Below are 144179 nucleotides of genomic sequence, written 5' to 3'. Positions count from 1 at the left end.
ACAGTCGAATTGCTTCCAATGTTGCCACAGGAGCAAACACTTCATTGTAATCAATTCCTTCTTGTTGGTTAAATCCTTTGACTACCAATCTTGCCTTGTTGCGTATGGTTACCCCCTTCTCATCTCTCTTACACTTGAATACCCACTTTGTATCGATAGCGTTCACATCTTGTGGTTTTTCAACTAACTGCCATACTTCCATCTTTTCAAACTGTGCCAGTTCTTCCTGCATGGCTTCAACCCACGAGCTATCCTTCAGTGCCATTTGATAATACTTTGGTTCTATCTGACTGATGAAGCAGGTGTACAAGCATTCATTTATAATACCAGTGTCTTTAATGCTTGCGTACACACATGTGTTTTCATCCAAAATTCTTCTAGTACGTACACCATCAGAAGGATTACCGATCACATTTTCTAAGGGATGATTCTTGTGAATTATGGTGGATTGTACCGGACCGACTTCCAGATCATTTTCTAGATTTGGAGAGTGTCCATCCGAGTGATGCTGAGTGTGAAATGGATTGTAGAATTCATCTTCATTCGAGAAAGCCGGAGTTTCAACCGCACTAGACGAGGTTGGTTGATTTTCATTATAATGTGGGCGTTGTACAAAGGTCTCCTCTTCGTCAAACAGCATCTGTGTGGCCATTTTCTCATCTATGTCTGCAAAATCTAAGTAAGGCACATTAAAAGATTTGAATAGCTTATCATAGTCGAAAGCCTCTGCTGTTCGCATGCTAGGCCTTGGTGGTTTGTAACTAGTAATGTCAGTGTTACAGACCACCTCAACTTTGTTGTTTGATAGATTAAAGACTCTTCTGTTGGGTGTCCCAACAACATAGCTGAAGGCTCCTGGACGGATCGTACACGGGATGTCGCTATCTGCGCAGGTGCGGAATCCCTGCGTAGTTAGATACGAGTGCAGAATATGTATAAATCAAACACACGAGCAATAACCGAAACACGTTATATTGATAACCGAACACGTGACTCTAGGTCACTATTACAGACTGACTTGTAAACACGTAACACTCGAACTGAACCGCTGAAACAAAACCCTAACCAACCACTTAAACTGTTACAGCGAACAGTTTAAATAGACACGACAACTTCGCCACAGGCGAAGTTGTCTTTAACTTCGCTTGTTCAACAAGTTCGCCTGAGCGAACTTGTTGACAACTTCGCTTGTTACAAAAACATAAACATAATCAAAAACATAATTACATTACAGACTCGATTACAAACGTTAGACTATGAACTACTGACACACATGTACCAACAGACTCCCCCTTGGCAGTAGCTTCATATCTTGATCTTCAAATCTTGAGTCTTGTAATCTTGCATCTCTACGCGTGTGCTCCCTCTCTAACACACACCGACACCACCCGTTGATATTTCCTAGCTTGATCCTTCCAAGCAGGAATGTAGAAGATCTTCTTCTCGTTGAGCACCTTCAAATCAGCCTGCGATAGATTAACAAGATGCATCGGGTCGTAAACCCAAAGCACTTCTTGTTCATCCTCATCTTCCATAACCGCTTCAGCTGTCTCACAGTCCACAAACCACCATTTTAGGTCTTTGAGCACGTCCTTGGGCATGAGCTTCATCGGTACTTCTTTAAGGCACCGGATCGGTTTATATTTCATAACCATCCAAGGTTTTCCATCAACTCTCAGACCCCTATCCTTGTCTTCGACAAGTTTCCCTTTTTGTGGTCTCATCAGCTCAAACTTCTTCTCCTTAATACACTCCTTCCACACGATCTTCCCGATGATTCTAGCCATGTTGTCTTCACTTCGGTTTATCAATCCCAATCTGGCTAAATCTTTTACCTCACATTCAGGCAGTGTGTTTAAAGATCTCAACGTTCTCCTGAAGTACTGAATTCCATCGTATCTTTTGATCACGAAGAGCCGCAGCTGCTCATCATATATCCAGCAGATAATACCTTTCTTTGCTTCTGCGTATCCCTTAATATTGTAACTCTTTTTGAACATTTTAGGGATCGCCGGCTTCTTCGTCTTTATGAACCAGTGAGCACAACCTTCCTTCCAATTCAGTTATTCCTCCCATTCAGTATCTTCCTCAACAGTCTTATCACCCATCTCTGGGCTCTCAACCTCCGGAATCTCGTGTTCCACGGAGTCATCTACAATCTCCCCTTCCTCTATCACGTTTTCAACAGTAATTTGCTCACCGATCTTCTCAATCTCATCAACCGGCAGCACATCTTCTTCAATCATAAACTCATCATCATCCTCATCCAGCTCTTTCAACGCGTCTATAACATCTACAACATCAGCATCATCATTAACATCTACCACGTCGTCACCGGCTGTGCTTGCAGACTCCCCCTCAGCTGTGGAAGCCCAAAGAGCCTGAGAGGTTCTTGGCAGCTCACCACCTGCACCTTCCGGTGCATTGGGATCATCGTCTTGATCTTCTCTCCGTTTTGTCCTCAACTCATCTCCCCTACAAGTCTTCTCCCCCTGAGATGCCAAGAATGCCTTGAAGGCATCTATTACTTTCCCGTGTTCAACCAGGAGGGCTGCTTGTAGTCGATTGGATTCCACTAGGCGTTCAATGGTCTTTGACTGTACATCAACAATCCTCTCTAGCGATGTAATCCTTTCGGAATCTGAAGTAGGCGTTGGAGTTGGCGGGACATCAGCAGCAGAAGTGACCGCAGGTGGTACACTTGGTAACCCTGCAGTAGTAGTGACGGTCGACTCAACAAATCGTGCAACTACCACCGGTGGAGTAAGCGATTGGGGTGGTAGAGACACAACTGCAGGGGCCGACGTCTCGACGGCAGTAACCTGTGCTGTAGAAGGAATAAGAGACATACCAGACAAGGCAGGTGGAGCAAAACGTACCAGCCTTGAAGATTCTCCAGCTCCCGAACCCATACCTGTCCGTTCTCTTCGTGAACGTCTGAGCACAAGTTGAACTGCTTCTTCTTCATCAACTTCCTCATCATCCTCGTCAACAGTTCTTGGCCACTTTCCAGTCGTTCTCTCCCGAGACACCATCAGTCGTCTCGCTTCAGCAAATGTTTCGTCAAGATCGGAGTCAGCTACCGAAGTAACTGCTCTAGTAACCTCCATGACCTGAGAACCAGAGACATCCATATCAAACAATCCATGGCCGCTAAAAGCAGCATCAAGATCTACTTCTTCAGTAGTAGGCACAGCAGGAGATGCAGCAGCTGGCACAGCAGCAGAAACACCAGTAGATACAACAGGCGCAGCTGGTACAGCATGGGGTGCTGCCGCCTGATGTGGCTGTGGGTCTCTGAACTCGTCCCCTCCTGCAGGAACATACCCCGAGTTGATAAGATACCCAAACAGAGGAGTATGCCTGGGACGCAGCTCAGGCTTGCTACGTGTGCTCGAAGTCCGACACTGAGCGAAGATACGTTTCGTCACACATTCGACGTATCTTATAGGGCGTCTCTGCGGTAGTGACGGAGCGACATGATTGAGGATCATCTGTAAGAACCGAGGATACATAGTAAATCGCTCGCGCGCCACAGCCCTCCTCTGACGATCAATCTCGTAAAATATCAGCTGACTAAATGAATATCGTCGGTTGTAAGTCAGGGCAATCATGGCTGACTGCATTGTCGCGCCCATCCCATCCGTTCCTGCCTTCCTCCCAGACATGCATACAATCAATACATGCATTAGGAAGCGCCACTGATCTAGTAAAAAACCTTTCCTCCTCTGTATATCCCCCAACGGACCTGAATAACCCATCCTCAGGTACGCTCCATCACGAAAAGGAGCTACGAACTCCGTTGGGTCATCCCTTGTCTCTTTTCCAAACTGCAAAGCCAACCGTATATCTTCAGAAGAAAACTGTATAGCATGACCATTTACGGTTGCTCGCATCACTGGGGGCTCAGGCCTGCAATCATAATATACCGTCTGCCAAAAGTCTTCTATGTTAGGCAGTGAAATGGGCAGGGTATTTGTGATCGCATGAAAGATCCTTGAGCGCTGGAGAAATGTGATTATCTCCCTGTAGTCTTCCACGCCCCTTGCATCTGGATTTAGCGTGATGTACTGGTTATGGGCCGGAAAGAACTGTCGTTGATCATCACCGTCGTCACCACCAGCACCGCCAACAGCAGCCATATCTGCACAAAGCGAAACAAGTTAGACAACGTTTAAGCAACTCACAAGTTCGCTTTGTACCACGAGCGAAGTTGTGATTAAACATGTACAGGCGAACTTAAAGGTGAGGCGAAGTTGGGAAACAACTTCGCTTCATCTGTAAGTTCGTCTAAAAACTGTTAAGTGAATTGGTATAGGCGAAGTTGATGATAACTTCGCCTTATCACCACATCGCCACAGGCGAATTTGAGTTCAAGGCGAAGTTAAAGATAACTTCGCCTCAGGCGAAATTAAGCTTCAGGCGAAGTTGTGGATAACTTCGCCTTAGGCGAAATTAAGCCACAGGCGAAGTTGCGGATAACTTCGCCTAAACCCTAACTTCGCCTGAATCTGAAACGGCGGCTGTTCATATTCAATCGGTCAAGATCCGATGATTTCGCAACGTTTTGACGATCCAGGAGAGAATAACACAACATATTAATGGTTTTGAGACGTAAAGTTCGTCCATGAACACGTATCACAAGGTTGAAAAACTAGGTTTTGAAGGTCCGACGACCCGAGGTCTCGAACCGGGTAAAAACTATAAAGAACGAGTATGTTTGTGAAGGATATCGACAACACATACCCTCACTGAATAATAGAAACCGGAATCAAAGATCGAAAACGGGAATAACTCTAGTTCGCCGGAATTTTTGTAAGTTCGCCGGAAATAAGTTGAAGATAATGATATGATTACAGTTAAAGAGTCCTTATATAGGGCAGAGTTTGTTCAGGCGAAGTTACGCTTAACTTCGCCTAGGCGAAGTTAAGCACAACTTCGCCGAATTCAACAACTTCGCCCGTAATTTCAAAATCAACCCTTTAAGTTTGAAGAATCTTGCACTTAACATTAGAAGCTTCCAAAAAGAGTTAAACAAAAATGATCATGTCCAAGTAACCAGTTATAAAATAATACAACTATAAAAATAGGAAAACTTATATAAAAATTTAACAAAATACGGGATCAAATTTCAGTCTAGTTAGGGACCACTACGTTTTTAGAAAAGATCCTAACAGGAATCATACTAACTACGTGACTGTCACTTGGATCCGTGTTTAGCTGTATTATGACATAGAGAAACAGGTTATAGGCATGTAAATAACTTAAATGGTTTTCATCGTTTCTGTGATACGGATTAAGTTTCAGTTAAACTCAAAATTTAAGTGGGCAACAACTCAGAGATAATGATGCCTTCTATCTATTCTCAAAGCGTATTTGGCTATACCCAAGTCATCCCGAATTGACTTCGACCCATAGTGTCTGATTAACTTGTAGATACACGTTGTCTGCCTCCCGTTCTCTTCTTACTCCAGAATTGAGAAGTCTTGATTGTTACAATGACTCATAACTACTGAAAAATATACTTGTATATATATATATATATATATATATATATATATTTTTTAAATAAACACAAAGACATGGTTACTCGGGATTGATCATCCCGTTCAGCTCAATTAGGTTTTGAAATCTGGATTTATCAAACGCTTTTGTAAACAAATCAGCAAAATTTTCCAGTGTATCAACCTTTTCGATCTTGATCAGTTTCTTCTCAGCACAATCCCGTATGAAGTGATGACGAATATCAATATGTTTAGTTTTACTGTGCTTCACGGGATTGTTAATTACTGAGATGGCGGCAGTGTTATCAATTAAAATAGGAGTGAGTAAGAAATTCAGACCATAGTCGCGTAATTGTTGCTGAATCCACAAAACCTGAGAGCAGCAGTTGGATGCTGCCATGTATTCAGCTTCGCATGTTGAAATTGCAACTGACGTCTGTTTCTTGCACTGCCAGGAAACTAATCTTCCTCCAAGAAACTGACTGCCTCCTGTTGTTGACTTCCGACTCTGATTGCAACCTCCATAATCAGAATCTGTATATGCCACCAGTTCAACGTCTCCTCCCTTTGGGTACCACAACCCTAGCTTCGGCTTGCCTTTGAGATACCGCAAAATCCTCTTCACACCTTTCATGTGAGATTCCTTTGGGTTTGCCTGAAAACGAGCACAAAGACAAACAGCAAACATTATATCAGGCCTAGAAGCAGTTAAATACATTAATGAACCTATTATCGCCCGATACAGAGTTGGGTCCACATCTGCGTCACCATCTGATTCAGCGCCCAATTTGTGATTGACGCAGATTGGAGTGTCATATGGAGAACTGTCCTCCATCTTGAATCTCTTCAGCACATCATGAACGTACTTCGTCTGATGAATGAACATCCCGTCCTTCTTCTGATCAACCTGCAATCCTAGAAAGAAAGTTAGTTCACCCATAGCACTCATCTCGAATCGTTTCTTCATGACAGCCTCAAAATCCTGACACATGGATACTCTTGATGCAGCAAAAATGATATCATCCACGTAGACTTGAACCAGCAGGAAGTCACATCCTTCTCTCTTCACAAACAACGTACTGTCGATCAATCCCCTTTCAAAACCATTTTCGAGCAAGTAGTCCGATAACGTTGAATACCAGGCACGAGGTGCCTGATGTAAACCATACAGCGCCTTGCTCAACTTGTATACGTGATCAGGGAAGTCTGGGTCAGGAAAACCCGGAGGTTGCTCAACATACACAACCTCATCAACTTTCCCATTTAAAAACGCACTCTTCACATCTAGCTGAAACACCTTCATTCTCTTACATGCAGCAAATGCCAAAAACAATCTTATCGCTTCCAAACGGGCGACAGGATCGAACACCTCATTGTAATCAATACCCTCTTGCTGATTAAACCCTTTAACAACCAGCCTTGCCTTGTTTCTAATGATAATCCCCTTTTCATCCCTCTTGCACTTAAACACCCATTTTGTGCCTATAGCATGCACATTCCTTGGTTTTTCAACCAAAGTCCAGACTTCCATCTTCTCGAATTGAGCCAACTCTTCTTGCATGGCCTCGACCCACGAGCTGTCCTTAAGAGCCATTTGATAATTTTTCGGTTCAATCTGGCTAATAAAGCAGGAGTACAAACATTCGTTCATTATACCCGTTTCTTTTATGCTTGTATAAACACAGGTGTGCTCATTCAAGCTACTTCTGGTTTGTACACTGGAGGAAACATCATCTATAATATTCTCCAATGGGTGATCTTTGTGAATTCTCGTGGTCGGAACAGCACCGACATGCAAATTATCTTCCAAATTTGAAGAGATCTCATCAATGGTTGTTTCTGGCTGAGAGTGAAATGGATTGATAAACTCATCTTCAGTTGAGGCCGCAGGGGTATCAAAGGTGTTTGATGTGGAAGGTTGAGATTTATCAATCAGCTGTCGTTGCAATAGATTCTCTTCCTCATCAAGTATCATCTTCGTCACAGCTCTTTCGTCTTCTTCAGAAATTTCCAAATCAGGTACGTTAAACGACTTAAAAAGCTTAACATAGTCGAAAAGCTCAGCAGGTCCATTGCTTGGTTTTGGCGATTGGTAACTAGTAATGTCCGTGTTACAAACCACCTCCACCTTGCAAGTCGAAGTATTGAAGACCCGTCTGTTGGGAGTCCCAACTACATAACCGACTAAGATTCCTTCATCGGCTACTTCACCAAATTTTGAATTAGTCTTCAAAATCGAACAAGGAGACCCAAATGGTTCAAGACCGCACAAGTTGGGCTTCCTTCCATGCATAAGCTCGTAACAAGTTTTTCCAAGTCTCTAAACGGTTAACACCCTATTCAGAACATAGCAGGCTGTAGCAACTGCTTCAGCCCAGAACATCACAGGAAGCTTCGAGTCTACCAGCATAGTTCTGGCTCCTTCAATTAACGTTCGGTTCTTCCTTTCAGCCACTCCATTCTGTTGCGGAGTATACGGAGCGCTGTATTGATGTTCAATTCCTTTCTGAAGACAGAAGATTTCTATTTCAAAGTTCTTGAACTCTGTCCCATTGTCACTTCTGATGTATTTAACTGATTTACACATGACGTTCTCAACTTTTGTAATTAGATTCTTCACCATTTGAGCCGTCTCATCTTTCGTTTTCAGAAAATATACCCACGAATATCGCGAGTAGTCATCAGTGATCACCAAGCAGTAAGAAGTACCACCTAGACTTTTTACACTCACTGGACCGAAGAGATCCATATGAAGTAGTTCTAGAGTACCGGCAATAGAGTTAATCTTCTTGGTGAGATGGGATTTCTTGTGTTGCTTTCCCTTCTTGCATGCTATACATTTGTCTTCAAAGTTAAAACTTTTTAAGGGAACGCCCATCACAAGCCCATTCTTGACAATGAAGTTCATCTTCCGAAGATGAATATGTCCCATTCTCCTGTGCCACAATTCTGATTCTGATTCGCTTGCTTTTGTCATTAAACAAGATTCTCCGGTGGCCATTTCAGTAGACCTCATGTCCATCACATATGTATTCGTTTCACGTGGAGCTTTCATTACTATCCATTTGTCTGGTATCTGAAAACCAGGCTTCAATACTATCGCTTCATTCTTCGTGAAATGGACAGTGTAATCTTTATCACAAATCTGAGATACACTCAGCAGATTGTGCTTTAATTCCTCCACAAAGTTCACATTCTCCAGTGTCATTCTCCCATTCGACACTGTTCCTCTACCAGTAATCCTTCCTCCGCTCTCACCAGCAAAACTAACTCTCGCTCCCTGAACAGGTTTTAAGTCGTGCAACAAGTGTTTGTTGCCCGTCATGTGCCGGGAACAGCCGCTATCTACAATCCAAAGATTGTTGGCAGCCCTGTTCAACTGTTCCTGCACAATAAAACAAAGAGTTAGAATCTTGGGACCCAAGACCAATTGGTCTTGGATCGATACGTCCTGTACCCTGGCTTTCTCAAGTTAGCATCAGGATAATTTCTGTAAGTCCTGTTAGGAAATCTCCTTGCAGATTGAGTGTAATGCCTACCAAACCTATACGAATTGAAAGTGTTATATCTTTTGGTTTGGTTGAAAAACTGAGGTTTGTTTTTATAAAAACTTGAATTAGTTACATTTTGGCACTTTGAAAAGTTTCATTTTTAGCAGTAACAAAATGACGCTTATCCTCAGTTTTATTTTGCCTCACACCTCTGAATCTCGGCTTCAGAGGGCAATCTGCAACTAGATGTCCTAATTTGTTACATCTAAAGCAACACCGACTCTCCGTTTTCTTGTCAAATGTTGGTTTGGATGTAGAGGCAGTGTTACCAGCCGTTCGTCTCACATAAGGTGGGACGTACGGATTGAGTGGAGAACTCTTTTTAGAAATTTCATTTTTATCTCCACCGGTGGGTAACCCAACCTTCTCTTTTGTCTGACCAGATTCAGACAACTTATCCGATTCCGATGAGACTGGACTTGAGACAGAAATTTTCACATTTGAAACAGGCGAACTCGTTTCGCCACAGTTAACACTTGGTTCTAAATTTGTAACCTTGATGGGAGTTGTCTGAGTAACCACGAAATCAACAGATTTCTGAACACTCGGATCATAAGTATAGTTGTGGTTAAAGGGTGGTGGAACCTCGTGATAACCGATTCCTCCCCTCTTTGCAGAGGTACCTTGATCACTCACGAGGTGATCAAGGATGGCCGAGGAATTCCTGAACTGCTCAAGTTTGCGGTTCAGTTCCACCACCTTCACCTGGTGGTCAGCAATCTGTTTATCCCGATCAGCAATCAATTTAGTTTTTTCTTCTAAAACTTCATAACTAAGATCAATTATTTCAATTTTCTCAGCAAGTTTAGTTTTTAAGCTTTGAATGTCTTTTTCACATGCTTTTATTTTAATTTTATAACAGTTTTCTCTTGCTTTCATAAAATGGTGATCTTCTTTAATAGTTTTAAAATCAGCATCTAAACGGACGTACTGATCAGTTATTGTTGTTAGTTGCTCAGACAAATTCTCACAATTAGTACAAATATTCTTATTACTTACCTCGGAGCGATTGTCCTTGTCATCTGCCATGAAAGTTGTTTCTTCTTCAGTAGCTTTCTCAATTCCATCAACCTTCTCACATTCTTTAACCTCAGCCTCAGCCATGTTCGCCTGCTCACCAGATTCATTTGAATGCAGGTTCCAGTTGTATTCACCTGCCTCTCTGGTCAACATGGCATTAATCTCTCTATTAACTCCAGAGTGTTGTGTAGGCCGACCTTGTCCACGTTCAACTCTTTCATTTCTGCATTCTTTGGCAAAGTGCCCGTATTGCTGACAATTATAGCACCTTACCTTAGATTTGTCGAATCCAGGCCTACCACCAACAAACTTTCTCCCAGTTTTATTCATAAACCGTTTTACTCGCCTCACAATCATTGCCATTTGCCATTGCAAATCCATCTCCTCCAGATCATCAGCATCGATCTGGTCATAGTCCTCATCCAGAACAGCAGGGTCCACAATCTTCCCCTGGATGTAGTTTTCGTAGGATGCAATAAATGATGCATAGACTGCAAACTTCTCTTCAGCAGATTTTACACTCATAGGCATCTTGGAATAATTGTTGCTTGAGGCATTTGCAGAGAAACCACTTGTGGATGCTTGAGGCTTTGAAGTACGTGATCCTCCAGCAACGAAACAGACATCACCATTCGAGTTTACAGAAACGTTTCCTTCATGAGAAGAGTCAGAACCTGACTCCCCTTTTGAGTAATAAGCAGCTGTTTCAGGCCTCGAACTTGAGCCTGAGTTAACCTTTGCACCATACATACCAGGGTCTTGTATCTGATCTGTTGGTGTTTCTTTTCGAACCATATTAAGCTCATAAGTTCTGAGCTTGTTTACTGCCGTTTCCAGATCATAATTAGGAAAGTCTCTGTCTTCCCTCATAAGAACGGTGTACATTTCCCCCTTCGGTGGGAGAGCATCGAGAAGCTTTTCAACGAACTCTTCTTCTCGGTAAGCAATCGAATAATTGCTAAGCTCTGTCATTAGATGATAGTATTTGGTGATAATATCATCCAGTGATTCGTTCTTCAAAAATTTGAAGACGGAGAACTGAGTCTTCAAAAGTTTAATCTTTGATGCACGGATACCCACGTTCCCCTCGAATCTATTTTCAAGAGCATCCCAAAGCTCTCTCGCAGAAGTGTACTTTCGGAATGTATGGAGAACCTCTTGAGGAAGAGCCATTGTTATAGCAGCATGGGCCTTGCTCTCGGCCTCATACATTTTCTTTTCTTCGTCCTCCATTTTGCTATACTTCTTAACCACATCACGACCTTCGTATTGCATAGTTGGAGGGATATATCCATCCTGGATGCACACCCACATTTTTGCATCCTGATATTTATTGTATTGGATGAATCTGTCCTTCCATGCCATGAAGTCAGTTCCTTTCATCAACCTCGGGGCCTTAGTGGCTGACCCCGCTTCTACTTCCATCTTGACTAAATCAGAGATGTTAATTGACGACATCTATGCGAAAACACGAAAACCCGAAAATTAAAAAAATCTTCCAAACAGCACAGTAGGCGAAGTTAAGAATAACTTCGCTTGAAAGTTAACTTCGCTGGAAAGTGTAACTTCGCTGGGTCTTAAATTCGCTTGACTGGGCGAAGTTAAGAATAACTTCGCTTAGAATGAGCGAACTTAGGAGGTAAGCGAACTTGGGAGGTAAGCGAAGTTGAGGATAACTTCGCTAAGGCGAACTTATGAGGTAGGCGAAGTTGTGGTTATAAGGTCCGGCGAAGTTATGAACAGGCGAAGTTGACTTTAGGCGAAGTTGACTTCTCGGCGAAGTTATAGCCAGGCGAAGTTATAGCCCGGCGAAGTTATAGCCCGGCGAAGTTATAGCCAGGCGATGTTAACTTTCGGCGAAGTTAACGAGAAAAAAAAGAAAAAAAAAAAACGTTGTTCCGTCAACGAGTGATCTTGTTATCTTTTGGTTTTACGTGTGAACAAATACGTGTCAACTCTGATTTGGAGTTGAGGTTGTGAATGGGTTATTGTTTGAAACTGGATAGTGACACATATTCGGGTGTTTGTGGGAAAGGAAATTGTTGTTGTTCGTGGTGACCAACCGAAGAAAGTCAAATTGAACTGAAGGTTTTTCGTCATTACTGGATTGTGGTCAGAGCATATTATTTATGTTATCTTCAAGGCGTTCGAGAATTGGATCCTGAAACGTGATGCTTATTTATTAGAGTGAAGATTCTGGAACAAGTTGGATTTAACCGGGAATTAAAGTGTTTATGTTCCTGATCGTTATCCCTGGTGATTGAAGATGCTTCAGATTTTTTAATGGTCGTGTGTTAGATTCCGTCAGGGTGGTTTTGTGATGAAATTGATCACTTGATGTTGAGTAGTTGAAGATTAAACCTTATCGTATGCCGACAAGTTGGTGAAGTTGTGGAGGAAGCCCAACTTCATGTGTTGGTGAAGTCAGATGGACTCACGTGATTGGTTGAGATGATCTATTGGCACGAGGATGCATGCATTACAAAGACCTCAATCGTTATAGTCGGAGAAGCTTACACTGAAGGGGAGATCTGATATGGAAGACGCTGGGTGATTGGTAGATTTGTGAAGCTACAGGACAGTTTCTCACACGGCTGGTTGACTGCAAACAGAAGATCATCAGTTAAGAGGGAGTCTGTTGGTGCATGTTTTGTAACAGATGATCTTTCGTGTTTGTTAGAATTGAGAGCAACGGTCAAAGGGGAGACTGTTGGTGCATTTTGTGACCGTCGCTATGCAATTCTGACCAGCGGAACGCCACAGGCGAAGTTAGCACAACTTCGCCTTAGGCAAAGTTAGAACAACTTCGCCAACGGCGAAGTTGTAACAACTTCTGCCTTAGGCGAAGTTATCACAACTTCGCCTTAGGCGAAGTTAGCACAACTTCGCCTACTGAAGCCCAGGCCCGTAAATGTTTATCTATATATAGTTGTGTCTTGTTTAGTTTTAGGTATCAAGAAATCAGTGTGTGTTTGAGCAGCTTGTTTATTGAGAGAGAGTAAGAGACTAGAGTCGTGTGAGACGACCCGAGGTAGAGCTCACCTCGGGTCAGTCGTGTTTTCTGTTTTTGTTACGGTATGTAACGTGATTATTTTATATATGAATCTGCAGATTTGTTTATCCCGTTCTAGTATTTTTTTGTGTATTTGATCGTGTACGTGTTTGTGTTATTCGTCTGTACACCATAAACGAGTCTAGAAGGATTCCGCACTCCTAGACCTCGTGCGGATCTCGTATCGATCGGCGACGTCCCCGGGGGGACCTACAATAGCCAACTAAGATACCTTCGTTTGCTTTCTCACCAAATTTAGAGTTAGTCTTTAATATCGAACATGGGGACCCGAAAGGTTCAAGACCTTTCAAATTTGGCTTTCTACCATGCATAAGTTCGTAACAGGTTTTTATTTAATCATTTAACAGTTAAAACATGATTAAGGATATAACAGGCTGTAGCAACAGCCTCAGCCCAGAACACCACAGGAAGTTTAGCATCTGCCAGAATGGTCCTGGCGCCTTCAATTAGAGTTCTATTTTTCCTTTCAACTACTCCATTTTGTTGCGGAGTATATGGGGCACTGTACTGATGTTATATCCCTTTCTGCAAACAAAACATCTCCATCTGATAGTTCTTGAACTCTGTACCATTATCACTTCTTATGTACTTAACCTTTCTCCCAACAATATTTTCCACCTTAGTAATCAAGTTAATTACCAACTAAACTGTTTCATCTTTTGCCTTCATAAAATAGACCCAAGAGTATCGTGAGTAGTCATCGGTCACAACCAAACAGTATGAAGTTCCTCCTAGACTTTTTACATTCACAGGACCAAAGAGATCCATGTGAAGCAAGTCCAGGGTGTTGACAATTGAGTTAACCTTCTTGGAGTGATGAGGCTTCTTGTGTTGTTTTCCTTTCTTGCATGACACACATTGGTCTTCAAAATTGAAGTTCTTCCAGGGAACCCCAAGTACCAGCCCATTCTTAACAATATAATTCATCTTGCGAAGGTGAATATGACCCATTCTTCGGTGCCACAACTCAGACTCAAACTCTATTGCTTTTGGCTAGAAGACATGACTCTTCCGTTGCCATCTCGGTTGACCGCATATCCATTACATATGTGTTCTTTTCTCTTGGAGCCCTCATCACAATCCAGGTTTCAGGAATCTTGAAACCAGGATAAAGCATGAGTGCCTCATCTTTAGTAAAATGAATAGTGTACTCTTTGTCATAGATCTGAGAGACACTCAACAGGTTGTGCTTCAACTCTTCCACAAAATTCACTTTTTCCAACTTTATTCTTCCATTCGTCACAGTCCCAATACCAGTGATTCTTCCTCCACTTTCTCCTTCAAAACTAACCCTTCCTCCTTGAACAGGCTTCCATTCACGTAACAATTTCTTGTTACCAGTCATGTGCCGGGAACAGCCACTGTCAACAACCCACATATTGTTTTCAATCATGTTCGATTATTCCTACAGAATTAAAGAAATAGATTAAAATCTGGGGACCCAAGACCTTCTGGTCTTGTGTTGATTAAACATGTTATCTGGCATCCAGTACCTTGGTTGCCCAAAGTTAGTTTGAGGAGAGTTTCTATAAGATATGAAAAGGAAATTTCTAGATGACTGGCTGTGAGGCCATCCAAACCTTCGAGAATCTCTAGCATTAATGGAATTATAATTGTTGGTTTGGTGATTTACTGGGAAAAAATGAGACTGGTTTCTTTGAAATCTTGGATTAGTCCAACGATTGAAGGTTGATGTGTTAGCATTCTTACTAGCATCATATTTAGTATTCGTTTTATTCTCAGTTTCTGTTGGCCTCATATTTCTATATTTTCTTTGTTTCAGAGGACAATCACCAACAAAGTGTCCTATCCTGTTGCATCTAAAACAACTTCTGTTTGATTTATTCTTGTTGTTTTGAACATTCGTTTCAAAAGTTATTGTAGATGATGAGGTTGCGTTACTGTCAGTTTGTCTTACATACGGTGGAACAAACGGATTTAGGGAAGATTTCTTTTCGTCAAACTTATAGTCCTCCTCACGCTTTAGTAACACAACCTCTTCTTTTATCTTACTTGATTCAGACAATTTGTCCGAATTAGACGAGACGGAACTTGTGACATTAGAATTTATCTGACTAGCTTCACTCTCATTAATTTTAGTGTCTTTAGTAAAGACTTTGATTGGAACTGTCTGAATAATTTCAACATTCACGGATTGCTGATTACTAGGATTATATGTATAGTTATTATTATATGGTGGTGGAACTTCTGTTAATCCAATTCCCTCCTTTTTAATTGGGGAACGTTGAACACTTATAATGTGGTCCAGCATCGCTGAAGAATTTCTAGATTGTTCAATTTTCCTGTTTAGTTCCACCACTTTTACCTAGTAATCAGCTATCTGTTTATCCTTTTCAGCTAATAGTTTGGTCTTTTCTTCTAACACTTCATAGCTAAGATCAATTACTTGTATTTTTTCAGCTAGAGTTGCTTTTAGACTTCTGATATCTTTTTCACTAGCTTTTATTTTTACCGAGTAGCTATTTTCTTTAGTATTAGAATAGTGATGTTCTTCTTTTAAATTTTTAAATTGAGTGTCCAAACTAACAAACTGATCGGTTAAAGCTTTCAATTGATCAGACAGTTTTTGACATTGTTCACAATGACATTTAGAACATACCTCTGAAAGTTGATCGTTCACTTCTTCCATGTATGCTTGATCTTCCCCCGTCTCTTTGTCACTTCTTCTAGTTTCGATAGTTACCAGATTTGCCTGTTCGAACACCTCCTCAACTTGTATATTCCAGTTGTATCCACCGTTTTGCTGAGATACCATTGCCTTGTTTTCACTTCCACTTTCATTCTGTTGAGCAGGCCTGTTCTGACTTCATTCGACTCTCTCATTTGTACACTCTTTAGCAAAATGACCATTTTGTTGACAGTTATAACAGCGAACCTTTGACTTGTCAAACCCCGGTCTTTCTCCAACAAACTTTCTACCAGTTTTCTTCATAAATCTCTTTACCCTTTTTACTATCATAGCCATCTGCCACTGCAGATCCATTTCTTCCAGATCATCAGCGTCAATCTGATCATAGTCCTCATCCAAGGTTGCAGGGTCGACTATTTTTCCTTTGATGTAATTCTCATAGGAGGCAATGAACGTGGCATTGAGAGCAAACTGTTGTTCGGCTGATTTCACACTCATTGGCATCTGTGAGTAGTTCTTGCTAGAAGACTTGGTTGAGAAATTACCAGCTGTGGTTTGAGTTTTTGAGGAACTACTACCTCCTGCTACAAAACATACGTCACCATCCATATTAAGTAACACATGACCATCCTGAGTGTCGTTTGATTCCCCCTTTGAGTAGTAGGCAATGGATTCGGTTTTTGAACTTGAGTTTGGAGTGACTTTAGCACCATACATTCCCGGATCCTGAACCTGATCAGTAGGTGTCTCCTTTCGTGCCATGTTAAGTTCAAAATTACGTAGTTTGTTTACCACCGTCTCCAAGTCAATCTTCTCAACACCTTTATCTTCTCTCATCAGCATTGTGTACATCTCCCATTTTGGTGGAGGAGCATCAAGGAGCTTTTCTACTATCTCTTCTTCCTTGTATTCAATGGAGTAGTTATTCAGCTCGGTCATCAGATGATAATATCATGTGATGATGTCATCAAGTGATTCATTTTTCATGTGCTTGAACACTGAGAATTGAGTTTTTAGTAGCTTTGTCTTGGAGATACGTATCCCAACATTTCCTTCATATCGATTCTCTAGTGCTTCCCATAGTTCTCTAGCAGTTTTGTATTTTTTAAAAGTATGAAGAATCTCTTGTGGAAGTGCCATTGTTATGGCTGCATGTGCTTTACTTTCTGCCTCATACATCTTATTTTCATCATCTTCCATCTTACTGTACTTCTTAATCTGTTCACGACCTTCAAACATGGTTGTTGGTGGAATGTACCCATCTTGAATGCAGACCCACATCTTTGCGTCTTAATACTTCACATACTGTTCAAATCTATCTTTCCATGCGACAAAATCAATACCTTTAAGTAGTTTTGGAGCTTTAGTTGATGAACCAGCTTCAACTTCCATTTTTACCAGTTCAATGATGTTTATCGAAGTCATACTTGAACGAAACGAGACTTAGAACTTAAAAACAAAATTCTGTGTGCAGTAAGCAGCAAAGTTACAACAACTTCGCTTTTGTAACTTCGCTATAAGATAATTTCGCTTGCTAATTAAGAGTACACAACTTCGCTGTCTAACTCAACTTCGCTGGCTAACACAACTTTGCTGGCTAACTCAACTTTGCTGGCTAACACAACTTCGCTGAAACCCTATATCTTCGCCAAAACCCTAGTTTGTGTGACGGCAAGTTCGCCAGAAGAACAAAGGGGTTCGGCAGGTTAGGAAGGTCGATTTCGTAGGCCGCGAAAGTGATTGGTAAGTGTATTTGATGAGTGAAGAGTAGCGACTAACAAAAAACGAGGTATTTCAACATAAACTCGTTCCGCGAATGGTCTAATGGAACGATCTTAACACCCGTGTGATTATCCCGAACCACACAATCACGAGCAAAATGCTCTGATACCAATTGTGGGTTCCCAGCCGGATCTACACAAGAGTATCTCGTAACACGAGGGTGCAGAATCCCCCGTATACGATACGAGTGTTGAGACGATTAATACGTTAAAACTAAACAAACACACGAGAATCGATGATAATACTTGTTATATTGCAATGTGAAATAACCAAAGAAACAATCACGTGATTCAGAGAATCACCTAAACCAGCCGTCCGAAAAAATTGCAAACACAGCCGAAGTTAAGAGTTTATACAACTCGACAACTTCGCCTAACATACTAGGCGAAGTTGTCTTAACTTCGCTAAAAACAAAGGCGAACATATAAAACAAGTTCAACACAAAATAACCAATCTAACCGATTACAGACACTAATAAACATGAGAAACTGAACTACTGACATCATGCACCAACACGGAGCCTCAAACTTATACGTGACACTGTAGCATCTATATATAGGGCTTTTATGTTGATTTTCATATCGGTTGTAACAGTTGAGATTCAGTTGGTACTTTCATTTTGATATCAATATACTGAATGTTATGAGTTTTTGTGTTGTAACTACTTTATGATATTATTCCGCTATATCGTATCGTATAGTAAATATAATCGAATTGGTCCTAATCATTATGAGTTAACGTACATGATGATTAGCATGATAAGGATCATGTTCCTACATTTTTTATTCTCCGGTCCACATGATAGTGTTCGAAATGTAATGTTTCGACCTGTCAAGCAGCTCTCAGTTCCGTTGTCCTGTCTCAATGTTGATACTGACTATCTCGTTGACTCGCTCATGTAAACACATGAGTTCCCAAACTAATTATATCGGCACCTCTCCTTGTCTTCCATAACTTGGCCTCCATTATTTCTTTTACATGCTAGATTCTTTTGGAAGAGTGAATGAAAAGGTGTATGTCAAAAGAATGGGAAATGATAGCCATTTTATAGACATTAATGAGGGCAAACATGTGGCGTAGTGATATTAACACGACCCGTGTTGATGAATTGCATAAATGCTAGTTTCAGAAAGTTGTATGATTGCAGATATGATATGCTAGGAAAAAACCCATGGTGATCAAGACCAGTGTTAGGCTCAATGCAACCAGTGTTAGGTCACCTGACACGATTTTTCAAATTTATCTCGTATAACAATCATGTTTTTGAGCGGACTGTTAAGTGTGTACAAATCTTATCCTTAAACACAATCATTCATACAAATCCTTGAGTTAATTTATTTCCTAAAAAAACATAAAATAAAAAACAAATGAAAAGTAAAAAACAATTAAAGACCAAGTTAAGCCCGGATAGTTCTAAAACACATGAAAAGTAAAAAAAGTTATTAACTACTAATTTTATTTTAAAAAATTAAAAACTATACCGAAACATGCTGAAGTAACTTTATTGCGGTTTCTACGAGTTCTCTTGGGTAAAGTTTAAGTCAGTGACCGTTTACCTTAACGCCATGTGCATCATTTAACTAGTTCAACGGTTCGATACTCAAAAACTTTCTTAACAGTGAAAGGTGCGGACCATCTAGACTTCAATTATCAAGGAAATATAAGAAGGAGAGAGTTGTATAGGAGTACCTGGTCGCCTGCTTTTATTTATATTTCACCTTTTAGAAGCGCATCGGGAAGTCTTTTCATCCTTTCCTTGTAAATCTATGAATGGTCATATGTTTGTACCATCAACTCGTCTATCTCATGTAGCTGCATGAATCTGTTTATTTCCAGCAGATTGCATATCAAGGTGGGTTCTTTTAAGTGCCCAGTATGCTTTATGCTTGAGCTAAACAGGAAGATGACATGCCTTTCGGTACACCAATTTGATGATGCACTATGTATGTAGCCAACACTTCTCCATTTGTGTATCGCCGAAGTGTGTGCCTCGATCACTTATAAGTGCTTCAGAAATACTGAAATGAGAGAATAATTTCTTCAGAAACTTGACCACTATCCTAGCCTCATTAATGGGTAAAGCTTTGGCTCCAACGCATTTTTACGAGTGATCTACTATTATTAGGATGTAGCGATGTCCAAATGATGTTGGAAATGGTCACATGAAGTCGATTCCCCAAAAGTCAAATACCTTGCAGACCTAGATTGGTCTTTCTAGAATTTCATCTTGGGAAGAGATGTTGCTAGCACGTTTTTGCATGCTTCTCATGAGTGAACCATTTCATGTGATTCTCGTAAAATGGTAGGCCAATAGAAGCCGACGTGGAATACTATCTTTGTTGTCATTGATGCTCCACGATGACCTCCTACTGGTCCTTAATGACATTCTTTCATAATTATGTGTGCTTCTTCTCCATACACGCGTCTTCAAATGATATGATGAGCTACAAAAGTAAGGATTCTCCCCTAAGTAATACTTGACATCATTGAAAAAAAAAATTCTCTGTTGAAAGGTCATTCATTTGAGAACGATTATGCTAGCTTTGTAATTTGCAATGTCGGCGAACCAATGATGATGTCCTTCACGATTCCGGATATGCATAACAAATTAGTGGGGAAAGTTGTCATTTATCTTAACCCCGCCATTTATTGTGAAGCTGGGCATTCCAGACGAGAAAGATGATCGGCTACAAGATTTTCACCACCCTTTTTGTCCTTGATTTTGATGTCAAATTCTTAAAGAAGAGAAATCCATCGGATCAGAGAGGGTTTAGCATTTTGTTTTATGAACAAATACTTAATTTCCGGATGATCTATGTCGAAGATGGTTTTTGAAATGACTAGATAAGAACAAAATTTGTCGAAAGCAAATACTATGGCCAAAAGCTCATTCTCTATAGTCGTGCAATTCTCTAGAGAATCATTGAGAGTTTTATTGGCGTAGTAGGTCGGATGAAATTGCTTATCCTTCCTTTATCCTAAGACTGATCCAACTACCAAATCACTAGCATCTCTCCGGGCTATTTTCAAAAAGCCTTTTATTAAACGGCGATAAAAAACCGCATGGCCAAAGAAACTTCTGATGGATTTAACATGTGGGTGATGAAAGTTTTGAATGGTTTCTAATTGAATCTATCCACCTCTAATCTTGTTTGAGAGATCTTGTGTTCGAGAACAATGCTATCTTTAACCATAAAGTGACATTTTTCCTAGTTTTGCACAAGGTTGGCTTCCTCACATCGTGCTAACATGCTTTTTAGATTTTCAGGACAACGTTGAAAAGTAGTTGGAGCATTGCATAGCCTAGAGGACCTTCAGCGGTATGCAAATGTGCCACAGTGGAATATGAATGTTGTTTCTCCTGATCTTCAGGTGAGATTGGAATTTGAAATAGTCAGAGAATCCATCAAGAAAACATTAGTACATCTTTCATGACTGACACTCTAGCATCTGATCAATGAACGACAGAGGAATGTGATATTTCCCATTGGCATCGTTGAGTTTGAAATAATTAATGAAAACTTGCCATTCATGACAGTTCTCATAGTGGAACCACTTAACCAGGACTTTCCCAAATAGAATCGGATATTGGGTATATCAATCCAGCATCAACCAGTTTGTGAACTTCCGTCTTCACCACGTCTTGCGTATTTTGATTTAGGCGTCTCTGGTGCTGCACTACGGGTTTAAAGTCTTCTTCCATCCGAATCTTGTGAGTACAAAATAACGGGCTGATGCCTTTGATATCCATTATTTTCCAAACGATGGATTTCTTATGAAATTTAAGAGCTTCGAGTAGTCTTTTCTTCTGATCTCCCGAATGTTCGGAAGAAATGATTACAAATAAATGAGAATTACCTTCTAGGAAAGCATACTCGAGGTCTTTCGATAATTCTTTGAGTTCTAAAGTAGTGGATCTTCAATAGAAGGTTTGCCTATAGGTTCTAAATAATTGTCTAATTTTTCGAATTTTTCATGCGAGTTGCTTTCTTCTTCTTCCTTCTCTTGACAAATAACTTAATCCTCTGAATTGATGGCATGTTCTTTCTCCTCGATCGGTTGTGTGCCACATGCTTCTTTTTCTATTCCTTTTCATAGATGACAGCTCACTATTGATTCACACATATCCAGGAAGTATGCAGAATCATTGGTGTACTGCATATGTTTCATTGATTTGCCTATGTGGAAAGTCACCTCCGCATCCTCTACCCTGAGAGTGAGTTTGTCGATGCACACATAAATGAGTGCTCTAGCGGTAGCTATGAATGGTATTCCTAAGATAAAGGGTACTGAGTTGTCTTAATCCATGCCTAGAATAATGAAGTCGACTGGAAAGAAAAATTTGTCTATTTTGACCAATATGTTTAAATATGCTTCTTGGTTATTTCACCTATTGGCTAGTTGAATGCTCATACTAGTTGGAGTAGGTTCTCCAAGTCCTGGCATTCAGAAAAACGTATAAGGCATTAAGTTGATGCTAGCTCCTAGGTCGGCTAAGGCATTGCTGACCAGCAGGTTTTTTATCAAACAGAGGATAGTGAAACTTCCGAGGTCAATCAACTTCTTTGGAAGCTTATTTTGGAGATTGACGGAGCATATATTGGCATTTGGGAGAACTTCCTTTAAGAACTTATTATACTTTGGCATTTGGGAAATGGTTTCTATGAGGAGAAGATATGCAGTTGCTTAATAAATTCTAAGAATTTTCCTTATTGTGCCTTCATCTTTCCCTGCTTCAGTCGTGATGGATAAGGAATTGGTCGAATATATGGTTTCATAGGTTCTTTAACAGGTTTAGGAGAAGTTGGTTTTGGTTGATTATTGGGTTTATCAAGACCCTTAGCCTCACATTCTGATTGGATCGGTGTGACCTGTTAATTTTTTATAGCAATTCTGCCACTCCATAGAGTTATCGCATTGGCCAGAGAGTTTGGATTAGTAATTATGTTACTAGGGAGTCATCCAGGCCGTCTCTCAAAAAGTAGCAAGGCTAACTGACCTACATGGTTTTTGATGTTTTTCTAAGAAGTCTTTTGTTTCCATAGCTCTACATCGCTCTACAGGAATCGGTCTTCAGTCATTTTGTTCGAAGCTTCAGTACTTCTAGGAGTTGCGTCAAAAGATTTTCCACTGTAACTCCACCATTCGGTTGTTCGTTGGCACCAGTACATTGGTTTTGGTATGGAGGTATAGGTTTAGAGGGTTGGTTTTGATTGAAAGGTCGTTTATCAAAGTTAGGTGGAGTTTGATTGTTGGCTCCATCCCTCCAGCTGAAGTTAGGATGGTTTTTTCATCCAGAGTTGTAAGTGTTGTCATACATGTTATTCTATAAGCTTACAAAATCACATTCTTCGATCGTTGTACTTTGGCAGCATTTGACCTTGTTATCTCCCTCACAATTGTCACACTTTACCTTTGCTTTAACAAGCTCAGACTAAAGCTGTTCAAAATTCATCATGAATGACTCGAGTTGTGTTGAGATAAAGGTACTATTATTGACATTGTGCAAGCCTTTGTGTGATGAGGTTGATCGAGGTGGAGTATAGATAAAGCTTTTATTGGAAGCTTTTTCTATAATCTCGAATGCCTCATTTGGAGATTTAGTTCCGAGATCTCCCCCCCCCCCCTCCACGACCTGATCGATTGCTTGTTTGTTTTGGCTGGTTTAAGCGTAGAAAAAAGTTTGGACTTGAAGTCACTTGTTCAATCCATGGTGCGGACATCGTCAAAGAAGGATTTTGTATCTCTCCCATGCTACTTTTAGTGACTCGTCTTCATCCGGCCGGAATCTCGTGATGCTGGCGTGATACTTGGCAGTTTTGTCGGGTGGAATGTATTTTGGAAGGAATTTATCTACCATCTGATTTTAGTCGGTGATGGCACCAGATGGTAAAAATTCAAGCCATTCCAACGTGTGACCTTGGAACGAAAATTGAAAGAGTTTAAATCTAGCTTTATTTTGGAGAAATTTTAGATTTTGTAAGTTCCACTAATTCAAAAAAATCGGGACCCATGAGAAGTTTGTTCCTAAACGGACTAAACTTACAGAAACAATACTAATACTAACCTGACAAACGGAAGTAGGAAAAGAACTAGAGTTTGAACTTGAGTCAGGTTTGACTTTTGAAAGTCAACTTTTGCAAAATGCAAAATAGCATAGCTTCTTTGAGAGTGAAACTGATGGGAGTTTGAGCAAAAATTTATGTAGAGAATAGTGGGATATTTATAGGTGAATAACACCAAAGAAGTTATGAAAAACACTAGAATTGAGTCAAAGAATTAAAGTGGTAATAATGAGCTTGAATGTCATGAATTTGATTAATGGATTTGAGTGGAAACTTGAAGAATGACGTTGTAACATGTTCCAACACAATAATATGGTTTGAAAATTGTTTAAATGAGTTTTAATGGGTGTTAATGGAGGATAGAAACACAAAAACGGAAAAAAAATAAAGTTTATTATCATTAATTAAAAATATAAATTAATAATAATTGAATATCTTAATTATGTACAATTTTTAAAATGGGTATGATTTCGGGTTCAAAATTGATGATTGTCACATGCACCACCTCGTCTATCTTTTTCTTCTTCTCTAGAAGCAATTTCTTCGTCTCTGCGCAAGAAAATGTTACAACAATTCAAAGGAGAAGAGATTAATAAGATAACGAAAACACACCTGGCAAAGTAACAAGCCCCAGAAGCTTGATGAAGCCGCCAAGTCTTGGCTTCTTCACAAAAGGAACCTCCTCTGCTTCCTTCTCCTCCATGGGCACGACCGCCTGCGGAATAACATGCGTTTTATGTCAAAAACGGTTCCAGATGTTGAGGCTGAAGACGCATTGTTTTCCACAACAACTCCAAGTAGAAAGGCTAAAGGCACGTTTGTGCCCACGATGGTTCCAGCCTCAATGGCTAGATATGCGTTGGCAGCCACAATAATCCTAGTCTTCGTGGGAAGGTGGTGGGTGGAACACGCGCCAAGCCAAATGGAACACCAAAGATGGTTATCATCATCTCCAAGGGTCGTTTATTGCTAAACTTAGAGGATATAGTCTTCTTACCGGTTCTGCCTTGCAGGTCCGTCACATCGCGAAAAGACAAGAGAATGATATGCAGTCACTTACTTAAAAATCCAACAAAAATATTATATTAACTCCTAACTGTTACAATAACAATTATAGGTAATGCTGCAACGTCAACCTGCTTCAAGGTTGGCGACTTTCGATGGTGGTGGAGGCGGCGGTGGCAACGCTTGACCCGTTGGGTGTGGGCACACATTTATAGGTCATTTTCGCCAAGATAGGCTGTTCCTGCGTATCCAAGGCATGCATATGCAACCCCTTCACACCCTTAATGGGAACGCTGCAGAAGAAGTGGGCGATCATTCACCTCTACACAAACACAAAGATTTAAGAATAATAAAAGGAATTAGAAACATCGGTCGCCATGAGTTTTAACTACTTTGCTCGCCATTACAGATGATCGGCATTAACATGGAATCGTCCCAGAAGCAGCTTTTTCCAAAGATCACCAGCGCCCGCTCAGCGTAGTGACAGAGCGACGAGAGGATGCCCTACAACGCCTCGAACAAATCTGTCCCCTAGTGTAGGACAAATTCGGGCTTAAGAAATTCATTCCCCTTGAAGAAGTCCACAATATGGGAAACCACCCGCACAGTCACGTAGAAAAACTAACTCTACCGGTCGTGAAGTCTCTGTGGCGCCTATCAAGTAATGGAATTTGCGCTTGTACACGTAAAAAGTTGAGCCAACCTTGGGAGTTACAGAACGCATAAAATGTCATTAACTTGTCAACTGATGGGAATATGCCCAAACAATGATAAGTAAACTCAAAGTGGCTGAGGCACCCCGTCCACAGCGGATGAATCTAGGTCAAATTCTTCCCAAATGTCTCTAATATCGACAGCATGAACCGGGTGATGAGAAGACGGAAGGTCCCGGTCGTGAAGAAATTCTTGTACAACCATATTCCCGGTAGTAGCCTCCATCACCTTCTTTCCAGGTGGTGGAAACTCGGGCTCTAAAGACATATCAATCCAGTAGACTTCGACCGTCTCCTGGTAGTCCAGCAGCAAAGGTGGTCCATCGTTAAAACCTTCTTCTAACCTTTCTCCTTCTCCAAGTGAGAAGGACCTGTGGCATTCGTCATTTTCTAAACCCGAAAACCCGACCCGTTTTAAACTTTTTTATACTTTGGATCCGTTAAAATACTGTTCTTCATGTTATAATCATGTCCCATACTTGTCGTGTTGTTTTAATATTTTAATGGTGTTTAATTTGATTACGTTATGTTCGAAACTGATGTGTGTCTAATGATGCTATTTCTAAATAAATCACAACTAAGTTTTAAATTTATAAAAGGAAAATCCTAACGAATTCACACACAACCGGAAAGTTTACCGATCAAAAATAGTATAGACCTAAGGAAGTCCGAGTATCGAACACAAGGACACGAGAAAACGTACTTACTACTTAACACTAACCAAGACTCACCTAAGAATAATATATTTTAAATGATTTTTAATATTAACTACTTAACCTAACTTAAAGTAACTTAAAGACTTAAATTAAGAAAACTAGACGTAACTTTGAAAATAAAATTTATCAATGGAGAAAACGTCTACCTAGGTAAGAATTCTATTGAAGGTATAATAAGCTAATGGATTGTAGAATCACTCGACACCGGTTCCTAAGGATGACACAACTAAGGTTCACTCAGGAAGCTAGATTACCTCTCGGTCTCACTAATAAACCCTAACCTACCCTTAATTGATATTAAGAACAAAACCGGGTGACGAATTGTTAAAGTGCTCTAATGCAGACTCTCCTCTCGGTCTCACCGACACACTACCCTAATGGAGATGAATACTACGCAACCAAGGATAGAGGAACAATTTAGTTTAACTTAAACTAGGACAACTAATCACTCACAAACCCAAACCCGACATGAACCGAACCCGCTCTCGCGCGATCCTAATCCTAACAAGTAAAAGCTATGAGACGATCCTACTTCTTATCACCTTTCGGTCTCTAAGAAGGTGCCTACCCGCTGATTTTAACTAATTAATATACTCAACTTAACCCTACGGTTGTACACCCCGCAAACAATCTCTAAACACAAAGTAAAGAGTTTAAACAAGCAAAAATCAACTAAAACCGATTCAATCAATCAAAGCAAGAGGTAATTGAGTATTATTAATCCAAACACAGCCACTAAACACCACCTAATTCAATGTTAAACCAAACTTTACATTAATAATTCAATTCATGATCATAAATAATCCAATCTACTTACTAAAACCTAACAATAATCATCTAACCTAGGTAGAACAAACTAGTTTATCCTATCAATAGTTTTGGACAGCAGCTAATAACTAAGTTAAACATCATAAACGTCAACATAAACATTAGAAAACTCATTCAAGATTCAATAATAATCAAATACAAGTCAATCTTCAAGTTACTTGCAAAGCAATCCAACATAAAAGATCAAATCAACTAGTTAGGGTTCTTGAACAAAAACACAAAGTTTATGGATGTATTACTCAATATTATGGCTCAGATTATGAGTGTATATGACCCCTAGATGCTGTCCACAACCGTCCTTAGCCTCCTTCTTCTTCCCTTGGCTCAAGAATTGCAAAAAACGAATTTTTCCACTTGAATGGGGGCTTTTAGGGTTATTTTTTTCCTTGTTGGGTGCTGATTTCGGGATTGATGGCTGGTTAGGGTTCTTATTTTCTTCAATTAACTTAATATATTATGCATAAAAGGCTTGGATCTTGTGGGCTTGGGTCGGGCCTTGAGTTGTAGTCTTCAATATTGATCAAAAAGGCCCCTAGAGTCTTCAAATTTGCCACTTTTTTCCATTAAAGTTCAAAACCTACAAGTAATCAATCATCTTTGTAAAATCAAACATAAACAAGCCAAAACGCTTAATAATAAAACTAAAAAACAATTAAATCATGATAAAACGATAAGGAAAGTAAGTGTGTTTTACAACACATTCAACATCCCCACTCTTAAGTCTTTTTCGTCCCTGAAAAAGTCTAATGCAGTTGGATCAGAATCCGAAAATAAAGTCTTAAAAACATATAGGTTAATTTTTAAAGCTTAGAAGAACGTAAGAACCGTGATCACCGATATTGTTATCCACTCAAACCCATGCCTTAGTCTCTACCAGGACAAATAAGATCCGACAAAAATATTACTCAGTGGTTTACACAATTAAGACCCGCTTGTTTTCAGCTTTTACCGGACCAGACCACCCTAAATTGACATAAACCTCAAAATTAGCAGAATTAAAACTTTTGTTGCTCTATTTTTTCATGAATAGTTAAGACGATTAAGGGTATTGGTTATCCACTTAAGCTTAAGCATCAAAGTATACCAAGCAGCTATTAGATACGATTAAGGTTCAATTAATTATTAGCTAGTGTTCCCCACAACAGGACATACCCCCGTTATCAAGCAATACACCGAAACCATCACCATAGGTGAGTATGAAAAATTTTATCTGTAGGTCTTACATGTAGCGTGTCCCTTGTGGTCCGTTTCTTAATGGTAATGAGACGCGAGCAAGGGGACCCCACATGGCTAACAGCGTGGATGATCAAGTTTGTAGTGTATTTGTACTTTTGTGATCATGTTTAAAGACTTATAAGGGTTTGCCCTTTTTTTTTAAAAGTCCACAACCCCACTTAGGAATTGTGAGTACCCAGATGAATAGATTGAATACAGACTCATGGTCTCCGGACCCGAAGCATCCCATCAATACAAGAGATAAGGTTATAAAACCATACGCCAATGAGGTGTAAAACACTAAACAAGCAGTTTATGATTTATATCACAGGCTACATGGCATACTCTAATGTTAAACCTACCCAAGCATCATATGATAACGTATTCCTATTTTTAAAACTCATGATATTTCCACTTTTTCATACCAAAATTTGAGGCTTGAGTATGGCCCGACCTTTCATTACTTATCTTCCACGGACAAAACGTTTTACCCATAAAAGATTTCCGTTTTAACCATTTTATCATATTTGCCCTTTCATTTTCAAGGCCGAGCCTACCGACACATCCCAAGTTAAGTGTCTTTTCTTTTTTTTATCTCATATTATTAGTAGTTTGAAAAACCGATTTTCTATAAATATCATCATCTCCCACTTTAACGCAAAAAGAAAACTAAATTCAAAGGACATTTTCTTTAAAATCATTTTTTTATAAAAATTCTTTTATTTTTCTTAAAAATGAAAACGTCAATTTCCCATCCCACACTAAAATTTCCCATTGTCCTCAATGAGACAAGGAAAAGACAAAACTAAACATAAAAAAAAATAAAATGGAACAGACTCCCCTGGCATATGTGATCATGCAAGTGTGTGTGGTGAATCATGTTCCTCGCCCTCCTATTCGAACGCAAGCTTAAAACTCCAGTGCTCTCTATCAAGCTATCACTAACGAACGAAAGTGGAAATTCCTTGGTAAATTGCACCCCACACTTGTTTAAAACTCCAGCTCATAAACCGTCATCAAACAGCCAAGGAATAACCTGCAAGTAACAGAAGAAATACCCGGCAAAAATCGGAAATAAAAATAAAATGAAAATAAAATAATAACAAAAGATATTACCCGGGTTGCCTCCTGGGAAGCGCTAAGTTTATTGAATAAACACCCGGCAAAAATCGGAAATAAAAATAAAATGAAAATAAAATAATAACAAAAGATATTACCGGGTTGCCTCCTGGGAAGCGCTAAGTTTATTGAATAGTCTTCAGCCGGACTCGCTCCCGAAACCTCAATCAGGAGGCTTCTCCTTTATCCTCTTCCCATCGATGCTCCTCAATACTCTCCTCTTACAATTGGTCAGGAAGAAACCAATTGCACAACTCTCATGGGCCCGACCATATGAATTAAACTCGGCCCACCAACTCTCAGACTCCCCAAAAAATGATCCCCTAAAGTGAAACGGTAGTGACGAGCTCTTCTACATACCATGATCTCTGAGCCTAGATATCCTCCTTATTCTTTTAGCCAACTTTTTAAACCTCAACACGTCCCGAATAGAGATTGACTACGGTTCATGTTTTGGTTTTTCGCATTCAAAGTGCAATGGTGGAAAGACTGATTCACAAACCACCTCATGGGTCTCCTCACAAGGCTCATTCTTGATCCCCGCACTTGGCTCGTTATAAAATAGATCCTCAAGCAACTTCAAATCGCCAAGTGGGTCAAACTCTCCTTCATCCATAATGGTAAAATCCATAGACTCTTCGCCAAACTCATCCTTAAATTCTTCCTACCAAGAGGGAACATAATCCTCTACTCTCCGTTCCTCAATTCCAGTATCTTCAATATCACTCAGGGTTTCAAATAAAGGTGTATTCAAAGGTGGAATATACTCCAAATCCTTTCTAATGGCAAATAATACATCATCAATTATTGATTTCAATTCTGGAGTGGGCTCTAATATATATACCCTAAGAAGTTCCCCATTTAATCATATGCAAATTGGTATGGAGTAGGCTTTGCCACAAGTGATTCCCATGGAGCTTTCTGTGCCTCGACTTCTATCCTCCTTCGCTCATACGCATCATGTACCCGGTGATCTCCGCCACATACTTTGCACTAGGGCATTCCAACGTGTCGTCCGAACATATTTCCTTTAAAGAACACTCAAAAGAAAAGGATCACGGGCACCAGATAAAAATAGAATAAAATACTTAAAATAAAATTAAACTAAAACTAAACTAATTAAAATAGCTAATCGAATCTAAATATACGAAAATACGATAGGTAAATCCTAACTCGGGTCGTTCTCAATACACCACTAACCGTGTCCCCGGCAACGACGCCAAAAAACTTGATGCGTGTCTAATGATGCTCTTTCTAAATAACTCACAACTAAGCTTTAAATTTATAAAACGAAAATCCTAACGAATCCACACAAAACCGGCAAGTGTACCGATCAAAAATAGTATAAACCTAAGGAAGTCCGAGTATCGAACACAAGGACACGAGAAAACGTACTAACTACTTAACCCTAACCAAGACTCACCTAAGAATAATATATTTTAAATGATTTTTAATTATTAACTACTTAACCTAACTTAAAGTAACTTAAAGACTTAAATTAAGAAAACTAGACGAAACTTTGAAAATAAAATTTATCAATGGAGAAAACGTCTACCTAGGTAAGAATTCTATTGAAGGTATAATAAGCTAATGGATTGTAGAATCACTCGACACCGGTTCCTAAGGATGACACAACTAAGGTTCACTCAGGAAGCTAGATTACCTCTCGGTCTCACTAATAAACCCTAACCTACCCTTAATTGATTTTAAGAACAAAACCGGGAGACGAATTTTTAAAGTGCTCTAATGTAGACTCTCCTCTCGGTCTCACCGACACACTACCCTAATGGAGATGAATACTACGCAACCAAGGATAGAGGAACAATTTAGTTTAACTTAAACTAGGACAACTAATCACTCACAAACCCAAACCCGACATGAACCGAACCCGCTCTCGCGCGATCCTAATCCTAACAAGTAAAAGCTATGATACGATCCTACTTCTTATCACTTTTCGGTCTCTAAGAAGGTGCCTACCCGCTGATTTTAACTAATTAATATACCCAAACCCTACGGTTGTACACCCCGCAAACAATCTCTAAACACAATGTAAAGAGTTTAAACAATCAATCAAAGCAAGAGGTAATTGAGTATTATTAATCAAAACACAGCCACTAAACACAACCTAATTCAATGTTAAACCAAACTTTACATTAACAATTCAATTCATGATCATAAATAATCCAATTTACTTACTAAAACCTAACAATAATCTTCTAACCTAGGTAGAACTAACTAGTTTAGCCTATCATTAGTTTTGGACAGCAGCTAATAACTAAGTTAAACATCATAAACATCAACATAAACATAAGTAAACTCATTCAAGATTCAATAATAATCAAACACAAGTCAATCTTCAATTTACTTGCAAAACAATCTAACATAAAAGATCAAATCAACTAGTTCGGGTTCTTGAACAAAAACACAAAGTTTATGGATGTATTACTCAATATTATGGCTGAGATTATGAGTGTATATTGTGACAATCGTCAATTTCAGGTTAACTCCGTTAACTCAACTCCGTCAATTCAAACTTAAGAACATTGAATCTATTACGCACACTTCATTACATTTAAACTAGGGTTTAAATGACGCTTAACACTTACTACATGTGTAGTCTTTCGGGATTTGCACCGAAACGCAAACGAGTTAACGCAAACGATTGGTGAATAAACGAAAAACGTCAAAACAGTAATTATGTGATAATTATGTGTTAGACTTATGTGTTATGTGATAACATGGTTATAAACGTTAACTCAAGATGTAAACAAGTTAGTTTAAGCAAGGAAAAGTTATACTTAGAAGTGGAGGGGCCAGAGTGTAACATAGATTATTATAAATACATCATTAACAATTAACCCTAACTTATTTTCTTTCCCCACAAGAATTCTGATCGGCCTATACTTCCTTGTGAACCCTTGGCTGCCGTCACCTATACACACACATACAACCATCAATTCAAGCTTTTGATTGAAGAATTAGGTGCTAGGAAGGTATAATCGATTATCCTATGCATCATTTATACTTGATTTTGATGTTTGTTGGGTTAACTACAAACCCTAGCCGCCGATTTTCTTATGGTGTTGTGTTAATATGATTGTTGTTGATTTGTTAATGATATGATAACTAGAATTGATATTGTTACATACTAATTACTTGTGTCTTTGATTTGAGTTCAAACAAAAACCCTAATCATGTATGTAATGTGTAATTGATGTGCATGGATGGTGTTTATGGAGTCTAGTGTGTTATATGAATGCATGATAGTTCATAGATTGTTAATATGTTGAGTTTGGATGCAAACAGTTTCTGGACAGAATGTGTTATTGATGTTTAAGTGACTGTAACGAAGTGTAAATGTGAAAATTGGTTGATATTATTGATACTACAGTAGAAGTTAACTTTTAGAAACTAGGTTGAGTCTAGTTTCTAAAGAATATAAAATTGTAATTTTTGGACAAGTAGAAAGTTAACTTTTATGATTTTACAAAAACGTTGTGCAAAGCTGAGCTGTTAGACCTGCTGTTAGGATGTTTTGTAAATATTATATCTCATGAACTACGAGACTAATTGGGTTGGTTCCACTTCTGGAAGTTGACTTATTGAGTTAGGAACCTAACCCAAGTAGTCTTGCATTTATTGGATTTTTCGTTTAACGGGAATTGCAAATAACATTCTGTTGCGCATGAATTTGACTGTTATGAGTTTTCTGTAATGATTTGATGATTGTGAGAAAACTATGTGGAATAAAAATATAATAAAATATGTTCTGGAAACCTAAGACATATACGCTTCTGTGATGATTTTTGGTAAATTAATTAAGATGCTATGATCGGTGGAATAGTACAATCTTTCAATTAGAATTTCTGTCTTGGTGAAACTAGCTGCTGAGTTTTGTGAAAATGCGTGAAACATGATACTTGCTATATAATTGTTATGTTTTGACCAAATTACCCTTGCGGGGAAATAATTGCTAATTGATTGTCATAATTTGAGCAAATTGCCCTTATGGGGAATAATGGCTAGTTAATTGTCATGATTTGACCAAAATGCCCTTACAGGGAGAAATTGCTAGTGATGTACTTTATGAATACATGACACGTATATGATTGCTTACACATGTATTGTATCACAAATACACTTGTTAAAGTCACACACGATTCACAAACGAAACACGAAACATGTTATGTGCATAGGTATTATGTGCCGGGTCTAGAGACTCGATAATATTCCGACACTTAGAAAAATCTCTTTGTTGTTTTAGAACGCTAGAGAGAGTTTTTCTGTGACGCGCATCTTGGTGATTTAATTTGGGAATTTCTTCGCAAACAGTGAGTTTCACTTTCCCCTTTTAAACTCTTTAAACGCTTTCCTCTTGGGGGAGATAACATACTCCGAACGCATTTTAGATTTTGTTAATATAGATTATATATCACTTGTAAAGACTAAGTGGCAAAAGCGTAAACTAAAGTCCTTCATAACATCGAACCGGTTAATATTTGGATAATAGCGAGTCACTGTTGAGTAGTACTACTGTGTTTGACAAACCCCACCTAACGCTAAACTCGACTGGATGTCGAGCGGGTGTAATCTTGGCTAAACACATACCATGGTCTGGACGACCTGGTGGCAAGGCAAATTGATAAACAGTCAGCTTCGGTGTCGAACACTTAGTGATACTTGTTTTATAGGCTAGCTACCTATAGATATATAATTGACATAACACTATCTGGTAACGCAAAACGCTGTAACGCAAAACGCTGTAATGCAAAACGCTGAACGCAAACGCTAAACATTTATTTTTATATAAACTTGTGAACTCACCAACCTTGTGTTGACACTTTTAGTATGTTATTCTCAGGTAGCCGAGGCGGGCGCGTGGTTTAGGAACATGCATTGCTTGAAAACGCTTTTGTTATGCAAACTTATTTTTAACAGTTATCATTGGTTTTAAGTCGTCCTGCGTGACGCAACTTTTGGTTAAAGGTTTATACCCTTCCGCATTTAATTACTCGTAAACGTTTTCATGGTTTTGAAACTTTGTTTTATGGTTTGATTATAACTAATGATTCCGATCCTGTTAGTTCACACCCTCTGACGGTAAAACTCCGTTAGTGGATTTTGAGGGTGTGACAGATTGGTATCAGAGCCATTGGTTATAGCGAACTAGAAGCTGCATGCATACTAGACTATAACCGCGACGACCCATTAGTTATAATGATACGCACTGCATAGATTTGTGTAGTCTTTGTTATCTTATCTCTTTACCTCTTTCACTCATACGCGCGCGCATACACGGCTTACCAGTAGGAATGTCGATGCCGCCATCCTCATCACCATCTGATCCGATGACTCATGCTCACGGGAAGGAACCGCAGTTACCTACCGCATTGCCACCCCGAGTAGTCCCGGAACTCGAAGCTCCCGCACCGAAGAGGTACCGCCTATCCGGAGGCATATACGAAAACGACGTTAGCTGGGATTGGTACCCTAACATGATTAGACGTATGGTCTATCGCGAGCAAGTTCCCTCGTTACCTCACCCGAACCACCCTGCTTATCCCACCACCCTACCACCCATAACCGAACCTGTAGAGCGAGTTCTCACAGCTGTTGTTTCATGTTTGGAGCGTGATGTGGGTTACATGCGCTATACGAGAGCGAACGTTTCCGGACTGTTAAAAGACGGAACCGAGACTAAGGAGGAGATTGCCCGCATGGCAGCGGCAATGAAGGAAATGCAAGAGGCTAGTGATCAACAAATGAAGATTATGAGGAAGATGCAAGCAGAGATGATAGACTTGCAAGAGCAACTCCAAGTAGCAAGGACCCGAACCGAGATAGCTCTAGAGCGTTGCGATGTCTTACAAATGCAACTTGCTCAGAACGCAGCCGAACCTGAGGCAGAGCCTGAGGCCGAGCCTGAGGCAGAGCCTGAAGAGGAACCTGAAGAAGATCCCGAGGAAGATCCCGAGGAGGAACCCGAAGAAGAACCGGAGGAAGAACCGGCTGAGGAGGAGGCACACTCAGAGGTGTCCTCGGACGATGACATCTAGTGATGATGACACTTAGATGGAGGGGTTGTCTCCATCCGAACTATTATTTTCTATGATTTTAAGGATTGATTGGAAATACTTTGTAGCGAATACAATGGTTTTAATCATGAATTTTTATTTAGATTAATATATGGTTGTGATGTGATGTTGTTTCTTATTTCTTTCTTTCTTATCTTTTTATTACATGTATGGTGTGTTGTATATGAAAGAAAAATTCATGTTTTACATTTTATACTGTGATTCTAGGAAATGGCTGGAAGAAACGCTGGACACGGACGTGGTAACATCAACTTGACTGCAGCTAAACTCCAAACTCTGCTAAACGACCATGCAGCGGCCGCTTTAGCCGCACATGTTCAGAACCAGGCTGGAGGTCCAAGTGGAACGTGTACCTTCAAGAACTACCTTGACTTCAAGCCCAGTACGTTTAAGGGCACTGAGGGAGCTATAGGCTTCCTGCGTTGGGCTGAGAAGGCCAAGGAGGCATTTGAGATGTGTAATTGTCCCCCTGCCAGTAGGGTCAAATTCGCTACTGGAACACTTGAGGATTATGCCCTTACTTGGTGGAATTCGAATGTACAGATCCTTGGATTGGAACTGGCTAACGCGATGAACTGGGAGGAGTTCAAAAACATGATGCAAGAGGAGTACTGTCCGAGAGAGGAGATTTCGAAGTTAGAGTTAGAATTTTGGTCACTGAAGATGGTGGGCTCAGAAATTGAAGCCTACACTACCCGTTCTCACGAGTTGGCTGTGATGTGTCCGCGGATGGTGGATCCGCCGAGTAAGAGGATTGAGATGTATATCGATGGGTTAGCACCGCAGATTCAGGGCATGGTGACGTCTTCCAGACCAGCCACGATTCAACAAGCGATCCGTTTAGCTCACAAACTGACGGATCAGGCTGTGACTCAAGGTGCGTTACCACCTAGGGGTTCAACCACTAAAGCCCGTGACAACCCAAGTAATGACAACCACAGCAATAGCAACCCGAGCAGCGGAAAGAGGAAGTTTGGCAACACCAGATCCTCGTCCTCGAACCTCCCACCGCAACTACACTACTGTAAGCCCGAATTCACTCGGAGCTTTAACAATCAAAGTCATAACAACAATAACAACGGTAGCGGGCGGAGTTCGAGCGGATATGCTGGGAAATATCCGAAGTGCAATAGGTGCAACAATCATCATGTTGGCCCGTGTGACCGTGTCAAGTGTCAGAGATGCAGAAAGATGGGTCACCAGGCGAAGGAATGTAGAGGAGACCTTGCGGCAAAGGGTGCTCCTAAACCACCTATGACGACGAAGGGATGTTTCGAATGTGGGCAGGAAGGTCATTTCAGGAAAGATTGTCCCAAGCTGAAACAGAACGACAACAACGGAGGTAATGGAAGTGGCATTAGTGGTGGAAGCAATGGCAAGGGAAGAGCTTTTGTAATTGGGTCGGGTCAAGCCCGCAATGATCCGCACGTGGTGACTGGTAAGTTCCTTGTGAACGATTGTTTTGCTTCTGTATTGTTTGACACTGGAGCTGATAGGAGTTTTGTGTCGAAAGCCTTTAGCCAACTCTTAGACTTAACTCCAACTCCGTTAGATGCTAAGTTTCCTGTTGAATTAGCTGACGGTAAGACTATAGTAACGACTCATGTACTTGCGGGATGTAAGTTAAAACTGTCAGGTCATATTTTTGATATCGACTTTATTCCTTTTACGCTTAGTAGTTTCGATGTCGTGGTCGGCATGGACTGGTTATCCGAGAACCGAGCGGAGATTATATGTCACGACAAGATAGTTCACATTACTACCCCTTCCGGCGAGATCATTTCGATCCGGGGTGAGAGAAGCGGCATGACCACCAGCGTCATTACCCTCATGAAGGCGCAGAAGTATCTACGAAAGGGTCATCCGGCAATTTTGGCACAGATTGTTGAGAAACCCGCGGAGGAGAAGCGAATTGAAGATATACCTGTTGTGTGAGATTTTCCGGATGTTTTCCCGGAGGATTTGCCTGGACTCCCTCCTATTCGTCAAGTCGAATTCCAAATCGAGTTGACACCCGGTGCAGCACCCATAGCACGAGCCCCGTATCGGCTCGCACCGGCGGAGCTTCAGGAACTGTCCACTCAGTTGCAAGATTTGTTGGATAAGGGTTTTATCCGACCTAGCTCATCGCCATGGGGAGCCCCTGTCTTATTTGTCAGAAAGAAGGACGGGACTTTCCGAATGTGTATCGACTACCGCGGAGTTGAACAAGGTGACGGTCAAGAACCGTTATCCTTTACCCCGAATTGATGATTTGTTTGACCAGCTCTAAGGATCGAGTTACTACTCGAAGATCGATCTGCGATCCGGTTACCATCAGCTAAGAGTGCGCGAAGAGGATATTTCAAAGACGGCTTTCAGAACACGGTATGGTCACTACGAGTTTTCGGTTATGCCTTTTGGAATAACCAACGCACCAGCCGTATTATGGATCTCATGAATCGAGTATGCAAGGCGTACCTCGACAAGTTTGTGATTGTTTTTCATTGATGATATTCTTGTCTACTCCAAGAACGAAGCTGACTATGAAGAACACTTAAGGGTAATTCTGGAATTGTTGAAGAAGGAACAACTGTATGCTAAACTCTCGAAATGTGATTTTGGCTTCGCGAGGTTCACTTTTTAGGGCATGTGATCAACGAGAATGGTATCCATGTCGATCCCGGTAAGGTAGAGGCCAACAAAAACTGGGAAGCACCTAAGACTTCGACTGAGGTGCGGCAATTCCTAGGACTAGCCGGCTACTACCGACGTTTCATCGAGGGATTTTCAAAGATTGCTCAACCCCTCACCGCTTTGACTCACAAAGGCACTAAGTATAATTGGGGTGACGCGCAAGAATCCGCTTTTCAACTGTTGAAAACCAAACTCTGTAGCGCCCCTATTCTAGCCCTCCCCAAGGGAACGGAAAATTTTGAGGTACACTGTGACGCATCTATACAAGGTCTCGGTTGTGTGCTAATGCAACTCGAGAAGGTTATAGCTTATGCCTCTCGATAACTACGGGTTCACGAGAAGAACTACACGACCCATGATTTGAAACTCGGAGCTGTGGTGTTCGCCCTTAAGATATGGAGGCATTACCTGTACGGTACCAGGTTTGCCATTTACACCGACCACAAGAGTCTCCAACATATCTACGATCAGAAGGAGCTGAACATGCGACAGCGTCGTTGGGTCGAGCTGCTTAAAGATTACGATTGTGCCATCAAGTACGACCCTGGCAAGGCCGATGTAGTGGCCAACGCACTCAGTAGAAAAGAAACAGATAAACCCAGACGAGTACGAGCATTGCAACTCACGATTCATGCAAACTTACCCGACCAGATTCGCGAGGCGCAACTTGAAGCTTTGAAAGATGATAATCTTCCATCGGAACTCATGCGGGGCATGAACAAGCAACTTGAAACCAGATCGGACGGGGTCCGATATTTTGAGAACCGGATTTGGGTTCCACGGTACGGAGAGTTGACAACTCTGGTAATGGACGAAGCTCACAAGTCCCGATATTCTATCCACCCTGGCTCAGATAATATGTACCATGATTTAAAGGCACTTTACTGGTGGCCGAACATGAAAGCCGACATTGCCACCTACGTGAGCAAATGCTTGACTTGCGCCCGAGTCAAAATAGAATACCAGAAACCATCTGGCCTACTACAACAACTGGAACTCCCAATGTGGAAATGAGAACACATCTCATTGGATTTTATCACGGGTTTACCTAAGACACCGACGGGATGCGATACCATCTGGGTGATCGTTGACCGGTTGACTAAGTCTGCACACTTCTTAGCGACTAAGGAATCGGACAAAATGGAAAGACTGACTCGTGTTTACATGAAAGAAGTGGTGTCTAGGCACGGAGTGCCTGTCTCAATCATTTCTGATCGAGATTCTCGTTTCACTTCGCACTTTTGGAAGTCGCTGCAGAGCGCACTAGGCACCCGTCTTGATATGAGCACAGCATACCATCCTCAGACGGATGGGCAAAGTGAACGAACTATTCAGACCCTGGAGGATATGTTGCGTGCATGCGTGTTGGATTTCGGAAAAAGTTGGAAACCTCACTTACCTTTGGTAGAGTTTTTGTATAATAATAGCTACCACGCAAGTATTAAAGTAGCGCCGTTTGAAGCGCTGTACGGACGAAAGTGTCGATCACCACTCTGCTGGGCAGAGGTGGGTGACAGACAAATCACTGGTCCAGAACTGGTACTCGAAACTTCGGAAAAGATTGTTCAAATCCGAAATCGCATGGCAGCAGCACGAGATCGCCAAAAGAGTTACGCCGACAAGCGCCGAAAAACTCTCGAATTTCAAGTGAACGACCAAGTGTTACTCAAAGTCTCACCTTGGAAAGGTGTGGTTCGCTTTGTTAAGCGAAACAAACTCAACCACGATATGTTGGCCCCTATCGAATAACTGAGCGCATTAGTCCGGTGGCGTACCGACTGGACCTACCAACAGAACTCAGTGGCGTACACAATATATTCCACGTGTCAAATTTGAAGAAATGCCGATCCGATGAAACCCAAGTAGTCCCTTTGGATGAATTACAAGTTGATGAACAGTTGCGTTTCATTGAAGAACCAGTCGAAGTTTTGGATTGGGAAACCAAAACACTCAAGCACAGCAAGATTCCAATCGTTAAGGTTCGATGGAACTCGAGACGTGGACCGGAGTTCACGTGGGAACGCGAGGATCAAATGATGAAAAAGTATCCTCATATTTTTGAAGGGCTGACCAAACACAGAAAACCGCGAAACCCGGCAAACCGTCAGAAATCACCGGAGGTATGATTAAATTTCGGGACGAAATTTCTTTCTACTAGGGGATGATATGACAAACTGAAATTTTTCTTACTATTTCAGACACTCATCACGACTTGACTCAAATTTTCGGGACGAAAATTCTTTAACATGGGAATGATGTGACAATCGTCAATTTCAGGTTAACTCCGTTAACTCAACTCCGTCAATTCAAACTTAAGAACATTGAATCTATAACGCACACTTCATTACATTTAAACTAGGGTTGAGATGTATATCGATGGGTTAGCACCGCAGATTCAGGGCATGGTGACGTCTTCCAGACCAGCCACGATTCAACAAGCGATCCGTTTAGCTCACAAACTGACGGATCAGGCTGTGACCCAAGGTGCGTTACCACCTAGGGGTTCAACCACTAAAGCCCGTGACAACCCGAGTAATGACAACCACAGCAATAGCAACCCGAGCAGCGGAAAGAGGAAGTTTGGCAACACCAGATCCTCGTCCTCGAACCTCCCACCGCAACAACACTACTGTAAGCCCGAATTCACTCGGAGCTTTAACAATCAAAGTCATAACAACAATAACAACGGTAGCGGGCGGAGTTCGAGCGGATATGCTGGGAAATATCCGAAGTGCAATAGGTGCAACAATCATCATGTTGGCCCGTGTGACCGTGTCAAGTGTCAGAGATGCAGAAAGATGGGTCACCTGGCGAAGGAATGTAGAGGAGACCTTGCGGCAAAGGGTGCTCCTAAACCACCTATGACGACGAAGGGATGTTTCGAATGTGGGCAGGAAGGTCATTTCAGGAAAGATTGTCCCAAGCTGAAACAGAACGACAACAACGGAGGTAATGGAAGTGGTATTAGTGGTGGAAGCAATGGCAAGGGAAGAGCTTTTGTAATTGGGTCGGGTCAAGCCCGCAATGATCCGCACTTGGTGACTGGTAAGTTCCCTGTGAACGATTGTTTTGCTTCTGTATTGTTTGACACTGGAGCTGATAGGAGTTTTGTGTCGAAAGCCTTTAGCCAACTCTTAGACTTAACTCCAACTCCGTTAGATGCTAAGTTTCCTGTTGAATTAGCTGACGGTAAGACTATAGTAACGACTCATGTACTTGCGGGATGTAAGTTAAAACTGTCAGGTCATATTTTTGATATCGACTTTATTCCTTTTACGCTTAGTAGTTTCGATGTCGTGGTCGGCATGGACTGGTTATCCGAGAACCGAGCGGAGATTATATGTCACGACAAGATAGTTCACATTACTACCCCTTCCGGCGAGATCATTTCGATCCGGGGTGAGAGAAGCGGCATGACCACCAGCGTCATTACCCTCATGAAGGCGCAGAAGTATCTACGAAAGGGTCATCCGGCAATTTTGGCACAGATTGTTGAGAAACCCGCGGAGGAGAAGCGAATTGAAGATATACCTGTTGTGTGAGATTTTCCGGATGTTTTCCCGGAGGATTTGCCTGGACTCCCTCCTATTCGTCAAGTCGAATTCCAAATCGAGTTGACACCCGGTGCAGCACCCATAGCACGAGCCCCGTATCGGCTCGCACCGGCGGAGCTTCAGGAACTGTCCACTCAGTTGCAAGATTTGTTGGATAAGGGTTTTATCCGACCTAGCTCATCGCCATGGGGAGCCCCTGTCTTATTTGTCAGAAAGAAGGACGGGACTTTCCGAATGTGTATCGACTACCGGGAGTTGAACAAGGTGACGGTCAAGAACCGTTATCCTTTACCCCGAATTGATGATTTGTTTGACCAGCTCTAAGGATCGAGTTACTACTCGAAGATCGATCTGCGATCCGGTTACCATCAGCTAAGAGTGCGCGAAGAGGATATTTCAAAGACGGCTTTCAGAACACGGTATGGTCACTACGAGTTTTCGGTTATGCCTTTTGGAATAACCAACGCACCAGCCGTATTATGGATCTCATGAATCGAGTATGCAAGGCGTACCTCGACAAGTTTGTGATTGTTTTTCATTGATGATATTCTGGTCTACTCCAAGAACGAAGCTGACCATGAAGAACACTTAAGGGTAATTCTGGAATTGTTGAAGAAGGAACAACTGTATGCTAAACTCTCGAAATGTGATTTTGGCTTCGCGAGGTTCACTTTTTAGGGCATGTGATCAACGAGAATGGTATCCATGTCGATCCCGGTAAGGTAGAGGCCAACAAAAACTGGGAAGCACCTAAGACTCCGACTGAGGTGCGGCAATTCCTAGGACTGGCCGGCTACTACCGACGTTTCATCGAGGGATTTTCAAAGATTGCTCAACCCCTCACCGCTTTGACTCACAAAGGCACTAAGTATAATTGGGGTGACGCGCAAGAATCCGCTTTTCAACTGTTGAAAACCAAACTCTGTAGCGCCCCTATTCTAGCCCTCCCCGAGGGAACGGAAAATTTTGAGGTACACTGTGACGCATCTATACAAGGTCTCGGTTGTGTGCTAATGCAACTCGAGAAGGTTATAGCTTATGCCTCTCGATAACTACGGGTTCACGAGAAGAACTACACGACCCATGATTTGAAACTCGGAGCTGTGGTGTTCGCCCTTAAGATATGGAGGCATTACCTGTACGGTACCAGGTTTACCATTTACACCGACCACAAGAGTCTCCAACATATCTACGATCAGAAGGAGCTGAACATGCGACAGCGTCGTTGGGTCGAGCTGCTTAAAGATTACGATTGTGCCATCAAGTACGACCCTGGCAAGGCCGATGTAGTGGCCGACGCACTCAGTAGAAAAGAAACAGATAAACCCAGACGAGTACGAGCATTGCAACTCACGATTCATGCAAACTTACCCGACCAGATTCGCGAGGCGCAACTTGAAGCTTTGAAAGATGATAATCTTCCATCGGAACTCATGCGGGGCATGAACAAGCAACTTGAAACCAGATCGAACGGGGTCCGATATTTTGAGAACCGGATTTGGGTTCCACGGTACGGAGAGTTGACAACTCTGGTGATGGACGAAGCTCACAAGTCCCGATATTCTATCCACCCTGGCTCAGATAAAATGTACCATGATTTTAAGGCACTTTACTGGTGGCCGAACATGAAAGCCGACATTGCCACCTACGTGAGCAAATGCTTGACTTGCGCCCGAGTCAAAATAGAATACCAGAAACCATCTGGCCTACTACAACAACTGGAACTCCCAATGTGGAAATGAGAACACATCTCAATGGATTTTATCACGGGTTTACCTAAGACACCGACGGGATGCGATACCATCTGGGTGATCGTTGACCGGTTGACTAAGTCTGCACACTTCTTAGCGATTAAGGAATCGGACAAAATGGAAAGACTGACTCGTGTTTACATGAAAGAAGTGGTGTCTAGGCATGGAGTGCCTGTCTCAATCATTTCTGATCGAGATTCTCGTTTCACTTCGCACTTTTGGAAGTCGCTGCAAAGCGCACTAGGCACCCGTCTTGATATGAGCACAGCATACCATCCTCAGACGGATGGGCAAAGTGAACGAACTATTCAGACCCTAGAGGATATGTTGCGTGCATGCGTGTTGGATTTCGGAAAAAGTTGGAAACCTCACTTACCTTTGGTAGAGTTTTTGTATAATAACAGCTACCACGCAAGTATTAAAGTAGCGCCGTTTGAAGCGCTGTACGGACGAAAGTGTCGATCACCACTCTGCTGGGCAGAGGTGGGTGACAGACAAATCACTGGTCCAGAACTGGTACTCGAAACTTCGGAAAAGATTGTTCAAATCCGAAATCGCATGGCAGCAGCACGAGATCGCCAAAAGAGTTACGCCGACAAGCGCCGAAAAACTCTCGAATTTCAAGTGAACGACCAAGTGTTACTCAAAGTCTCACCTTGGAAAGGTGTGGTTCGCTTTGGTAAGCGAAACAAACTCAACCACGATATGTTGGCCCCTATCGAATAACTGAGCGCATTAGTCCGGTGGCGTACCGACTGGACCTACCAACAGAACTCAGTGGCGTACACAATATATTCCACGTGTCAAATTTGAAGAAATGCCGATCCGATGAAACCCTAGTAGGTCCTTTGGATGAACTACAAGTTGATGAACAGTTGCGTTTCATTGAAGAACCAGTCGAAGTTTTGGATTGGGAAACCAAAACACTCAAGCACAGCAAGATTCCAATCGTTAAGGTTCGATGGAACTCGAGACGTGGACCGGAGTTCACGTGGGAACGCGAGGATCAAATGATGAAAAAGTATCCTCATATTTTTGAAGGGCTGACCAAACACAGAAAACCGCGAAACCCGGCAAACCGTCAGAAATCACCGGAGGTATGATTAAATTTCGGGACGAAATTTCTTTCTACTAGGGGATGATATGACAAACTGAAATTTTTCTTACTATTTCAGACACTCATCACGACTTGACTCAAATTTTCGGGACGAAAATTCTTTAACATGGGAATGATGTGACAATCGTCAATTTCAGGTTAACTCCGTTAACTCAACTCCGTCAATTCAAACTTAAGAACATTGAATCTATAACGCACACTTCATTACATTTAAACTAGGGTTTAAATGACGCTTAACACTTACTACATGTGTAGTCTTTCGGGATTTGCACCGAAACGCAAACGAGTTAACGCAAACGATTGGTGAATAAACGAAAAACGTCAAAACAGTAATTATGTGATAATTATGTGTTAGACTTATGTGTTATGTGATAACATGGTTATAAACGTTAACTCAAGATGTAAACAAGTTAGTTTAAGCAAGGAAAAGTTATACTTAGAAGTGGAGGGGCCAGAGTGTAACATAGATTATTATAAATACATCATTAACAATTAACCCTAACTTATTTTCTTAACCCACAAGAATTCTGATCGGCCTATCCTTCCTTGTGAACCCTTGGCTGCCGTCACCTATACACACACATACAACCATCAATTCAAGCTTTTGATTGAAGAATTAGGTGCTAGGAAGGTATAATCGATTATCCTATGCATCATTTATACTTGATTTTGATGTTTGTTGGGTTAACTACAAACCCTAGCCGCCGATTTTCTTATGGTGTTGTGTTAATATGATTGTTGTTGATTTGTTAATGATATGATAACTAGAATTGATATTGTTACATACTAATTACTTGTGTCTTTGATTTGAGTTCAAACAAAAACCCTAATCATGTATGTAATGTGTAATTGATGTGCATGGATGGTGTTTATGGAGTCTAGACTGTTATATGAATGCATGATAGTTCATAGATTGTTAATATGTTGAGTTTGGATGCAAACAGTTTCTGGACAGAATGTGTTATTGATGTTTAAGTGACTGTAACGAAGTGTAAATTTGAAAATTAGTTGAGATTATTGATACTACAGTAAACTAGGTTGAGTCTAGTTTCTAAAGAATATAAACTTGTAATTTGTGGACAAGTAGAAGTTAACTTTTATTATTTTACAAAAACGTTGTGCAAAGCTGAGCTGTTAGACCTGCTGTTAGGATGTTTTGTAAATATTATATTTCATGAACTACGAGACCAATTGGGTTGGTTCTACTTCTGGAAGTTGACATATTGAGTTAGGAACCTAACCCAAGTGGTCTTGCATTTATTGGATTTTTTGTTTAACGGGAATTGCAAATAACATTCTGTTGCGCATGAATTTGACTGTTATGAGTTTGCTGTAATGATTTGATGATTGTGAGAAAACTATGTGGAATAAAAATATAATAAAATATGTTCTGGAAACCTAAGACATATACACTTCTGTGATGATTTTTGGTAAATTAATTGAGATACTATGATCGGTGGAATAGTACAATCTTTCAAGTAGAATTTCTGTCTCGGTGAAACTAGCTGCTGAGTTTTGTGAAAATGCATGAAACATGATACTTGCTATATAATTGTTATGTTTTGACCAAATTACCCTTGCGGGGAAATAATTGCTAATTGATTGTCATAATTTGACCAAATTGCCCTTATGGGGAATAATGGCTAGTTAATTGTCATGATTTGACCAAAATGCCCTTACGGGGAGAAATTGTTAGTGATGTACTTTATGAATACATGACACGTATATGATTGCTTACACATGTAGTGTATCACAAATACACTTGTTAAAGTCACACACGATTCACAAACGAAACACGAAACATGTTATGTGCATAGGTATTATGTGCCGGGTCTAGAGACTCGATAATATTCCGACACTTAGAAAAATCTCTTTGTTGTTTTAGAACGCTAGAGAGAGTTTTTCTGTGACGCGCATCTTGGTGATTTAATTTGGGAATTTCTTCGCAAACAGTGAGTTTCACTTTCCCCTTTTAAACTCTTTAAACCCTTTCCTCTTGGGGGATATAACATACTCCGAACGCATTTTAGATTTTGTTAATATAGATTATATATCACTTGTAAAGACTAAGTGGCAAACGCGTAAACTAAAGTCCTTCATAACATCGAACCGGTTAATATTTGGATAATAGCGAGTCACTGTTGAGTAGTACTACTGGGTTTGACAAACCCCACCCAACGCTAAACTCGACTAGATGTCGAGCGGGTGTAATCTTGGCTAAACACATACCATGGTCTGGACGACCTGGTGGCAAGGCAAATTGATAAACAGTCAGCTTCGGTGTCGAACACTTAGTGATACTTGTTTTATAGGCTAGCTACCTATAGATATATAATTGACATAACACTATCTGGTAACGCAAAACGCTGTAACGCAAAACGCTGAACGCAAACGCTAAACATTTATTTTTATATAAACTTGTGAACTCACCAACCTTGTGTTGACACTTTTAGTATGTTATTCTCAGGTAGCCGAGGCAGGCGCGCGGTTTAGGAACATGCATTGCTTGAAAACGCTTTTGTTATGCAAACTTATTTTTAACAGTTATCATTGGTTTTAAGTCGTCCTGCGTGACGCAACTTTTGGTTAAAGGTTTTTACGTTTCCGCATTTAATTACTCGTAAACGTTTTCATGGTTTTGAAACTTTGTTTTATGGTTTGATTATAACTAATGATTCCGATCCTGTTAGTTCACACCCTCTGACGGTAAAACTCCGTTAGTGGATTTTGAGGGTGTGACATATATGGTCCCTAGCTGCTGTCCACAACCGTTCTTAGCCTCCTTCTTCTTCCCTTGGCTCAAGAATTGCAAAAAACGAATTTTTCCTCTTGAATGGGGGCTTTTAGGGTTATTTTTTTCCTAGTTGGGTGCTGATTTTGGGATTGATGGCTGGTTAGGGTTCTTATTTTCTTCAATTAACTTAATATATTATGCATAAAAGGCTTGGATCTTGTGGGCTTGGGTCGGGCCTTGAGTTGTAGTCTTCAAAATTGATCAAAAAGGCCCTTAGAGTCTTGAAATTTTCCACTTTTTTCCATTAAAGCTCAAAACCTACATGTAATCAATCATCTTTGTAAAATCAAACATAAACAAGCCAAAACTCTTAATAATTAAACTAAAAAACAATTAAATCATGATAAAATGATAAGGAAAGTAAGTGTGTTTTACAACACATCAGAAACCAACCCAAAACAAAGTACAAGGACCAGTTTTGCCAAAACCAAACTTTTCCTTAACATCTAAATCAGATTTTATTTAAATATCTATTTTATTTAATTTACTTTAAAAATCAACCAACCACATTGAATTCAAAAGTGGTTGTAAGATGGTTTAATGTCCAACCATCTATGCAAACTTGTCCCCTCATTCTTACCTATAAATATCAACACTTATCAATTTTTGGATTTGTGAAAGAAAATTAAAGTGTTCTTGTATAAGTTGACTTTCAAAGTCAAACAGAACAATTGCTTGCGATTCAATCCGATTTTAGTAATGTTTTCGGATGTTTTTAGTTTGCATTAGTCTTATATATATTTTTAGATTTTTATAATTTTTAGAAATTAATTTATATTTTTAAGTATATTTCAAATCAAGGACAGATTATGTCCAAAACTGATTAAAATCCTTTTGGTTGTTTTCACACCTTAGACGTGATATATATTTGCTTGATCATTCTTGGCTAATGTTTTTTTTAGTTATTTTTCATGTTAAAGTGAGATTGGTACTAGACTTGATCTCAAACCAAGCCTAGGATTAATTAAACCAAGTAACCCGCCTTAAACCCAATCAATCGCTTAAAAACACATGTTGGGTTACAAGTGACCGATTCTTGTATTTTATTTCAAAGTTCTGTTTTATTTTAGTTTGTTATTAGTTCTCACGTTTTGGATACGTGGCAACCAACCTCAGTCTCTTATCGAGCCATGGACTGAACCAAAACCGAACTTTTGCTTAAACTCAAGATTTTACTAATAAAACCCCAATTGAATTCAACTTTAGTTTATTTTACTTTTATTTAAATTTACTTCTAGACACATCCCCAATACTAAACTCACTTAGTTCTGTAACTCACTTGTTAAAAACCAAACCTTCCGGTTCTCTCCCTTAAGGACCGGCACATCTATTTCATCACTCGCTTAATTTCCAAGTGAATAATCACAACCCCCCCCCCCCCCCCCGGTTTAGGATTTTATACTTTTGGGGGTGGCATGCGTACCATAATTAAACTTATGTGTTTTAAGAACTCAATAACAAATCCAAAATTCAAAATTATGTGTTTATATAAAGATTTGTTCGAACTTTTGTTTATGCCTCAAATTGATTATGTGCACGAGTGTTTATTTTGATGTGGTTCATACGCTCCCCTACCTATTTTAGCCTTGTGCTAATACAATAAGGCCTCATTATCCGAGTATTTTGGTTGTTACTAAGTAGAAATGATCCTCAGTTCTTTACTTTACATTTACAATGGTTGTTGCATTATTCTTTTTACACATATGAATTGTGATTTTGTCTCATTATATATGTACAACAAAAACTAGTTTATTTGCTCACAAACATTCGTTGATCAAATCTATTGTTATGCATGCTACATGTTTACTTTAAGGTTTCTTATGAACTTTAAAGACTCATCACTTAGATAATACCGTTGAATATTTTAATGAATTAGATATTGTTGTAATTGTTCGTATTAAATATTTGAACGAGTTGTATTTGCGTTATGGAATGAAATAAATGAGTTGAGTAAATATTTTCACTTTAATAGTGTCATTGTGTTCTTGAGTAATCCGTCGTGCCCCGGCTTGTTCCGCTGCCTTTGGATGGGGTGTTCTTGAACCCACTCATTCCTCGAAATGTTCCTAAATCACCCACTATTAAAGCCTAAACCTCTACAAAAACACGCAACCCTAATTTTCCTTATTGACTTGTTATAAGTATTGTATTTATAACAACTCCACATACTCAAATCTACATTGTAAAGTATAAACTTTTGTTTTCAAGATAACAATTTACGATTGACGCTTATTCATAATGCTAATTTTTATAAATCCTTTTCATATAAAAGTGTTATTGTCACAACAACTTTACACACTCTAAATTTAATAAATTGTGTTTTCAAGATCATTCAATAGCAATTTACGTGTTTCGCTATATCGCATTGCCGCAATACTTGTTTCATTTATGATCCCTTTTTACTTAATGTGATAATACCATAATGACTTACACACACGAAGTTTCATTTCGAATGTTGTTTCAATATGTATTCAAATAACAGTTTACGAATTTCATTATCTTGCGTTGCCTCAATGTTCATTTTTTTTATAAATTATTTGTTTTGGGATGTTTCCATAACAACTTATTATACTTGATATTTCAATATAAATTTGTTTATTCCGGATTGTTCGATAAAAGTTTTGGCGTTTCATTACCTCGTATTACCGCAGATCTCATTTCTTTTATGGTTTATTTTCAATAAAAGCGATATCATCATAAGAGGATTATGTATTCAAAATTTCAATTAAGAATTTTAGCTTTCAAGATTTACTAGATAACATTTTAGCATTCAAGCTCAATTATTATACTTCTTTGTGTTATATGGATATAACCACTTTGCTTGAAATTTTGTTTTGAATTTTATTTTTATGTTTATGATAATATACGATATGTGATTTACATACTTCATTATTATCCCAAGTCCCATTTCTATTATGATGTTCTTTTCATTTTAAATAGATATTTCTATATCGAATTTATGTACTGGAGATTTCATTTTTGTGTTTTAATTATTCAAGTCTGAATTATGGTTATTCGATAACAAATTGTTTGTTTATTATGCACTACTTCAAACTTCAGCTTCACTATAATTTCGTTGCATTTTAAATGATATTTCTATAATGACTATATTGCTCATTATAAAAGATATATTATTCTTTTCGCCGCATGACCTCATTTACTTAATTAACGGCATACGAATTGTTGTCCACAAACTTTGGCGCTATTGGAAACCGTTACTATAACCTAGATTATATATATGGTTCCACAGTAGAAGTCGTATGCGCATTTATCACATTTCTTCGATGTTTTGTTAAGTTAAACAATTGTAATTTCGTGTTTGATATATGGTTACGCTACCCCATAGAACTCACCTCAGCCTCATGCTATTTAATCTTATTTCACGCAATTATATCCACCAATGTTTATGACCTCAAAGTTTGATTCACATATGTAACTCATCGTACGATTTTATTTTTAATTGTATCGTTTATCTCACTCCAAGTTTTCACTTATCGATTTCTCATTATCACATGTTTTGGTTTATCATGTCTTATTTAGTACCTCAATTTATTGACATTGATAATTATCTTGATAACTTTCGACTTCAAGTCTCAATTCATATTGCTTACACTATAACTTCATATATTCGACCATCTATACGTATTTTGCCAAATTGTTATTTTAAGCCCGAGTTGTATCATATTACCCATTAAAAACAATTTATATATTGTTTCAATTATTTCCCTTATTTTTCATACTCATTTAAATGTCGACCTAAAAAATTTTCAACTGCCTATTATTTGTTCGTAAATTCTGGTTTACGTTTTTAAAATTTAAGATTTCAAAATAAGTATGTCTATAAAACACACAATGGAACAAACCATGTGGAGCATACGACGATCTAAATAACTATGGGTGAACAATTAATTATCAAAATCCTCGTATGGAAGTCATAATGAGTGCGGTTGTGTGCCAAAGCTCGGACCCAAGGATGATTTTAGAAAAATGATATAAATACGAGATGATTTTAGAAAAACAGTGTTTAATTCGTTTATTGTATCCTCGAAACCAACCCAAAACAAAGTACAAGGACCATTTTTGGCAATAACCAAACTTTTCCCTAACATTTAAATAAGATTTTATTTAATTATGTATTTTATTTAATTTATTTTAAAAAACCAACCAACCACATTGAATGCAAAAGTGGTTGTAAAATGGTTTAATGTCCAACAATCCATGCAAACTTGTCCCCTCATACATGCCTATAAATATCAACACTTCTCAATATTTCCAAATGCTCATCTCTTCCTTTCTTTCTAATTTTTAGATTTGTGGAGGCAAATTAAAGTGTTCTTGCATAAGTTAACTTTGAAAGTCAAACAGAACAATTGCTTGCTTTTCAATCTAATTTGAGTAATGTTTACAGATGTTTCTAGTTTTCATTTGTCTTATTTATATGTTTCATTGTTTCCCTTCTTCAACCTTGGTTAATTAAGGTGTCATGTCATCCTAAGGCACGACTTTATTTATTAAAGGCTAGTTTGGCCCGATTTGGGATTTTTACTCGTTTAAAGTTTTGGATTTTTATTTGAATTTATTTGCTGGCTAGTTGACCATAAGCATTTATGTAATAAAATGGTAAAAATGTAATAACATCACACAATATGTGGGAAAATTATTCTTCATAAAAAACCATTCGAAAACACCAAAAACATAAGTTCTAATGATGTTTCAGTTCTGGAAACAAGTTTGGTCGCCAAAGATTGGGCCATAACTTAGTCGTAAAGAACATGAATGGTGCAAGGACAAAGCCTATATTAAACATAATTGAGTTGTGGTTTCAATGGTTATTTAATTTCATTTTAATTCATTCATATGGCTTCATAATCGCTGTTTAGTTTTAGTACGCAGATCTGTACCAATTAAAAAAACCGGTTGTTTTTGCCTATTTCGAGTCCTAATTTGGGAAAAGTTTCTAAATCAAAGATGTTCATAACACCATAATTAAGTATACTGGAGATTCTTATAATTGTTAGATATTTATTTATATTTTTAAGTATTATTCAAATCAAGGAAAGATTCTGTTCAAAACTGATTAAAATCCTTTGGTTTTTTTTCACACCTTAGACGTGATATGTTTTTGCTTGATCATTCTTCGCTAATATTTTGTAGTTATTTTTCATGTTAAAGGGAGATTGGTATAGAACTTGGTCTCAAACCAAGCCCTAGATTAAATAAACCAAGCAACCCGCCTTAAACCGAGTCACTCACTTAAAAACACAAGTTGTGTTACAAGCGACCGATTCTTGTATCTTCTTTCAAGTTTTTGTTTTATTTTAGTTTGTTGTTAGTTCTCATGTTTTGGATATGTGGCAACCAATCTCGGTCTTATACCGAGCCATTGACCGAACCAAAACTGAACTTTCGCTTAAACTCAAGATTTTACAAATAAAACCCCAATTTTAATTCAAATTTAGTTTTTTTTACTTTATTTAAATTTACTTCTGGACACATCCCCAATCCTATACTCACTTACTCCTCGAACTCACTTGTTAAATACAGAACCTTCCGGTTCTCCCTCTTAAGGACTGGCTCGTCTATTTCATGACTCGCTTAATTTCCAAGAGAGTAATCACACTCCCCCTTTTTATGCTTTTATACTTTTGGGGATGACATGCATACCATATTCACACTTACATGTTTTAATACCTCAACACTAAATCAACAATTCTACATTATGTGTTTATATGAATATTTGCTAGATCTTTTATTTATGCCTCAAAATGATTATGTGCATGAGGGTTTATTTGATGTGGTTGGCGTGCATCAATAAGTATGATCATACGCTCCCCTAACTATTATAGCCTTGTGCAAATAGAATAGGGTCTAATTATCCGAGTATTTTGGTTATTACCAAATAGAAAGGATCCTCAATTGTTTACTTTACATTTACAATGGTCGTTGCATTAATCTTTTTACAAATATGAATTGTGATTTTACCTCATTATACATATACAACAAAAACTAGTGTATTTCTCACCAATATTCGTGTTGATCAAATCTATTTTTTTGCATGCTACAGGTATACTTTTAGGATGCTTATGAAGATTGAAGACTCATCACTTAGATAATACCTTTAAGATTTTTTAATTAATTAGATATTGTTGTAATTGTTCTTATTAAATCTTTGAGCAAGTTGTATTTAAGTTATGGAATGAAATAAATGAGTTGAGTAAATATTGTCACTTTAATAGTGTCATTGTGTTCTTGAGCAATCTATTGTGCCCTAACATGTTCCGCCGCCTTTGGTCGGGGTGTGACAGGACCTGACATAGAAGCAAGAACAAAGGTAGGCAAATGAAAGAAGAAAGCTTCAAAAGATTTCAGAAAAATACTCGCTGGAAACGATGGATATTGGTCACACCCCAACCTACGGCGGAAATGTCGGGGCGTGGACTGATTATCACAGCTCGCAAGGTTACTATCACGCACAATTATTAATTTAAATATCTATTTATTTAATTCAAATAACACCATTATTCATTAAAAAAAGAAATCCGAACTAAACAAAACATCAAATAATTCAAATGAAAATTCATAGTCTCAAAAATAAACTCTTCTAGCGTAAGTCCTTAAAACAATTCTTCTAAGTCCACACTTCACATCAAACGGTGACCTGCATATGCATTGAAAATAATATAGTTTGTCAACAGAAGGTTGAGTGAGCAACACACCAGTTCAGTTATACATATATAATAAAATACGTAGCTGCAACGAGTCATATGAGATTAACAAATCAACCAATGAGCAAATAAAATGAGATGTCGAAAAGCACAAGGCTAAATCGACTAGCGTATGATCATACTATTTTTCTGAGATTATGCCGGACCTCTCCGAATGCAGTTCACATTGAGCACAAAAACATATAACTATTATGGCATGAGATTAGTTAACACATAAGACAAACAATTGCAGTTTTGTGTATAGATAATTGTGAAAATATAATAAGTTACGCATACGTCCCCAAAACATGATAAAACGAGTAAAAAGGGGGAATGTGGTACTCACCTCAAGGATGAACGAGGATGATTAAGGTAGTGAAAATGAGAGAAGTAATTACACGCGAAAGTTAGAGCCTATGAGGAAACGAGAGTAAACGGACTCGTTAAGTACAAGATTTAACTAGATATTTAATAACAAAGAATTATTATTTTAATATTTTATTTATAAGGATTTATTATAAAACTATATTCTTGATTTATGGAAATATACTTAATAAAATATCATTTTTAGTTTTTGTAACTAAAATTACTTGATATGTATATAAGTGTTTATTAAACGTTAGTTTTTAAGTATAAAAATATGTATGAAAACGAGTCTTAGAAAATATATGTATATGAGCGAAAACAAGTATTAAAAAGTCGGTTTTTAGTGAAATAATGATTATTAATCATTAATATTATTTAAACTTGTTAATTTCTTATTAATACAACAATAAGATGTCAAAACGGGTTGCGGGAGGGGTCGAACCCGCGACCTCCGCTCTCAAACCCGTTAGTTTTACCCAGCAGACCAAGTGGTGATTTGCAAGTATAACTCAGCTCGTTTAAAGATAAACACCAACTGGTTCACACCCCTTTAACCAAGTACCCTAGAAATCCTGTCTGCTTCAAACGATTACAATTAATCAAAACCAGCTTAGGGGTTTTGTTCCCCTTACAATCGCTACCCAAAACATATAATTAATTTCCTTGAAGCGAAATCAGAAGAGGGTGAACGAGAGAGGAACAGGGTCGGCACTAATAAGGATACTTGCCAAAACACCAACACCCTTCCGCCCGGATCGCCTCCACGGAAGATATGTTTTCAATAACCTTCTGTCGGGATCGCCTCCGTAGAAGATTTTTTTCCAGTTACCTTCTGCCAGGATTCCCTCCGTGGAAGATATGCTTCCACTTACCTTCTACCCAGATCGCCTCCGCGAAGATATGTTTCAAATTACCAGCCGCCAAAGTCGTATCCGCGTGAGATTTGTTACCAATGACCTTACGCCAGAATCGCCTTCTCTGAAGGTATGTTTTCAATAACCTTCTGCAAGGATCACCTTCACGGAAGATTTGTTTTCAAAGCACTTCTATCCAAGAACACCTCTCCCTCCCGCAGAGGACAAATAGCAGGGGGGTGGGGGGGGGGGGTTAACAAAAACTTACTCCACCTCATCAATCCACCATTCCTCTTGCTATTAACACACGAGAAAAACAATGGTTCCGGGGGACTTGAAGAGATAGGGTTTCAAACTCACCTCAGGAGAATAAAAGTCTCGGCGGTAGGGTCCACAACAGCCGCGAAGCAGTGACACTTGACGAATTTATAGAACATGATGCTAGCAAAGGCCCCACCTCACACCAAACATCTTTTCTGACATTATAAAAGATTTAACATTCATAATCGTCTTAGGTATGGCATAAAAAAGAGTATCTTGAAGAAAGATACATCCAACCAATAGAATGGTGACAACACATCACTAATAGTACTTCGTACTACGAATGTCACCATCAATCAGCGGTTTATCCACCAACTCTCCATGAGCATGTGCAAGCTCGCCAATTGGTGGATATTCTTACAACACAGTTGACCCCATTCCTTCACTCCTCCCCTTCGGCTATAAATACCGCTCTACAACCAACAAGAAAACATTCCAACTCCATGCATCAATAAACTATAGTATTTTACTTATATCTTTCAGTTACCCATACTGATTCTCATGCCGTAGGGTGGTAACGAGGAGAACCCCCCCCCCCCCCCGGATTTTCTTCTCATAATGAGCTCACAGTGCATTGTTTTGTAGGTAATGTTCAGATCTACCAAATTATATACCACCCCGGTGGGAAAGACTTAACTTTAACCTAAGGAATAAGTAATTAGACTAAGAGTTGAACTAGTGTTTCTTCAAACTTAAAGTCAAACCTCCATATATTAATCTCAGTCATTCTTCCCAATAACACATTCAATTCATGTCTTCTACAAATCTTTATAAAGCTTTGTAATAAATCACGTTAATGAAAGTATGAAAAATATTATTTTTTTGACTTACTATACATAATCTTTACAACAAGTGTAAACAAGCCGGGACAAGCTCAAGCTTGGCTCGTTTTGACTTATGAAATCCTAGCCTGAGCTAGACTCATTTCGAGCTTTTTTTTAAAGTTCAAGCTTGGCTCGTTTTTTATTTATTGACTAATTAATATGTATTTTAAATTATTATTCTATATATTGAATAAAATAATTTAACGAGCCTACACTCGGCTTGGGCTCGTGTAATACCTTTAGTGAGCTAAACCTCAGCTCGAGCTTGGTTGCACAACGTAAATTAATGCACATATTTCTAAAAGAGGAAAAACTAAAACTTACACATGGCTCGTATTAGCTCTCCAAGTCTAAACAAGCCTCCATAAAAGGCTCAAGCTCATTTTCAATAATACACGAGCTTGAAGTGGTATAAAGCTAATTTTGAAGCATCATGAAAAACATTGATTTTTTGACTTATTATACCTTGTTTTTACTATGTGTGTAAACTTGTTGATCTCGCGCTCGACTTGTTTTCACTTATGAAATCTTGGGCTTGAGCTCAGCTCATTTTGATCTCTTTCTTCAAATCCCGGACTCGGCTCGTTTTGAGCTCTTTCTTTAAATCTCATGCTCGGCTCATGTGTAGTTTTTTCAAACTCGGGATTGGCTCTTTTTTTAGCTCCAACAAGTGTTAGATACTGTTATTGACCTGACGCTTGTGTTGTTGAAAGATACACATCTAAAAAGGTGATTGAGTGTTCACAAGTTATTTGGACAATGTCAATCTCGTTACTCATTGTTGACTTGAAGGGGTTGGATGTGTTGCTATGAGACTAATTAAACCATGTTATGATCTTTTACAACTTGCACATTTCAAGTTCCTAAAACACATGACATGCATGGCTCCACAATCCAATCAATGGTACGACATTAATGGTTAGAAGTTCTACACCAAAGATCAAGATGAAAGTATTATAATGCAGAATAGTGGAGTCACAATAATTGCATCGACCGAATTCGACAGGGCTAATATTCAAGATGTAATGTTACAAATCGCCTAGAATTCTTATCACGGTGTTATATTAGAAAATTTGGAATTGAAATATTGTTAGTTCATTATACCCATGTTCAAATATAAATAGGTGAATAACTAATTATGGGTTCAAGTTGATAAATATGGTTTCTTCACTAGTCGTTTCCCTAAAATGGTACGGATCACCAACATAATTGTCTCACAACAACTAGTTTAAGCACTTAGTTTCACAATTTTATTGGTGATGAAGGTGAAAACTTAATACAATGTTATCCAAACTACGTTGTTAAGTGAACACTCACCTTAATAAAATGTTATACAAGAAAATTGGAAATTGAATTATCATTCGTTCATTATACCTATGTTCAAATTTAAGTGGGTGAATAACGAATTTGGTGTTCAAGTTGAAATATATGGTTTTACATAAGCCGACCTTAAATGAAATGGCTACGTATCCGAACCATTCATTCACGCAAAACAAGTCACACAAGTTTTATTTGTCAATGACCATAACAAACCAATATACCACATTGTATTGCACGGTAAACAACATATTATTGGGGTTGACAACCGATAAACGATATCCATCCGGATTGATTATGATTACTATTATAATTAAGATCTAGTCGCTTGATATGATTATATGATTAGGTTTACGTTAAGCTAGATGTTGAGATAGTATTTTGGCAGCATAAAGAGGCTCAAGGATTTAAAAATGATAATTTCTTACATATATACGATAAATTCATTCATTATACATGTCATACAGAATGAGCTTCATTCGTCTTCATAGGCTAAGCTAATACTTTAAAATAACGAATAACACATTTGTTTTCCTCATTCGTTAAAAATCCTAACGAATGGACCAAAATAAATACGTTATACAAAGACTGAATATAACGAATGGACCAAATTCCTCATTCGTAATTAACTACTCTAGCGATTTTGTCATATACATAACGAATTTACCCTTGTACATTTATTAATATAACCTTAAATTAATAACAAGACTGAATACAATTATACAAAGACCGAGATGACAAAACATGTACTAAGAAACACCCCCTCGTCTCGAGCTCTTTGTCTTTATCACTTGAAGCGCTTGGTCTTCCACTCAACACAACTATGAATTCCAAACACATGGAAAACACGAACCACACATTGAAATTATATAGTGGCTTCATTGTCATTCACGCCAGCCCAACGAATCAAATATTTAAAAAGGACTTCGGTCTGATTCCGATAAATTAACCAACCACATTGGGTCGATTACTCGTATAAACTCCGTCTCTAGTCCCGATCCCAGCACAATCACGACTTCACCAGTACGGTTATCATAATACCACCTATAAAACTTCTTGTAATGAGTTTAGGGAAAAGTCTTAACATGAACTTTCTTCAATGTGAGAGGCGGCTTTACTTTAAGAATCAGTTTCTTCTTGCCAGTTCTCGGATCTATCTCATTGATATACTTGCGCATCGGAACTTATGTCTTAAAAACCTAAAACCATGTTTTACCTCATCTAATAGATGCCGGTAGAACCAATCCGCCATCTGGTTTTCACCACGATTCACGAACGGTCTGTTGGCCAATGTATGAACGTCCCACCTTGGTAATGTAAGAACATCAACAATACAATGAAAGTGTTGGATTTCATGCTCCCATTTGATGATACGCACTTTCAGCTCATAATCATATAACCAAGAGATTATATCACCCTTCACCTACTTCGGGGCTTTGAACTTCTTCATCTGAAAAGAAGTGGCATGAGCTTTCAATTGCTTGTCATCTTACCGTTCCGCGTATCTTAAAACATCAATTATCTTGTTCATACAAGACTTATTGTGCCCAAATATCCCCTCGAATACATCCGATTAACTTACTTTAGTCTTCTTTTTCTTCTTTTCCAAGATAATACTCTAATGTGAAGAATGGAATCTCTTCATCCGTGTTAGTACGACTATACAGATCAGGGTATTCCTTGGCTTTCACATCTTCTACCTCCACCTCTTCATAATCAAACGATGTATTCCCAATTGGAATACTCGTATCAAACCGAACATCCTCATCATCCTCGTCTTCTTTTTCCAACACACCAACCTCTTCCACATTTATACCTAGAAGGAAGGCAATTTGTTCTTTAGATAATGAACAATCAACAAACTCACCTTCTTCGATTAGATCCGCATTCACCATGCTCATCAACAACCCCTTCTCATTATCCATGAAGAGGATCATGTATACCTTGACAGAATCTATCGGCTGCACATTAGTAGTATCAGTGTACACTACTAATTGCTTATATAACCCTTCACCACCAACACTACAACCAGATGAACCAACACTTGGTTACTGATCACCAGAATTTTCACCTGCCTCAGGGTCTTTATCATCATCGTTTCCCTTTAGCTTCTTTAACATGTCGTCATTACACGCTAACTAAAGAATAATCTCATCTTGTTTTTCCTTGAGTAATAAACCAACGCTCACAACTGTTAATTTCCTCGTTGAACGTATGAGATGTGAGAAACCATCTTTCATTGATCGGAACGTATCTACTCTTGAAATAGACAATCAGCAGCCATTTGGTTTTCTTGGAATTGAATCAAATTCAAAAACTGAAACATTTGTTGTTGAACCGGCATGTTGTGGAAAGGAGGAGGAGTTAGCTGCATAGGACCTGCCAGATGATTAAATGACATAAATGAGAAGTTTGGTCATTGCATGGGTAGTTGAGTACGACTAGTAGTAGCAATTTTTTGTTGAGGAGTCGGCATCGGAGATAATACACTTTGAGGAATCGAATCGAACCTCAGATCAGACGATACTGTTGTTGATAATGTAACAACCAGGGTACTTGTAGGAATCGTAGCCACCGGTGTTTTTTGAGACGATACATTAATAGTATGTCTTGGTATGAAATCACCAATCTCCACACAAGAATTTCTACGGGTTCGACGTTTAGCAGGTTTATCCATTGCATTAGCCTTGCCTTTACGTTTACGCTCGACAGCTTCATGAGTTGCATGATCGCCTTGTCCATCATTCCCATCATTCCCAACATCATCACCATTATTCCTAGAATCTCCAACTTCATGTTCAAAATCTGAGTCTTCATGGATCCACCGATCATGTGGACATAGATAATCTGTTCTAGCTACATGACCAATAAACCTCTTGAATTTAGGCTTAGTCTTAGCTATCAGATTACGATCAATTCACAATCATCTAATCGTTACTTCATTTATGTGTCCCAAGACGATAATATAATCGATCAACTTTGGATCTGTCGGTCCTGTATAAATTACTCAATAGCTCAATCACTCACAATCATAACGCACACATAAGTGTTGACAAGAAGGTTACGACCTACTATTTTAGTGAAAAAACAAAAGATTAAAGGCAGAAGCAGTAATATTGCTAATGTTGCTCAACTGAATGGATAGTAACAAACAAACAATGTAAATCAAAACATTTCCATATATATTGTGAAGGATACAATGAAAATCAATTAGGGTTTCAAGGTGGAATGTCAGGATTTATGGCAGCTTTCCGTACAAGAGGGAGACAGCCGTCAAATCACAATGTTCGCTCTTTTTCCGTTATTTTCATAGGCGAGACCTACAGATTCCTTTTATAGGTCTGACCTGACACTTGACATTCCTTTTAAAAACACTAATGATTGATACTAAACATATTCAAACGTATTACAAAAGATTCTATGTGTAAACTGGTCTTCGAGCAAGCATTGTAGCTTTTGTCTTTTAGCCAGCAGACCTGGTGACCATTAAATGTGCTGGGGAACAGTTCTCCAAGTAAGTTTTACATAGAATATTTTTCTTAGCAAATATTCATCAAGCAGGCTTCAAACAACTTGATAATATCAAACTTTGCTCAATGTATACCCTACGAGCAAACATGTTCTTCAGAGATTCCTTCAACCTTTTGTTGCATTAACTTATTTGAACAAAAACCAAGTGTTCCGGTGACACCGTAGCTTGCTCGGGGTTGAACCTTGCTCGTTTGAAGTCCTTAAGTAGTTTCTATATAAACATCCTTCAAGCTTGCTGGGACTACTGTTTATTATGAATAAACCTTGCTCGATCCACTAAAATACTTGATTTTAGCTTGGTTTGGTCAAGAGTTTACTCTGAAACAAACCTTGATTAACTTGAAGAACAACCTTGCTTGATGAAGTGTAGTTTGCTCGAACTAACACTTAAGAAGAATTCTAAAAGATAACTTTGCTCTAAGAGCAAAATACCTTGCTTGACCAAGTCTAAGCATGCTGGAGGCCTAAGTTTGCTCGGTTTCAATACTTAGCCAATTTCCAAGGAGGTTAAGAAGATTCCAATCTTCCTTAAATCTTTTCTCTTCCCAAAAAACTCCCCCTAGATTGAAACATCCTCAGCTGTACGTAAACACCTATTTGGTTACATACACCTTTCAAAATACACATCAAATTCTCAAAAAGTAAAATTACATATCATAATGAAAAATTTACAACTGATAATTCTGTCACAGAGACGTTGCAAATCAAGCATAAACTAAAAGAAGTGTCTTCAGCGTCTTGAGCTTGATGCTTCTCTTCTTCAATCCAGTTTGACTACTGTGGATTTCTTCTTGAACAAGAATATCTCCCTGTGGTGTGGATGTTGAGAGGGCAGATTCCATCTGATTATATCCTCCAAATCCTCCACATGAAGAAATTCTAGGTCAGTGTGGTGTTGAATGATGCCCAGAGCCAGTCCATCATAATTTCTAAGTATAAAAGATTGATCATGTGGTTCAAATATAATCTTAGAATTCTGCCATTCTTTTGGACTTCGTGGTTAGGTCTGGTCATCCGCCGCCTCATACTCAAGCATTCTTTAAGATTAGCCAGAGGGTTGGAGAACCTAGTCTTCATCTTGTAAGAAGCTTCAGTCAGCCTTATATTAGTTATCCTCCTCTGCCTCTTGTTCCTTTCAAAACTTGAGAGGTCTAACCTTTATTGACCTTATATCAGATTCTGAGCTTGATCTTTTAAGTATTTGGAGAGCTCATTCCTTTGTTGACCTGCAAACCTTTGAGTATCATGATAGTCATACAAGTTCATGTTTTCCATCCCCTCCAACTGCTCTCTCTTGAAGTCTTGAAAATCATCTTTAAAGATTATATCCTTCAATTCACCACTTGACATAACCACTTTAATAACCTTTGTTCTCCCATCAAAGTACATTTTCTTAGGTAGTTCCGCCTCAGATGGTGGCTTTTGTTGTCTTTGAAGTGCTGCTCTTGTGGTTGGGATTGGGACACTTATAGCGAAAGACCTTGGTGTATATTTCTTTTTGGGAACAGGTCTCCTCACATGCCCAGTTTGTTTAAACATACTAATGACTTGCTTCTTTGGAATCATTATAAGCTTCAGGTAATCTCCACCTTCCTTTGCCATAATGGTAATCATCCCCATCACTTCTTTATTAGTTGGACCAACAGGGATAGATCTTTGACTTTGAACAAGCTCACCCCTTGGTCCACACTGGAATTGCAATAACCTCCTATCCTCAGCCTCCAATCTCTCCCACTCTTCCTTCTCAGAATAAATTAATTTATTCAATTTCCCCCTTCCAAGATTGTCAAACACTCCCTCAGCCATTCCCTTACTCATCATCAAACCTTTAAAGGTTTTGATCTTGTTTACATCTTCCCAGGGCTTAACTAGCTCAAAAGGCTCCTCCTTCACAAAAATTGGGTGAGGCAAAATTACTGGGTAAGGAGTCTATGAGTTTTTGATTTCTCTTTCCGTTCATTATATTTGGCCTTCTCAGACTCATATAAAAAGTTTTTCTTTGATCTCAACATCTTGGTCTTCTCCCCTTCATCCCTAGTTGTCATCAACCTGTCAAACAATTTAACCTGCTCCTCCTCCTAGTTTTTCTTCTCTTTCTTAGCTAATGTAATCAATCTTGGTCTTTTCTTGGTAGAGTTGGTTTCAGAATGGATTTTCCTTGAGAATTTAATAAATTCCTCTTCAATCTCTTTCTTACTCACGTTCTGCACATCATCTATTGCCACACCATGATCAATCAAGTATTTGCACTTTCCCCATACTTGTAATAGAGTTTTTCAAGTTTGTCATGTTGATTGGCTGCCTTTTTCTTCATCCTTTCGCATTCATCTTTCTGAAGTTTTCCTTGGATAGACTTGCTGACACACTCCAATTCTTCAAATCTCATGTGACTCAGTTGTTTTTCTGAGAAACCATGAGTTCTTAGATAAGCAATGAACCTTTGAGTGTCCCTGTTTCTCCTCTCTCTTTTCTTTTTCAACTCCTCCACCTCTTCATCAAGCAACACCTGCAACTCCTCATCAATCATAGGAGCCAGGGTCTCAAACTTGTAACCATGATTCATCAGGCTTATTATTTTTGGATCCTCCTTCTTAGCTTCATCCAACATGGTTTGTATATTTTACCTCTGAACATCAGTCATATTCACATGTGCGGAATCAGCTGTATCATCATCAGCTTCATAGAGATCATCAAGGGCATCAGTTTTAGGTTCATTTTCAATATCAATAGGTTTCACTGCTTGAATAGGTACAATATTGATTGGGCTATGCCTTTTCTTTGGTTGGGATTTCTCAAAACTCTCATCTTTATCCTATCTTTTCCTCTTCCTCACATACTGTAACGATTCCGGCAAATTCAGGTATACCCTAGCCGGTATATACTATTTACGTGTTATTTAATACTGAATATATGAATTATAATGTGTATATACGAGTATGTATGATTCACGGTACGAATTATACTCAATTATAAAGTAAATCGTATTGGAAATACGATTAACCGATTAACGGTTATTGAAGCCCGCACGATCGGGGATTGCATTGTAGACGAAATATATAATATTTAGTGAGGTTTACGAAGTATTAAAGCTTTGGGATAAGTGAATTAAAGCACAGAAAAATGATTTCGATTTAATGATACGTCGGTACATTAAACGAAACCTTTAATACCAAACCGAGCAAGAGACGATCGATCAAGCCGAAAAAGATGCACAATTATTAATACCATGATGTTTTAAGTTAATAAATGTCATGGTTTAAGTTTTAAATCGGTTTTATATAAATTTCATTTTTAAGCCAAAAAACGAACGTTTTAGCTTCGTTTTAAGCCGAATTAAACGTTTAACCGAAAAACGAACTGAACCAGATTATCCAAAACATTATCCAGATTTCGAGAATCTGAACTTGTGGCCAAGATTGGAGGTGTGGGCCCCACCCCACCTTCCTTATCACACCGATCGGACCAAGGGGTTTCCCCCTTGGCTTCCATTTTCTTTTTTCTATCATCCCAACTCCACAATTCTCTCAACCCTTCAAACATTCATCCAACTTCCCTTTGATTTATACCAAGAAACCGAGGTAAAGATCGTATTATAGTCGTGTTCATCTTCTTTTCTCGAGTCATTTACAAGAAAATGAGGTTTCAAATGAAAAATGGGTGAGAACCCAAGATGAAACCGATTCTTGCATGATCAAGTGATGTATACAAGTTATACAAGGGATCTTGGTCCAAGAAAGGAGTTAAAAGAGTCAAAAACGAATTTTTACGGTTAAAATCTTTGTTTTGATGTCTTAACCGAAACCATGAAAGAAATGGCTTGATTGTGGGTGTAACTTGCTTGGTGTGGTGTTATTGTGCTTGTAGGTGTTATATCTAGTTGCTAGCAAAGGCTAGAAAGCAAGATCTTTGCGATCTAAAGCTAGAAACACAAGGTAGTTCGGTTTTTCGTATGATTTATATGATTTGGACAGATTGTGATAGACTTAGAGTTGGATCATGAAATTTAACAGAGATGATCTACACATGAAAATATGAGATCTGTGAAAATTTGGTATTTTTTGGATAAAGGATGAATATTTGGTGAATTTAATGCTCGGTTTTGGCTAAAAATAGTGAAAAATAGCTAAACATCATGAAAAAATCTGGAAAATTCCAGATAAGCTTTTCATAACATGTAAAAGTCACACACAAAATTTCAGATTCGTTGAAGAAGTCTAAGTAGGCTTTTCGGTAAAACGAGTTCTAGGGTTTTCTAGGTCGGTTTTGGTGAAAATGGCATGAAAATTGAGATTTTGGTTCTGGAAAAATTACAGGGAACTATGTGGATGGCAGGGGTCATTCCAGAAAAATTTGGGATTTTTCTAAGGTCGTTTGGTATTTTCGACATATTTGGTGTTTAAATGACGTTTAAAAATAGATAAATAAATGTAAAATATAAAAATTAATTCTGGAAATATTTTTATAAAATTTCTTACTGTCAAAAAGTATTTTGTTCAAAATTTCGGGTCGTGTGTGACAAAACTCATTTTTGAAACATAAAAACGGATAACCGTGCTAGGCACGCAAAACGGGGAAAACATAATAATAATAATTTGACGGTTAAACTCTAAGAAATATCACAATCTGAGTCCTGAGAAGTGTCTCTGGGTTAACATTGTCCCCGGATCGAGTTTTGTACTGGGTTAACAGTGTCCCCAGATGTACCGGTTGACACGGATTTAATTTATGGAAATTGTATAGTAAAGACTTAGGTATCATATTATAGATTCAGGCTCATAGCTGTTCACTGTACTACATACTGACTCACGAGAAGGTGAGTTTCACGAGCCCTTTTTACTGAACTGTTTTAAATATTTTCCCGGGGCGGAAAGCATGTTTCTATCAAAATGTTTAAGTACATGCTGATCGCATGGAAATGAATGTATTTATATAATGTTTATTGTGGGAATCGTACGGTAATGTATTAAGATGGTAATTGTCTGAGTTGCTAACAGTTTAAGGCCCGAAACAGTGTTCTGGGTTAACAGTGCCCCAGAGGTTATTAAATGGGTTTCTGGGTTAACAGTGTCCCCAGAGGTTATTAAATGTGTTTCTGGGTTAACAGTGTCCCCAGAGGTTATTGGATGTGTCTCTGGGTTAACAGAGGTTTCACTTGTAGGCTCAGCATAATTTCATCGCTAATATATGATTTCTATAATGATTTGTCATGGTTTATTTAAATTAGTGAAACTCACCAACTATTCGTAGTTGACCCGTTTTCTTTACATGCTTTCTAGGTACACCCAAATTGGAATGAGTGATACGTGCTTGATGATGTGTGCTATTTTGGGGATGCTTAGTGATCTTTATTTTGTGTTGAATATGTTAACGTATTATCGGTAAAACTTATGTGTTATCGCCTAGATGATAACGAAACTCGGAACAATGTATTGCGATATAAATTAATGTAGTGGTGTTTTCTTTAAAAGCAATGCTGTTGATATCAGATGCGTTTGTTGCATCCCGTTTACGTTTCCGCTGCGGTTACGGGGTGTTACAGAACTTGGTATCAGAGCCATTGGTTATAAAGAATTTGGATGTCTTTAAAAAGATACCTAAAATATAACCAGTAGCTCAAGTATTATAGGATCTGAATATCAACTAATAATTTATAGTGACGAGATCTGGATGAACTTGGATCGACAAGTGAGTTATTATGGTCCGGAACATAATAACAGACTTGTCTGCACGAGGGAATTCAGGGGAAGTCACGGGGGACTTTAATAGGTAAAATTGGCAACATATGTGTAAATATATGATAATATTGTTATGTGGTAAAGTTGTATAAGTAAGTGTATATTAATTTGATTATGGTTTACACTATGGAAAGAACTATATGTTTGATTAACTTGTGTGCAGGTAAGAATGTCGAGAACTCATAGTTTATCGGTGGAGGAGGACCCGGAGGAAGTCAGCTCCGGGAACTCTTGGAGTCTACGCATATCATCCAGCTCTGAGCCTAGCGAGGCTAGTCGTAGGAGCTCTAGCCAGTCCTCCCCAGTCAGGATTGTCAGATCCCCCACCCCACCCGCACCACAGGCCACCCCTATCCCTCCCGGATACGGACCCCGCCTCACGGCGCGGATCAGTGTCCCGCATGTCCCACCTACCTCTCCCCCACCCAAACCTGCTACCCGTCGGGACGAGTCCTCCCGCTCCCAGCCCGAGCCTGTGACTCCACCTGTGTGGGGTCATCCTAGGCAGGAAAGGGACGCGGCGGCATGGCTTCGAGTGCTCACCGAGCAGGTGAATGAGCACTCCGCTGCCCTGACAGTGGGAGTGCAGAGGCGGATGTATCTGGGGGACTGCATAATGGACCACCAGTATACGATTGCGCAGATAAGGAGGGAGTGCTCATACTCCCAACTGATGATCGACCGGATGGAAACGCGGATCCGGGGGATGTTGGCGGTGATGGTGGTGTTGGTGGCTGTGTTGGTGGGGTTGGTATACCACCGTAGTTAGTTATGTTAGGATGGGAGTAATCAGGGACCGCTTTTTGATACTCTGTGCAAGCAGTTAGTGGTGATGCTAACATAAAGTGAATTTTGGGTAGTTATAATACAACCACTGGCCCTTAGGGGGTCTCTTTTGGGGTATATCATTATAGATACTTTTGGATATCATTCAAGAACTGACCCATTGCGGGTTATGTCGAGATGATGCCGACATAGGCCCTATGTATGAAAACTTAACCTATGTAATGATGACAGGAAAGTATGTGAACTGACGTTGATGTAATATGTACTGATGTTTATTAACGAATGGAATGTGTGTTGTGTTTTATGATTGGAATTTGTATTAATTATATGTATTTTTCTTAATGTTGTGTAGAATGGCACCAAAACGTTCAGCCCAATTGTCGGAAGTGGACGTGAGCCGTCTGATTGCTCGCCAGTTAGAGGCGGCGATACCGGATATAGTATCGCGCATCGCCGCCAGTATTAACAATTTGACCAATCCAACCCCTCCGAGCAATCAAACAGCCACTAATAATGACGGGGAACAAAATGCTAATCCTCCACAGAATGATAACCCGATTCCGGGAAATGACGCACCGCCTAGGGTGGTCGTTACAGACAGTAATGGCCCTATACCTACTGTAGAGACGAACCGTACTGAACCGATTCCTGCATCCAGGGGATGTTCGATCAACGACTTTATGTTGTGCAAACCCCTAGAGTTTAGCGGGTTTGAAAGACCAAATGGGTTGGTTAAGTGGATCGAGAAAATAGAATCCGTTGTGAATATCAGCAACTGCCCCGAGGATTGTGTTGTTAAGTATGCTACCTGCACATTCACGGACCATGCCTTGACATGGTGGAACACGATAGTGCAGACTCGCGGTCAGGCGGCGACAAACCGCATGACCTGGACAGAGCTCAAGGCTCTTGTACTGGGACATTTCTGCCCGAAAAATGAATTGCAGAAATTAGAAAACGAATTGTGGAACCTGGAGATGCAGGGGGCAGACCACTTGGGTTATACAAACCGGTTTAATGAGTTGTCGCGATTGGTACCATGGTTGGTCACCCTAGAGTTGAAGAGGGTTGAGCGTTATATTTGGGGGCTAACTCCAGTTGTAAGGAGTATAGTCAATTCTGGGGGACACCAGACGTATGAGGGTGTGGTGACGCAAGCTGGTGTCGTCACCTACGATTTCGTGAGGAGTGGGTCACTGAAGGTGGCAGGAGAGTCTGCTGGGGGAAAACGGGGTATGTATGACCATAGGATCCAGGAGAAGCATCAAGGTAAACGTGCTAGGCCCGCTGCCCAGAACTACGCCATGACTAGTTCAGGCGGAAGGCAGGGACCGCAGACAAGGACGTTTCCTAGATGCGGGAAATGCGATAACCAGCATGGTGGCGAGTGCAGGGGGGTAGTGTGCCATCGGTCTGGCAGGGAAGGGCACTACGCACCGAGATGTAGGACAGACCTGAACAATCTAAACCGACAACCTCAACCTATCCGTGCTCAACCAGTTAGGACCCAACCAGCCCGACAACAAAACCCACAAGGAAATCAAGTGATGACCACCAGCCGTGCTTGCTTTGAATGCGGCAGCACAGATCACTTCAAGAGAAACTGTCCGAAACTGAACCAGGGAGGAAATGGGCGGCAAACCGCGGGTCAGGCATCATCGTCCAACCCGCCAAGAGGCCGAGCATTCGTGATGGGGGCGAGCGAGGCACGCCAAGACCCCAGCGTAGTGACAGGTACCTTCCTCGTCTCTAATCATTACGCTTCTGTATTATTTGATACGGGCGCCGATAGAAGTTTTGTCTCCGTTAAGTTCCTATCGATAGCAAACCTTCCAATTGGTGAAACCATAGAACCTTATACCGTAGAAGTCGCTAACGGTAAAACCATGATAGTTAATCGAATAGTTCGGAATTGCCCTTTTATTCTGAACGATCAATCCCTTCCGATTGACTTGTTACCGGTAGAATTGGGTAGTTTTGACGTGATAGTGGGAATGGATTGGTTAGCACGTAACAAAGTAGAAATAAACTGTGAAAAGAAAATCGTCAAGATCCGGGTATCGGATGACGAAGAGGTATTAGTGCAAGGAGAAAAGTCAGGCACCATGATACCATTTATATCCCACCTCAAGGTGTTAAAATATATACGCCAGGGATGCGTGGCGTATCTAGCAAGCTTGACGGCCACTGATTCTGAGGAGAAACGGGTGGATGATATTCCAGTGGTACGCGAATTTCCACAAGTTTTCCCAGAAGAACTTCCTGGATTACCGCCAACCCGCCAGGTCGAATTCAGAATCGATTTATTACCTCAAGCTGGCCCTGTTGCTAAGGCGCCCTACCGGCTTGCACCTTCTGAGATGCAAGAACTATCCAACCAGTTGCAAGAATTGTTGGATAAAGGATTTATAAGTCCTAGTTATTCCCCGTGGGGTGCACCTGTACTATTCGTGAAAAAGAAGGACGGGAGCCTTAGAATGTGCATTGATTACAGGGAATTGAACAAGTTAACAATCAAAAATAGGTACCCTCTTCCCCGAATTGATGACCTGTTCGACCAACTACAAGGTGCGAGCTACTTCTCAAAAATAGATCTTAGATCGGGATACCATCAGGTTAGAATTCAGGAGGTGGATATCCCAAAAACCGCATTCCGGACTCGCTACGGCCATTACGAGTTCTTAGTTATGCCTTTTGGGCTAACAAATGCGCCAGCAGTGTTCATGGATCTTATGAATCGAGTCCGTAAACCCTACCTCGACAAATTCGTCATCGTGTTTATTGACGATATTTTGATATACTCGAAGAGTAAAGAAGAGCACGAGCAACACTTAAGATTAATTTTAGAGCTTCTAAATCAGGAGAAGTTGTATGCAAAAATCTCCAAGTGTAACTTCTGGTTACAAGAAGTGGAATTCCTTGGTCACGTTATAAACCATCAAGGAATACACGTTGATCCAAGTAAGGTTGAAGCAGTTAAGAATTGGCAAGCGCCTAAATCGCCAAAGGAAATCCGCCAATTCTTAGGCTTAGCTGGATACTATCGTCGATTTATAGAGAACTTTTCCAGCATCGCCCAACCTTTAACCCTTCTGACTCAAAAGGATCGAAAGTATGAATGGGGAGAAGAGCAAGAAACGGCGTTTCAAACGCTAAAACAAAGATTGTGCCAAGCGCCGATCTTAAGTCTCCCCGACGGAGACGATGGTTTTGTCGTATATTGTGACGCATCCCGTAGAGGGTTAGGATGCGTGTTGATGCAGAATAATAAGGTTATAGCCTATGCTTCTCGACAGTTAAAAGTACACGAGAAAAATTACACTACTCATGACTTAGAACTGGGAGCAGTTATCTTCGCACTTAAAATCTGGAGACATTATCTCTACGGTACAAAGTGCACCATCTTCACCGATCATAAAAGTTTGCAACACATATTCGATCAGAAAGAACTGAATATGAGGCAACGAAGATGGGTCGAGTTATTAAGCGACTATGACTGTGACATCCGTTATCAACCCGGCAAGGCTAACGTCGTAGCCGATGCCATGAGTAGGAAGGATCGGGTTAAGCCATTGCGAGTGCGAGCGCTGGGGATGATAGTCCAGTCGAACCTTTCGGACCTGATTCGAGTTGCTCAACGCGAGGCGTTGAAAGAGGAACAATTGGAAAAAGAGGGACTCTACGGTAACGAGAAGAATTTCGAACAGCGCGTGGACGAAATTCTCTATTTCAAAAATCGGATTTGGATCCCGACCCTCCATGACCTTCGTGAATTAATCATGGACGAAGCGCATAAATCGAAATATTCCATACATCCGGGATCGGATAAGATGTACAAGGATGTGAAGGAATACTACTGGTGGTCGGGTATGAAAAAGGATATAGCCACGTATGTCGGTAAGTGTACGACTTGTGCGAGGGTTAAGGCGGAGCACCAGAAGCCCTCGGGAATGTTACAACAACCGGAAATTCCTGAATGGAAGTGGGAGCAGATCACGATGGATTTTGTGACACATCTCCCCAAGACGTCCCGAGGACATGATGCAATTTGGGTAATCGTGGATTGATTAACCAAATCGGCACATTTTATTCCGATTAGGAATAATTATAACACTGAGAGACTTGCGCAAATTTATATAAATGAAATTGTGTCTCGTCATGGTATACCCATCTCGATCATCTCCGATCGGGATAGCCATTTCACCTCCAATCTTTGGAAAGCTGTCCAAGAAGCGATGGGAACACGTATTGATCTAAGCACAGCTTACCACCCACAGACCGACGGTCAGTCTGAGAGGACCATCCAAACGCTGGAGGATTTGCTTCGTGCATGCGTACTGGATTTTAAGGGAAATTGGGATCAACATCTCCCACTCGTTGAATTTTCCTATAATAACAGTTATCATAGCAGTATAAAGGCAGCACCTTACGAAGCATTGTATGGACGGAAGTGCCGATCACCACTCTGCTGGACTGAAGTGGGCGACACACAGGTTATTAGAGCAGATCTGGTCCAGGAAACGACCAGCAAAATCCTTGAAATTAAGAACAATCTGAAGGCCGCACGGGTTCGGTAGAAGAGTTATGCCGATACCCGTAGAAAACCGTTATCATTTGAGAAAGGTGATAAAGTGTATTTGAAAGTATCACCTTGGAAAGGAGTAGTCAGATTTGGAAAGGCGGGGAAGTTAGCCCCTAGATACATTGGACCATTCGACATTACTGCAAAAATCGGTCCTGTAGCATACCGATTAGAACTGCCTGATGAACTGAGTGCAGTTCACAATGTGTTTCACGTGTCGAACTTGAAAAGGTGTCTGTCGGATGAGACATCGGTGTTACCCTTAGAGGGTGTCCAAATAAGAGATAAGCTTAATTTCGTAGAGGAACCCATAGAAATAGTGGACGGGAAAATCAAGCAACTTAGACACAATAAGATCTCGTTGGTCAAAGTTAGATGGAACTCGCAACGAGGCCCAGAATATACATGGGAACGAAAGGACGAATTTCGGAAGAAATACCCCCACCTATTTCCTCAAAAGGAAGTGGTTGACGCGTAAAATTTCGAGGACGAAATTTTTGTAACGGGGGGAGAATGTAACGATTCCGGCAAATTCAGGTATACCCTAGCCGGTATATACTATTTACGTGTTATTTAATACTGAATATATGAATTATAATGTGTATATACGAGTATGTATGATTACGGTACGAATTATACTCGATTATACAGTAAATCGTATTGGAAATACGATTAACCGATTAACGGTTATTGAAGCCCGCACGATCGGGGATTGCATTGTAGACGAAATATATAATATTTAGTGAGGTTTACGAAGTATTAAATCTTCGGGATAAGTGAATTAAAGCACATAAAAAGGATTTCGATTTAATGATACGTCGGTACGTTAAACGAAACCTTTAATACCAAACCGAGCAAGAGACGATCTATCAAGCCGAAAAAGATGCACAATTATTAATACCATGATGTTTTAAGTCAATAAATGTCATGGTTTATGTTTTAAATCGGTTTTATATAAATTTCATTTTTAAGCCAAAAAAACGACCGTTTTAGCTTCGTTTTAAGCCGAATTAAACGTTTAACCGAAAAACGAACTGAACCAGATTATCCAAAACATTATCCAGATTTCGAGAATCTGAACTTGTTGCCAAGATTGGAGGTGTGGGCCCCACCCCACCTTCCTTATCACACCGATCGGACCAAGGGGTTTCCCCCTTGGCTTCCATTTTCATTTTTCTATCATCCCAACTCCACAATTCTCTCAACCCTTCAAACATTCATCCAACTTCCCTTTGATTTATACCAAGAAACCGAGGTAAAGATCGTATTATAGTCGTGTTCATCTTCTTTTCTCGAGTCATTTACAAGAAAATGAGGTTTCAAATGAAAAATAGGTGAGAACCCGAGATGAAACCGATTCTTGCATGATCAAGTGATGTATACAAGTTATACAAGGGATCTTGGTCCAAGAAATGAGTTAAAAGAGTCAAAAACGAATTTTTACGGTTAAAATCTTTGTTTTGATATCTTAACCGAAACCATGAAAGAAATGGCTTGATTGTGGGTGTAACTTTCTTGGTGTGGTGTTATTGTGCTTGTAGGTGTTATATCTAGTTGCTAGCAAAGGCTAGAAAGCAAGATCTTTGCGATCTAAAGCTAGAAACACAAGGTAGTTCGGTTTTTCGTATGATTTATATGATTTGGACAGATTGTGATAGACTTAGAGTTGGATCATGAAATTTCACAGAGATGATCTACACATGAAAATATGAGATCTGTGAAAATTTGGTATTTTTGGATAAAGGATGAATATTTGGTGAATTTAATGCTCGGTTTTGGCTAAAAATGGTGAAAAATAGCTAAACATCATGAAAAATTCTGGAAAATTCCAGATAAGCTTTTCATAAAATGTAAAAGTCACACACAAAATTTTAGATCCGTTGGAGAAGTCTAAGTAGGCTTTTCGGTAAAACGAGTTCTAGGGTTTTCTAGCTCGGTTTTGGTGAAAATGGCATGAAAAATGAGATTTTGGTTCTGGAAAAATTACAGGGAACTATGTGGATGGCAGGGGTCATCCCAGAAAAATTTGGGATTTTTCTAAGGTCGTTTGGTATTTTCGACATATTTGGTGTTTAAATGACGTTTAAAAATAGATAAATAAATGTAAAATATAAAAATTAATTCTGTAAATATTTTTATAAAATTACTTACTGTCAAAAAGTGTTTTGTGCAAAATTTCAAGATCCGAGACTAAACGGATAATTATTTGTGCTAAAAAGAAAATAAAAACAAACTTTTAAAGCTTAAAACGCGTAAACCGGCAAAGTTCGCCTAAGCGAGCTGACTGGTGTATATAAACCTTAAAAATGAACTATTTTCATGAAACTAAGTTAATCAAGTAAAAATAAATCATCCGAAAATAATTCGGATGATTTGGGTATTTTTATCCGAAATAACAGTTTCCGGCACCCTAAAGACGGAAACGGATCCCGCGGCCAAACGGGGCGTCTAAACCGAGCTCTAAATTCACGGTTTTAACTAAAATATCAGTCAAACACTATTTTCGGGTGGTGTGTGACCAAACTCATTTTTGAAACATAAAAACGGATAACCGTGCTAGGCACGCAAAACGGGGAAAACATAATAATAATAATTTGACGGTTAAACTCTAAGAAATATCACAATCTGAGTCCTGAGAAGTGTCTCTGGGTTAACATTGTCCCCGGATCGAGTACAGTACTGGGTTAACAGTGTCCCCAGATGTACCGGTTGACACGGATTTAATTTATGGAAATTGTATAGTAACGACTTAGGTATCATATTACAGATTCAGGCTCATAGCTGTTCACTGTACTACATACTGACTCACGAGAAGGTGAGTTTCACGAGCCCCTTTTTACTGAACTGTTTTAAATATTTTCCTGGGGCGGAAAGCATGTTTCTATCAAAATGTTTAAGTACATGCTGATCGCATGGAAATGAATGTATTTATATAATGTTTATTGTACGGGAATCGTACGGTAATGTATTTGTAGGTTCCTGGACGGATCGTACACGGGATGTCGCTAACAACGCAGGTGCGGAATCCCTGCGTAGGTAGATACGAGTGTAGAGTATGTAGAGATCGAACACAAGAAATAAACCAACCACGTTATATTGATAACAAACACGTGACCCGAGGTCACTGTTACAGACGATGACACGTAACACGTTCACTGAACAACTGAAACAAAACCCTAATCGACCAACACATAAACTGTTCCGCTGAACAGTTTATATACACGACAACTTCGCCACAGGCGAAGTTGTCAATAACTTCGCTGTTTCAACAAGTTCGCCATAGCGAACTTGTTGACAACTTCGCGCATTACACAAATAAACATAATCAAAACATAATTGCATTACAGACTCGATTACAAATGCTAGACTATGAACTACTGACACACATGTACCAACAGACTCCCCCTTGGCAGTAGCTTCATATCTTGATCTTCAAATCTTGAGTCTTGTAATCTTGCATCTCTACGCGTGCGCCCCTTCTCTAACACATACCGACACCACCCGTTGATATTTCCTAGCTTGATCCTTCCAAGCAGGAATGTAGAAGATCTTTTTCTCGTTGAGCACTTTCAGATCAGCCTTCGATAGATTAACAAGATGCATCGGGTCGTAAACCCGAAGTACTTCTTGTTCATCTTCATCTTCCATTACCGCCTCAGCTGTCTCACAATCCACGTACCACCATTTTAGATCTTTGAGCACGTCCTTGGGCATGAACTTCATCGGTACTTCTTTAAGGCACCGGATCGGTTTGTATTTCATGACCATCCAAGGTTTTCCATCAACTCTCAGACCTCTATCCTTGTCTTCGACAAGTTTCCCCTTTTGTGGTTTCAGTAGCTCAAACTTTTTCTCTTTAACGCACTCTTTCCACACGATCTTCGCAATGATTCTAGCCATGTTGTCTTCACTTCTGTTTACCAATCCCAATCTGGCTAAATCTTTTACTTCATATTCTGGCAGTGTGTTTAGAGATCTCAACTTTCTCTGGAAGTACTGAATGCCATCGTATCTCTTGATCACGAAGAGCCGCAGCTGCTCGTCGTATAACCAGCAGATAATACCTTTCTTTGCTTCCGCGTATCCCTTAATATTGTAACTTTTTCTGAACATCTTAGGGACCGCCGGCTTCTTCGTCTTTACGAACCAGTGGGCACAACCCTCCTTCCATTTCGGTTGTTCCTCCCACTCAGCATCTTCCTCCACGTTCTCATCACCCAAACCTGGTCTATCAACCTCCGGAATCTCGTGTTCCACGGAGTCATCTACAATCTCACCTTCCTCTAACACGTTTTCAACCGTAATCTGCTCTCCAATCCTCTCGATCTCATCAACTGGCAGCACATCATCTTCAATCATAAACTCATCATCCTCCTCATCCAACTCTTTCAATGCGTCGATAACATCTTCAACATCAGCATCATCATCACCAGCTACCATGTCGTCACCAGCTGCATTTGTAGACTCCCCCTCAGCTGTGGAAGCCCCAAGAGCCTGAGAGGTTCTTGGCAGCTCACCACCTGCACCTTCCGGTGCATTGGGATCATCGTCATGATCTTCTCTCCGTTTCGTCCTCAACTCATCACCCCTACACGTCTTCTCCCCCTGAGATGCCAAGAATGCCTTGAAGGCATCTATAACTCTACCGTGTTCAACCAGGAGGGCTGCTTGTAGTCGATTGGATTCCACTAGGCTCTGAATGGTCTTTGTCTGATCAGCAACAATCCGCTCTAGTGATGTAATCCTCTCGGAATCTGAAGTAGGCGTTGGAGTTGGCGGGACATCAGAACCAGAAGTGGCCGCAGGTGGTACACTTGGTAACCCTGCAGTAGTAGTGATGGTCGACTCCACAAATCGTGCAACTACCACCGGTGGATTAAGCGGTTGGGGTGGTAGGGACACAATTGCTGGGGCCGACGTCTCGACAGCAGTAACCTGTGCTGTAGTAGGAATAAGAGACATACCAGACAAGGCAGGTGGAGCAAAACGTACCAGCCTCGAAGATTCTCCAGCTCCGGAACCCATACCTGTCCGTTCTCTTCGTGAACGTCTGAGCACAATCTGCACTGCCTTCTCTTCTTCAATTTCGTCCTCATCCTCGTCTACAGTTCTCGGCCTCTTTCCCGTAATTCTCTCCCGAGACACCATAAGTCGTCTCGCTTCAGCAAACGTTTCGTCTAGATCGGAGTCAGCTACCGAAGTAACTGCTCTAGTAACATCCACAAACTGAGGACCCGAGACATCCATATCAAACACACCATGTACGCCAAAGGCAGCATTAAGATCAACGTCTTCAGCAGTAGACACAGCAGTAGATACCGCAGCTGGCACAGCAGCAGAGGCAACAGTAGATACAACAGGCGCAGCTGATACAGCATGTGGTGCTGCCGCCTGATGTGGTTGCGGGTCTCTGAACTCGTCCCCTCCTGCAGGAACATACTCCGGATTGATGAGATATCCGAATAATGGAGTATGCCTGGGACGCAGCTCAGGCTTGCTACGAGTGCTCGAAGTGCGGCACTGCGCAAAGATACGTTTCGTCACGCATTCGACGTATCTAATCGGGCGTCTCTGCGGTAGCGACGGAGCAACATGATTTAAAATCATTTGTAAGAAACGAGGATACATAGTGAATCGCTCGCGCGCCACAGCCCTTCTCTGACGATCGATCTCGTAGAATATTAGCTGACTAAAAGAATATCTGCGGTTGTAAGTCAGCGCTATCATGGCCGACTGCATCGTCGCGCCCATCCCATCTGTTCCTGCCTTCCTGCCGGACATGCATACAATCAATACATGCATCAGGAAGCGCCATTGATCCAGCAGAAACCCTTTCCTCCTCTGCGAGTCCCCCAGCGGACCCGAATAACCCATCCTCAAATAAGCTCCATCCCGAAAAGGAGCTACGAACTCCGTTGGGTCATCTCTTGTTTCTTCACCGAACTGCAGAGCCAACCGTATGTCTTCCGAGGAAAACTGTATGTTATGACCATTTACGGTTGCTCGCATCACCGGAGGCTCAGGCCTGCAATCATAGTACACTGTCTGCCAAAAGTCTTCAATGTTAGGCAGAGAAATGGGCAGTGTATTTGTGAGCGCGTGAAAGACTCTTGATCGCAGGAGAAACGTGATAATCTCCCTGTAGTCTTCTACGCCTCGTGCGTCTGGATCTAAAGTGATGTACTGGTTATGGGCTGGAAAGAATTGTCGTTGATCATCACCGTCGTCACCACCAGCACCTCCAACAGCAGCCATATCTGCACAAAACAAAACAAGTTAGAGAACAGTTAAGCAACTCACAAGTTCGCTATGTACCACGTGCGAAGTTGTGAATAAACCTGTACAGGCGAACTTATAGGTGAGGCGAAGTTGGGAACAACTTCGCTTCAACTGTAAGTTCGTCAAAAAACTGTTAAGAAAATTGGTATAGGCGAAGTTGATGATAACTTCGCCTTATCACAACATCACCTTAGGCGAACTTGAGTTCAAGGCGAAGTTACGGATAACTTCGCCACAGGCGAAATTAATCACCTGGCGAAGTTGTGGATAACTTCGCCTAAACCTTAACTTCGCCTGAATCTGAAACGGCGACTGTTCAGATTCAAAGGCCATAGATCCGATGTTTTCGCAACGATTTGACGATCCAGGAGTGAAGAACAACATATAGTAATGGTGTTAAGACGTAAAGCTCGTCCATGAACACGTAACACAAAGGTGAAAAACTTGGTTTTGAAGGTTCGACGACCCGAGGTCTCGAACCGGGTAAAACTATACCAAACGAGTATGTTTGTGAATGATATTGACAACACATACCGTCAAAGAACACTAGAAACTAAAACAAAGATCGAAATCGGAGAGTAAACAAGATCTCGGATAATATGGTTTTGATAGTATGTTCGCCGGAAAATTGCAATATATGTTACTGTTCCCGTTTTAAAAGCCTTATATAGGCAGAGTTGGTTCAGGCGAAGTTACGCTTAACTTCGCCAAGGCGAAGTTAAGCACAACTTCGCCGAATTCAACAACTTCGCCCGTAATTTCAAAATCAGCCCTTTAAGTTTGAAGAATCTTGCACTTAACATTAGAAGTTTCCAAAAAGAGTTAAACAAAAATGATCATGTCCAAGTAACCAGTTTTACAATAACACAACTACAAAAATAGAAAAACTTATAAAAATCTTAACGAAATAAGGGATCAAATTTCAGTCTACTCAGGGACCACTACGTTTTTAGAAAAGATCCTAACAGGAATCATACTAATTACGTGACTGTCACTTGGATCCGTGTTTAGCTGTATTATGACATAGAGAAACAGGTTGTAAGGATGTAGATAACTTAAATGGTTTTCATCGTTTCTGTGATACGGATTAAGGTTCATTTAAGCTCAAAAATTTAAGTTGGCAACAACTCAGAGATAATGATGTCTATGTCTTCTATCTATTCTCAAAGCGTATTTGGCTATACCCAAGTCACCTCGAATTGACTTCGACCCATAGTGTCTGATTAACTTGTAGATACTCGTTGTCTGCTTCCCGTTCTCTTCTTACTCCAGAATTGAGAAGTCTTGATTGTTACTATGTCTCATAAGTACCAAAAAAAAAATATACATGTATAATAATAATTTTTTTTTTTTTTTTTTTTTAACCAAACAATCTTATTGACTTCGGAGTACTAAACCACTGCAAGTCCCGAATCTGGATCACTGCAGTGTCTTGAAATGCTTTCTTCACGGGAATCAGAACACTCACGGGCTCGTGTATGACTGGGTAGTCGCTTTTCTGCCTATCATTCGGAAAGATATGTGTGAAGACATTCAAAACTCTTAAGGAGTTTCCACATAAATTCGAGTAGTTTAAGTTAGTATCACATACACTTTTACGCACCATAAAAATTACCATGACATACAATGACTGTTCTAAAGCCTTTTAAGCCTAATAACTTCACTAGTTAAGCACACACAATCAGTATATATATCATTTTCCAAGGTTGGATCAATTTTCTGTTAAACACAGCAAAGAACTTCTTACGAAGTATTAGACTTGAAAAGTAATTTCATTTCCCTATAAAATTTTTGAAGTCAATCGCCCCGATCATGTCAAAGTCGTCAGGTAAACGGCAATCCTGAAGATCCAAAGGATCAACTGGACCGACCACATACAAGTATGTGTCCTTCTTACTAAGAATGACCGACTAATTTTCAGCAACTGAAAGAACACACGTCATAACTGCCCAGGTCACTTTCAGTCTTCCGGTTAATGGCTATCCTCATTCTCTAAGTCGAAACGAGGACCAAAACATATCCGAGGATATGTCCATCAAACTGAGGTAACCGACTAATTTTAAGCAATAATGACAAATTTTTTTTTTTTTTTTTTTTTTTTTTTTTTTTTTTTTTTTAAATAAACACAAAGGCATGGTTACTCGGGATTGATCATCCCGTTCAGCTCAATTAGGTTTTGAAATCTGGATTTATCAAACGCTTTTGTAAACAAGTCAGCAAAATTTTCAAGTGTATCAACTTTTTCGATCTTGATCAGTTTCTTCTCAGCACAATCCCGTATGAAGTGATGACGAATGTCAATATGCTTAGTTTTACTGTGCTTCACGGAATTGTTAATTACTGAGATGGCGGCAGTGTTATCAATTAAAATAGGAGTGAGTAAGAAATTCAGACCATAGTCGCGTAATTGTTGCTGAATCCACAAAACCTGAGAGCAGCAGTTGGATGCTGCCATGTATTCAGCTTCGCATGTTGAAATTGCAACTGATGTCTGTTTCTTGCACTGCCAGGAAACTAATCTTCCTCCAATAAACTGACAGCCTCCTGTGGTTGACTTCCGACTCTGATTGCATCCCCCATAATCAGAATCTGTATATGCCACCAGTTCAACGTCTCCTCCCTTTGGGTACCACAACCCTAGTTTCGGCTTGCCCTTGAGATACCGTAGTATCCTATTTGCACCTTTCAGATGAGATTCTTTCGGATTTGCCTGAAAACGTGCACAAAGACAAACAGCAAACATTATATCAGGCCTAGAAGCAGTTAAATACATTAATGAACCTATTATCGCCCGATACAGAGTTGGGTCCACATCTGCGTCACCATCTGATTCAGCACCCAATTTGTGATTGACGCAGATTGGAGTATCATATGGAGAACTGTCCTCCATCTTGAATCTTTTCAGCACATCATGAACGTACTTCGTTTGATGAATGAACATCCCGTCCTTCTTCTGATCAACCTGCAATCCTAGAAAGAAAGTTAGTTCACCCATAGCACTCATCTCGAATCGTTTCTTCATGACAGCCTCAAAATCCTGACACATGGATACTCTTGATGCAGCAAAAATGATATCATCCACATAGACTTGAACCAGTAGGAAGTCACATCCTTCTCTCTTCACAAACAACGTACTGTCAATCAATCCCCTTTTAAAACCATTTTCCAGCAAGTAGTCCGATAACGTTGAATACCAGGCACGAGGTGCCTGATGTAACCCATATAACGCCTTGCTCAACCTGTATACGTGATCAGGAAAGTCTGGGTCAGGAAAACCCGGAGGTTGCTCAACATACACAACCTCATCAACTTTCCCGTTTAGAAACGCGCTCTTCACATCCAACTGAAATACCTTCATCTTTTTAAATGCAGCAAACGCCAAAAACAATCGAATCGCTTCTAACCGGGCGACAAGAGCGAACACCTCATTGTAATCAATACCCTCTTGCTGATTAAAACCTTTAACAACCAGCCTCGCCTTATTTCTTACAATAATTCCCTTATCATCTCTCTTACACTTGAACACCCATTTTGTGCCTATAGCATGCACATTCCTTGGTTTTTCAACCAAAGTCCAAACTTCCATTTTCTCGAACTGAGCCAACTCTTCTTGCATGGCCTCGACCCACGAGCTGTCCTTTAAAGCCATTTGATAATTCTTTGGTTCAATTTGGCTTATAAAGCAGGAGTACAAACATTCATTCATTATACCCGTTTCTTTTATGCTTGTATAAACACAGGTGTGCTCATTCAAGCTACTTCTGGTTTGTACACTGGAGGACACATCACCTATAACGTTCTCCAATGGGTGATCTTTGTGAATTCTCGTGGTCGGAACAGCACCGACATGTAAATTGTCTTCCAAGTTTGAAGAGATCTCATCTATGGTTGTTTCTGGCTGAGAGTGAAAAGGATTAATAAATTCATCTTCAGTTGAGGCCGCAGGGGTATCGATAGGGTTTGATGTGGAAGGTTGAGATTTCTCAAACATCTGATGTTGCAATAGATTCTCTTCCTCATCAAGTATCATCTTCGTCACAGCTCTTTCGTCTTCTTCAGAAATTTCCAAATCAGGTACGTTAAACGACTTAAAAAGTTTAACATAGTCGAAAAGCTCAGCAGGTCCATTGCTTGGTTTTGGCGGTTGGTAACTAGTAATGTCGGTGTTACAAACCACCTCCACCTTGCAAGTCGACGTATTGAAGACCCGTCTGTTGGGAGTCCCAACAACATAACCGACTAGGATTCCCTCATCGGCTACTTCACCAAATTTCGAATTAGTCTTCAAAATCGAACAAGGAGACCCAAATGGTTCAAGACCGCACAAGTTGGGCTTCCTTCCGTGCATAAGCTCGTAACAAGTTTTTCCAAGTTTCTTAACTGTTAACACCCTATTCAGAACATAGCAGGCTGTAGCAACTGCTTCAGCCCAGAACATCACAGGAAGCTTCGAGTCTGCCAGCATAGTTCTGGCTCCTTCAATTAACGTTCGGTTCTTCCTTTCAGCCACTCCATTCTGTTGCGGAGTATACGGAGCGCTGTATTGATGTTCAATTCCCTTCTGAAGACAGAAAATTTCCATTTCAAAGTTCTTGAACTCTGTCCCATTGTCACTTCTGATGAATTTAACTGATTTACTCATGACGTTCTCAACTTTTGTAATTAGATTCTTCACCATTTGAGCCGTCTCGTCTTTCGTTTTCAGAAAATATACCCACGAGTATCGCGAGTAGTCATCAGTGATCACCAAGCAGTAAGAGGTACCTCCTAGACTTTGTACATTCACGGGACCGAAGAGATCCATATGAAGTAGTTCTAGAGTACCGGCAATTGAGTTAATCTTCTTGGTGAGATGGGATTTCTTGTGTTGCTTTCCCTTCTTGCATGCTATACATTTGTCTTCAAAGTTAAAACTTTTTAAGGGAACGCCCATCACAAGCCCATTCTTGACAATGAAGTTCATCTTCCGAAGATGAATATGTCCCATTCTCCTGTGCCATAATTCTGATTCTGATTCGCTTGCTTTTGTCATTAAACAGGATTCTCCAGTGGCCATTTCAGTAGACCTCATATCCATCACATATGTATTCGTTTCACGTGGAGCTTTCATTACTATCCATTCGTCTGGTATTTGAAAACCAGGCTTCAATACGATCGCTTCATTCTTTGTGAAATGGACAGTGTAATCTTTATCACAAATCTGCGACACACTCAGCAGATTGTGCTTTAATTCCTCCACAAAATTTACATTCTCAAGTGTCATTCTCCCATTCGACACAGTTCCTCTACCAGTAATTCTACCACCGCTCTCACCAGCAAAACTAACTCTTGCTCCCTGAACAGGTTTTAAATCTTGCAACAAGTGTTTGTTGCCCGTCATGTGCCGGGAACAGCCGCTATCTACAATCCAAAGATTGTTGGCAGCCCTGTTCAACTGTTCCTGCACAATAAAACAAAGAGTTAGAATCTTGGGACCCAAGACCAATTGGTCTTGGATCGATACGTCCCGTACCCTGGCTTTCTCAAGTTAGCATCAGGATAATTTCTGTAAGTCCTGTTAGGGAATCTCCCTGCAGATTGAGTGTAATGCCTTCCAAACCTTTGAGAATTGAAAGTGTTATATCTTGTGGTTTGGTTGTAAAACTGAGGTTGGTTTTTATGAAAACTTGAATTCGTTACATTTTGGCATTTTTTAAAGTTTTCATTTTTAGCAGTAACAAAATGACGCTTATACTCAGTTTTATTTGGCTTCACACCTCTGAATCTCGGCTCCAGAGGGCAATCTGCAACTAAATGCCCTAATTTGTTACATCTAAAGCAACACCGACTCTCCATTTTCTTGTCAAATGTTGGTTTGGATGTAGAGGCAGTGTTACCAGCCGTTCGTCTCACATAAGGTGGGACGTACGGATTGAGTGGAGAACTCTTTTTAGAAACTTTATTTTTATCTCCATCGGTGGGTAACCCTACCTTCTCTTTTGTCTGACCAGATTCGGACAACTTATCCGAATCCGATGAGACTGGACTCGAAACAGAAATATTCACATTAGAAACAGGCGAACTTGTTTCTCCACAGCTAACACTTGGTTTTACACTTGTAATCTTGATTGGAGTTGTCTGAGGAACTTCGAAATCAACAGATTTCTGAACACTCGGATTATAAGTATAGTTGTGGTTAAAGGGTGGTGGAACTTCATTATATCCGATTCCTCCCCTCTTTGCAGAGGTACCTGGATCACTCACGAGGTGATCAAGGATGGCCGAGGAATTCCGGAACTGCTCAAGTTTGCGGTTCAGTTCCACCACCTTTACCTGGTGGTCAGCAATCTGTTTATCCCGATCAGCAATCACTTTAGTTTTTTTTTTCCAAAACTTCATAACTAAGATCAATTATTTCAATTTTCTCAGCAAGTTTAAGCTTTAAGCTTTGAATGTCTTTTTCACATGCTTTTATTTTAATTTTATAACTTGTTTCTCTTGCTTTAGTAAAATGGTGATCTTCTTTAATAGTTTTAAAGTCAGCATCTAAACGGACATACTGATCAGTTATCGTTTTAAGTTGCTCAGACAAATTCTCACAACTAGTACAAATATTCTTAGTACTTACCTCGGAGCGATTATCCTTGTCATCTGCCATGAAAGCGGTTTCTTCTTCAGTAGCTTTCTCATTTCCAACAACCTTCTCACATTCTTTAACTTCAGCCTCAGCCATGTTCGCTTGCTCACCAGAACCACTTGAATGCGGGTTCCAGTTGTACTCGCCTGCTTCTCTGGTTAACATGACGTTAATCTCTCTGTTAACTCCAGAGTGTTGTGTAGGCCGACCTTGTCCTCGTTCAACCCTCTCATTTCTGCATTCCTTGGCAAAGTGCCCGTACTGTTGACAATTATAGCACCTTACCTTGGATTTGTCGAACCCGGGCCTACCACCAACAAACTTTCTCCCAGTTTTGTTCATAAACCTTTTTACACGCCTCACAATCATTGCCATTTGCCATTGCAAATCCATCTCCTCCAGATCATCAGCATCGATCTGGTCGTAATCCTCATCTAGAGCAGCAGGGTCCACAATCTTCCCCTGGATGTAATTTTCGTAGGAAGCAATAAATGATGCATAGACTGCAAACTGCTCTTCAGCAGATTTTACACTCATAGGCATCTTGGTATAATTATTGCTTGAGGCATTTGCAGAAAAACTACTTGAGGATGCTTGAGGCTTTGAAGTACTTGATCCTCCAGCAACGAAACAGACATCACCATTCGAGTTTACAGAAACGTTTCCTTCATGAGAAGAGTCAGAACCTGACTCCCCTTTTGAGTAATAAGCAGCAGATTCAGGCCTCGAACTTGAGCCTGAGTTAACCTTTGCACCATACATACCAGGGTCTTGTATCTGATCTGTTGGTGTTTCTTTTCGAACCATATTAAGCTCATAAGTTCTGAGCTTGTTTACTGCCGTTTCAAGATCACAATTAGGAAAGTCTCTGTCTTCCCTCATAAGAACGGTGTACATTTCCCACTTCGGTGGGAGAGCATCGAGAAGCTTTTCAACGATCTCTTCTTCTCGGTAAGCAATTGAATAATTGCTAAGCTCTGTCATTAGATGATAGTATCTGGTGATAATATCATCTAGTGATTCGTTCTTCAAAAATTTGAAGACGGAGAACTGGGTCTTTAAGAGTTTGATCTTTGATGCACGGATACCCACATTCCCCTCGAATCTATTTTCAAGAGCATCCCAAAGCTCTCTCGCAGAAGTGTACTTTCGGAACGTATGGAGAACCTCTTGAGGAAGTGCCATTGTTATCGCAGCATGGGCCTTGCTTTCGGCCTCGTACATTTTCTTTTCTTTGTCCTCCATTTTGCTGTACTTCTTAACCACATCACGACCTTCGTATTGCGCAGTTGGAGGGATATATCCATCCTGGATGCACACCCACATTTTGGCATCCTGGTATTTGATGTATTGGATGAATCTGTCCTTCCATGCCACGAAGTCAGTTCCTTTCATCAGCCTCGGGGCCTTAGTGGCAGACCCCGCTTCTACTTCCATCTTGACCAAATCGGAGATGTTAATTGACGACATCCTTGCGAAAACCTGAAAAACCTGAAAATACAAAAAAAAATATTAAAACAGCTCAGTAGGCGAAGTTAAGAATAACTTCGCTTGAAAGTTAACTTCGCTGAAAAGAGAACTTCGCTGAGTTCTTAAATTCTCTAGACTTGGCGAAGTTAAAAATAACTTCGCTTAGAATGAGCGAACTTTGGAGGTAAGCGAACTTGGGTGGAAAGCGAAGTTGCGGATAACTTCGCTAAGGCGAACTTATGAGGTAAGCGAAGTTGTGGTTAACTTCGCTAAACCTTATATCTTCGCCGAAACCCTAATTCCAGTGACGGCAACTTCGCCTGAAGAATGGTAACTTAGCCCGAAGAACGGTAACTTCGCCCGATGAACAAGGAAACTGTTCAGATCTGTTTTCGTCAATCCAGCAGTTTCCGATCAATGCAATGGCTTGAAAATGACTGTCAAGCACGAGCAAAACTCAATCCCAACAAAAACACGTCCCGCGAATAGGTCAAACGAGACGTTTTCTACACCCGCGTGAAATCCCGAACCTCACAATCGAGCCGATGGCTCTGATACCAATTGTAGGTTCCTGGACGGATCGTACACGGGATGTCGCTAACAACGCAGGTGCGGAATCCCTGCGTAGGTAGATACGAGTGTAGAGTATGTAGAGATCGAACACACAAGCAATAAACCAACCACGTTATATTGATAACAAACACGTGACCCGAGGTCACTGTTACAGACGATTACACGTAACACGTTCACTGAACAACTGAAACAAAACCCTAATCGACCAACACATAAACTGTTCCGCTGAACAGTTTATATACACGACAACTTCGCCACAGGCGAAGTTGTCAATAACTTCGCTGATTCAACAAGTTCGCCATAGCGAACTTGTTGACAACTTCGCGTATTACACAAATAAACATAATCAAAACATAATTGCATTACAGACTCGATTACAAATGCTAGACTATGAACTACTGACACACATGTACCAACAGTATTAAGATGGTAATTGTCTGAGTTGCTAACACTGTAAGGCCCGAAACAGTGTTCTGGGTTAACTGTGCCCCAGAGGTTATTAAATGGGTTTCTGGGTTAACAGTGTCCCCAGAGGTTATTAAATGTGTTTCTGGGTTAACAGTGTCCCTAGAGGTTATTGGATGTGTCTCTGGGTTAACAGAGGTTTCACTTGTAGGCTCAGCATAATTTCATCGCTAATATATGATTTCTATAATGATTTGTCATGGTTTATTTAAATTAGTGAAACTCACCAACTATTCGTAGTTGACCCGTTTTCTTTACATGCTTTCTAGGTACACCCAAATTGAAATGAGTGATACGTGCTTGATGATGTGTGCTATTTTGTGGAAGCTTAGTGATCTTTATTTTGTGTTGAATATGTTAACGTATTATCGGTAAAACTTATGTGTTATCGCCTAGATGATAACGAAACTCGGAACAATGTATTGCGATATAAATTAATGTAGTGGTGTTTTCTTTATAAGCAATGCTGTTGATATCAGATGCGTCTGTTGCATCCCGTTTACGTTTCCGCTGCGGTTACGGGGTGTTACACATACTTCTTGGCATACTTATTCAAGTAATTAGGATCCCAACTTTCTTGATTTTCCCTTATATCATTAAGAATCTGTTGATCTAATTTCTCGTACAAAATTTGAGTCACAATTTCTCCAACTATGTTAGTAACCAACTGCTTATTTTTATCTTCATTTTCAGGCTCAGCGGTGGTAGGAATAGTTTGTTCTGGCTCAGGCTCAGGTGATTTCGATTTTTTTTTCACGTGTTTTGGGGGTTGTTGGAATCGGTATAATACAATGGCTAATGTCTTATCAGCCACTTCAGTTTAGAACCCCTCAATCACCTCATACTCTACTTCCCCTTTTCTTTCATCCAGATTCTTTTTCAGTTCAGCTTCTTCCAAAATTATCCTTTGATCTTCAAGTTCCTTATCAGGTAGGAATCTTGTAATCATCTCCCTCTGTAGCATATCATTCACAATATCATCTTGCCTTTTCACAGCCTTTTCATCACATTCATCAACCATTAACACTTCATCATTTGATTTAATCATGTTAGTTTCTAATGGTTGGAGCTGTTCTTCTGTTTCAGCTATAGGTTTGCCTTTCATCCTCCTTATTTCCTCATCCACATTCAAAGGCTTTGATGGACCAATTTACCTCACCACAATTGGTTTATCGGGAAAGTTATCAATATGTCAAATAAATCATTCAATTCTTCATCTACCTCCTTGAGCTTAGAAGTCACATCATCATCATTTTCATCCAACTCAACAGTTTTATCGGACATCACTTCAGATTCTCCTGAGATCAAAACCTCCTCAGTGCCACTGCCATCTTCAAAAATTACATCAGTTTGAGGTTCAGTCATTACAGCCTCAGTCACTATAGCCTCAGTTAACACAATATTATTCTCATTTTCATCTTTATTTACCACATTCTCAACTTCCTTTTCAACCTCATCTTCAATATTCTTCTCCACCACCTCATCATTTTCATTTACATCATATTCTTGAATCACCTCCTTTGACATATCAGCTTCATAACCATCAACATCCTCCTCCTTCTCAACATCCTCATCATCACTCACATAAACATCAAATATTGTTTTCAGTCAATCTACATCATCATTAGTGGCAGCAGGTGGATTCTCCCCCTATTTTGGTAAAGCTGAGGTCTTCTCAACCTCAAAGACAAGGGTTAGAATCCTTTGGAGAAACTACTCCAGTTTTAGTTCTACCTCAGCATTTTTCTTCGTTGGCACCTCATTCTCCTTCTTTAGTTCACTGTTTTGAGATTTCATTTCAACATTCTCAATTATTATATCAAAGTTTCGGCTCAGTAAATGATAGGAGTAGATAAGTGATATATGAGGTGATTTTGAGGGTGTGAATTAAGAAGGATCTGGGATTTGTGTTTGTTGTGTTTCATGGGTTGGGCTTTACTGATTTTGTGAATGGTTTGGGGATTGGTATGGTGTATCAAGTTGGTTTATAAGATAGGTCGGTACATTTTAAGGAATGTAAGGTTTAGTGATATGTTGGTCTAGGTTTTGTGTTAAGGTTTGGGTTTGGGTTGGGGAATGGGTTTAGCTTAAGGTTTGGGTTTGGTATAAGGTTTGGTTTTGGGAATGGGTTGGTGACTGGGTTTGGTTTAGTTTCAGCTTTGGGTAGGGGATTGGGTTTGCATTGGTTGTAATATTGGTGGGGATGGAATATAAGGTGCATTTTCTTGGTAATGGGGTGGTGAAAGGTCTTGGATTAAAGGTTGGTTTTGTGGTGAGCTAGGTGGTGTTGGAATGGTTTCAGTTATTGTCTCCCCCAGAGCCTCAGGTGCAACCTCCACAGCATTATGCATAACAACATCATCATTTCCCCCCATCATCATTGCCATCATCTCCTCCATCACAAGAATCAGTTTCCTCATCATCCTCGCTCTCTTCCTCCTCAGAAGTCACCCTAGGTGATTCTGGCATCGCCATAATTTCCATGTCGTTATCAATCAACCATGGTAAGACATTAAATTCAACGGTTGGATCAAAATTACTTGTTGCCTCCAACCTTGATATATGCTTGTATACATTTGGATTTTGCAGGGCCAGTGTTGTGCCCAAGGTTGGAAAATTAGGGAACTGAAGGGTGAAGATAATTTCAAGAAACCTTGGATAGACCAAGAATCTTTGTTCCCTTCCTTTCTCAAATTCATCTCCAACCATCATATATAAGTCTCAAAAAATTGAATGACTGGTTGTAAATAAATGCAACAGTTGCATTCGCTATATCCCTGCTCATCAGGGTCCATGTACCCCTACTGGGTGTAAAGCCCTGTATAATATGATGGATCAAGAATCTGTACAAGTTCGGGATCATCCCTTTCATGAATTTTCCTTCGTGGGCATCACCTTGTTAGCCCATCATCTCCTGAAATATTCTCAACAGACGATTTGTAGAGAAATGAATAGGAGCTTCCACATTATCACTGAGTTGGAGCCTGGCCCTTATAAGATTTTTGGTAATTTCAATATCATGGTCTGCCACCGTGGCCTCTATTCGTCGTCCATTAACATCATACACTAGTTAGGCCTAATTCCAGAAATCCAATTGATGATTCCTGTAAATGATTGGACTTTCAGTCAACGAAAATATAAGATTAGATCTCTGCGTCCACCTAGATCAACACGCATATATTGTGCTTTTGTTTAAATGGATATACCATATCTGTATAATCACTAACAAGGACACATTCAAAGTGAAAGTTAGTCATTAAAGTCCACAACTTTATCATGTAATAGGTTATATAATGAAGAAGCAATGAAAATTATTCTTTAAGAACCTGTTCTTCGACAAGTTTATAACCTACACAGACTACAGAGATGTTAGTGATAATGAAATTAAAGCCCTAAATATGTACAATGAGTGTCGGAAAACTATCAATTGAAGCTTACCGAGTCGGATTTAGTTGGCTGACTAATTTAGTTTAGGAATATGAAAAACGATTGGGATTCTAGTTAACAAGCAAGTCGGCAATAATGCAAAGTGGAATGAGGAGAAAGGTGAAATGTAAATTTTTTCTAAGTCCCCCTTATATAGTGTGTTCTTTACACTTTTGAAAGTGGGTTTTAAATGCATTTTTTCGTTTTGCTTATGAATAGTGCCAAAAAATCCAATTTTTAAAATTACTAGCATAAACTAGATCGTTAAAGTTTATTTACAAAGCTTGCTCATCCTAGAGTTTGTTCAGATATTTTAAAAGTAATTAAAAATAAAACTAAGTGGATAAGATGAAGGAAGTTTACTTGAATATTCAAGATTTCTTGAGAAATAAATCACAAGGTAAATAATCAAGTATAATTCATCAAAAAGGCAACCTTACTCGAAATCAATAAAGTATCCAAAATAATAACTTAGAGATATTTCTAATTGTCAACCTTACTCGAATAACTTAATTTCACAAACCTTACTCTATTATACTTATAAAAGCAAAAAAGTTAACAAATATTCAATCAAGTGTTATTTAAAGCAAAGTATACTCGAAAATACTTCAACAGTGCGAAGTGTGCTAGAGAGGACTTGTTATCCTTTGATATACAAGTGTGCCTTAAGCATAAAGTGTACTCGAAAAGTGAAGTTTGCTTGAGATTTTCTGAAATAAACATGTATGCTTGGAGAACACTTGGAATATTATATCAATAGACAAGTGTGCTCTAAATATGATGTTTGCTCGATAAACAAAGTTTACTCGAAAACACTTGTAATTTTAGAAAATTACTCCAAACTATGAAGTATGCTTGATAAACATAAATTTCAACTAAAACACCTTAGTTTACTCAAAACAGATATGTAAAGCGTATTCATACATGTATCACATAATCATCGAGTGTGCTTGATAAAAACAACATTCTGAACATCGAAGTTTACTCGGAAGTATAAAATCATCAAAGTATACTCGATAATACATGAATAATTCTCTTAAGTACAAATAAGTATCAAGTTTGCTCAAATAAGTTAAACTTCAAATAAAACACCTAAGATTACTCGAAAGATGGAAAACATTAAATCTTAGTCGAAATAACATATTCATACATATTAATGGTTAAAATGCAACTCTTTTTGACTTACACCATTTTCAAAAAGTTTTATCATTAAAGTTCAAAGTTTAAGAGCAAATGACGCATAATGAGATCAAATTTCATTTATTTCTTTCCAATTATTTTTCTGAAAAGATCTCAACATGGGGTCGTATTAACTAAGGGGTGTTTGGGATTCATTATTTTGCTTCCTTATAACTTTTCATTAAGTTAATAAGTTACAATAGTGTAAGTTATGGAACTTTTTCTCTCACAATATAAGCAATCTCAAACACCTTATTACTTTTTAAAAAGTTTACAAGTTATATGTATATGAAAATAAGCAATCCCAAACACCCCCTAAATCACCTTTCAATACTTCATTCTCAGCATTATTATGAAAGATCAGGCAGGTTAATAGCAGATCTAGACTTAGCATGAATTTCATTACATATTGGTGATATGTTTAAGGTTCAATTTAGTGCATAATACAATAATAGATAACACTTATTGTACTATGATGTCTCATATCTCTTCTCAAAGATTATTTGGCTTTCCCCAGATCACCCCAAAATTGACTTCAACCCCGTGATATTTGGTCAAAATAATATTATGACAGAACCAATAAATTTTCTTATAGATTTTTCTTTTCAAAGTTTTTCAAACATATTGAGATTGAACGTTGGACTTACATGCCACGCGTTATGGACTTACTAGCCATCGATTCAAGGTGTTTAGGACTTATAATGATGCCCCACCTCTGTAGTTCTATAATTAACCCTCATGTTCGCATTTCTTTCCAAAATTTGTGAACATTTCAACTTTGGTTGATAAAAAATTTTTTGCTCACATTTGTTCTTCGTCATATGTATAAGATGTTTCATTTTCGGTGACCAAATACCAACAAGCTCGTGTATAACTGGGTAATCATTTTTTAGACTATCATTCAGAGATATTTATCTTGAAACATGCACATTCAACAATGTATCTCCACATTAAGCTTAGCATTTTTATTATGTTTATATCACCTCAGTTTTTACACATCATGGAAAGCAACCATACATATTAATGACTGCACTAATAGAAATTTTATCCTAATAAATCCATATGATTGACATAAATATTCAATCTACTCTCATTTCACCAAGGGTTGGATCATTTTTCCCTGAAAACCTTTTAAGCTTCTACAAAGCTTTGAGCTGAATAATCTTATCAAATCTCATCACCATTATCTTACTTTGTTTGTCAAAAGTGTTTTGTGAAAATTTTCTTGTAAAATTTTCCTTTGAGCATGCAACTTTAACACAAAGACATACTTTGACAGAAGTAATGAGTAACATATTCAAGAACAAACATAACAGAATGACATGAATTAACATAAGCAGATTTAACATAATGTACATTCAAGACTGATTATGCAAACCCTTTTCTATCTAAACACATCATTAAATCAGATTATCCACATATTCGGAAATATCAAATAAGCACACAGATTTATAACTTCAAATCATAATCACATACACTTATCCTAATATCACACACATTCACTGAATTTAAACCTAAGCATCATAGATACGTAAGTCACAAATGTTCTTTCAAAGCACAACAGTTAATCATAGCCACAAATTCACACATCAAATAAAACTCACTCATCAAGATCTTTCTAAACATAGTCAGTTAGCGCAAGAAGTGTACATCATCAATCAGACCTCATCAGAGTTGATCATTCCTAAAGCATTCAAAAGAAAGTGAAATCTAGTTCTATCTAGTGGCTTGGTGAACAAATCAACCAAGTTGTACTAGTGTCAACTCTTTTCATTTCATTTCAATTAGACCTTTTTCATTACAGTCTCTAATGAAATGATGTCTGATTTCAATGTGCTTAGTCTTGGAGTGTTGGACTGGGTTATTAACTATGAACAAAGCAACTGTATTGTGATTAATGATAGGAGTGTTCATGTAATTCAAACCATAGTCCAGAAGTGGATTCTGAATCCAAAGGACTTGTGCAAAGCAGGAATATGCAGCAATGTACTCAGCTTCAGTATTTGATATTGATACAGTTTTTTGCTTCTTGCATTGCCATGACACCAACCTGTCTCCAAGAAATTAAAATCCACCAGTTGTAGATTTCCTACTCATGTTGCAGCAATCATAGTCACTATCAGTGTAGGCAATTAGATTAAAGGCATGGATCTTTAGGTAGCATATCCCTAAATCAGGTATTCCTTTCAAATTTCTAAATATCCTCTTGAAAGCAGTCATGTTAGACACTTTTGGACTTGATTAGAATCCTGCACACACACAAAAAACAAACATAATGTCCTGCCTTGAAGCAGTCAAGTACATTAGTGATCCTATATTTGTTCAGTATTCATGTTCATCAGCAGGCTCCCTCTTTTCATCAGCTATCATCTTCTCATTGGTGTCCATTGAAGTAGCAGTCTTCAAGTCTTGACATTTGAACTTGTTCAAGATGTCTTGTACATACTTTGATTGACAAATGAATATTCCATCCTTCTTTTGCTGAACTTGCAAGCCAAAAAAGAAATTCATTTCTCCCATTGAGCTCATGCGATATTTTAACTTCATAAATTCCTCACACTCCAAACACATATGTTCATTTGTCGATCCAAAGATGATATCATCAACCTAAACTTGAAGCAGAAGTAAATCTCTTCCCTTTTTCTTGTAGAAGAGGGTTTTGTCAATTTCTCCCCTTTGAAAGCCATTAACAATCAGGTGGTTTGATAACTCATCATACCAAGCTCTTGGAGCTTGATGTAGTCCGTATAGAGCTTTATTCAACTTATAGACTCTATTTTGAAACTCGGGATCCTCAAAGCCTGGAGGTAGAGTGACATACAACTACTCTTAATTTTTCCATTCAAGAAAGCAGATTTAACATTTAGTTGAAAAAATCTTATGTTCTTTGAAGTAGTATAAGCTAAGAAGATTCTGATTGCTTCTAGCCTTGCCACTTGTTCAAAAACTTCCTTAATATCAATTCCTTCTTCTTGTAAGCATCCTAGTGCAACTAGTCTTGCTTTATTCTTCATTACAATCTCTCTCTTGTTCCTTTTGTTTCTGAAAACCCGTTTTGTGCCAGTAGCATACTTATTTCTTGGCCTATCTACAAGTTCCCACACTTGTAGATTTCTGAATTAAGCCAACTCCTCTTACATTTCTTCCACCCAACTATTGTCCTTCAAAGCTTGATCTATGTTCTTGGGTTCAATTTGGGATAGGAAGCATGAGTACAAACAATATTTTGCAGATTCAGATGCCTTTCTTGTAACTCTTTCATGAATATCTCCAATGATGTTTTCAGGTGGACGATTTCTTTCACATAGGAAGTTTGCATAACTTGATCTAAAGAAATATATGAATCAAGATTTGTATCATTAATATCAGGTTCCTCAATAACCAAATCAGATGTTTCATTGTTCATTTCTACATCTTCTTCACCATTTTGCTGTGATGTTGGCGCAATGTCATTTCCAATATTCAAAATTTGAAACAAGGTTTCAAACTTTGTTTGTCTTTCAGCTTGTTCATGATTGTATTGACCATCAGTTTGCTCTTCATTATTGACAAATTGCTCTTGTTCATTTTGATTGTCAGTTTGCACATTATCCATGACAGTTTGCACATTATCTTGAAAAATCCTCAGTGATCACCAAGCAATATATTTTCTTCTCAATACTGGGAACACTTACAGGACCAAAAGGATCCTTGTGAAAAATTTCCGGTACTTGTTCAATCGAATTTACAAGTTTTGGTTTGTGTGATGATTTGTGCTGCTTTCATTTTTGACATGAAATGCACTTGTCATCTAACTTGAACTCCCTTGTTAGTAAACCAATTACATGTTCACCCTTAACAAGTTTGTTCATGTTCTTTAAGTTAACATGATAAAGCTTTCCGTGCCACAATTTTGTTTCATTTTCAGTGGCTTTTGACAAAAAACAAGTTCCACCCCTAGAGATGGCATCTTTCATTCTCAATTCATACAAGGTCCCATTTCTTGGAGAAATCATCATTATCATATCAGGAGGGATTACAAATTCAGGTATGAGGATGAAACAGTGTGAATAATCGAAACCAACCTTATAACCTTTATCACACATTTGTGATATGCTCAAAAGGATATATTGTAATCCTTCCGCATAAAATACATTGTCAAACTCTCTCTTCGCACTTGTTACTAGTGTTTCATATGTCACTTATGTTTCATTTGTTACTAGAGTTTCACTTCTGGGTTTCCACAGAAATCCTTATGGCTCAAAGCCATGCTTTAACATAAATTTTTCATCACCATTCAATTATCTTGATTTCTTTCTCTTGAATAACTCTCTTTTAACTTTCTCTTCTCATTCTGTTGACTTTCCATGGTCAACAAATTTCAAGCCTTGTCAGGTTTAACTCTGATAGGTTGTTTGATCATTTGACCCTTCTTCTTCTTCTTCATTCAAATTCTTCTTCACTTTCTTGTCAATAGTTCCATTTCTCTTCTCACTCTTGGCTTCAGGATTATTAACAGTATCATCAGATAACTTCTTGCCTTTACCCAAATATTAATCATACTTCTTCTTGTAAAACCCAAAGTCTTGCCAAAACTTTGTTGAATTTGGAACATCAATAGGTTTGAAAGTAAATCTTTCAAGGCAAGGTGTGTGTGATGTCCATATTCATCATAATGTTTGCACCACACTTTTCTTTGAAGCTTTCACTTGACTTCCCATTTTTGAATCTTTCACTTGGTCTTGGGGGATCAACTCCAATAGTCCTTTGAGTTTTGAGACCATCATAGTCAATTGAGAAAGGTATAAATTCCTCAATTTTTATGTCTTGTCTTTCCATTGGACTCTTGACAAAGATTATTCTTTCCATATTGACTGGTTCATTATCTATGTTTCCTCTATTCCATGATTGCCTTCTTTCATACTCTTCCATACTTTCCACCTCCCCAATATGAAATAACTCTTGCTTTGAGAAAATAGGATAAACAGGAATGAAAAGATCATCATTTTTCTTGGTTTCTTCAATTTTCTTGTTTTCTTTGATATTTTCTCTTATTTGTGGCACTTTGCAAGCTGATCTTTCATTGTTTTTCTTTGATTTTGAACCACCAAAAATATCAAAAGATTGATGTTCCCTTCTCATCTGCTCATGATGCTTTCTTATCTTGGGAGTTACCTTTGGCAACAAAGGGATCTTGTTCCTTGGCTCCTTTTTGCCATTCTTTTCTTTCTTTATGCTTTCATTGCTTTAACTTTTGTCACTTGAATCACCCAAGTCATCTCTATTCAAACATTCATCATCAAAATCATCTTCAGACACTTGCACACCAACAGAAATCTCAGCACACTTCTCATTTTTCATCACAAATTCTCCCTTGTCATCAACTTCAACCAACTTATAATTTTTAGTGAAATCTTCCTTTTCTTTAAACATTTCTCTAAACTGATCAAGGCATGCATTCTCTTTTCCTTATCAACCTTCAATGAGTAATTGTCATTGAAAGGTGGAGGAACAATCTTGTATTTATCTTCGTCTTTGATCTTGTTCAACTTCCCACAAATATTACAAATTGAAACTAAAATCTTCAAAATATCATTTTCAACTTGAAGTTGAGTGTTCTTCAACTTTTCATTCATATACATTTTCTTCAATTCTTCTATTTTAGTGACATATCTGGATTAAATCATATAAATATCCATACAAGTCACTTATTTAATAAACCTTTCATACTTTGTTTCTTAAAACATTCACTTTGTAGCTTTCCAACTATCATACTCAATGATTCATTCATTTCAAGTAATTCAAGTTTTGAGAGATTTGATTGTAACTGAGATGAGGAGGATTCAACTTCACTTTCTATTTTAGCCATGAACGCCACATTTGCCTTTTCAATGTCATTAGCATGATTGCTCCATTCAAACCCACCTTCTGTTGTGGTTCTTGAGCTAATGCAACATTTCCTTGGTTTCTTGGTTGTTTAGGATTGTTTATGTTTTGATTTGCAGGAGCTTGTGGAGGGTTTTGTTGGTTTTTTTGTAAGGGTTGTTATTGTGGGATTACTTGCTGATGATTATGTTGTTGATGGTTGTTGAAGTTGTTGAAATTTCTCTGCTGACCCAGATTCTGATTTTGATTCTGATTTGGATATTTAAACTGATTTCTTTGTTGATTGTTATTTCTGAAATTGCCTTGGCTGATTGCATTCTCTTGCAAAGTGTCCTGGTAATTGGCACTTGTAGCAAATAGCCTTGGATTTGTCAAATCCAATTCTATTATTTGGTCCTGAAACCAAAGATCTCCCAATTCTGCTATACAGCCTCTTACTTCTCACAACTAGCATTGTAGCCTGCCACTTCAGATCCATATCTTCTAGTTCATCAGTATCAATTTGTTCGAGATCTTCTTGAACTACTCTGGTATGAATCAGATTATTTCCAACAAAAGCATTATAGGACTCAGTGAACATGGAGAAAAGAGCTTGATAATCACTTCCATGGTTCACATTTCCAGCATGAAAAGGAGCATGTCCACTGACCATAGAGGATGTATCATTTTCATCAATCAGTTGGACATTAAATCTTAATTGTCCACCTTGATTGTTTGACAGAATAGCAGCAAGCATCTTTGGTGTCTCACCACCATACTCACTTAGCTATTCTATTATGGGAATCTGTTATTATTTCTTTGTAGACAAATTTCCCATGGGTGCAATGAGAGCATTGGCCAGTTGAAAACTTGGCCTATCTTCTTTGATCATATTGTTCTCTATCATCTCATGCCCTGCTGCTTGCAAAAAGCATATATCATCATGTTAAAGAGCTGAAAAGTTTGGTGTCTGCTTGATGAATTTGCTGGAAGTGTACCACTCTCCACATAAGGATGACAACAATTTCTTGTTAAGATCAAAATATGTGATTCCAAGATCAGTTGTTCTTATCTCATTTACAATAGCCATGAACCTCTCCAAAACTGACTTCAATCGTTCACCTTCTCTAAACTTGAAACGGTCTAGTTTTTGCTTCAACCTGTCCTTCTTGATATCATTTAACTTGGTGTTTGCTTCAAACATCTCTACTATAGCATCAAACATTGCTTTTTTTTGTAGCCGGTCAAGATTTCCCATGATAAACCCAGATTCAACATAGCAAAGGCTCTATCATCTTTCTTTTTCATTGTTCTTTCAACTGTTTGATTATTTGATGTGCCATCAGGAACATAAGGCCCATTCTTAATAGAATTCAACATCTCGACATCAGTGTAACAAACTGCAGCCTCAAACAGCACTTTCCATTTGATGTAATTTTCATGTCCATACAGCCTAGGAATCTTGTTAGTAGAAACCTCTTGATCATCCACTGATCCAGACATCTTTTTGGTAGTTAAATTATTTTTGAAAAATAAAGAAACTTAACTAGTTTAAACAAAAACATAAAAAATCTTGAAAAACAATCAGATATGTGGACAAAATCCTCAGATCTAGTGTATATGGTCGGATAATAGCAAGATCAATAATAAAGGTAAGAACTTTAATGTAGATCTGAGTAAGAAAATAATTTTAAACCTCAACAATATTTTAGATCTGTAAAAAATGAAACACAGGGCAGACGTCACAAACCAATGTAACAGTTTTCAGCTGGCATAACTCTTCATCTTCAAAATCAACAATAATCAGCAACAGTTCTTTACAAAAACAGCAACACAAGCTCTGATACCACTTGTTGGTCCCGTATAGCTCACTCAATAGCTCCATCACTCACAATCTTAACCCACACATAAGTGTTGACAAGAAGGTTACGACTTACTATTTTAGTCAAAAAAAACAAAAGAATAATAAAGGCGGAATCAGTAATACTCTTAATGTTGCTCAATGGACAGGAAAGTAACAAACAGACAATGTAACTTAAAAGATTTCCATATATATTGTGAAGGATACAATGAAAATCAATTAGGGTTTCAAGATGGAAAGTCAGGATTTATGGCAGCTTTCCGTACAAGAGGGAGACAGCCGTGAAATCACAATGTTCACTCGTTTTTCGTTATTTTCATAGTTGTACACTAAAGATTCCTTTTATAGTCATGCCCTAACACCTGGCATTCCTTTTAGAAAACCTAATGATTTATACTAAACATATTCAAACGTATTACAAAAGATTCTATGTGTAAACAGGTCTTCAAGCAAGCTTTGTAGCTTTTGTCTTTTAGCGAGCAGACCAGGTAACCATTAAGTATGCCAGGGAACAGTTCTCCGAGTAAGATTTACTTAGAATATTTTCCTTAGAAAATATTCATCAAGCAGTCTTCAAACATCCTGATAATATCAAACTTTGCTCGATATATACCCTACGAGCAAACTTGTTTTTCAGAGATCCCTTCAACCTTTTGTTAAATTAACTTATTTGAAAAAAATCCAAGTGTGCTGGTGACACTGTAGCTTTCTCCGGGTTGAACCTTGCTCGTTTGAAGTCCTGATGCAGCGGTAATATGCTAATGAAGATCGAATCACGTTGATTCAAAGAATACCCGTGATGAACTTCCAAAAAAGCCCCAAATCCCACCCAAAGGTCATGGAAAGTGAAGAGAAAAATGATAATTATTAAAATTAAAGTCTGTCTCTCCAAATTACATACCCAGCATATAAATAAAGGTTCTAATACGAAATGGGCCAAACACAAACCCAAAAATAAACATAAAAAGTGCTGAAAAAACATAAAAATGCCCATAACTTTATTTAGTAGACGTTTTTGGGCTTTGAACAGGGGGCAAACCGCCGTAGGCGTGCTCCTCGTCTCAAGCTTCGATTTGATTGGTAATGGGCCTAAAACGGAGCTTCGTGGGCCAAGTTATGCCCGTTTTCGTGGGCCACCTTTTGTAGCGTGATCTTGGGCCTCCAAAAACATAATAGCCCGGTCTTCAACACCTAGGCCCACATCAAGTCCTTAAGTATATCAACTTCCTTCAAGCTTGCTGGGATGACTTTTTATTATGAATAAATCTTGCTTGATCCACCAAAATACTTGGTTTTAGCTTGGTTAAGCCAAAGGAGTTTGGTTTGTAAAAAACCTTGCTTGAGTTGTAGAATAACCTTGCTTAATGAACTGTAGTTTGCTCGAACTTACACTTAAGAAGAATTCTAAAAGATAACTTTGCTCTAAAAGCAAATTAACTTTCTTGACCAAGTATAAGCTTGTTGGGAGGCCTGAGTTTGCTCGGTTTTAATACTTAGCCATTTTCCAAGGAGTTTGAGAAGATTCCAATCTTTCTTAAGTCTTTCCTTTTCCCAACAGGATCCTTCACTAAGTTAGGTTCAAGAAGGTCAATAATAAGCTGCAAGAACCTCAGGTACATGAGGAATTTGTTCTTCACATGGCGTGTGGTACAATTCTCCTTGAGATGATAAACGACAAGCTCAGAGAAGTTAAAAGGCTTGTTCTGTACTAAGGCCATGAATGTTGTTGGTAACATAATCCAGGATACGTCAAACCCCCCCCCCCCCATTACGCCCGCCGAGACAATGTATAAGTACATGTAGAAGGTACTTATAATCCTCGAGTAGAAACGCCTTGTTTTACTAAGACTTCTTGAGATCACCTTTATACTTTAGACGCTTGAATAAACCTCTGATAGTCTCCTTATGAAACTCACAATGGTCGTCTACAGTATTAGGAAACTGTAACACCTTGTCTATCACATCTACATCAATAATAATCTTATTGTTACGAATCTCATCTTCGATCTGCTTCTCTTCTGAATTTTACTTCGAAGTATTCCAAAAAGGACGGATAATACTGAAGTATATTGGAGTATTCTCTGAGATAGCATAGAAATTATCGATTGTTTGACAAACTGGATCACGCTCCCAAACATCTGTCTTCCAAAGAAGTCTTCGACCAAGAACGCACATATGTTGTGCTTTTTGTTATAACGTAGTTCAACGATCTGGACCTCCTCTGCTAGAACAGCAGGTAGCTCATTAGCTGGAGTCTTGATATTCATCTCCTCGTCCATACCTATAAAATTAAACAATTAATATTCATTTTATACTTTAAAGTCTTAATAATTTTACCAACACTTGACAATTTTACATTCTGATCAAACTTGAATAATTTCTTATTCGTATTAATGAATAGTCACATTCCTTAAATCAATTTAAACGAATGATTACATTCGTTAAGAATGCCTCTCATTCGTTAAACAAGTCTAACGAATGAAAATTATTCGTTACATTTCGTAACGAATGAATTCACATTTGTTATCAATATCATGAATGAACATCCCATTTGTTTCAAGGAACGAATGTAAGTGACTGAATGATCAGTTTAACTAAATTAGTCAAGTTCAAAATAAACACAGAACATTTGATAGGAAACGTGCAGTTTCAAATTCACAATTAAACTTAAATGATAGATTTATGCATTAAAACTTATATAATTTTGGTTGGAATGATATAAAAAACAACCCCTAACACTTTATTTGATTAAACATAATCATTTGAATGGTGAATTAATCAATTTATCAGTTATGGATTAGTCTAATTAAGGCTTATATCCTGGTCAAAAGCTGATAATCAATACAACATTGACTTCGCTATTACCTACTAAGCACAATGGAAACACTCAAAGATCAAATAATCAAGGTTTATGATCTTTGAAAATTTAGGCAGAGTGTTCCTTAGTATTCTCTATTTTCTAGGTAAAAGTTTTGAACGAATGAAGATCCATTCGTTTAACCTTAGGTTTATATATGCCGTAGACTTGTCACATAACCCTAGGTAACGAAGAGACTCATTCGTTAATAGAATTAACGAATAACCACATACGTTAAACGATAAATAATAGCCTCTTATTCATTATACATTCGTTAAACTATTTTAACGAAACAATACCCATTTGTTATCAGATGGTGGAAACGAATGTGCATGTGTTACGAGTGTAATAAAATCGTTGTCATACTTTAACTAATGATCACCCATTCTTGGTTTACATTAATGAATGAGTACTCATTCGTTACAACAGTAATAACGAATTGCAAAATTACTTTTAAAAATGGATTTTTACCATATCAAAATCAATAAATTAACTATCAAAACCAAGGTTTTGATAAATTTACCTTAAAATACTTTTAATTTTTACCATAGCAAACTTGGCTCGATATGATCCTAAAGCAAACTGTTCTTCATAATCCCTTCAACTCTTTGTTAATGAGTAACTTATTAAGCAAACTAAAGTGTGCTGGTAATAATGTTTGACTTGTGTTGGAAGCACTGTAGCTTTCTAGGAGTTGAACCTTGTTAGAGAAAGTACTTAAAATGTTTCTTGAGTAACTTTCATCAAGCATGCTCGGACTACTGTTTATTAATCAAACCTTGCTAGATCTTCCAAAATACTTGGCTTTATTAGCTTGGTTTAGTCAAGAGTTTGCTAGTAAGCAAACTATGCTCGACCTGAAGAACACCTTTGCTAGAGAAAGTTAACCCTGCTCGGATTATCACTTAGGAAGACTTCAAGAAGATAAATTGGCCCGGACGGAAAAATATCTATTGGAAGCTATAGTTGTGAGAGATTCTCCAACTTTGTCAGGCACCAACTGCTTAGATGAGTCAACCTTTGTATGTTTAGCAGTGGTTGGAGATTTGGTTTCAGGTTGAGGTTCATTCAGAGGTTGATCAATTTGCTCAAAACTATTGCTAAATTGTTATCCACCTCTTCAACTTGTTTCATTTTTATTAGAACTTCAATTACCTCCTGCTCAACATCATCATTTTGATCAAGAGTCTTGGCAATGTTGGCTTGTTAAATTAGAGTTTCTTTTTCACCAAACTCTTCAGCAGTTATGGTTTGGGCAATAAGTTATCTCTCAATTATTTCATTCACAATATTCGCATGCCTCTTGGCAACCTATACATCCTCATCAAATGACTTGTGCACAGCAGGCAGATGCAGCAATATACTCAGCTTCTGCAATTGACATTGACACTGTGGCCTGTTTCTTGAACTGCCAGGACACCAATCTATCACCCAAATATTGACAACCTCCAGAGGTAGACTTTCTGCTCATATTGCACTCATCATAGTATGCAAAAGCATAATTTCTTATGTGAAAACTCCAAGCCCAACTGATAATGGCCATGAAACTGATGAATCTAATGTTTGTGAAGAAGTTTATGAAGATCCTAAGCCTATTTCCAATTCAAATGCACCAATTTTCCATGTCATTGATGATCTGCAAGTTGATTTAGCTTGCATTTCATTAACAAACTAATCATTTTTACTTTGATATGTGCAGGAACAGTCCATACCACTCAGTGAAGTATGGTATATGGAAAGTGGATGTTCCAGGCACATGACATGTAACAAAAGGTCATTAGGGCGACTATGATGGGTGCAATATGAGCAAAAAGTCTACCTTTGGAGGTTGTTAATTTTTGGGTGGCAGATTGGTGTCCTGGAAGTGCAAGAAACGGACCACCGTGTAAATCTCAATTGCAGAAGCTGAGTATATTGTTGCATCTGCCTGCTGTGCACAAGTCCTATGGATTCATAACCAAATGCTGGACTACGGTTTGAATTTTCTAAACATCCCTATTTTCATTGATAACACTGCTTAATCATTTATTCTTATGTATCCTGTACAACATTCCAAGACCAAGCACATTGAAATCAGACATCATTTTATTAGGGATTGTAGTGAAAAAGGTCTAATTGAAGTTAAAAGAGTTGAAACAGGTGATAATTTGACTGACCTATTCACAAAACCACTTGATAAAAACAGGTTCAACTTTCTTTTGAAAGCCCTGGGAATGATCAACTTTAATGAAGTCTGATTGATGATGTGTGCTTGACTGTGCAAATTGACTATCTTCTGAAAAGTCTTGTTGGATGTTTGTTTGATTGATGATTGAATATGTGTTCAATGTTTGCTGATATGTGACCTAAATGACTATTTGTGAGTATCTTAGGTGTCTTTGATACTTAAGATAGTTATCAGTGAATGGATGATGTCATGATAAGTAGTTGATTTGATCTATTTATATGTTCTTATTTGATATCTTGATTATTTGGACTACCAGATATGATGATATTGTTAGGATATGCTAGACTATGCTTTATGTAAAGTCTTTCTATTTTGGTGATGATTGTGATTTGAATATTTTACCTTATGTTAGTGTCAAAATATGTTTTAGTGTCAAAATTGCATGCTCAAATGAAATTTTCAAATGAATTTTGCTTAAACATTTTTTGACAAAATAGAGTAAGTTGTTTAATGGTGTAGAGATATGATGAGATTATTCAGTTTAAGCTTTGTAGAATCTCATAACGAAAGGTTTTTAATGAAAATTGATCCAACCTTTTGGGAAATGATAGTACATTGACTATTTGGCCAATCAGATGGATTTAATAGGCTAAAAAGACACTTAGTGCAGTCATTGACATGTATGGTTGTAAAATCTAAGGTGATATAAACATAAAGAAACTGCTAAACTTAATGTGGAGTTACATTGTTTTCTATGCATGTTCCAATATACATCTTTCTGCATGATGGGCAGAAAAGTGAATATCCAGTCATACACGAGCCCGTTGGTATTTTGTCACCAAAAATGAAATATCTTACTGAGAATGACAAAGAACAAATGTGAACTACACCATTTTAATTATTTACTCAACCAAAATTTGATGTGTTCACAAGTTTTTATAAAGAAAAATGCAAACATGAGGGTTAATTCTAGAACTACAGGGGTGGAGGCAATCATATAAGTCCTTTAAACATTCTGAATGAAAGGCCTGTAAGTCCGACTTGTGTGGCCTGTAAGTCCAACGTTCAACCTCACATATGTTTATAAATTTGAAAAGAAATATCTATATCTTTAAACTATTCTATCATTAAAAAAATCTTGACCATATATCTGGGGAGTCGGAGTTAATTCAGGGTGATCTGGAGAAAGCCAAATAAACCTTGAGAATAGATATGGAGCATCAGAAAGCAATATGTGTTATCCATTTGTCTTATGCGTCTTAATTGAACCTTAAACATATCACCAAGAAATGAAATTCATGCTAAGTCTAGACCTGATGTTGACCTGTCTAAATTGCCATAATAATGCTAAAAACGAAGTATTGAGGAGCAACTTGGTCAATATGATCCCATGTTTGGATCTTTTCATAATAAGAAAGATAAATATTTGAAAGGAAAGATAACTGAAATTTGATCTCATTATGCACCATTTGCTCTTAAACAATGATCTTTAATGGTAAATATGTTTGACATTTGGTTTAAGACAAAAAGATTTGCATTTTACCACAGAAAGGTGTGAGTATGTAATTTCAAGTATGGTTTGATAAATTTCAACCTTTTCGGGCAAACTTAGATGATTTTTTCTATGTTCATCCATTTCGAGCATGCTTTGATGTTTTACATACTTTCGGGTTGACTTAACTAATTTTAGTTGAAGTTTTACTCTTTTGGGCATGCTTGAAATTTGAGTATGTGTGATTGTGTTAATTCGAGCAAGCTTAGATGATTTCTGAATTTTCTAGCAAACATTACTGTTTTATAGGATTTTTAGGTCATTCTAGCAAGCTTCATAACTGTTTAGGCTATTTCTAGTAAGCTTTGACAAGTTCAAGATATTCTAGCATACTTAGGTGTTTTTCTAAGATATTTGACTTACCCTATCAAGCTTTACATTCCTAAATGTTGAATATGAATTTCCTAGAAAGCTTTGATATTTAAGGCAATAATAGTAAACTTTGTTGTTTTGTTTAAATGTTTGAGATATCCGGGCAAGCTTGATGATTATGTATATGCTTAAATGACTTATTCATGTTTACTGTTGGGTCTAGACTAGAGTGGTTTGTACTTAGTCTACTTATGTTTGGTCTTAGCTTGTAATATGGGCTGGGGCTGCAGGTTAATTATGTAAGCCGAGATCCCTTGGGATCTCGGTGGGCTCTTGGTTAGATATTGGCCTAGTTGTTTTGGTTCCTTATATATAGAACATGCATTGTATAGGGTTTTGGTTGTTCTTTTGGTTGTTTGTTAGCCGTCTACGTATTTCACTAGACGAGGTTGTAATCGTTCTTAAGCACCCGACGTATAATACAATACGTGTGTTTTGAAGCATTGCGCGTGTCTCATGTTTGTGTTTGTTCGTGTTCTTGAGCCATCGGGTATTAGGATTCCGCACTAATACTTGGTCGGTTGATATCATAATTGTAGTGATCCAGATTCGGGACTTTCAATTGGTATCAGAACCTTTGACCTATTCAGGCTCGTTATTGTGATATCAACGAATTCAAGAGTTTGGTTGCTAGGTATTTTGTTTGTTTTTCCGGAGAACAGTTGACCGGAGAAGATATAATAAAGTTTTGGGAATCGGCTTTGGTTTGGAAACAAATCAAAATTCCTTTTTCTCGAGAGTTTGTTACGTTTAAGATTGAGTTTGTTAATAATCAGTGTTCTCGGCTATCATTGGTTCTCGGCCACATCTAGCTTTCAGTCAAACTTAGTTTTCGGCTAAGGCTATTCTAGGCTGATTTGAGTTTTTGGTGTTGTTTGTTTTCGGCTACTCTTAGTTCTCGGCTAAAGTTTAGTGAAACTCTAAGTTTTCGGTCAAAACTTTGTCAAACGTTGAGTTCTCGGTCAAACTCTAAGTTCTCTGTCAAACTTGGTCAAACTCAAGGTTCTCGGTCAAGATCAGTTCTCGGCAACAAGTCTTATATTTTTTCTCGGCCTAATAAACTGTGAAGTGTGTTCTCGGCCTAGTAAGCTATTTGGGCCTATCTGGTTTTAATCTGGGATTGTTAACTGGATCATATAACATCTGGACTTTAAACAATTATTAATATGGATCAATTATCTAATGGTATAGGTTTAACAAACTCTTCACACCATCAAGAACTTGACTCTATCATGGGGACCACCACTCGCATACCTCGTCTCTTGTCTCATGAGGGGTTTAGTGATTGAAAATTTCGTTTCGAAAAATATGTTAAGATGAAAGAAGCAAAGGTTTAGAGAAGTATTGTTAGGGGGCCTCAAAGAATTACTTATCAAAGGGAAACCACAACTGAGGTTATTGTGAAGCTTGTTGCACTATATGACGATGATGACTTTGCTAAAGTTGAGGAAGATGAAAAGGCTCTCTACTCTAACCATGGCACTCACACCCGAGATTTCCCTTCAATTTAGAGAAATTCAATCTGCTAAAGAGTTGTGGGAGGCACTGATCGAGGTGTATGAGGGAAACGAAGATATGAAAAGAAGTCGCCAAGACTTGCAGTGACAAAAGTTCAACATGTTTAATCATATTGAGGGGGAAACATTGGAAACTCAACTTCAAAGATTCATATCATTGGTGACTGAAATGAGATCTGCGAGTATTTATCTGCAAACTTCTGAAATAAACAACAAATTGGTGAACTCACTGCCAAAGAGTTGGGATATGAATGTTGACGTTATCAAGAAGACTAAAGATCTCACCAGAATGTCTATATCTGAGATGATAGCTACTTTCAAGGAGGTGATATGGATGAAAAGAAACATGCTATAAATCATGCCAATTCCTACAGTGCAGCTGGGTACAACGTTGCCTCTAACAGTGCTCTCATCTCTCACGACAGTTTCTCAATGTTCAAGGCTACTCAACAACCACCTCAGGGAAACTTCCAAATGTTCACATCTACTTAAGGCCAATCATCTTCCATTCCACCCCAACCAACACCAGTATTTTTCACTAAATCTGGTCAATCTTAAAATGATACTGGAAAAACCACACACTCAGGGGCCACTCCCAATCAGAACTTCAGTCAGATTCCTTCCATCCCAAAGGAGACTCAGGAAAATATAGCTCTAATGGCAGGTTTCATGAGCTGTTATAATGCATTTTTAGCTGGAGACTTGGTTCAACCTGTGGTTGCTGTTGAACTTGATCAGATCCATCCTGATGATGTTGAAGAAATGGATATCTCTTGGAAAATCGCCATGGAAGTGTTTCGGGCAAAGAAGTTCACTAATAGGACGGGTAGAAATAATATGAACACGCCTAATAATCAAAAAGTGGGTTTTAACAAAGACACTCTTAGGTGCTACAACTGTCATGTGCCGAGTCACTTTGCCCGTGAATGCACTAACCCAGCAAAGGATGGAAACACGGAAAGGGCATTGGTTCCAGTTGGGAATGTTAGAGGTGAGGCTGGAGGTAGCTCGGGAAATGGTGAAAGAGGAATGGTTGCTCAAAAATTCTCTTGGGAAGGTCAGATGGCTGCACTCAACATTGGAAACCAGACCGCAAACTTTGCCAATGTTGAAGACACTGGAGAAGAAAATGCTACTGAGGAGAAGATCAAGGAACTTCAATTTGCATATATGGCGTTAACTTCTCCAAACTCATCTGAGGTAAGTTTTCAACCATGATCTTTAGATTGTGTTGAGAAAATAGAACCGTATAAGCTTCATAATGACAACTTAATAAAAGATATGGAAAGAATAAAATCTGAGAATTTTAAACATAAGAAAAATGAAAAGCCTTCCAAGATAAATAGGAGCTCAACAAAAGGATATCTCAAAGCTTAAATCTGATTTTAGTATAAAGTCTTGTCATAATCTTGATGCCAAACAAGAAATCGCTGAATTGACTGCTAAACTGGAAGCCTCCAAGTTAGAAATTTTGAATCTAACTAGTAAATTTGAAACGGCTGAACTAGACTTCAAAAAATTCGATGGTTCCAGTAAAGTTGTCAACTCAATTATTGAAAATCAATTGTGGTGAAAAGAAAATGAAGGTGAGGGAATATGATTTAGTCAAGTTCCCCCACCCTACAACCACAATTATGTCCCTACCCCTGTTACCAAAGAACATGAAGTACGATAAACAAGACAAAGGTGATGGAACCAGTTCTTTGAGTGTTGTTCCGTCCACTTCAGATATGAACAATTCTTATGTGTCTACTTCATGTGCAGAAAAAGTAATTGTGAAGGAATGGACTGATGACGATGACAACCCTTGTTTTGAATTTGGTAATGACATTGTTTCTGATGTTTCTTTAAAACTTCATGTTTTAAATTCTGCTATTCCGACTGTTTGGTGGGCTCTGTTTTAGAGAGCAAGGATTTTTGTGTGGTTGATTCGGTTGAAACTTTGAATTCTAATAATGTGGTTTCTAATAAAACTAAAAATTCAAAAAATTTCAAAAATTACGTAGCACCTAAATTTGTCAAAGAGGGATGCTTTAATGACAAACAAGGTGATAAGCTCAAGGATGCAAAAATGGGTTCTCGCTGTTTTAAGCAAACTGATATTCACTTTTCCGTCCGCACAACCAGTCCAGACGAGGAGCCGCCCAAAATGATTATTACCTAAAACGTCAAACTTGTTTTAATAGTGGCAATCCTGGTCATATTGCCAGAAATTGTCCACATCGTTCATTTGTTCCTTATTATGGATTTTATCAAAGTAATATGCCCTATATGCCTCATAACTCGTACAGGCAAAGATTCAGGCACAATCAGGCTAGTCCCTCTGACGATGATTGGAATCGAAACAAATCTGGCAGGTTTAGTCCTCATCTGACCAAACCTAACATGTTTCGTGAAAAGGTTAGAAAAGGTGCTTCAAATTCAAATATAAACACTAAGTCTAAACCAAAACAGAAGGAAAGGACAAATTCATCTTCTTCCAAACCCAAAACACCGAAGGTTATGACAACCATTCGTACTTATAATTCCAAGTCATACAGACATAAATAGTTGCCTAAACCTCCGGCAAAAGCATCTACAAAATCTATGTTTGACGATCAAAAGGACATGTCATGGAAATCTGTGACAACTGTATTGAGTCACGTCACCCAGTGTAACTATGGACTGGGTACCAAAATCTAACTAATCCTGGGCTTTGTGCAGGAACAACTATGGAGGAATATCATCAGACCTTGGTATGTTGATAGTAGCTGTTCCAGGCACATGACAAGGGACATTACCCAACTTCACGACATTCAAACATTTAATGGTGGATATGTGTCTTTTGTGGGAGGGGAGAAAGGAAAGATCACTCAGAAAGGGTACTGTAAGTAATGGTGTTCTAAAATTTGAAAATGTTAACTTTGTTCCAGAATTGAAGCATAGTCTTTTGAGCGTGTCACAAATCTGTGACAAAGAATTTTTGACTCATTTTACTAAGAAAGAGTGTCTGATTTTGATACCTGGTATAATTATACCGGAAGACTAGATTCCTGTTCGATCACCCTGAAAGGATAATGCTTACATGATCGACATGAACAAAAATGTTCCTGATGAAGTAACATGTTTGTTTTCAAAAGTGTCTGAACATAACGCCATGTTGTGGCATCGTCGTCTTGGTCATGCAAATTCTAAAAACCTAAATCGTCTTACTAAAAATGATTTGGTACGTGGTCCACCCATTAAGGATTTTGTAAATGGATTCCACAGAAGAACGAGGTGTCATGGGGTGTTGGATTTTTTGTGGTTATTTGCTGGAAATTATAATGGATTTGTTGCAGGTTTAATGGAGATTTCGGTAACTTGGAGAAGACGACACACCTTCCAAGGAGGAACCCAAGGGGTTCTCTGTCCACAGCTGTCAAGGTGTTCTCGGTTGACTTTCGTTGACCGAGATCACCCAGATTTGACCAAGAACTCTTGTTCTCGGTTAAATGTTGACCGAGAACTCTTGTTCTCGGTTGACTTTTGGTGACCGAAAACTCAGTTAATGACAGAGAACACCCCCTTGACCGAGATCTCCCTTGTGGACTTCAAAACTAACTGTTGGGCTTAATAAATATCGTTACTGTGTTCTTATGGGCCATCTAATGTGTTTTTAGGCCAGTTTCATTAATCTTAAAGTCCAAAGTAACTAATACATTTATATTTACTAACCTGACTCGTTTGGTGCAGTAATCGCTTTTTAGACTCCAATAAAATTTGTGGATACACACAATATTGCTGGACACTTATATGATCCACTGCTGGCTCACAAGGAATTCAAGTCTATGATTTTCGGCCTCAACACGTGCAGGTTTTCTCATGCACTACCAGAAAATCCTATTATATGCAAGAAGATGATCAAAAAGTTTTGTAATAATGCCTCAATCAACCAACGAGGGCAAGATGGAGTCGTGTCAATAGACTCCAAAGTTCCAAAGAAGCCACTTAGTATTACAAAGGCTATCATTAGAGAGGTGTTGTTGTTTGGTTGTCAACCAGATTATCCGAAGGAATATTTAACTGCTGATGTTACTGAGATCCTCACCAGAATGGGTTACGAGGGTACTTATCTTCCGGCAATCAAGAAGCTATTTCACCCTTACTAGAGGTTTTTAATTCACACGTTTTTCACATGCGTGTCGGGTAGAAAAGGGGGTTCTGACGAAATAAGCCATATCCAGATGTCTGTTGTCACTGCTCTGATCATGGATTGGAACTACAATAATTCCAAGTTTGTTTTCAATGAAATGATGAGCAATCTGAAAGGGAAGAAGAAAGAGATGTTCCTTATGTATCCAAGATTCTTGCAGATGATCTTCGATTCTCTTTACACAGATCTCGTCAAGTCTGTTGATACTTTGGATATGAAGTCAACAGGACCCAACACCTTTGGGTTAATGAAATAGTCTAGAAAATGATCCAAGGTTGTATATCAGGGCCTCAATGCTCTGCTAAAAGTTGGACGATTTGCTGAAATAGAGGTTGAACAAATTATAGCTCAGTTTGCTGATGAGCATGTGGCACCAGCTCAACCACGTGTTGCGACCTTTGAGATTTATGATGATGAAAATGAAGAGACAGAACATCATAACTTGAAGACCGCTCCGAGTGCCCAGGATTTAGAAGATTTTGAAAAATTCAAAGAACAACTTCAGTCAATTGCTCTGAAGACTCCCCAGACAGCTTCTGAAAACATTATAGAAGATATGACTGACGATCCAGCCGCCGACCTCGCTTCACGCAAACGAAGGAAGAAAGATCTGAGGCCTGGCGTGCTAGTTAGTGAACATGAAACAACTAAAACTACAACACCAACATCAACTTCAACCACTAGCCCACAACAACAAATTCACCAACCTGAGTCACATGCTCCAGAGACTCATGTTGAACCAAGTGCACCCACTGCTGAGCCACTGATTCAAGATCAGGTGATTGATTACTTTGTTCGTGACTTTGATTTTAAGTCTGATGCACCGTTCAATGCTGCTTCCTCCAGCTCATCAGGCCCAGAAAATCAAGGTCAGTCAAGTTCAAATGTTTCTGATAAAGTTGCCCAAATTCTTTCCATGCAGGAAAAAATTTATGCAAAACAAAGGAAAGGGCATTGTATTAGAAGATGCTCCAATTGACGTACAAACTCTCCAACGTCGAGTCTTTGAGCTCGAACAAGATTCTGTTGTTAAAGATGTACGTATTCAAGAGTTGGAAGCTAGCAACACTAATAAAGATTCCAAAATTAAAGAGCTTCAATCTAGAATGGGAGAATTAACTGCTAACTATCTCGATCTCCAACAAAAACTTGTTCAAAAGTTTGGAGATGAGTTCAGAAGTAGTACTGATAAAGTGTCCAACGTTGATCAAGGTAACAGATCTACTACTCGCCCAGTAGAGAACATAGATGAGTTTGAGACATAGAAACAGTATATGGACGCACCACCAATTATCTCCAAAGAAAAGTCCGATAGAATTCAGAAAAAGTTGCTAGTGATGAAAAACTCAAATCAAAATGTCCATTCATCAGATCATCCAGACAGATTCATTGTCACTTTTCCTAAAGGCTTCTCAGATAAATATGGTGATCCTTCGGGAGTTGTATCATGGGGTTTCTATGCTAAAAAGAACATGTGGTGGATTAAGAGGTAGTCCGGGACCACTGGGTACTATAAGAAGATGAAATTGTTTGGATCATTGACTAAAGTGGATCTTAGTGACCTGATAAATTCTCCCTTCACCAACCTAACTAATGATAAATGTGGTATAGATTTTTGGAATTTTCTGAGAAGTCAAGTTTATAGAGGCTTTCCAAATATGACAACCGCAGAATCCTTTCTAAAGAAAGCAAAGGGAGTCAAGGATCCGAATACTGGAAAAAAAATGGTCAACGTCATGTGGCCTGCTACAAACAAGGCTACTCACATTCATGTACCTGAAGCGATTCCAGATGGCACATTGGACAACATGAGGTTCTGGATGTATTATAGTGAAACTGCCATTGTTGTTGTCAAACTAGAGAAGGGAAAAGGGCAATACAAATTTGTTGATCCAAAGGACATGTTAAAGTTTGGAGAAAGATATATCAAGACTCTCAGCTCGTTCCAGATAATAGTTGACCCGCTCTTTGAATCATGGCAACCTCTATTATCAGGTGCAAATTTTGGGCTGGTGCGTTGAAAGATGCTGATATTGATTACATGGAGCATGATTTAAGACCAAGCTACAAACCAAGGGGGGAGATTGTTGGGCCTAGACTAGAGTGGTTTGTACTTAGTCTACTTATGTTTGGTCTTAGCTTGTAATATGGGCTTGGGCTGCGGGCTAATTATGTAAGCCGAGATCCCTTGGGATCTCGGTGGGCTCTTGGTTAGATATTGGGCTAGTTTTTTTGGTTCCGTATATATAGAACATGCATTGTATAGGGTTTTGGTTGTTCTTTTGGTTGTTTGTTAGCCGTCTACGTATTTCACTAGATAAGGTTGTAATCGTGCTTAAGCACCCGACGTATAATACAATATGTGTGTTTTGAAGCATTGCTCGTGTCTCGTGTTTGTGTTTGTTCGTGTTCTTGAGTCATCGGGTATTAGGATTCCGCACTAACACTTGGTTAGTTGATATCATAATTGTAGTGATCCAGTACCGGGACTTTCATTTACGAGTACACTTTGTGTTTAGAGCATAGTTTTACATCTTTGGATAGACTAGTCTTCTCTATCACACTTTGCACTTCTAAAAATGTTTCGGGTACACTTCTGTGAGTGTAAAAGAACTTGAATGAATATTTGTCAACTTTTTTACACTTTCGGGTAAGGTTTGTGATATTAGTTATTCGAGCACGGTTGATAATTAGAAATAATTCTAAGATGCTATTTTAGGTATCTTAATTGATTCCTAGCAAGGTTGCGTATTTGACGCTATATACTTGATTATTTGTCTTCTGATTTATTTCTCGAGCAATCTTGTATTTCGAGTAAGCTTCCTTCACTTATTTATTTTAGATTTATTTTTAACTTTATAATTTCTGAACAAATTCTGGAACGAGCAAGGTTGTTAAAGTATGTTAACCTAGAAAACTTAAGTGAATAAACTTGTTAAGTAAGGTTTACAACAACATGCTTTAACGAGCCAGGTTTTAAATGGGAAAACATTATCGGAGAAGGTTTTAATTGTAAAGATATTTACTTGAATAATGTTACTGTTTGACAGCTATTTATTCACTAAAAGACAAAAAGCATTTAAAACTCACTTTCAAAAGGTATAAGAGAGGGAGTTAGAGAAATTTTTCATATTATTCACTTCTCTCTCTTTCCACTACAGTACACTTGCTCTCAGATTTATGCATTAAAACTTATATAATTTTGGTCAGAATGATATCAACAACAACCCCTAATACTTTATTTGATTAAACGTAATCATTTGAATGGTGAATTAATCAATTTAATATCAGTTCTGGATTTAGTCTAATTAAGACTTAAATCCTGGTCAAAAACTGATAATCAATACAACATTAATTTCGTTATTACCTATTAAGCACAATGGAAACACTCAAAGATCATATAATCAAGGTTTATGATCTATTAAAATTTATGCAGTGTGTCCCTTAGTATTCTCGATTTTCAATGTAAAAGTTTCGAACGAATGAAGATCCATTCGTTTAACCTTGGGTTTATATATGTCGTACAGTTGGCACATAACCCTAGGTAACATAGAGACTCATTCGTTAATAGAATTAACGAGTAACCACATACGTTAAACGATAAATAATAGCCTCGTATTCATTGTACATTCGTTAAACTCTTTTAACGGAACAATACCCATTTGTTATCGGATGGCGGAAGCGAATGTGCATGGGTTACGAATGTAATAAAATTGTTGTCATACTTTAACTAATGATCACCCATTCTTTGTTTACATTAACGAATGAGTACTCATTCGTTACAACAGTAGTAACGAATTGTAAAATTACCTTTAAAAATGGATTTTTACCATTTCAAAATCAATAAATTAACTATCAAAACCAAGGTTTTGATAAATTTACCTTAAAATACTTTTAATTTTTACCATAGAAAACTTTGCTCGATATGATCCTATGAGCAAACTGTTTTTCATGAATCCCTTCAACTCTTTGTTAATGAGTAACTTTTTAAGCAAACTAAAGTGTGCTGGTAACACTGTTTGACTTGTGCTGGAAGCACTGTAGCTTGCTAGGAGTTGAACCTTTCTAGAGAAAGTCCTTAGAACGTTTCTTGAATAACTTTCATCAAGCATGCTCAGACTACTGTTTATTAATCAAACCTTGCTAGATCTTCCAAAATACGTGGCTTTATTAGCTTGGTTTATTCAAGAGTTTGCTAGTAAACAAACTGTGCTCGACCTGAAGAACACATTTGCTAAACATAGTGACCCCTACTCGGATTATCACTTAGGAAGACTTCAAGAAGATAACTTTTCCCGGAAGGAAAAATATCTATTGGAAGCTATAGTTGTGAGAGATTTTCCAAATTTGTCACGCACCAACTGCTTAGATGAGATAACCGCCTTAATCATTTTTCCAAACCCAAATTAACCAGCCCTTCAATTCCGACTCGGTAAGCATTAATTGATTGCTTTTCGACACTGATTATGTGAATTTGGGGAGTTAATTTTAAATTTATACTAACTCTCTGTTTTATGTGTAGGTTATTAATTTGTCGAAGCACAGGTTCATAAGACATTTCTTCTCTTACTTTTTCAAATTATAACCTAAATCTATTCAAAGTTATGAACTTTATAACTAATCTTTGCTTTGAATGTGTTTTTGTTTTTGTTTGCACAGATATGGCGGATGATGAACCAACATATTCGTTTGAGCAAATGAACAATATGTGCGCTCTTTTACAAATAACTCAAGACAATGATGAGGTAGCAGATATGAATAGATGGCTCCAACGATCTAATCTTCGTTTCTCTTTGATAGAATGTCCTACAATATACAAAAACCATCAATTGGATTTCTGGTGGTCAGCCACACTGTATGATGATCAAAATGGCAGAAGATTGGAGGCTATCGTGGTTACTCATGAAATAAGGATTACTGAACGACTAATTCGACAAAGTCTACAGTTGCATGATGATAACCATAACCCAATACACTTTACAACTGATCATTTGTTGAAGATATTCACACAGATAATGGGTTATCAGGGGAATGTCAAGGAAGGACAATTTCAGAAGGGCATGTTCCCAAACCTGTGTAGGTTTTTGATTCATCACATAATTCAAGGGTATGCCCCTTGCAAAGGATCATGGACCCTTATGAGCCATGATTTGGCTAATGCAACCGTTGCTGTTGTATATGATCTACCATTCAACTTTTCAAAGATGATATTTGAAGGAATGGTGAGCATCTTGAGAAAGCCCAATAGAGAAAATTTCTTATCTTACCAAGATTTCTCCAAATTATCTTTAACCGTGTGTTACAAGATTTGCCTACGATGGGAACAACCCATGTGCTATAGAATCCTAATACTTACAAGAGGATTGCAAAATTGTCAAGCACAAGCCGTTTTAATCCAGAGGCTGAATCTGTTACCTTACCATGGTTACTCGACCATGATGTGGCTATTATGCTTGTTCCAGAGTTAAACTCTGAGGAGGAAGAGGAGGATGAGGAGATTGATAATGATTCTGATGGATATGATGGAGGAGAAGGAGATGAAGGAGGAATTGGAGTCAATGTTGTTGATGTTGTACAAGCTCAGGGGGGAAAATATGCCTACACCACCAACCACACCACTACCCACACCACCAGCAACACCGCCTTCCCCACCACCACAACATGAACCAATTATTCAATCCCTACCCATCCAAACCATAGCTTCCCATACCCAAAGCCCACCTGGAAACCAAGATCAAATCACTGACCAACCAATCACATAAACCCAAACCCTTACACAAAACCAAGATCAAGTTATCCATGAACGTTATATCCCGCAGCATGTCCCAGCCCACTTACTAAACCTTCCAAACACACCACTCCAATCCCCAACCCATTCCCAAACATAAGAAAGACATATCCAATCCCCTACCCATTCCCAAACACAAGAAACAGCTACCCAATCCCAAACGGATATACCTGATCCATTTATTGGCATTCCAACTCAAACTACTTCCACAAGTGATTATTTGCTCAGACGGAATATGAATCTGCTGGTAGAAATTTTGATCTAAGGGGAAGAAATGAGGAGCTAAAGAATGAGAAAACTGAGTTAAAAGCACAGTTGGCCCAAGCTTTACAAAAAATTCAAGCTCTAGAGGCTAAGGTTGAGAAGAATATTCAAGTGGCAATAGATGATGTTGTGATGAGGAGATGGTAGCGGTGGATGTGAATGTTGATAATGATGGTTTGAAAACATTGATGAATTTTTATTGTGAGAGTGATGATGAAAGTGAAGAGAGGATGGTTGTTGATGATGATTATGAGGGTGATAAATCTGCTGATGATGAACAAAATTATGATGCGGATGATGAATTTTTGAAAACCTTGTATGGAGATATTGATGATGATCTATTGATAAAGGAGAAGGTGATGGTGGCTGAAAAGGTGATCAATGATATAATTAATGATGAATAATTGGATGATTTAATAAAAGAAATTGATAATTTCCCAACTCAATATGAAGAAGGAGTAGGGAAAAGCCATTGTTGAATCTGATGAGGAAGAGCCTGTTGATACACAGAATGTGAATGATGAGGGTGTACAGGCTGCCAAGAGGCATGCCAGTATTGTGAATGAAACAATGGAGAAGGAATCTATTGCCCAAACCATGACTGCTAAAGAGTTTGGCTAACAAGAAACCCTAATTGAACAAGCCAACATTGCCAAGACTCTTGATCAAAATGATGATGTTGAGCAGGAGGTAATTGAAGTTCTGATAAAAATGAAACAAGCTGAAGAGGTGGATAACACTTTAGCCATTGTTTTGAGAAAATTCAATCAACCTCTGAATGAACCTCAACCTTAAACCAAATCTACAACCACTGCTGAAACTACAAAGGTTGACTCATTTAAGCAGTTGGCGCCTGACAAGGTGTAACACCCCGTAACCGCAGCGGAAACGTACACGGGATGCAACAGACACCTCTGATATCAACCACATTGTTTATAAAGAAAACTGAATACATTAATATACTTCAAATTACATTATCTCGTATTTCATTAACGTCTAGGTGATACACACATCATACAATACGATACATAATTCTATTTATTATAATGTATCCTAACATTCCGCACGCAAATCTTACACACATCAAGCACTTAGCACGTAAGCAATCACTTCATCTTAGTTGTACCTGAAAAGCATGTGAGAAAACGGGTCAACTACGAATAGTTGGTGAGTTTCACAATTTGAGTAAACCATGATAAATCCATATCAAAATATAATATTATCTGGGGACACTGTTAACCCAGTACTGTACTCATTCCGGGGGCAATGTTAACCTAGAAACACGATGTAATTATGCTGAGCCCACAAGCGAAACCTCTGTCTGGGGACACTGTTAACCCAGTACAGTACTCATTCCGGGGACAATGTTAACCCAGAAACACTTCTAGGGACATCTGGGGACACTGTTAACCCAGTACTGTACCCATTCCGTACGATTCCCGTATTATCAAATATTTATAAATACACACAAATCCATGCGTTCAGTATGTACTTAAACATTTTATTAGTAACATGCTTTCCGCCCCGGGAAAATATTTGAAAACTATTCAGAAAAAGGGGCTCGTGAAACTCACCTTAGCACATGAAAGCAGGTAACACAATCATTATCAGTTAATACGTCCAATCTGTAATATGATCCCTACGATCGTTACTATACACTCATTATTAATATAACTTTAACCAAGTTAACCGGTACATCTGGGGACACTATTAACCCAGCACTGTACCCGTTCTGGGGACAAGGTTAACCCAGAAACACTTATCCGGACTCAGATTGTGATATCGTTTAGAGTTCCATGGTCACAACTACCATTAGTCGTTTTTCTCGTTTTGCGTGCCTAGCACGATTATCCGTTTTTATGTTTCAAAAATGAGTTTGGTCACACACAACCCGAAAATAGTTGTTGACTGATAATTTAGTTAGAGTTGTGAAATTGAGCTCGGTTTAGACGCCCCGATTGGCCGCGGGACCCGTTTCCGTCTTTAGCGTACCGGAAACTGTTAAATCGGACAAAAATTACTCAAATCATCCGAATTATTTTCGGATGATTTATTTTTTACTTGTTTATCTCATTTATATGAAAATGGTTCATTTTTAGGGTTTTTATACACCAGTCAGCTCGCTTAAGCGAACTTCACCGGTTTACGCGTTTTAACTTTAAAAGTTTGATAATTAGCACAAATAATTATCCGTTTAATCTCGGATCTTGAAATTTTGCACAAACCACTTTTTGACAGTGGGGAATTTTATAAAAATATTTCAAGAATTAATTTTTAAATTTAAAATTTATTTATCTATTTTTAAACACCATTTAAACACTAAATATGTCGTAAATACCAAACGATCTTAGAAAAATCCCAACTTTCTCCTGGATGTCCCCTGCCATTTACATAGTCCCTGGTAATGTTTCCAGAATCAAAATCTTCTTTTACATGCCATTTTCACTAAAACCGAGCTAGAAAACCCTAGAACTCGTTTAACCAAAAAGCCTACTTAGACTTCTCCAACTGACCTAATATTTTGTGTGTGACATATACATGATATAAAAAGCTTATCTGAAATTTTCCAGAATTTTTCATGATATTTAACTATTTTTCACCATTTTTGGCCAAAACCGAGCATTAAATTCACCAAATATTCATCCTTTGTCCAAAAATTACCAAAAATTCACAGAACTCATATTTTCATATATAGAACATCCCTGTAAAATTTCATGACCCAACTCTAAACACACCACAATCTGTCCAAAAACTCCAAAACCGAACATAAACCGAATATACCTTTCGTTTTCCGCCACTACAAGCTACAAACTCGTCTTTCCGCCTTATTTACCACTAAATACAGAACCTACAACCAACATACCACAATACCAAGCAAGTTACACTCACGATCAAGCCATTTCTTTCATGGTTTCGGTTATGATTCCAAAAACAAAGATTTAACCGTAAAAATTCGTTTTTGATTCGTTTAACTCGTTTCTTGGACCAAGATCCCTTGTATATAACCCGTATGCATCACTTGATCATGCAAGAATCGGTTTTCATCTTTGAAACCTCATTTTCTTGCAAATAAACTCAAGAAACGAAGATGGAAACGTGATTAACTCGATTCTTTACCTTATTTTCTTGCTACAAAATCTCGGTTTTGGACCATGATCTTGAGAGGAAGAGATGGATGATTCAAATGGTGGTTGTAAAAAAGAAATGAATGGGGTATACCCCCTTGGTATTTCCGATCGGTCCAAGTGGGGGGTGGGGTGGGACCCACTTCTCCATTTTTAGCCACACAATTGGATTCTCGAAATCCGGATAATGTTTTGGATAATCTGGTTCAGTTCGTTTTTCGGTTAAATGTTTAATTCGGCTTAAAACGAGGCTAAAACGGTCGTTTTTCGGCAAAAAAATGAAATTTATATAAAACCGATTTAAAAACTTTATAAACTTAAACCATGACATTTATTAGCTTGAAACATCATATTATTAATAATTGCGCATCTTTTTCGGCTTGATCGATCGTCTCTTGTTTGGTTTGGTATTAAAGGTTTCGTTTAATGTACCGACGTACCATTAAATCGAAATTCTTTTTCTGTGCCGTACTTTACTTATCCCGAAGCATTAATGCTTCGTAACATCACTAAATATTATAGATATCGTCTATAATTGAACCCTCGATTCGTTCGGGTTTCAATAATTATCGATCGATTAACATATTCAATGCGGTGAATTATATATTCACGTACAATCAATACAATGAACCATGTATTCTCGTATAATTACCATGGTAACTCATGTACCCGACATTAAATATGACGTAACTATCGTCTACCGGTTAGGGTATCCCTGGTTTCGTCGGAATCGTTACATTCTCCCCCCGTTAAGAAATTTCGTCCTCGAAATTTTACACGCCCACTATCCCCTTTCGAGAGAAAGGTAGGGGGGGTTTTTCCTTCAGAATTCACCCTCGCGTTACCAGGTATAATCTGGTCCTCGCTGTGAATTCCACTTAATCTTAAACAATAAAGCTTGGTGTGTCCAAACTGTTTAGTTTTCCCGTCTACTAACTCTACGGAATTATTTATGATATCAGGCATGTCTTCCATGAGTACTTCCACTACTGGTACTTTCGTTGCCTCGTCGCATAGGTACTTTTCGATCCGTATACATGGCCAAAACATCATGTATAGTACTTAGCCCCTGGAGTACTTTAATCGATAGGCTAAATGACCAATCATGGAGATAGTCTGATGAGGTCCAATATATTAAGGAGCTATTTTCGGTTTTGCCAAACCTCATATCACCTCTCTAAGGTGATGCCTTAAAAATACCTTGTCACCTCTTTCCAGCGACAATGGTTTCCTTTGAATGTTGGCATAAATCCTTTGCCAATCTCGCGCTGCTTTCAACTTATCTTAAATATTATAAATCCGATTGGTTGATTCTCGAATCAATTCAAATCTTATGGCTTGAGCGACGCCCATTTTCAATTTAACAAATTGGCGATAATTACTTCACCCATATAAAGCTTCAAGCTCTCGATGCTTCCTTCCTCGCCTTCCAATAATGGAAGTAGGATGACTATTTCAACCTGAGATAATTGAAAATGGTACTCCACGACGAGATACCATTTCACCATCATGAATTTGAGCGAGAATTCATTGTGGTAATCGTCATGGATTGGGATGAAATGCGAGGATTGGTTAATCGATCCGCGATTACCCAATTTACCTCATGCCTTTGATATATCATGGGAATTTGCGTCCCGAAATCCATTGTAATTTATTCCCACTATCATTGGCGAATTTTCTGTCGTTGTGGCGTTCCCTAGGGTTTTCGGTATGCAGCCTTATCTCTTGCATAACTTAAATATTCACCAACAAACGTAACCATATCTTTCTCCAAACTCGGCCATTAATAAAATCCTTTCAGATATTCGTATCATCAATAGTCTAATCTGATCCCGGATGTATGGAATATTTCGATCTATGCGCTTCGTCCACGATTAATTCACGAAGGTCATGGAGGGTCGGGATCCAAATCCGATTTTTGAAATAGAGAATTTCGTCCACGCGCTGTTCGAAATTCTTCTCATTGCCGTAAAGTCCCTCCTTTTCCAATTGTTCCTCTTTCAACGCCTCACGTTGAGCGACTCGAATCAGGTCCGAAAGATTAGACTGGACTACCATCCCCAGTGCTCGCACTCGCAATGGCTTAACCCGATGTTTCCTACTCAAGGCATCGGCTACAACGTTAGCCTTGCCGGGGTTATAACGGATGTCACAGTCATAGTCGCTTAACAACTCGACCCATCTTCGTTGCCTCATATTCAGTTCTCTGATCGAATATGTGCTGCAAACTTTTATGATCGGTGAAGATGGTGCACTTCGTACCGTAGAGATAATGTCTCCAGATTTTAAGTGCGAAGATAACCGCTCCCAGTTTTAAGTCGTGAGTAGTGTAATTTTTCTCGTGTACTTTTAACTGTCGGGAAGTATAGGCTATAACCTTATTATACTGCGTCAACATGCATCCTAACCCTCTACGCGATGCGTCACAATACGCGACAAAACCATCGTCTCCATCGGGGAGACTTAAAATCGGCGCTTGGCACAATTTTAATGGTTTCTATCTTATTTGGGTCTATGTGAAATCCTTGTTGCTTTACAACATTACCAAGGGATTATGCATTCTTTATTCAAAATCACATTTCAAAAACTTCGCGTACAACTCCTCTTGCTTTAACACTTCCACAATTTTCCTTAACCGTCGATCGTGCTCTTCTTTACGTTGCGAATATATCAAAATATCATCAATGAATGTTATGACAAATTTGTCAAAATAAAGTTACAGACTCGGTTCATGAGTTCCATGAATGCTGCCAGCGCATTTGTTAGCCTGAAAGGCATAACTAAGAATTCATAATGGCCATAGCGAGTCCGAAACGCTGTTGTTGCAACGTCCTCCTCTTGGATTTTTCATTTGGTGATAACTATACTTAAGACCAATTTTCTAAAAAAAAAATAAATAGCCCCTTGCAGTTGGTTAAACAGATCATTCACTTCGAAGAAGTGAATACCTATTCTTGATCGTCACTTTATGCAATTCTCTCTAATCAATACATATCTAACACTTCCGTCCTTCAATTCCCAATTAACACTGGTGCACCCCATGGTGACTAACTAGATCGTATAAAACCTTTATCCAATAATTCTTGCATTTCAGTTGGTGCAAGTCGGTAAGATGCTTTAGCAACAGGGCCAGCTTGAGGTATTAAATCGATTCTGAATCCGACCTGTCGGGTTGGCGGTAATCCAGGAAGTTCTTCTGGGAAAACTTCTGGAAATTCGCGTACCATCGGGATATCTTCTATATGTTTTCTTTTAAATTCTTTGGCAATCGCGTTCGTTAAATACACCACGTCTTCTTGTCGTAAATATTATAACATCTCAAGATGAGATTAGAGTGGTAACATAATACCATACACTTTTCTCTGTATCTAATCGCTTCATCGTCCGAAGGAGAGCTTCTAATCATCTTCTTTTCATATTTGATTTCAGCTTCATGTTGAGTTAGCCAATCCATGTTAACTATTACGTCAAAACTTCTTAACTTTACTGGTCGTAAGTCAATAAGGAAAGGTTAATCGTTCAGAATAATAGGACAATTCCGAACAATTTAGTTAACCATTAGGGGTTTACCATTAGCGATTCTACATTATAGGGTTCTATAGTTTCACTAATCGGTATCTTCCAAATGATAGCAGGTTAACAGGAACTAACTTCTATCGGCGACCGTAAAAATATCACTGAAGCATATTGATTTAAAATTACAACATACTTAATAACACCTTTGGATCATGACGTGCTTTATTCGAATTACTCACAAAGGCACGGCTCCTTGCATGATCAGAGGTTGATGCTTGTCATGAGGTTCGTCTTCCCACGACACCTTGGTTCAACTTCGGGCAATTTCTCTCGAAACGTTCTGTACTGCCACATTCATAGCAAGTACAACTGTTTGGTAAAATTTGGTTTCTTTGGATGGATTGTTAGTGAAGTTGTTGGGTTCGGAGTGGTTGTACACGAATGGGTTGGGGTTGCCGGTTCACATGGCTTCAATTGGTTCTACAATTGGGGCATTACGTCCCTCTTTACCACACATGTGGCCTACTATCACTTGACATTCTTCTTCCTGCTGATAACCATATTTTCCACATTTAGGGAAGGACCCTTCATGCGGTTCATGTTTTCACACCAGAACTAGTCTTAGTATAATTCTGGGTTGTAGGACATACCTACTTATTCAAAAGTCTATCTTGCACTATACCTTTATCATTTCTCTTCTTTAACACTCGACGTCTCACCTAACGTCCTTCTAGTCCGCTTTTCATAGAGTCAAATATATCAATGATGGCTTGTGACACAACCCTTCCAAAGGTTGTATATTTTACAGGATTGACTATACTCCTTATCGATGAAGTTAGTCCCCAATATAGCGCTCACTTCGCTTAGTTTCAGGAGTAATTAGCCATGTTATCAGACATGACAATTCCTTCAAACGATTAGCGTGTTCTAAGTGATCAGCACACAACATTTCTATCTTCCATAGCTCAGTTTCCAATCTCTGAACTTAATTACTCGAATAAAAGTGCTCTAGCACAAGAATTTTAAACTCTGACCATATCATCTGAGTGAAAATTTTCTAACCATAATTTCGTACCATCGTGTTCCATCACGGTACAACATAATCTACCAACATATCTGTAGCATATTTCACTACACAATGTTCTAGGCTCTTACCAATATCCTTACCCATTTCGATTTGTTCTATCCACTCGCTAATCTATTCCTCCCTTTACCATCAGTAAACTATTAATAATTTTCTTAACACAACCAACAAACATATCCTTCATACCGGATCTAATTCATTACGACTACTATTCATGTTTAGTTTATAACTAATACTTGTAGTCATAGTAGTATTCGGTGGGACATTATCACTCTTAGTAATACCACTAAGAATTGAAATATTCATATTCATGTGATTGCTCGATCTATAATTCTGCGATCACATTTGCATCAACACTAGCAGTGATCTGTGATACGACATTCGGTATCATCATCTGCTATCTTTGAGCAATTCATTGAATCATATCAATCTCCATCATTGGAGTTACTCTTTTTTTTATGTCATTCTGCCGTACTCACCCTGTACGCAGTAATCAATACTAATCTCACCGTATAACTCGTTACCAGTTCAATCATAACAGCAGGTACACATACACACCAAATATTATCATACATATTACACATACCAGTATCTAGTATATATGTCCCACAAGTATAATAACATATGGACTTAACCTGACGTCGGTTAACGTTTAAATATGTTTCATAACCCTTGTCACCAACTGACATATAGATCTTTCTCGACAAAGATTAATGTTTAATATACTTGATTTCAATATCCTTCTGCATGTCAGCATAACCGATACATGCTCACCGTGCGCACCAAACGATTACGTACCACGGAGTTATAATATCCGTGTTTATTCGTATATCCGGCATACACAGTATACCACCTACGAACGAATAACCAACTATGCTATAATGATTCCAACACCTCTTTGTGTATGGGTAATCATTCTATTCGAGTATACGCGGGTATAGGCATCTAACGGATGTAAGGTTAACATAGGGGGTTGCAAGGTTCAAGGTAATCGCGCGACATGGGTTGCCTTCAAATATTATCAATTACTATTATGGGAAACTCTATCACTTGCTCAGTCAATGTCCTCAGGCGTTCTAGGTTCGCTAAAATCGGTAATTCTCGATCTGGAGGTGGTATGACTCATATGTTTGAGAGTGAGAAATACATATATCTATTTCTTTATATTATTTTTACCTGACCATTTATTATCAAATTCATTATTATTATTATTTTATTTTATTTTATTTATTTATTTATCTTAATGAAATAAGAATGGGTTCAGGTACAGGTCCATCCGTACGTGAGGGTCGGCGGTTCGGGTGAACATATGGGGTTATTAGGATATACGGTACCGGTGTTGGAAGGGTAAGGGATTTATCAATTTTGTTTGGGAGTGACTGTTACTAGATATTTCTGGTTAATGTCAAACGGGAGATCTAACTTGGTACTATCATAACTATGGCCCGATAAGTCAGGCTTATCATCAACCGATGCTCTAAGAATTTCAGCATCCTCGGTACCTTTATTATTTCATCCCCCGGTTCCTTATCCGGGTCTTATTTCTCAATACTTGTACCCACAAAATATGCACATATATATATACACATTAGCACGCATAAATAATATTATATACTTTACACATATGTTGCCATTTTTACCTATTAATGATCCACGTGACTTCCCCTGAATTCCCTCGTGCGGACAAATCTGTTATTATGTTCCGGACCATAATAACTCACTTGTCCATCCAAGTTCATCCAGATCCCGTCACTATATATTATTAGTTGATATTCAAATCCTATAATACTTGAGTTACTGGTTATATTTTAGGTATCTTTTAAAGACATCCTAAATCTTTATAACCAATGGCTCTGATACCAACTTCTGTAACACCCCGTAACCGCAGCGGAAACGTACACGGGATGCAACAGACACCTCTGATATCAACCACATTGTTTATAAAGAAAACTGAATACATTAATATACTTCAAATTACATTATCTCGTATTTCATTAACGTCTAGGTGATACACACATCATACAATACGATACATAATTCTATTTATTATAATGTATCCTAACATTCCGCACGCAAATCTTACACACATCAAGCACTTAGCACGTAAGCAATCACTTCATCTTAGTTGTACCTGAAAAGCATTTGAGAAAACCGGTCAACTACGAATAGTTGGTGAGTTTCACAATTTGAGTAAACCATGATAAATCCATATCAAAATATAATATTATCTGGGGACACTGTTAACCCAGTACTGTACTCATTTCGGGGGCAATGTTAACCCAGAAACACGATGTAATTATGCTGAGCCCACAAGCGAAAACTCTGTCTGGGGACACTATTAACCCATTACAGTACTCATTCCGGGGACAATGTTAACCCAGAAACACTTCTAGGGACATCTGGGGACACTATTAACCCAGTACTGTACCCATTCCGTACGATTCCCGTATTATCAAATATTTATAAATACACACAAATCCATGCGTTCAGTATGTACTTAAACATTTTATTAGTAACATGCTTTCCGCCCCGGGAAAATATTTGAAAACTATTCAGAAAAAGGGGCTCGTGAAACTCACCTTAGCACATGCAAGCAGGTAACAACAATCATTATCAGTTAATACGTCCAATCTGTAATATGATCCCTACGATCGTTACTATACACTCATTATTAATATAACTTTAACCAAGTTAACCGGTACATCTGGGGACACTGTTAACCCAGCACTGTACCCGTTCTGGGGACAAGGTTAACCCAGAAACACTTCTCCGGACTCAGATTGTGATATCGTTTAGAGTTCCATGGTCACAACTACTATTAGTCGTTTTTCTCGTTTTGCGTGCCTAGCACGGTTATCCGTTTTTATGTTTCAAAAATGAGTTTGGTCACACACGACCCGAAAATAGTTGTTGACTGATAATTTAGTTAGAGTTGTGAAATTTGAGCTCGGTTTAGACGCCCCGATTGGCCGCGGGACCCGTTTCCGTCTTTAGCGTACCGGAAACTGTTAAATCGGACAAAAATTACTCAAATCATCCGAATTATTTTCGGATGATTTATTTTTTACTTGTTTAACTCATTTATATGAAAATCGTTCATTTTTAGGGTTTTTATACACCAGTCAGCTCGCTTAAGCGAACTTCACCGGTTTACGCGTTTTAACTTTAAAAGTTTGATAATTAGCACAAATAATTATACGTTTAATCTCGGATCTTGAAATTTTGCACAAACCACTTTTTGACAGTGGGGAATTTTATAAAAATATTTCAAGAATTAATTTTTATATTTAAAATTTATTTATCTATTTTTAAACACCATTTAAACACTAAATATGTCGTAAATACCAAACGATCTTAGAAAAATCCCAAATTTCTCCTGGATGTCCCCTGCCATCCACATAGTCCCCGGTATTGTTTCCAGAATCAAAATCTTCTTTTACATGCCATTTTCACTAAAACCGAGCTAGAAAACCCTAGAACTCGTTTAACCGAAAAGCCTACTTAGACTTCTCCAACTGACCTAATATTTTGTGTGTGACATATACATGATATAAAGAGCTTATCTGAAATTCTCCAGAATTGTTCATGATATTTAACTATTTTTCACCATTTTTGGCCAAAACCGAGCATTAAATTCACCAAATATTCATCCTTAGTCCAAAAATTACCAATAATTCACAGAACTCATATTTTCATATATAGAACATCCCTGTAAAATTTCATGACCCAACTCTAAACACACCACAATCTGTCTAAAAACTCCAAAACCGAACATAAACCGAATATACCTTTCGTTTTCCGCCACTACAAGCTACAAACTCGTCTTTCCGCCTTATTTACCACTAAATACAGAACCTACAACCAACATACCATAATACCAAGCAAGTTACACTCACGATCAAGCCATTTCTTTCATGGTTTCGGTTATGATTCCAAAAACAAAGATTTAACCGTAAAAATTCGTTTTTGATTCGTTTAACTCCTTTCTTGGACCAAGATCCCTTGTATAACCCGTATACATCACTTGATCATGCAAGAATCGTTTTTCATCTTTGAAACCTCATTTTCTTGCAAATAAACTCAAGAAACGAAGATGGAAACGTGATTAACTCGATTCTTTACCTTATTTTCTTGCTACAAAATCTCGGTTTTGGATCATGATCTTGAGAGGAAGAGATGGATGATTCAAATGGTGGTTGTAAAAAAGAAATGAATGGGGTATACCCCCTTTGTATTTCCGATCGGTCCAAGTGGGGGGTGGGGTGGGACCCACTTCTCCATTTTTAGCCACACAATTGGATTCTCGAAATCCGGATAATGTTTTGGATAATCTGGTTCAGTTCGTTTTTCGGTTAAATGTTTAATTCGGCTTAAAACGAGGCTAAAACGGTCGTTTTTCGGCTAAAAAATGAAATTTATATAAAACCGATCTAAAAACTTTATAAACTTAAACCATGACATTTATTAGCTTGAAACATCATATTATTAATAATTGCGCATCTTTTTCGGCTTGATCGATCGTCTCTTGTTTGCTTTGGTATTAAAGGTTTCGTTTAATGTACCGACGTACCATTAAATCGAAATTCTTTTTCTGTGCCGTACTTTACTTATCCCGAAGCATTAATGCTTCGTAACATCACTAAATATTATAGATATCGTCTATAATTGAACCCTCGATTCGTTCGGGTTTCAATAATTATCGATCGATTAACATATTCAATGCGGTGAATTATATATTCACGTACAATCAATACAATAAACCATGTATTCTCGTATAATTACCATGGTAACTCATGTACCCGACATTAAATATGACGTAACTATCGTCTACCGGTTAGGGTATCGCTGGTTTCGTCGGAATCGTTACACAAGGTTGGAGAATCTCTCATTTAAGCACACTTTACTTTGTCTAGCAAAGGTGTTCTTCATGTCGAGCATAGTTTGCTTACTAGCAAACGCTTGACTAAACCAAGCTAATAAAGCCAAGTATTTTGGAAGATCTAGAAAGGTTTGATTAATAAACAGTGGTCCGAGCATGCTTGAAGAAAGTTAATCAAGAAACATTCTAAGGACTTTCTCTAGCAAGGTTCAACTCCTAGCAAGCTACAGTGCTTCTAGCACAATTCAAACAATGTTACCAGCACACTTTAGTTTGCTTAATAAGTTACTCATTAACAAATATTTGAAGGGATTCATGAAGAACAGTTTGCTCGTAGGATCATATCATGCAAAGTTTGCTATGGTCAGGAAGATTGAAGTCTGCTAGGTGAGTATTTTCTAAGGAAAATATTCTAAGTAAAGTCTACCAAGAGAACTATTCCCAAGCACACTCTTGGTTACCAGGGCTGCTCGAAAAAGACAAAAGCTCCAAAGCTTACCCGAAGACCTGTTTTACACTTAGTATATTTTGTAATATTTAGTCTGAATATGTATTAATGATTAGGGTTTCTAGAAGGAATGACAGCTGTCATGAGGCAGGCCAATAAATAGAATGATCTAGGGCACGCCTCCTGCAACACACATGACAAATCTGAGAGAGACACCTGAATATTGATTGACAACGATTTGACGGCTGACATATTTGTAAGGATATTCTGCCTAGAATCAAATCATTCCTTTCTTAGAACCCTAATGATTTCTGTTTTGTAATCAACCTTTTTATTAATGGAAATCTTTTGAGTATAAGTGTGTGTGTGTGTGTGTCTTTATTGTAGCAGCAATTAGTGTGTCATTGATACCCCCTTTAATACACTATTATTCTTCTCCAATCTAGCCCTGTCATTAACCTTTTTAACAACACTATTTGTGTGGGTTATGACATAGATAGACTGAGAGATCAAACATGACCGACAGATGTTGTCCTGAGGATGATACGAGTTAATATGAAAAGTCGGATTCTCAAAAACAACAACATTGTCTTCTAAATTATTGATTTTTTCTTCAGTTCCTAAATCATTCAATGGTTGAGAAGATTCTCCAACATGTAACTCATAAACATCTTGAGTCTCAAAAAATGGAGCAGAAGAAGAATCTTCAAAACGTGCATCATCTGAAGAAATAGAAACATCATCGGATATCTCGGGTTAAATTTGTACCACTTCATCATCATAAATAGATGAACATGATATGGAAAACATTTGTTCTTCCGAATATGCATGAACAAATCTTCATTTGGTACCTTAACCGATGGAGTAAACGACTTAAAAAACTCCTCGTAATCGAACATCCAATTAGGTCCCTTGTCGGCAGGTGGTGTAGTGTTGCTTTGACAATTCACATGATACCTTTCTTCTACACACCCAGAAACAAAATTAAAAACATGTTTCTTAGGTGACGCCTTGGTTTAAAAATGTTACCCTAAGGCGAGCCAAGGTGAGAGGCGACCTGAGGCGAGGGCTTCTTCGCTTTAGGCTACTCAAAGCTAGAAATGTTTAAAAGGCAAGTCTAAGGCTAGATTTTTAGGCAAAAAGCGACCTAAAGCGGAGGTTGAGGTGCTCGCCTTTCGCACGCCAAATGGTTTTAAGTATCCAAATGTTGTACATTATGCTTTTTACGTTATCTGGGTAGGTAGTTTATATATTAAATATAAAATATAATGCATAAATATAGCTAAATTATGGGTTGGGATGCTAAAACCAATTATATATACTTATATAAATATATTCGCGTCGGGTACAAAAAGATCTCGTTTTTGCGCATGGCGCTTCACGATTCTGTTTACACCCCATCGCTTTTCTTCGCCTCTCGCTTTTTAAAACCAAGGGTGACGCATAACCAAGAAAATAGCCTTTAATTGGCTTTTCATCAAATTTACCTGCCTCTCATTTAAGAATAGTACAAGGACACCCAAATGGTTCGGAGAATTCTAAGTTACCCTTACTGTTATTGAGTAGCACATAACTCGACTTTTTGAGGTTTTTTAACGGTAAAAAATGATTAAGCGTATAGAAAGCGGTGTTCACAGCTTCATTCCAGACTTGAACATGAAGCTTTGAATTTTCAAACATTGTTCTTGCCGCTTCAATCGGTGTTTGATTCTTTCTTTCAGCTGCACCATTCTGTTGTGGCACATACGGAGCACTGTATTCTCTATGAATTCCTTTTTGAATACAGAGAAAATCCAAAAAATTGTTCTTGAACTTCGTGCCATTGTCACTTTGAATTCGTCTCACTATATGTTTGTAAAGCGATTCGATCTTGGTGATCAAATTCTGCACAAGAATTGGGGTCTGATCTTTGGAACTCATAAATAACACCCATGAATACCTTGAATAGTCGTTTGTTTCAACTAAACAATACCAATCTCCCGCAATGTTTGAACGATTCACTGGACCAAATAAATCCATATGAAGACGTTCTAAAGGAGTATTAACGGAATTAATTTGCTTCAACGAGTGTGACTTATTCTACGGTTTACCCCTCTTACATGCAACACAATGATTGGTCAATTTGAAATGTTTTAGTGAAACACCGTCCACCAAAGCATTCTCCATTTAGTGATTCATCTTACAAACATGAATATGACCCATATGCCCATGCCACAAGATTGAGTCTTTCTCGGTTGCTTTCGAGACAAAACATGTTTCAGAAGAAGAAGAAGAAGAAGAAGAAGAAGAAGATACATTATAACTCATGTTGAGTAAATAAATATCATTTGATTGGGGAGATCTGATGACTACCATGTTTTCAGGAATAACATAACCCGGTTTAAGGATTACACATTCCTTGTCAATAAATAACGTGGTAAATTTATTATCACAAATTTGAGACACAATCGGAAAATTATGATCCACCTTATCACAATAATTTACCCACTCAAATGTAATACTACCATTTTTGACTTCACCTTCCTTTGTAATCATCCCACCTTGATTACTAGCAAATGCTACATACCTTCCTTGAATTTTCTTAACATTTGTAAGAAGATCAAGTTTGCCAGTAATGTGTTGAGAACATCCACTATCCATTATCCATTTATCACCAGGAATAGTCTTGGCTGAACTCTACACAATCAAGATAAATGATTAATTAAAAAAAGGTTGCGCAGGCCTCCGTCTTGGGCACCTCTTTTGTTTCCTTGTTAGACTCAATAATTTTAGGTTTCAAATGTGATTGATGCACTTGAGAATATGTCATAGGTTTCTTTGACTTTCGTCGAAGGTAAGCATCTTTAATCACATTTGAATCCTGATTTTGACAAATTGGTTGAACGGGTTGAACTGATATGTTCTTTGCATTAATCTTGTTTACATTAATGTGAACCACCTTACGTGGGTTCACGTCATGAAACATGATATGTGTATCATCAAGCTATACTTGTGGTGGTTGTCTTTTCAATATTTGTTTTAACCAAAGGAACCTTATATGGTTCTTCCTTGGTTAAAGGCTTTTCATACTTATTTACCCTGGATTCACATTGACATGCTACATGACCATATTCACTACATGAGAAACAAGTTCTCATGTCCACGAAGGTGTGTGGTGGGTTAACACTAGTATATGAAACATCAGGTTGAAAAGATGCAAACAATACTTTAGAATTATCCAAGTCTACAGAGAGTTTATTCTTATTAAAATCATGATTTGAGGAATTTGAGAAACTACGTAAAGTATCAGTTCCAGTTTAACTGGAAAACTTAACAGGTTCCACCGTTTTCACTTGAGATTTTACTTTAGATTTTGAAATTATTTTATTCAACTTGGATTTTTCAAAAGTTTTTTTAATATCGTTTAAGTTTGATGTCTCATTCTAAAAAAACACACTCAATCAACTCAGGTTAATGGAATGCCTTTTTCATTAAAAACTTTGTTTACACCTTTTAACATATAAACTTTTCCAGTTTTTACTTTACTCACAATTGGATTAATCAATTTCATTAATCCTCATAAGAAATACTTGAAATACTTGGTTTTTCTTATTTCTTTTTTACCACTTTAGGTATGTTTGACCAGTACACAGCTTCCTCTAATTCATGTGGTTCACAAAGAATGTGTTTAGAACGAGGAATGTTATGTTCTTTGTGTACCACTTCGGGTTCAAACGCATCTTCGATGGTCACTCTGGCAATAGTTTCAGCAAATACTTGAGAAACTTGTTTTTCTTGTTTGATTTGTTTTGGTTTTTCTAGTTTGATTATAGTTTCAACCATTTGGGTAGGATCAACAGTCCAAGGACTGTTAATATCAACTTTTTCCCTTTCTCCCGAAAAAGGATTGTTTAAATAATCATTATGAAATAGTGGAGGAACCTCAATAAGTCCTAAACCATTCTTAGACTCTTTCTATTTACTAGATACTTCAATTATCTCATTTAATAGAAATGAAGAATTTCTAAACTTTTCAAGTTTGCTTTTCAACTCAGGTATCTCATTTTCGAGTTCAGTAATCTTGGTTCTCGATTTCAACAGTTCCTGAAACTACCAATCAATGATTAACAATTTTACTGAAACCTCGGCTTTAAGATCATGATTACTGTTCGACAAAGCCTTAACTTTTACTTTAGATCTATTTTCAAGATCAGTGGCTTGTCTATAGTTATCACAAACTATAGCTAAGTTTTTAACAAAAGTTTCATTTTGATGACGAATTAATTCAAGTTTAGACTTGTTCTCATCACACTAAAAGCATTGTGACTTCACAACTTCATCCATAACATCAGTACTTACATTAACAGGTTCAACAAAAGTAGGATTAGGACTACCTCCTCGATCTTAGCCATACAAGCAAAAGAATCTTGAGGCTCTTGTGTAACACCCCGTAACCGCAGCGGAAACGTAAACGGGATGCAACAGACACCTCTGATATCAACCACATTGTTTATAAAGAAAGCTGAATACATTAATATACTTCAAATTACATTATCTCGTATTTCATTACCGTCTAGGTGATACACACATCATACAATCCGATACATAATTCTATTTATTATAATGTATCCTAACATCCAGCACGCAAATCTCACACACATCAAGCACTTAGCACGTAAGCAATCACTTCATCTTAGTTGTACCTGAAAAGCATGTGAGAAAACGGGTCAACTACGAATAGTTGGTGAGTTTCACAATTTGAGTAAACCATGATAAATCCATATCAAAATATAATATTATCTGAGGACACTGTTAACCCAGTACTGTACTCATTCCGGGGGCAATGTTAACCCAGAAACACGATGTAATTATGCTGAGCCCACAAGTTAAACCTCTGACTATCACACACAACCCCCGTGGCATATCCCCCGCCCACGGACCTGCCCCAAACCGCTATGTCTAACATTACATAGCAAAATATATATAACAACAAAATAGACATGTGCAACTGGCTGGGAAACATCAGCAAATCCATGCCGGACCAGTTGGGTTTGTCAGACCAATAGTACTATCCACACTCTACCGGCTTTCAGTTAATCACTCGTGTTCCGGGGCCTTAGAATGTTAGCAACTCAGACAATTACCATCTTAGTACATTTCCGTACGATTCCCGTACAATAAAATATATATAAATCCACGCAAATCCATGCGTTCAGTATGTACTTAAACATTTCAGTAATAACATGCTTCCGCCCCGAGAAACTATTTAAAAACAATTCAGAAAAAGGGGCTCGTGAAACTCACCTTAGCACATGCAAGCAGGTAACAACAATCATTATCAGTTAACACGTCCAATCTGTAATATGATCCCTACGATCGTTATTATACAATTATTGTTTATATACTCTTTAACCGTATCAACCGGTACATCTGGGGACACTGTTAACCCAGTACTGTACCCGTTCCGGGGGCAATGTTAACCCAGAAACACTTCTCCGGACTCAGATTGTGATGTCGTTTAGAGTTCCATGGTCACAATTACTATTAGTCGTTTTTCTCGTTTTGCGTGCCTAGCACGGTTATCCGTTTTTACGTTTCAAAAATGAGTTTGGTCACACACGACCCGAAAGTAGTGGTTGACTGATAATTTAGTTTAAGTTGTGAAATTAAAGCTCGGTTTAGACGCCCCGTTTGGCCGCGGGACCCGTTTCCTTTTTTAGCGTACCGGAAACTGTTAAATCGTTTAAAATTACCCAAATCATCCGAATTATTTTCGGATGATTTATTTTTACTTGTTTAACTCCATTATATGAAAATAGTTCATTTTTAGGGTTTTTATACACCAGTCAGCTCGTTTAAGCGAGCTTTACCAGTTTACTCGTTTTAAGCTTTAAAAGTTTGTTTTTGCACAAATAATTATCCGTTTAATCTCGGATCTTGAAATTTTGCACAAATGACTTTTTGACAGTGGGGTATTTTATAAAAATATTTCCAGAATTAATTTTTATATTTAAAATTTATTTATCTATCTTTAAACACCATTTAAACACTAAATATGTCGTAAATACCAAAAAATCTTAGAAAAATCCCAAATTTCTCCTGGATTTCCCCTGCCATCCACATAGTCCCCTGTAATTTTTCCAGAACCAAAATCTCTTTTTACATGCCATTTTCACCTAAACCGAGCTAGAAAACCCTAGGACTCGTTTAACCGAAAAGCCTATTTAGATTTCTCCAACTGACCTAAAATTTTGTGTGTGACTTATACATGATATAAAAAGCTTATCTGAAATTTTCCAGAATTTTTCATGGTATTTAACTATTTTTCACCATTTTTGGCCAAAACCGAGCATTAAATTCACCAAATATTCATCTTTTTTCCAAATATTACCAAAAATTCACAGAACTCATGTTTTCATGTGTTTAACACCTCTATAAAATTTCATGACCTAACTCTAAAGCATCAACAATCTGTCCAAATCTCCAAAACCGAACATAAACCGAATATACCTTTCGTTTTCCGCCACTACAGGCTACAAACTCATCTTTCCGCCTTATCTACCACTAAGTACAGAACCTACAACCAACATACCACAATACTATGCAAGTTACACTCACGATCAAGCCTCTTACACTATAGTTTCGGTTATGATTCAAAAACAAAGATTTAAACCTTAAAAATTCGTTTTTGGTTCGTTTAACTCCTTTCTTGGACCAAGATCCCTTGTATAACCCGTATACATCACTTGATCATGCAAGAATCGGTTTTCATCTTTGAAACCTCATTTTCTTGCAAACAAACTCAAGAAACGAAGATGGAAACGTGATTAACTCGATTCTTTACCTTGTTTTCTTGCTACAAAATCTCGGTTTTGGTTCATACTTTGGAGAGGATTGATGGATGATGCATTGTTGTGATGAAAAAAAGAAATGAATGGGGTTTAACCCCCCCTAGGGTCCGATCGGAATTTGAGGGGGTGGGGTGGGACCCACCTCTTACAATTCTAGCCACACAATTGGATTTCCGCAATCCGGATAATGTTTTGGATAATCTGGTTCAGTTCGTTTTTCGGTTAAATGTTTAATTCGGCTTAAAACGAGGCTAAAACGGTCGTTTTTCGGATTAAAAATGAAATTTATATAAAACCGATTTAAAAACTTTAAAAACTTAAACCATGACATTTATTAACTTAAAACATCATATTATTAATTATTGCGCATCTTTTTCGGCTTGATCGATCATCTCTTGCTCGGTTTGGTATTGAAGGTTTCGTTTAATGTACCGACGTACCATTAAATCGAAATTCTTTTTCTGTGCCGTACTTTACTTATCCCGAAGCATTAATGCTTCGTAAAATCACTAAATATTATAGTTATCGTCTATAATTGAACCCTCGATTCGTTCGGGTTTCAATAACTATCGATCGATTAATCGCATATTCAATACGATGAATTATATATTCACGTACAATCAATACAGTGAATCATGTATTCTCGTATAATTACTATGGTAATTCATGTACCCGACATTAAATATGACGTAACTATTGTCTCCCGGTTAGGGTATACCGGGTTTCGTCGGAATCTTTACATCTTGGCTACATCAGAATCAGTCTTAGCTTATGAATCATAACTTTCTTCAGTTAATACATCCTCGCTTGCATCTTGAAGCATTTCAGCTATCTAAAACATGGCCAGGTTCGTTTGATTACCATTAGGAGATTTTCCTAATAGCCTTTGATTCTAGTCAATACCATCAGCAGTAACCAAATCTTGTGACCCACCATTATTCACTGGCTCATCCCCATAAGTATTCTACTTTGATTCTTAATACTTCTTACTAGAACTTTTGTCTTCATTGTGGGGTCCCGAATACTCTTTCTTCGGTTTGTCACATTCTTTAGCAGAGTGATAATATCCCTGGAAGTTATAGCATCGAACCTTTAACTTAAAAAACCCAACTCTTTTGTTCAAAGTAGGTAAATCTTTCCCTATTTTCTGCATAAATTGCTTCACTTTCCTCACTATCATTACCATATTCCACTTTAAATCCGTCAGTTCCAAATCATCTGGGTCAATCTGGTTATAATCTTCATCAATCAACTCACTAGTAGCAATCTTTCCACCAACCAATTGTTCATAAGAAATCATGAACACACTCAAAAAAGCAAAATGTTGTTATGCTTCTTTCATGTTAACTTATGGTGGTTGAGAAGCAGAAGAATTACTTGAACCAACAGATGAATTACTTGAACCAGCAGCCATAAAACATACATTAGGTATGGAATCACCAGCTTGTGTAACTTCTTGGTTGGTCTGTAAATAGAAAGCAGAAATAGGAATTGAATAGCTACTCATAGGAAGAGAACCACCATAAAGAGTAGGATCTTGATAATCATAAGATGAATTCTGACACTTCAATTCATATTCCATGTCTTCACTCTTTTGCATAAACTCCAATGCAGTAAGATCATCATTCTTGAAGAAATTATTCTCTTTCAATACCAACAAGAAAGTAGAATATGAACTTGGTAATGAATTCTTAATAGTGTCAATTTGATCAAATTGAGTAGGTTCCATATTAAACTTTGTCATTTCAGCAATAAGATGACCAAATCTAATCAACATCTCCTCGATGGTTTCACCTTTTAATAAACAAAAGTTCGTGAACTGAAACTTTAACATCACTTTCTGACTCTCTAAAGTATTACCCATACTTCTCATTCTCAAGTGTTGAAATAAAGAAGCCAAAATTTTAATACTAGCAACTTATTGAAATATATAATCGGGTAATGCTATCGTCAAGGTCGAATAAGCTCTTTTCTCGATTTCTAAAGCTTTCTTCTCTTCCACTGAATAACTATCAAAAGGTTTCTCTTCATAGTTTGTAGTGGGATCACCGAGCATTAGAGGACTATATACATTATCGAAACTACGAATACAATTAGGATGTACGGTTCCCAACGTGCTATAAATCTTGGTTCCCATTTAGCAAAATCACTCAACTTCATCAGTCTTGGACATTTTTATGAGACCCAATTTCAGCATCCAAATGTAACATCTGTTGCATGATCATGTTTTGAGACGCCAATGCATAGAAATTAGCCATTTTTGGAATCATAGGGTTAAAACTGTCAATATGAAAAGTGTTGGGTGAAAACTGTCAAAAGATGAAAAGTTTTGTGTAACGAATGATGAGAATACTTTAAATAATGGGTATGTGTTTTGGGAACAAATGAGTTATGTCTGAGAGTAGCGAATGGTTAACGAATGGATACACGAATGATGGATAACTAGTGATACTGTTAAAACGAATGAAGTATGTCACGCATTTGATTTAAATGGTAACGAATGTAACACTGTTTACACGAATGGTTGACAAATGGGCTGTTATAACAAAATGACAGCTGGCAAAACAATTATCACTGTTCATACCAATGATATGCTACAAGTAACAAATGTGCATTCATCTGATAACGAATGTGCAACCATATCTTCAAATCTTCATATGAATTCCAGATTCAAACACAAATCCAAACATCATTCAAACTAGTAATGCTCGTCCAATTCTCAACCAAAATCTAACTATTCCAAACCTCAATTGCCAATTTAAACACACTCAATTTAACCAAAAACCAGTCCGTACTATACTATGTTCCCGCCAAATACACAAATTCTCAGTTCACTTGAATTGAACAACACTAATACAATTAAACTTGCACGCACTATCAGGAAGTGATTACGAACAATCCGAAACTCATTTTCAGATCAATTATCAAGTATTCAATGAATAATTGAAAAAAATTTATCTGTACAGCTTTGAATCAAATTCAATTAAATGAACAATCAATTATCGATTCAATTGATGTTAATACAATATCTAATCGATAATCAATCGGACAATGGCTCTGATACCTCTTGATAAACCATATCCATCCAGATTGATTATGATTACTATTACGATTAAGATCTACTCGCTTTATATGATTATACTATTAGGTTTATGTTAAGCTAGATGTTGAGAGAGTATTTTGTTAGCATAACGAGGCTCAAAGATTAATAAATGATAACTGATTAAATTAACATATACCTTACAGGTATATATAGATGATGAAGTCATACGTTATACATGTCATAACGAATGAGTTTCATCCGTCATCATACGTTAAGCTCATACTTTAAGACTACCAAATAACACATTTTTTGTCCTCATTCGTTAACAATGCTAACGAATGGACCAAATAGATATGAATGAGCACTTTCGTTATTAACTACTCTAACGAATGTGCCATTTACATGACGAATGTACCCTTGTACATTTATTAAAATACCCGTACATTAATAACAAGACCAAATACAATTATATGAAAGACCGAGATGACAAAACATGTACAAACAACAACGTTTCAAGCTCGTTTTGGATATTTGATTCATATATAAGTCAAAACGAGCAAAGTCGGGCTCGTTTACACCCCTAATTTTGTTCATTGTTAATTAATATTATACATGTGGCTAAAAGTATTTGGGTTAAATATTTATTAATTTCTTATAAATTACTTAAAATAAAAAAAAATCTAGAAATTTGGTTAGGTTTTTTTTCTGATTTATTGCATGTAACAGTTCGGTTTTGCAAAAACATAAAACCGAATCGTTGGTTTTTGTCTCGGTTAGGTTTCTTCGGTTTGAATTTTTTGATTTTTTCGGTTTCTTGCACACCCCTAATATATAATACATGATATAATATATGATATAAGCTAGAAGAGTTTCATGAATCTAATTCAATTACCCACCAATGATCTTGTAACCCGCAATTCCTTTTTCTACAATCTTTCAAATTCCAAACCCTAAACCTCAAATCTATCAAATAGCGATAACCTACCATCGTCCTCTATTCTCCTAATCCGCCAAACAAAGCACCCAAAGCGAATATGTGAACTACAAAGCCAACCCTAAACGAACCGTGCCATAAATTTCATCTACACCAGCCAACGACCAACCTTAAACGAGGTACCTGGCCATCGATTTAAAGTTTTTTCTCCGAACTTCATGAAAAGGTAACTATTGAAGGTTTTTAATATGTTGGAATAACTATTTGGAGCTTGTTGGTTCTTTGATTATTTAATACGTGTGAATATCCACAAGATGTTGGTAAATATAAGCCAAACTATTGTTTTGGTTGAATTTGATTAATATTGTTTGAATTGGTTTGTTCGGTTTTAACCATAACCAAACTGAAATGAATTCGGGTCGATTACAGTTCGATTTTCCCTTTTTGAATTCGGTTAGGTTTGGTTTTTGATTAGAGGTAAAAAAAGTCTCATAACCAGACAATGAAACTAGTGTAATGGCTCACACTTTTAGTAATCTTGTTCAGTGGCGATACACGCCTTAAAGGTATGCTGGGATAATCAATGTATATATTTTCTTGTAATATAATTAATTAATAAATATCTGTTTAATTATAGATTAAAAATGTCGAGTCCCCCCCGCCAAACAGCGAGTGACTCGAAAAGGGCATGGTTCATAGTTCATTGAGGCACAATGATGAATTCTAGCCTTATATATAAGGGTGCAAACGATCCGAGCTTTTTCAAGCTGGAGTCTTGTATGGGATACTCGTTTACATTGTCTAGTTGAGCTCGAGCTGATTTTTGACCCGTTTAAGTTACTTCACGAGCTTGTTCAAAGTTTTTTCTCAAAATATATAAAAATAATTAAAATCGTATATAAATTAATTAATGCATACAAGCGAGCCGAGCTATAGCTTGAAACGAGCCGAGCTTGAGCCCTTATAATTGTCAAAACGAGTCTAGCTCGTTTACACACCCAAATATGTGTGTGTGTTTACATTATAACAAATTCTTTGTTGGTTTAGTGAGCCAATATGGAAGATGATTAAGTTAATTGCTTCAAAAAAAAAAGAAAGAAAGAGAAAAGAAGGGTTTAACAACATCAGTTGAAGCGAATTAACTGATGAAGAAAAGCATGTGAAAGAAATTGATAAAGCTTTGAATGTAATTAAAAACCTATCTAAAAGGATTAAAAGTTTAGTTGAGCAATTACATCGTTATGTTGGACGTTCTAATTCCATATGTACAAGTATTCGTAGAAGGGTGGCTAAATGTCACCATCTTATATATTATTGAATTTATTGATTTTATAATGTTTTATTTTTCTTAAATTAATGTATTTTAATGAGAATCCATTTGATTAGGAAAGCCACGCAGTTTTGTAAACGCAAACTCAATCACCGTATGTTTGTGCCAACTTAACTTAAACCCGAAGATATTAAAACTCACCTTATCAATATATCAAGTTTATATGTGCCCTATTTGGCAAAGTAATGCGCCCCTTATGATTTAGTCATCTTTCATTTAGAAGGTGTTTGAGTGAGTTTCTAATACTTGCTTATTTGCTATTTACTTGTTGAAAAACAAAATGTGTTTTATAAAACTCCTACAAAAGCTTCAAATTGGAGTTTTTTAAAAGTGGTTTT

Source organism: Bidens hawaiensis, unplaced genomic scaffold (genome assembly GCF_021521415.1).
Source record: "Bidens hawaiensis isolate Kalapana, Puna unplaced genomic scaffold, B.hawaiensis_p1.1 tig00000416_1, whole genome shotgun sequence".
In the NCBI taxonomy this organism is placed as follows: domain Eukaryota; kingdom Viridiplantae; phylum Streptophyta; class Magnoliopsida; order Asterales; family Asteraceae; genus Bidens; species Bidens hawaiensis.
Note: the sequence above shows the minus strand (reverse complement) of the source record.